The sequence below is a fragment of the Molothrus ater genome, chromosome 6 (genome assembly GCF_012460135.2).
Source record: "Molothrus ater isolate BHLD 08-10-18 breed brown headed cowbird chromosome 6, BPBGC_Mater_1.1, whole genome shotgun sequence".
NCBI classification, from domain to species: Eukaryota; Metazoa; Chordata; class Aves; order Passeriformes; family Icteridae; genus Molothrus; species Molothrus ater.
In genome coordinates, this window is record NC_050483.2 from 33,614,084 (window position 1) to 33,758,262 (window position 144,179).

The window sequence follows — 144,179 nt, forward strand, 5'->3', positions numbered from 1 at the left end:
TACTTTTATGAAAAAACCATTTCTTCCAAATCCCCAATCTAAACCTACCCTGCTTCATCTTTAGGCCATCTCCCCTTGTCTTGTCACTACCGACCCTTGTGAAAAGTCCCTCTCCAGCCTTCTTGTAGCCCCCTTTAGGTGATGGAAGGCACTGTAAGGTCTCCCCAGAACCTTCTCTTCTCCAGGCTGAACAGCCCCAGCTCTCTCAGCCTGTTTTCATAGGAATAGGTGCTCCAGCCTTGTAATCAACTTGGTGGCCCTTCTCTGGACTTGTTCCAATAGGTCAATGTCTGTCTTGTGTTGGAGGCTCCAGAGCTGGATGCAGCACTCCAGGTAGGATTTCATAAGAGTGGAGCAGAGAGGCAGAATCCCCTCCCTCACATTGCTGGCCACACTGCTTTGAATGCAGCCCAGGATGCTGTTGGCTTTCTGGGCTGTGAGCACACACGGCCAAATCTTGAGGTTTTCATCCAAAACCAGCCCCAAAGAAAAAAGAATTAACTAAATTACTTTTTTGCTACTAAACTTTCCAGAAACCACATATTACTGCAATGCAAGAAGCATTTCCTTGCAGATCTGTGGTATTTTATGCTTTTAATAATGCATATTTACTATTTGGCATTTAGTTGCACGTAAGGAAGCAACAAAGCAGCAATTTTTGGGTTTGTTTTTAATGTAATGTTTAGGCTGTCAGTCCCTACTTTGTATGTGATCCATCATCCAAACACTATTCTGAACAGTGAATGATGAGTTTGGCGATGATTTCTCTGTGGTGTTTATCCCTGAATATAGTCCAAGTCCTTCTCAAGTAGTATTGATTTTCAGAGTAGTTACTAGGGTGTGAAACATTATTTCCCACTTTATTTGTAGATTAAAAAAAGTCCCACATTATTACTTTTAGGTTCATGAATTTGAAAATTTATGGGACCTCAGTTTTTTGAGCAGTGTAACATTTTCTAAGACCCACTGCGGTTGAAGCACAGCTGTATCAGTGTATACTCAGAAAAGCGCATCTTGAGGTATTAGAAAGAAATGCACTGGATGAAATAGGCACAGAATCACACTCACATCAGATGAAATAATAGGGGCAGAAACCCATTCCACAAGGAAACCATTACCTGCCTAAACCCTGCAGTCATCTTTTCTCATTCTTCAGCCACTGTATCTAAAGGGCAAAAAGATGGATGAAAATTCCACAGAGTTACATCTGCAATACTATCATGCCTGGAAATAAGCCAGAGATCTGTGGAGAAAAGCTGGTGACGTGCCTGCAAATACTGAACCACAAACCTAAGAAAATTAGTTACAAGTTTATTGTACATAAGCAGACTGGCTCTTTCTAACTATCAAAAGCCTGATCTTGCAAATTTAGTGTCTATGTACACATATAAATCTGTACATGTACACATTGTCTGTATATTTATATCAAACTTGCATACTCACAAAAGCATCTCAAAAATACAGACTTAAAGGTATTAACAAGATTACCATTTCTTTAGTGGTATAAGCATCTTTCATCTCTTTCAACATCTGGGATAAAGAATATCACATCCAATTAAATTGCAATGAGAATTTGATCAGAGAAGATGTGGCTATATATTATGATCAAGCCTGTTGAAGATGAGGCTTGCTTTTACAAAATGAAAAATGGGATCCCAAAAACCCAAATGTGGTCAGAATCTAGCTTGTGTCTCCTGCCTAAATGCTACCTACATATCCCACTGTTAATATCCAAGACTACAGTGAAATTATTTAAGAAATTGTATGGGTAAATCCTAAAGGAAACTGAGAGAGCTAGCAAGAAAACCTGTCATATTTTTTGTGCCTAACCTTTGACCTATATCTTAAAGGCACGTATTCTTTCATTTCTGTCAGAATTTGCTTCTTGGTCTATACTATATCAGTTGCAATTTTATATAAGAAAATGTAGAGTTCTCTTCTGCTTCTGCATAGTCAGCTAGAAGGACAAAGTTTTAATCAGGATAACTTAAGCCAAATTCTCCCCTTGTGTACATTAGTGCAAGCACATCACTCGCCGAAGATAATATGGAAGTGGTTTTAATCATGAAAAAGTTAATTAAAATGTACCTTTGGATTTGAATTACCACCTTCTCCAGAAAGCAGGATCTGCTTTATGAAAACAGCAGGTTACCAATGACAAGGAAAAATCCAGAAACCCTGAACTCAGTAAGTATTATGTGACAAAATCACCCACCATCAGCCACAGAGCTGTATCAGGTAGAAATGTAACCCCTTAAGCATATTTCTGAAAATAGCTTTGAAGTGTTATCCTGTTAAATTTGAACACCTTTGGTAGAAAGGACAATTTTTTTTACTCTTGATTCTTTGATACATTCTAACAGAAAGAGAGAAATAGATTCCAGCAAAAGTACCCACTGTTCCAATCACTTGCAAAACAGTAGGAGTCATTTTAATGGACGTGATTTAAAGTAGACCTTTACCAAGCATGACCTTCTGTTTAAAATTGAAAAATATGATGAAGTAATTCTTATGTTAAAATACAGCTAAGAAAAATGCATAAAATAGGGAGCATAGAGTTCAAATATTTAAACTTAAGAATAATTCTTTAATGCACTATCTTATCAGACAATTAATCTTGCTTTACTTGGAAAGTGAAAAGAAGCCAATCACAGCCACTCATTTCTGAACACTTTTGTTTTTGTAAAATAAAGCTAATAGCAATTGAATTTAATCTTTTGGCATTCAGTAACTCCCCTTACTTCCATTCACAGGAGTTAAAGATACAGTGCATTGGATAACAGGTCAGAAACACGTTTCATTGCAAGGTTAATCTCGTATATATTTGACCATCAACTAGTTCTAAAACTTGATATTGAACAATGTAGGAAATAAATGCACAAGATTGAGATTGATGTCTCTAGGACTTAGTAAAAATAATCAACAATTACTCATTAAAAAATTATATTTGTGATTTAAACCATCTGAAGCGTACTAAAAAATTAAGAAATAATGCTAGTATTGTTTGGAATTTTGCCTATTTTCTTTAATTTTTAATGAACAACATTTAAATTTTTGTCAATTTACTTTAAAAAGTGACTAAAGCTCATTTTGCAGTATCAAAGGTTCAGAAGGAAGCCAGTTGCTTTGGCTAAGGAGCAGATACATAAGAAGCAACAGCAATGGAAATTTTTCCTACTTGCCATGTACCTTAGCTCCTGAAGGCCTGACAATGTTACCAGGATCTTCACCTTATCTGTTAGCTGAGATACTAGCCCATATTTAAGGGATACATTTCAGGGATAACATGGCTGGGAGTGGGACATAACGAGATGTTCCTTACCATCACTGGCTTCTGAAAAAATTAATATCTGAAAATCTTGTAGATCAAAATCTCCAGGTCACTACTTTTGACCCACTAGGCATCATCAGACACTGGCATGCACAAATTGCATGTGAAACATCTAATTCAAACATGAGTTCTAAAGCTATGTAATGTATCCAACTGCACACAGGGTAAGGTAGAGGTATTTAATAGAAATGTATGCACTTCACTCTTTTATCTTTCTTCTCCTCTTGATGTTTGGAGATACAACCCAAAACACTAAATGCTCTATAGGTAGTTAACAAAAAAGCAGTCTAGCAATTCCTTACTGAGAATTTTGACATTTTTTTACATTCAGAAAAAACTTCACAGAAGTTTTTACACTCATGCTCACTATTATGTGTGAATTAGATAAGGAAAGTAGAGAAAAGTAACCTACTAATGCTGCTAGGCATGGAGTCACATCCATGTTTTGTACTGTTACAACTTAGCTGTTCAGTTACACTCACAAGGATCTTAACAAGTCAGTTTTGATTAAAGGCAACTTGTGGACTTTGGATCCTGCTTACAGTGTTCAGTGACATAGTCCAAGATTATTCAGAAGTGTGACCAGCCAATCAATTTTTTTTTTCCCCCTCATCCTTGATCTTCATACTTTTCATTCCTTCCTCCCAATTTCCAAGAAGCCTTGGAGAGAGAGAGGTAGTTCAGAATAACTTCAATAGATTTTTCTACAGTGGCATGTACTGAACTGACACTCTATAGCAGTCCTCAAGGAAAGGTCACTTACAATCTAATTTAATTCATGATGTAATGAGTACATTTGGGGAGCCAGTACAAGGATAATGATGATGTGAAATCCAGTTTGATTGAGTCTATTTAAGTGAACAGTTAATAGAAAAGAGATCAGAAGTCATGGAACCATTAATGATATGGATGAAAGGATATTGAGGTTATCTGCCCCGAGAGAAAATAAATCATAGTGCCATCATTTCTGGTTTTCAGAAGTGTAATGTAGTAATGCCCATTCTACTGTTTTTGCATCATTAAGAAATATTTTCTATTGTCTAACTTAAATCTGCTTTCTGAATTGTAATACCATAGCTTCTAAAGCTATCTATTATGAAACACTTCATTGCTTTTGTTCTTCATGTTCTCTTTTCATATATTTGAAAGCCATCAAGTATTCTCTGATTTTCTTTGCTAAAATAAATTACTTGAATACATTCAGAATTTCCCCATTGCTTACATTTTACAGATAATTTTTCTTATCCTGCAGTTCCAGGCTACTTTTTGCTCATGTCAGACCTCTTTTTGTGGAAGAGAGAATGAGTGCAAAAGCAATATTGAAAATTTTTACTTTTACATGACAAAAGTAACAGACAGGTTTAGTGACTTTGTGAACAATAAGATGTTTGGAGTTTCTTACCTGGAAAAGTAAAGAATTGGGGAAAAAAATAAAAAAACAAACTCCAAACCATAGGAGCTTTACAGTCTCTTTTGTAGGGAAAGAGAAATGATGAAGAGGAGCATGCTGGGGATTAAAGGATAGCAAAACTGTAATAAGCAAAAGAGATGGTAATAAGGATAATAGTAGCATATTCCAGCACTGATAGAATGAATGTTGCATACACTTGGGTGAAAGGAACTGTCCCAGAAAAACTAAATTATTGCTCAGGTAAGATATCAGAAAAAAAAAAAGCAAAAGAGGTTAAAAAATTGCCAACATAACTACTCTGAGAGAAAATTGCATCTATTTGAACAAATTTGTTACTTTCTGCAGGGAAAAAGAAATTTGTTCACATGGAATTAATACCCCAGATGGTTTTTATTTCATATTTCTTGTCATGGTGAGGCATTAGCTGCAGTATTTTCTAGCCATATGTTATTTTTGCTGGTCAAATACAGCTGAGAGTATTTGACAGCTGTATTTGACCAGCAAAAATAACATATGGCTAGAACATGAGTATGAGACAGCTTTTTAACACACAAATTTTACTTCTGCTTTGTTAAAAAATGAACTTTCATGGCAAGCTCCTTAAAAATATATTTGATGCAGACAACGTGGCTGTTTGGATGAGGGTTAGAAAGATGTTATTTTAAAGAATTGATGTGCTTATCAGATCTTGAGCAAAATTCCCTGTACAATGTCCCAGGTCCTTTCATTTGACTACAATAAAACTGCAAAAGCTGAACAACTTTACCAGCCTTTTGTTTTTTGGGCTAACCAGACAACCTGGGTGCACATGAAGGCTTCTTTGGATAAGGACAACAGTTATTGCAGAAAGAGGAGTTATTCCTGCCTCCTCTTCTACATTTACCAAGCTGCCGTGCTTCAAATTTGCTGGAATAATCTTTGCCAACAATACAGCACCAGCCAGTAACTGGCATCTAATAACAGACCAAACCACAGAGGTTTCTTGCTGCTCGGCCTTGCATTCTCCATCCCATCCCACCAAGTGTGTCAGGGAAGGGGAAGTGAGCAAGTGGCTGCATGACAGTCAGCAGCCAGCTGGGGTTAAACCATAACAGCATTCTATTACTATATTATTTCTAGGAACTGAAGTACTAAAAAGAATCTAAAATTCAAAGAGTCAAAATTAAGGTTAGTTTTTTGGGAGGGAAGGGGGCTTGTTTATGGTTGTTTTTGTTTGTTTGGTTGGGATTTTTTGATTTGTTTTGTTTTGCTTTTGTTTTTCTTTGTTGTTGTTTGTGTTAGTGTTTGGGGGGTTTTTCGGTTTTTCTTTTTGTCCAGGCATAATTAACACCTTTCTGTGTACCTTTGTTTAGTGTGTTTCCATAGAAACATTCAAAAATACTGTAAATATATATTTCTAAAGTCAGAGAAAATAGCAGTGCAAAGACTTGGGTAATTAAAGGACACGCTTCACATGGCAGCTTGGGTTGGCTTCTTATTTGAAGGTCAGAGTTATCATCTCCTTAAACTTCCTTCTGCGTGTCCTGATCAATCTGTCAGAACTCTTCTATGTGCCCTTCTGTGCTGAACAGAAGCTGAATTTAACAGAGAGCAGGTAATCAATAGCAGTTATGTACTGTAGCAAGGTGAGAAGGCACATTATTTGTGAAGGATGTTTAAGGAAAAAGAATGAATTATCTCCAACAACCAGCTATCCCAGGTTAAAGATCAATTAATAAAACATTGTAGTTCAGAAACACATCTGAAATTAAATTCTGATGGGAAAATTCCTTTCTTTTTTTCTACTTTATTTTTTTATTGGTAATGCATTAACTGTATTAATACTTCCTATATTCTTTGTAAAGACTAAGACAATTTATCCTAAAGAGTTAAAGATTTTAGATCTCTTTTCAATTAAAATTAATATTGCTATAATATGCAAACAAAAATGACTTAATAGATGAGTGCATCAATAACAGAGCTGACTGCTAAATACTTATTGTCACATAGACAAATACCTACTGTTTCAGAAATAATTTTCTTAGACAATCTTTCAATTTTTGACTTTCCTGGTTCAAGTGACCTCATCATTTATCTTACTGAGATACAAATGAAAAACTGGGATACAGGTTAAAAAACTCTGCAGGAATTTAGAAGATTTTTATGTGCAAAATGAGTCACATTGGGGTCATATTACAAATTAGAGATATAATATATTGGAATATGGTTTTGATGTTGCATGTGCATATGTAATGGAAAATCTATGAACTCATTCTGTGCATTTGTGAATTGTTCTCCTTTCCATAAAAAGCCATGAAGAAATACTAGCTGGGTGGGAATGAGACTTGTACAGGTTTGCAGTCAATTCCAAACTCCAGGGACAGTGCTTGAGAGATAAACATTTGCATAAAAAATTGATGTAATTTTGATTGAAAAAAGTGAATACAAAACCAGGGAGATGCGGGAAAAAAAACCTATCTAAACAAAAAAACCTCTAAACATCCAAAGAGAGGCTCCCTCATGCCAGTGTTGTTGCAGCATAGTTCTGTTTGCAAACCAGTAAAGATGTAATTTATTGGAAATTGAAACTAACTGCTGTGCCTGCAGAGGCTAATGATCATGAGAAGTTGATCCAGTGAATGCATTGCCATGTCTAACTCTATTGTGACTCAAAGCTATGTTGGCCAAAACATTTGAGTTTTAATTCCTCTGATTTCAAATGGACATTGGAATTCTAACTTTAACAACCACTGCAGTTAAGAAAATAGATTTCTTCGTATCTCTTCTTCAGATGCTCCAGAAAGTCTGGCAAACCCCTTTTTATTTCTTATAACAATTACAATTTGGCAACCCCTTACTTTTCAGATCTTAATCCTAGAACAGAAAGATCTGCTTCTTTTCTTTTTTTCTTTATTCTTTCTTGCATTCCTTGCCTGTGCTTCACAAACCATTCTATGGTGATCTCAGAAGTAATCTCTTTCTTGGGTTCTACTTCCTGTAACTCACATTTTTGAGACATAAACAAATGTTTTTTTGTTTTTAAAGAAGTTCTAAATAACACAATTTATCATATTGGGCAGGGTAGTCTCAATCTCTCTGCTTTGTCAACACTGAAGAAAAATGGGCTGTGCCACTTATCCCATTTGCTCTTTTCCTTGGGCATCTCAAAAGGCTCAGTGCCATCCTGTGTGGCCAGGTTCCATTCTTTCCAAGGGAAACAAAGAAAAGGCAAAAGCGGAGAAGGACCATTTGTTACCTAACTCAAGGATTGTATCCACCATAAAGTTCCACTCCAAAAACTGAAATCTCAAATCCAGAGGTGTCCAAGTGTATCCTTGACCTCAAGTCAATTTTAACTATCATGCTAAGAACACCTAGAGCAATATACATTTTACTATAGATTCCGTACTGTATTTGTAGTTTGCAACAATTAAGAGGCCAAATTAATAAATTGAAAGTTATTTTCTATATCATTGAATGAACTTGCAACACTACAAAAAAGACCATCACAAAATTCCATGTACTTCAGCAAAACTGTCCTTCAAGTAGTGTTAAATGCACCATATTTATGTCTTAATTACTAAGACATACAGGGAAGATTGACAAAATATGCTTAATACACAGAGAAGAGCAGCAACAAAACCAACCAATTAAGCACACACTGCAATAAATAAAACAATTTCTGAGAATTTCTCTCTGAAAGAGTGCTACTGCATAAAAAGACACCGTATTTGCGTGTCTTCTTTGTTTTAGACGTATCATATGAAATCTTTGAAAGTTTTTCTGGACAGCATACTGTTTTCTGTACATCCTCTTCAGAAGTGCCTTAATGTATTGTGCTGCAACTCACAAAAACCTCAGAGCTGAAGCTGGGGCACAGAAATTGCCTAGGGAGTGAAGCGGTCAGGCTGGGGAAGGATTGTCCTTCTCGGATGGCCCGGCTGGCTATCCAGCCCCGCGAGCAGTACGGGGGCACCATCCCAAGCTCCGAGGTTTGGGACAGCAGCGAAGGCAAACGCTCTGTGCTGTGACAGCAGCGCTGCCCTGTGGTAGGACGTGGCTTGGCCTGTGGCTACAGTCAGCAGAAACAAGAAGAGAGCGCTCTCCAGCTGCGGTGAATCCAGGCTCATTGGGTCCCAGGGGAACCAACAGCTGAAGAGAACAAGGGGGAAGTTGCAACAGCTTATAAGGAGGGAGGGAAACAGGGGAGGAGTCCATCCTCTGGCAAATAGAGTTTTGGAGGGGAGTGGGATACAAAAGATTGAAGTGGGGAAAACACCAATGGGGATAACTTGAGGGTGGGGCCCTGGCCCCTGAGCCAATCACTCAATGCTCTAGCAGGAAGTTTTTAGAGAGAAGGGTGGGAGCGTCAAGTGACGGACAGGGCACTGGGGAGGGATTTGAGAAAGGATACATTAGTCTCCAAGACAACTAGGGAGGAGTTGGGATAACTGGCAGCACAAGGGAGGGAGGAGAGAACCAGGGCAGAATCATTACATAAAAAAGGGAAACGGAACAGTCCAACTTATACAAACACAACCCAACAAGGGAGTTTATGATGATACAAACAATCCTTACCTATCATCACCTCCTAGAAAGCCCCTGCCCTGAGCTCTCTGGGGATTCCACCCAACCCTTCTCTTCAATTTAAAAAAATAAAAGACCTTGTTACTACCATTCCCTAAGCATTTCTATCATTGTTTTACATTGATTTAGCAAGAAAACTCCTGAAGCTATTTTATTTGGAGAGATTTCTAGGTTCCCCTGGCACAAGTAGCTGCCTTTGCAGTCTGACTTGGGGAATCACTGACTGGCAAAATGCTACTCTGTTGATTTACAATCCTTGGAATTCAAAGGTATGACAGATTTTAATACAAGTTCTAGTAAGAGAGGAATTAATATTTACCAATATAAAGAGTTTGATTAGAACTTGATAACATTACATTGGTTTGGCAAGTAATTGCAGTTCACAGCATAAGCTGTCAGTCACTAAATCCGTGATGGTGTATTTCAGATAGAAACTATGCTCTATAATAACAAAATTGAGACACAGACTTTGTGTTATTTCAGTAGTAATATTAAAAAAAATCTCAGAACTGAAAAAGTCCAGACGTGACGACAGCAGATACTAGAAGCTTTCATTTTACCCCACTACAGGACAAGGAATCTTAGCAGAGCTGCTGAAATATTAAACTGTCAACACGGCAAAGATCTTTCATGTGGAAGGGATGACCATGTACCAGCTTTATTTTCTGACTATTTGGAAGGAAAATTAGGACATCTGTTTGCTTTTCATTTGGGTTAAACTAAACTCTATTACATTAGCATTTAATTAGGAATGAAAAGTTGCTTACTGCTTTGTGCATTACACTTGAAAATGGTTGAGTTAAAGCCATTATAAGCATATCTTAAAATGAAGTTACCTATGCTGGTAATTAGAGACAGCTAAACTGGTGTTAAAAAACAAAGTCTCCCTAATTTTCTAATCATAACTTCTCATAAATTCTATAAGATCATGCATTCTACATGAATGCATTGATCATTTCCTTCACGACAGCCACAAATGACATATTTTTCACATTCTGATATGCTGACTTCAGTTGCTCATTTAGGTTCAAGGTGGCCCAGTCTATCCTTATTTCTTTAGCATGACTGGTGTTTCTATTGCCTCCAGTGCTCACCAAATGACTCCCCTATGGGTCACATCCATGGGTATAGTGGTAAGTCTTGATTTTATGAGTACTCCTATTTGTACCATATTGTTCTTTTGTAATATACCTTTCAACTGAGAATCACAATGCTTGATTTCTAAATTCCAAATGAAGGGACAGAAAATACTGTGAAGCATGTTTTAATTGCATTCTGCTGAGACGAGAAAACTGCTCAAGTTTGGCTACCTGAAATACTTTTTGCAGTATGAATTCTTATAGCAAATATCATTGTAGAATGTGTTTCTGATGCTTTATTATGATGTATCTCCTTTTCCTTGAATTACTTTTCCCATGCTTTCAGGAGGGAGGGTTTATGTGTTTCAAAATGGCAGTTTAATGGAAGCTGACACTGCCTAAACACTATGTGTCTCTGACACAGAGATCCTTTTGTCCTTAGACTAAATGAGAGAATGTCAGAGAACTGTTTGAGCACAAGGCAACAGACATTTTTTCCTCACAGCTGCTGAAGCCTGTGAGAAGAGGCATACAGACATAGCATTCCCCAAAATACCTTAAAATGGGTTCTTTCATTAATACAAAGGCATTCAGCCTCAAAGCTGACTGTTTGCTCTTGCAGTGTAAAATCCAAGTAGAGTAGCAATGAGACTTTATTGCTGCTTTTTCTCCGCTTTCCTTTGGTGCCTCTCTTTTTCCAGATATGTTTTGCAGCAACAGATTGATCCTTGCAAACAGCCTATACTGCATGCCATGAAAGGTACTTTATTGCTAGAGCAGGAAGAACAAATGTCTGTGTGTTGGTTTTGGCTGGGGTAGAGTTGTTTTCCTTGACAATGGTTAGTGTATGGCTGTGTTTTGGATTTGTGCTAAACATGGGGTAGATAATTTAGAGGTGTTTTTTTAATTGCTGAGCAGGGCTTAGAGCCAAGGCCTTTTCTGCTTCTCATACTGGCAGGCTGGTGGGGGGGTTGGGAGGAGACACAGATGGGACCCCAACTGACCACAGGGATATTCCAGACCATATGGTGTTACACTCAACATAGGATCAGGCAAGGACATTTGGAGTGATTGTAGGAGGACAGAATATAAGAAAATAAAGGTCATATATAAAGTAAACTTACCCCTAAAGAGTTGCAGCTGGGGTAATTATTAAAGATTAGGAGCAGGCCTGACTTTAACAGGCCACAGCTGTAGCCAATAAGAAGAGTGTTATAAAAGAGTGGATTGGTTGGTTGAGGGGGAACTGGAGTCAGTTGGTTACTGTGAGAAGAAGAAAGAGTCAGTGCTTAGAGGAGCTACCTACAAGAAACATCAAGGAGGTATGGAACTCTTGCGCTAAGGAGACAACAATATGGAACTCTTGCGATATAAATGACAACAAGTGATGGTGTATAATTCCTTGTCTTGCTTTCTTGTTTGTGTGGTTTTTACTTCATCTATTAAACTGCCTCTATCTCAACCCATGGTTTTCTAACTTTATTCTTCAGGTTCTCTCCCAGTCTCACTGGAGGAAGATGGAGTGGCTGCATAGTGCTTGGTTGCTAAGAGAAGTTCAAGCAAGACAAAGAGAAGCATGCTTTTGTATCTGATTTTTTTAACAAATCCAGAAACTAGAAGTATTTCCACTACAATCCTGAAATTTTCAATTAGGACTGGAGAAACTGAAGTTTATATTCTCAGATCTCAATTCTACTTTGGTCCATGAATTTACTGTATATTACTTACTTCTGGGGCTTGTTTTATATGAAACAAATTTGATATTTCTTTTTGAAATCTTGTAGGGTGAAATCTGCTATGTTTAAGATAAATACCTTGTATCATTTATTACAGCTTCATCACAGACTTTGGAAAAAAAGCCTTTCACAAGAATAAGGAAGAAACACTTCAGCTGATAATCCAGCACTGAATTTCTGACTGCAAAATCTTGTCCTAAATTTTTCAGGCATGCTGAAACACCTTCACTACAAATTTGCCCTTGTGATGTGAAGTATCCTCATTTCATGTGCAGTACATGCCTACTACATCTTCATCTGCAAACAGCAACAATCTGCAGTTAATAAATAATGCAAGAGTAGCTGTTCAAACACCAAAGAGCAAACACTAAAGATTGTACTTCATGTTGGCCTTAGAAATCCTGAGAGTTCAGCTGTGGAGCCACCCCTTAGGACGAGATACTTTCAAGTGAGCAATATGGCAAAAACACAACACTGAATATTGAAGACTATTCAAAAGTGGGAACTAGGAAGGACAGTTGGGGTATTAAAGGAAGCCATAAATAACCTTGCAAAAGTACTGTGCTAGAGAGAGGAACAGATTCTATGAGGCCTACCCAGTCAATGAACCTAAACACATGACCTCTTTCTCCCCACCTCCCTTTCCTTTTCAGTGCTATTGCAGAGATTGCCACCTAGAATAGACTTGGAGGAAAAAAAAATATTCTCATCTAACATCTCCTAAGTTTAGGTGATTAGCAAATAGCTAACCCATTAATGATGCATTTGACAAGAATAGAGGCCAAAAGTTGTGAATTGTACCTTTCTCAGCCATCTGTCTTACAAATGATCCTATATATACAGCTATCATCTCACTCAGACACTGGAAGCTCAGCAATTGTTCATGGCCTGTGAGGAATAATACCTGTCATGCAGTTTCATTGCTCTGACTCTTAACAGGCCTGTTTTCAGCTTGTCTCAAATACTGAACAAGTGCACATGAGGAAGCACCAGAAAAGAACAGGTAAGATAAAAGACCAAGGGCACTCACATTTCTCTCTATGTAGGTTTAAAACACCTCAGAACTGCCCTGAGGAAATTGCAAATGGCTCTTTACTCATTTGTGAGAAAACACTGAACAGTCTGCTGCTTTTGGCTGGTATAATTTTCTTCATGGTAACAAGTAAAGGGCTGTGTTTTAAATCTGTGCTAGAAGGAGAGCTGATAATTGAGGGATATTTTAGTTATTGCTGAGCGGGCCTTGCACATTGTCAAGGCCTTTTCTGTTTCTTCAACCTCAAAGAGGTTGAGGCTAAACGATGAACTGGGAGGGGACACAAGCAGGATGCTGACCCCATCTGACCAGAGGGATACTCCTACACCATGCAGTTTTGTGCTCAGCATATAAAGCTGGGGCAAGAAAGAAGTGGGGGGAAGACACACACTGGGAGTGATGGCAGTGTCCTCCCAAGTAAGGGGTATGTTTCTCCTCTTCCCTGGGACTCTCTGAGAAGTTACCTCATCATCTCCTCTGACTTGCTTACCTGGTGATGCACGAGTCTCCAGTCTGTCCCTCATCTTGCACAACCTCTCCTCAGGTTCAGGCAGACTGGCAGCATGAACAGTGCTTACACTTCCTTATTCCTAAAAAGTAATAGTGTCATGCTTTTGACTAGTCTCTTACAATCCTCAAATAAATGCAGCAATCTACTGTTAAATCTAACCCTGCTCACTACCTGAAGTAGTGTGTATCTGTATCTTCATAGATGCCATGACTTGTAGCTGAAGAACAATTTTCTCAGTCAAATATTATCCCTTCAGGAACATACTAACATATATTTTACTTAGGAAACCAACCATACTGAATCAGCGAACATCCATACTTGAACTTCTTCCATGAATCAAAGATGACAAACAAAGCCCTATCTTTTCCTTAATTTATACACAGCAACAAATAAGGCTGGTAAGTTATGAAAGTTGTAACATAAATTTAAAAAATGACATAGTGAAATTGATCTACGAGAATGTTCAAAAATGAACGGAACATTTTGTTCAATCTACACCAAAATGCTGTCCAGATCAAATTAGCTTCTGATCCACCAGAGATCTATTTCTTTTACCAAGAGGTTCATACAGGTTAGGCATTGGAGATGTATGGTACTCAACATCAATGGATAACATGAATTCAAGCAAAACTTACCTAGTAACTAGAGTAATTGAACAGTTGACAGTACTTGTCAACAAGAAATTTTTGAGATTACGATCACAGGGATCACATTTAAGCCTGAAAAGAGATGGCAGCAAAGGCAGTTCGTATTGGATATGGTTCTTGTGCAAGTAGACCTCATTTGAATCCAAGGGATTGCTTCTCTGTGTGTAGAAGAATTCTACCACCTTTATAGTTTTATTCTTATAGGGTAATTAAAATTGCTTGTGCTTTGATAAAAAAAAATAAAATTAGATAGCCAAAAGAAGATATTAACAACTTGAGAATAAGCATTTCATAGGAATGCAAAGTAAATTACCAGGATTCTTTTTAACCTACACAGCCTTTAGGTAGGGTGCTAACTTCAACCTCTAGCAATTATTTTTTGGAATCTGCTTAGACAGGAAATGCTTTAACCTAGTTTCCACTACTTCTCTTTTAATTACAGTACTCTAGAGAAAATTTTTATCACTATAGCAGAAAATAATTTTTATTCAGTTTTGCTAAGATTCAATATAATTTTGCTAGAGTGAAATACAAAAACCTAACTCAAGAACAATTCATATTTTGAATAGAGAACTCAAATAATCCAAACACAGTTTTCATCACAGTAAAGTATTTAATGACAAAAATCAGGGTTTCCAGTAGTGAGTCGAGAGCAGGTCCCACTTTTTTTTTTTCTCTCCCCAGAATGGCACAAAATAATTTCTACATCTTTGAGAACTTCCAAGGAATTGGTTACAATAGATATCAGCAAGTATTACAATTCTGGCAAATCATGACAAAACCTACCTACCTTTAAGATCAGTTTAAAGAGCACATATTTTTGTTAATATTTCACATAATACACAACTTTTGCTAGACACAAAAGTAACCTTTTAAGACAGAGTTTGCAGTACAGCAGTCAAGTCTAACAATACATCATTTTTATTCTGTTTAGAACTTTAAAAAGATAAAGAAACTAATAATATTGTTACAATTTACAAATACATTCTTTCATATGAAACATTAACCTGAATCATATTATATGTTATGTACATGACTAATAATACTAGGTTCTATACACTACAAGCTAAGTTTCAGAAGGAAACTGCAATGCTCTAAGATTTACCTTTGGATAAACATTTATACATCTTGATTTTTTTCCTAAAAACTACCAAACCTTGTAGTTTAATGAACAGAAAGAACAAAGTAAACAGACAAACCACTTATCCTTCATTCAGAAGACTTAGGTTACCTAAAGCTCCCATATAAATGGCTTTTGATGGTTGGATTAAAGTCCTGAGTTATGATAAAAACCATACTCTTAACTGGAAGATACAAAACGACCCAAAATGCTGAAAAACTCAGGTGAGACTAAAGCAATGTTTTAGTACAGTTCAGCTCACAAGAGGTCTGGAACTTAGCAGTGCAATTATGATCTTGTCCTGTCCAGCTGATATTTATGTAAACACTCAAAAATATATGCCTTTTAATCTAAATTTAGACAATTAGTTATTTTCAGGTTTATCTGACCTGGGTTTTAGGCATTTCTTCTAATTATTTGCAAGTGCTTGATGACAGCAGCTCAGAATCTACTTCCATCTCTCAAGAGAGACTTGTGAGGTTAGCAGCAGAATATAGTTTTAAAAGAATGGAAAATATGACAAGAAGATAGCTGTGTGGCCAAAAATGTTCTCCCTGACTGACCTATGATCCATCTTAAATGGATCCATCTTAAAAAAAAAAATAGCCTAACATTTTGTATCTAGCAGAAGTTTAATTTTGGTTTAAAAACAGAGACTTTTTCCTTGGTTAATTGCAGAAATACCCAGTCATTACAATAGCATTCAGACATTTCCAGGGCAACCATTACTTACACACAGCTCAACAGAGTGTTCAGAACTTGTGTTGTTAATGAACCTGTTCTGATTTATAACAGAAGTGGCCAAATTCCCTTTCAGTAGGTGCTAGATTTGGTAACTGTTGAGGCTGGTGCTAAATAGAACTAAATGATCCTATGGTACTACACAAATGACCCATTCTCTCAACTCCCCGTGTGAAATTAAATAAAAAGCTTCATACAAAACTGTTTAAATTACAGGGAAAAAACCCCAAAACCAAAACAGATGTTAAGTTTGAATGCAATCAGCTAACTAGACAGTGTCCTTAGTTCAAATGAGAATACTTTCCTAAAGGCAAGCATCTTTTTATGAAATGGGCATTTCCATGAAATTTTCAGTTACTTCAGCTTGCAGTAAGTAAAATATTCTCAATTACTACAGTAGCTTTTATCTCGCTTACAAGCACTGCTCTGAGGATTTTAGACTGTTGTGTGATTAATAATGCAAAAATCATATTCTACAATGAATACAGTACATTCATATAATGCCAGCTTTTCTCTGGTAAGATGAGGGTGAAAACGAAGAGCAGGCATTTTCAGAAGATGAAGGCTGTACCTTCTGCAAGGACTTATTTTCTAGCTTACTGGTTTAAGAAAAGAAAAAATCAACATCTTTTTCTCCTTTTTCTTCTCTTTTCATTCTTGTAGCAGATTAGACCATCTTAAAAATGTTAAGGAAACAGCTGTGAAGGAAAAAGGTAACCTACTTATTTTTGTAAGAGAAACACAGTGCATATATTGCATATAATGAATGCAGATGAAATAGAGTCATCCTTCCAGTGATAACATATTGAAAACTGAGACTCAAACTAGAAGTTGATTCTAGTGTACCAAGACATGCTTTTCTGAAAGCCTCTATATTAAAAAATCAGACAACTTGCTAACAGAGAAGGCATTAAAATCAGACACATTTCTGAAGTGCTCCAAAAACTGTAGAATTTATGAAAAACAGATGTCTTGAAAATAGTGCACTCTCATCTTCCCAGGCCTTTGCATTCTCATTTTCATGGGCCTTTAGCCACACAATCACAGGTAAAAGGAAATGCTATTTTATATCAAGATTGCTGAATTGTAGATTGTGTTTGAGGCACAGCTATGTGCGTATAGATGTAAAAATTACCTTTTTCCTCTATTTTGAAGCCTCAAGCATACATTCTCTAGGTTTCAGCATACTATTCAAATAATCAGTCTGAAAGTGAAAATAGAAACATGTGAAATGCTGATATGAATGAAATTGAGATATGCACTTCTGAATGCTGGTGCACATGCAACGCTTCCTACATTAGAAGAAACAATTTTTTCTGTTTCCCAGGACAAAGCAGTTTGTCTCCATTATAGCTACAACCCCAGATGTTTAATTCTAACATTCATTCACATTCTGCTGATGCTACATTAAATGAAGAAAATTATACCCCTTCTTTGGATTTTATTTCCACACACATGTCCACAATCAGTTCAATCTTTCTTTTTATACAACCATGGAAGAATATTACTATTTTAATCCTGATCAGCTTGTCATTTGGTCCTTTTTCAATGTCTGCTTTCACTCCTGTAACAACTGAAACACAGGTAGAAAGTACCGCAGGACTGTGTAGCAATATTAAAAAAGAGGAACAGAAGGAAGTCAGAAAAGTAGAAACGCAACACTTTTTCCTGCACAGAAACTGAAAGAATGCATCTCCACTGAACGGGAAGGAAAAAGCACACAGAAGACTGAATCTCCTGTAAAAGTTGCTGATTGTAGCCTTTTCAGCTTCTCTTGAGAAGATTTCAACTTTGGGCAGTATCTCAGCATTTGTGCTTCATGGCAAGCTGAAAAAGAAATAAAAAAATTAATTGAAGAGATATCGCCAAGAACGACAGCTGTATCAACCTAATGTGGCTAGTGTGGATAAGAGGAGTTTGTAAGACAAATTCTTCAAAAGATGCCTGAAATCCATTAACTTCTTTGCATAGAGCTATACAGTCATTCCAGTCATTCCCCTTCCTGGGACACACAGGCAAAGCCTCTCTCTGCCATGCTGAGGAGGCAGGATTTATCTGCTTTCCCAGCTCTGTTTCCCTATGCTCCATTATTTTGCTGTCTGCGAGGAAGGCTAGAGCAAGACACCAGAAACAAAGATGTGCTTAGAAGAATAGTAATTTTGACCCAATGATTTTGATTATTAACTACAATCAGAAATTCCAGACAAGTAATTTAAAACACCTATTCAGGAGCTCTGCCACTACAAAATGATGAAAAATAAAGGACTGATTGCCTTTCCACCTCTGTGATTACCAATTATTTCCATTTCAAATAATTCAAAAATGCACTTAACTGGGAATGAGAGGGAGAAGAATGAGATGAAGCAAGTTAAAACCTGTAAAAAATGCGTAGACAAACGTACTTGGCAAACCAGGCAGAGAGCTTAGGGTTAGGTTCCATATAATAAAAAATTGCTATCTGTAGATAATAGCATGGTAACAGAACTGAGATGAGTGAGCTGTCTGGGAAATCACCTAGAAAACAGAACTAGTAGCAGCAGTTAAAATTCACTCATTTGCTAACGGTGAAATGATAACCAATAAATGACTCAAACTAAACTGTCATAAACCTTTGCAACTCAAGGATATGGTTAAAAACATAATTTTAAAAGAAATAATTGTTTGTAGTGATATACTAGAATTGCATTTAAGCACTAAAGAACTTAAACCAACACTCTCCTTTCTTTCCTCAAACAGAATTGTTTTTTAAATGTGTCTTTGGCAGGCAACTCTGAGAAGTTTTTATTTTACAGAATTTATAACTTTGAGATCCTGAGCAGTCACCAACAAATGGAAGGAATTTTTTAGAGGCAAAGAAGGTGAAGAAGGTGTCACGAAGAGGATTTGATACCTACCCTGAGCTAAGTTCAAGCCTTTATACAACAAAGTATAGATACATGCTTTCATTCAACAAACTATGGCAGCCAAATGTCTGACTTTATCCTACTAAAATCTTACCTTATGTGCAGTTTCTGCAAACTGCTGAGCACTGTTTTTCAGCTCCTCTGTCTTTTCTTCTGCACGACCTAGCCTTTCACCACGCTCATTCAAGGCCTGACTTGCCTTCTGTACTGCGCTTGTCACACTGTCTGCTGCTGAATGGAGTATGCTGTTTCCTGCAACACCAAGAAGCCATTAGAGTACTCAGTATATATATCCTTTGTAATAAATACAAGTAATTTAATTTATAATGTTCTAGAGCTGGTTTGCCATTTGGACTGGCCTCACTTCACTATAATCTCTTGAGGTGCTTGTAGAGAACAATGAAATCTCCCCAGAGCCTCTTTGAGACTAAACAAGCCCAGCTCCCTCAGCTGTTCCTCAAAAGACAAGTTCTCTCAGAGCCTTGTTCCCTTCACTGGACACACTCCAGTACTTCAATGCCATATTTAAAGTGAGGGACCCAAAACAGAACGTGGTACTTGAGGTGTGGCCTCACCAGTGCTGAGTGCAGAGCAGTGGTCACTGCCCTGGTCCTGCTGGCCACACGATTGCTGATACAGGTCAAGATGCCACTGGCCTTCTTGGCCACCTGGGCCCAGCACTGGCTCACACTGAGCCTGTTGTTGACCTGCACCCCAGGCCCCTTTCTCCTGGACAGCCACTCTGCCCAGCCTGTAGCACTGCCTGGGATTGCTGCAACCCAAGTGCAGGACCTGGCACTTGGCCTTAGTGAACCTCATGCTGCTGTCCTTAGCCCACTGACTGAGTCTGTCCAGATCCCTCTGCAGAGCCTTCCTTCCCTCCAGAGATCAACACTCCCACCCATCTTAGTATCACTGTTAATCTTCTGAGGGTGCCCTCAATCCCCACATCCAGATCATCAATAAAGATGTTAAACAGAATTGGCACCAAAATGGAGCCCTGGAGAACACTGCTAGCGACAGGGCACCAACCAGATTTAGTTCCTTCACTACAACTCTCTGGGCCTGGACATCCACCCACATTTTTATCCATCAAAGTGTCCACCCATTGAAGCTGCAAGCAGCCAGTTGGTCAAGAAGGATGCTGTGGTAGATGATGTCAAGTACTTTACTGAGTCTAGATAAATAACATCCACTGCTTTCCCCTCATCTACTGAACAGGTCACTTTGTCATAGAAGGACATCAGCAGAGTCAAGCAGCACCTTCCTCTCATAAATCCATGTTGGCTGGGCTTGATACCCTGGTAGTCCTGGCTGTCCTCATTTTTTCCACAGCACTAAACCCAAATATATAATGCTCTTAAATGAGTTATTGTGGTAAAGGTATGAAACAAATTCAACACAGTCAAAGCGAGCACTACAGCAAATCTGCTGTTAAACTCTGTTGTTCTTACCAGCATACAAAGACAAGTGAAAAGAGACACAAACACACTGACTGCGTTTCTCATTAATCTGAGGATGTGTACCTACTTCAAAAATATTCCTGGGTTAAAAAATCAAATCCAAACATCAATTTAAAGGGCTACTTTGCTACTAGTTTGTTGTAGTTTAGCCCCAGCCAGCAACCAAGCACCACACAGCCCCGTGCTCACTCTCCCACCAGCAGGACTGTGGAGAGAATTAGAAAGGTAAAAATCAGAAAATTGATGGGGTGAGATACAGACAGTTTAATAGAGAAGCAAAAGCTAAGCACTAAAGTAAAGTAAAACAAGGAATTAATTCACTCCTTCCCATGGGCAGGCAGGGATTCAGCCATCTCCAGGAGAGCAGGCACCCATCACACAGAAACAGTTCCTCATGGAAACAAACGTGATTACCCCAAACTTCCTCCCCTTCCTCCTTCTTCCTCTCACTTTATGCACTGAGCATGGTGTCATATGGTCTGGAATAGCCTTTGATCAGTTGTCCAAGCTGTGTCTCCTCCTACCAAACCTCCCATGCAGGCCCAATTTCCTTGCCAGCATGGCCAGTACGAAAAACAGAAAAGGCCTTGGTTCTCTGCAAGCCCAGCTCAGCAATAACAAAAAACATCTCCATATTATCAACCCCATGTTCAGCACAAATCTATCACATTCTCCTGTACCAGCCACTGATAAAAAAATCAACACAGCTGAAACTAGCTCACAGTTTCATTAGAAAAAAGAACAAACAATCCTTTCAGACTCAGTTCTCAAATAATAATCCTTTCCTTAGAAAGGCCAAACAAACAATGAATAGTGAAGCTAAAGGCTGCCCTAAGTAGCCTGTGAAGCACGGGTACAAGCTGCATATGCAGGAATTCCTGAGATAAAGAAAACTGCCTTACAATTTTAAGCTAAAACTCAACTAGTATTAAACTATGGAGGTGAGGGAGAGACTTAAGAACCTACACAAAGTGACTCACAGATGATGAGTCAATATGAGAAATAGCCATAAAAGAACATCCTGGCCTCCTAAATACCAATATTGTTACATTTTGCACATCAGGAGTTAAGAAAAAAAAGTAGATGTGGAACTGCTACAGGTTTGGGGTTTTTTTTTTTTTTCTATTGTTGCATTTAGAAAAGGAAAGCTGGCATTCTTGTTGAGGAGATTAATATCTAACAATACTGTGAGCTGGAACTTTGCAGATACAGAAATTAATCTTTTCAAGTGATCTCCCTTCAGACACTGAGGAGTTTGATTGTAAAACCAAACAACTTCACTTCCTGCACACTTTCTTACTTTGAAACTTTTCAGTCAATTGCTATTTTGTTCATAATTTTTTAAAGGAGATTATTATTTTGGCTTCTGTTCAGGCAGCTTTTCAAATAAACACATGTACTGAGCAACACTGCACTGGAAATAGTTTTCCTTTTTTGGTGGTGTGATCTAATGGCTTTGGCCTCCTGTATCGTGTTAGTTCTCTAGGACAAGAGTTTTAAAAGCTCCCAACACTGAATTAAATCAGTTTTTTACAAGATCACAAAGCCTCTGCTGAATTCAAGGAAAGCAGGCTACATGGACAAACTTATAAAACTAAGCATCTTCTGAAGTCTTCAAATGTGTTGCGGAGCAGACTAACAAATTGCTGACCTTCTGTCATGTCAATAGGAAACTACAGAACAAAAATATTTTTCATTTTCTGCACTCCTAAAAATATTCCTTATTTTCTATACTCCTAAAACTGTTTATAGATTTGTGGCCAAAGATTGGGATCTATTACTCCACATTATTTTCAGCACAGAAGAATGAACTTGAAAGTTTGGCACAGTGACAGTAACTGTTTTTCCCTCTAGCGAACACAATATTGTGTTCTCTCCAGGTAAGATCTGCTGTATTTTCTCATAGGCAGTGACTTGCAGAGAAGCTGCTATTCTGAGACTGTTCCTAAGAACTACTTCTGGAGTATCCTTACCAATGGAAAGTCAGTAAAACAAAAAAAAAATCTGCACTCATCTATGAGCAACTCAGAAACCCACATGTCAATAGACTATGGAATTTCATCAGTGTATTTCTAGAGCATGTGTAGGTGGTTGCTGGTATGACTGACTATGCCTCATCCCTGTATTAGTATCACTGCAGGAATAGCAAACCTTGCACTGGACATATTGGAAAATCATTCATATGAATAAATAATCTAATAATCTACAACCTGCAAAACTTTTAAGCTGTTCTTCAGGAGGTAACTACTCTGATTCAAAATATCCTGAGAGATGTTTTCCATGTTGATGGATTCCTTTAAGATTTCATTAGTAAAGCTTCTCATACTGTCTTTCACACTATCTTCTAGACAAAATGTGCAGCACACAGCTGGATAAACAGATCGTATGATGGGTGAGCAACTGGCTCATGGCTCAGGTGCAAAGGGTTACAGTGAATGGGGTGACACCAGGCTGGTGACCTTTCACTAGTAGGGTTCTGCAGGGCCCAGTTTTCAACATCTTCAAAAAGGACTTGGATGCAGGAATCAGATGTATACTAAGTTTTCAGACAATACCAAACTGGGAGGAGTTGTTGACTCCCATCAGGGCAGAGAGGCCCTGCAGAAAGACCTTGACAAATTAGAAGGCCATGTAATCACCAGCTACATGAAGTTTCAAAGGAAAGTGCTGGATTCTGCACTTGGGTTGAAGCAACCGTGGATTTATGTATAGACTGAGGAACAAGATGCTAGAGAGCAGTGCCATGGTCAATGTCAAGTTGAATCTGAGCCAGCAGTGACCTGGTAGCCAGGAGGGCCAACCCTGTCCTGGGGGGCATCAGGCACAGCAACAGCCAGGTAAGGGAAGGGATTATCCTGCTCTGCTCACCTCGAGTCCTGTGTGCAGTTTTCAGCACCACAACACTCAAAGGATGTAAAGCTATTGGAGAGTGTCCAAAGAAGGACTGCAAAGGTGCTGAAAGATTAGAGGAGAAGCCATATGAGGAGTGGTTGAGGTCACCTGGCCTGTTCAGCCTGAAGGAGACTGAGGGCAGAACTCACAGCAGTCTACAATTTCTCCTGAGGGGAAGAGGAGGGGCAGGCACTGACTGACCTCTTCAGTTTATTTTGGATATTAGAAAAAGGTTTTTTACCCAGAGGGTGTTTGGGCACTGGACAGACTCCCCTGGGCAGTGGTCACAGCACCAGCCTGACAGAGCTCAAGCAGCATTTGCACAACGCTCTCAGACACATGGTGTAACTCCTGTAACCCTGCAGAGCCAGGAGCTGAACTTTGATAACCCTTGTAGGTCCCTTCCAACTCAGGATATTCTACAATTCAAGCTGTATCAAGAGGCCCTTACACCCCAAGAAGTCACCTTTAGGACTTTTATCGTGCACGATGAAAAATACATCCTTTAGCCACCATGCCCAATACCTGAAAGATACAGGAATACTGTCATAATCAAGTATGCAAAGAAACTAACTGGTCTATAGAGATACCATTCTTTAGATTGCATCATTTGTTTTATCACACATTCATAAAAGGTTCACCACATTCTCTATTAGCCATATCAAATATATTTCAGCTCAATGCAGAGATTTATCTTTAGATTAGTGATCAGACTCTACAGTGACTGATTTGCAAACACGAGTATTCAATTTTAATTGTACATGCATTAATTAAGCATTTAGCAACTACCTACTTCTGAGAAGGAAATAAATGCAGTTAGCTTTGATTATTTGTAATTAGTATTCTTGCTGTTACTGTTAATTTTCTTGTTGTTTTCAGTAAATTTTTCTTATCTCAAGCACTAATCTTTGCCTTTTGTGCTTTCTGCTGGAGGGGGAGGGGATGTGAATGCTGTCACAGTTTTGGTTGGAGCACTAGAGAGAGGAATACCATTCCTAAACCACAATGCTGCTATAAAAAAACAAAATACAAGACTAAATACATTTTGCACTGATCTGATTTGAATGTTCTTTATGTTTCAGGAAAAATTCTGAAAATGTTAACAAAAATCAGTGGACAATTATGAAAATTACAAAAATGCAAGAATCAGCAGACATTTCTAATAAAATTTTTAGAGCAAAATAAATATATAGTGATACTTAACTAATATATTTTCCAAGTCTACAATAATATCCGTGGCTTTGGGGTTTTCTTGAGTCAAAGAGTATCTTTACATGTATCTTGACTAAATTATTTCCATAAAGTTCTCCAAAAAAAGAACCACCCCTACTTTTAGCTCATAAAGTATCATCTCAAACATATCAAATACATCTGGATGATTTCTGGTGTTTTAACTCCCATATTTAAATATATGTAAACCAGAAAAAATGAAAATGAAAGAAAATCAATATAGCCTGAAACACAGCAGACAATTGGCTGACAAAAAGTTGAAAGCAGCACATGAACAGAATGACTTCTGCAGACCATAGGAAATAAAATTTAATTATGTTGTGAAGATGAGGTCTTAAAAACAAACAAAAAACCCCAAAACATGACAAAATAAATTACCTGAATAACCTTAAGGGTTCAACAGTTCAGTATTTTTATTGGTTAGCAAACACAGTGTATTCTCGTTTCTCAGTATGGCTTGCAAAATCTTAGATCTAGAAACAGCTGTATTACAAAAAAACCAACCCTTTTTATGGCTCTGCAAGGCACTAGAAAAAGCTCTTCTATGGGCAGTTAAGTAGCACAAGCTTTCCTGCTACAGTCATAAGAAAAATGAAGTTTTATCTCTGATGCTAGTGCCTTTTTATGTTAAATAGTGATACAGGCGCCATTAGAGTAAAACAAAAAAGATTTTTTTCATTGATGAGGTATCTTGATAACTAAAATACCTCCTGCTCTCTTGAGATTTTCTTTTATTCAGTACTCCACAGCAACAATATCATGTAAATTATTCATACTTTTGAACAGCTTAACTAATTGCAGAGTCAAATTTCAAGCAGTAGAATCAGAAAAATTACTTTAGCATTATCTTTGCATCATTGTATTATAGGAATTTGTCTCTGATCATTACTCTGGTCAAAATGTTGTTAATCTTGGGGTGGGGGCAAGGTATAGATGGATTATGCTGTTACTTTTACTGCATTTTTAGCAAATTTATTCTTTCTAAGGATACATCTTCTTATAGATATATCCCAACAAATTAAAATCAGTATTAAATTACATTCCATCATGATGATTAATATTAAATGGGGGAATTGGGCTTCTAGCCCAATAAGGGACCTCTGATCTCCAGAAGGAAGAAAATGGGAAAACTTAATCTCTGAAGATCCAAATGTGAAAAAACTTTCTATGTAATAACTTTGAAAACCCTGCAGGAAGGAAGTCTGATTTTCTCTAGAAAGGGTAATTATCTTGGAGAGTATAAAATCAATAATGTCCAAAAACCTTACTGTGAAGTGACATTTACCCATTATGACAATTTTGTATTAAAGAGGCTTACTCTGGAAAAGTTCTGGAATTCTGCAGGATCTCATATTACAGCCAACCTGACAAGAAGCAGAACGTGTAATTAAAACAAAGAACAGCAGCTACGCACCATGGCAAGCTTCTTTTGAGAATGAGCTGGCAAATTTAAATATTAATCTTAAATACTGCTCCCCTGGGGTGACAAGTGAGAGCTGTGAGCATTGTGAACACTGAAAAAACTTGCCAGCTTTGCTGATTTAGATCAGCTGACAGGTAAAATAACTGGAAATGGGATAACTCTCAAGTCAATTTTTACTAACATTGATGTCATTCTATAAAGAAAAAATGTGAGTGTTGTTTTGGTTAAATCCTTCCAGCCATTTCTGTCATAAGCAAAATGCTGTACTTACTACATTTCTTCATGACCACAAGCTGATATTTTCAAACAAGTTTGATTCAAAAGTGGAATATTTTTCCATAGGGAATATTCAGAATGGTGGAGCAGATTTCATATAGAATAAGAAAATCCCCCAACCAATGACTACTATGAAGAAGTATATTTAATATTTAAAAGAAAAAAAAATCTATTTTTAATGAAAGCCTATGGTGCAAATGATGTAAAAACAATCAGTGACCAGCCAACACTCAGCACTGGCCTAATGCTCAGTTAGTCCCTGAGCAATGTCTACCTTGGGAAAAAGCAGTTTTCCCTCCAGTTTTATTGCTGAGCATGCTGTTACATGGCATGGAGCATCTCCTTGGTCAGTTTTGGTAAGATTCCCTGTTTGTGTCCCCTCCCAGGCCATTTGCTGGGGGACAAGGCAGAAGGAAGAGACCGTGAAGGTCTTGACACTGTGTAAGCACACCTCACCTAAAACACTGGTGTGTTACCAACACAGTTTTGGTCACAAATCTAAAATACAACACTGTACTGGCTGTTATGAAGAAAAACAAGCTCCATCCCAGCCAAAATCAATAGAAAGCCTAACACACTTTTCCCTGTCAAGGCAGTCCAAAGTGTTAACACACCTCCTGATGCAATTTTGTTGTTTTGTTTCAAATTGAATTCACCAAAGTATTGACATTTCTTTTAGGATGGGTAGGAGAGTTAGACAGCAACATGCCCTGAAAATGAACCACAGGATTCTTTTAAACAAAGGTAGTTCTTGCAGATATTGTGTCAATACTATTGATTGAGCTTCTGCTTAAGTAGTGTTAATTATTATTGAGAAACATAATGCATTAACCTGCTACAATGGAGGCATGGAACACAGTGTATTTGTCAACACATTCCTATTTCTTCATCAGGTAAGTGAGTTTGAAAATTCTGTGTTTGCCACTTAAGCAGCATATTCAAAATCACCAACTTCTATTACCACATAAAGTGAAAATAAAGTTATGGCTCATGAGTAAGAATGAAAACTGAGTAAGAACTGTTCAAGGTCAGGATGAAATCAGTCAAAAGCAATGGCTGCATACCATAAAATGAAAAATGCAGCATCTGACCTGAGAGCAACTAGCTGTGCCAGCCCTTCCTCAGGGTAATGCAGGAGCTATATGTTTACAGGCAGTATTTTAGCACCATCCCAATCACCTAAGACTGGTATGACTGACGTATGTTTATGTCTGAATAGCTTTTTCTGCTAATTATGCACATTAATTATGCACATCTCATCTGTTTCAATCAACCACTGTCAATAAAAACCAGCCTGAACATTGCTCTTATAGACAGCACTTTACAAAAACCCAATCTCTTTCTCCACCTCCAACTACTGAATCACTGAAAACAACACTTTAGAATGAAACAAGTGACCACAGAAAGCTCAAGAGGCAATTACAAGAGATCAATTTGCTGATCTGAAAGTTTCTCCTAAGTCTGTCAAGTTTCAGGTGACTCCCACACATTAGCTACATTCACCAATCAAAATCATACGTTTTGTTGGAAGAAAGAATTATGCCATAAAAAAAAAGTTAAGAGCTGCTCATTACTGCAACACGGCACTGAAAACATGAAGGCAAACCTCTTCTACTGCTAAGACTGTCATGAAACTGCTCACAATAAGGAAAACTTAGTCTGGAATGATACCCAAGAAACACCACAATAATTATAAAGGATTAAGTGAAGTCTAAGCAACTAACTCAGGATGCTACCTTATTTCAACATCAACATCAACTGATGAAGTTTCAACCGATGGTGGACTTCACACATCCATTAGCTGCCTCTCCTTGCTGAGCACATTTGTTTTGTTGAAATCATTACCACAGAGTTACATTTCCTAGACTAACATTAACCCAAGGCTTTCCATCACATCTGTAACACAAGAGGTGATTATAAAGGTCCACAGGACAAACACATTCTTCCCCTCCTTCTTCACTGTTACACATCCTTTTATGCGTATTGGTGCTGTGCTGACAGCCTTGGTTAAGAGCTCTCTTGAATAAAAAAGGGAAGAGCTACTAAAAAGACCCAAAGAGAAAAAAACATCTCTCACTGACCTCTCTTAAACAGCCATGTGAAAGCCTTATTAAACAGCTTGAGATAATAAGTAGAAGATTATAGAAACAGTACTTCTCTGATTGTAATCCTCTGATTGTAAGATGATACAACTTAATGAATTACACACATGATACAATTCTTACAACTCAATGAATTCCACACAAATTGAATGTTCTCTAGATAATTTCAATATTTAAATTATCATCCAGAAAGGATGCCTAGAGTGACCTAAAAGGCAGAACATTTATAAAAAGTACAATCTTCACTGGATTTCCAGCTTTGAAAACTTGAATCTGAACTTAAATATGAACATCAACTTCTCAATTTATCTTTCAAACATAACTTACTTCCGAAATTATATTTGACCATAAAATCTAGAAGTCTCACAGCCTGGACCATCAGGATTGCCATGGACTTTCACTTTCTTTGAAAGTAAACAAAACACTTCTGTAAGGCTTTGCACCTGTATCTGGAAAGTTTATAGCCTTCAAAAAGCCTGGTAACTATTTTGATGTAAGTGGTACATATTCTGCACTGAATTTAGCCTTTACCAATCATGCAACATTAAGAATCATTGTACTCCCAAGGGACACAATCAATGGTTCCACCTTTATAAAAATCTTATTCTACCCTGAAGAGAAATACAGGTTTCAGAGTAAGAAGTGATCCCAAATTTAAACTGGTTACAGTACTTTCCTCTGTTCCCATGTGGGCTAGGCAATTTCTTCTGACACATCTGGATCTTTTAATATCCATCAATACAAAAACTGGCCAGGAACAAATTTAAATATAAAAAGGCGGGCAAATATTGTGTATTATGCTGATGCCAAGAGACTTAAAAATTCATCTAATCTGGTATTTTGTTCAAAGCATGTAAGACAGAAAAAGGAAAAAAAAAACCCCAAACCCAGTATATTATAAATGCATTTTAAACCTCAGTAAAACTATTCAGATTTGACCCCATACTTTTCAGTCTTCCTGATTTGCAATGAAATAAAGCCTATAATATCAATCATAGTTACATATAATATTCTATATTGTAGCATGTTCTAATACAACCCCAGTTTGTCACTTCATTGCTTCTGAACAATATTTACATCTGCCCACAATTTATTTTTGTGTATCTGAAATCTTGTACTTTTAGCACAAAAAGAGGGAAAATTTATCTCAACTCTTATATGAAGAAAACGTGTATTTTATTCCTGCTAGTAGTTAAATAACACCTATAATCTTGGGAGTTAAACAGATGCTTGCAAGTTATTTCTAACAATAACAAAGAACACCTTGTGCATCACAACATTATACTTTTAAAAAGGTCCTACCAATTACAGAGGATATACGAGGTAAAATGATCATCCTGACTGTTCAGCATCTTCATTAGCAAGCAACAAAACAAGATAAGCCTTACTGACAACAGAGATAAATTTCTTCCTCTGCTCTCATTAGCCATGTCAGCTCCTTAGATTTGCAAGGTACATTTTAAAATGGGGAAAAAAAAATTGTAGAGCAATCACAGTATCGAGGTACTCAACAGCCAACTAACCGTGAGCTGAAGTTCACAGTGAACAAAGAGAAGTCTCCTATGGTCCCAGAATGGGGATAAGGGAGTGTGAAAGACCTTAATTTGGTATGCTATGAAAGCATATGCTACTAAAAACCTGTCCAGGCCAGCACTGATTCTCCAAACTGGCAGCCTTTAAGTCAACACTGTAGAGAACTTCACACTCTGTACCTTCGTAACCAAATCAATAACCAGTTTTAAAGCACCACCTTAGCACCAGCCTTAAAGGAGAAGGAAGGAGGGGAGAAGGAAACAGAAAGAATTGTGTTAATACAGGTGTGCAAACCGAGGGTATCTACTGATTACCAAAAACAGCACCTGGCCAAGGGAGTAATTTTGTATCTTTGCCAAATGTAAATAAAAGCAAACATTGAAAAAACCCATTTGATGTTAGTTGCCTGGCAGTAAAAAGGGAACAGAAAATGTTGTACAGATCCATCAACTATATATTATTTTAATGAAGCAAAATATGTAATTCAATAAAGTCCAGAGTGAATGAAGGTGATGTACATCCAATGTGTTTTGCATTTTATGAGTGAGGTTTTTTTTTTTTTATGAGTGAGTCTTCTTACTGTGAAGAGAGAGACAGAAAAATCAATTAATTACCCACTTAGGAAATTACTATCATACCACAGTGGGCCTTCTGAAACAATCCTTTTGTAAGTAATTCTGAAAAATCCAACACTTCGACCTAAGACATCACCAAGACTACACACTGTGTTCTATTTATTAATATTTTATATTAAACAATAATGCTAATCCATGAATATCAAAATATCAAGTCATTGAAACTAAATTCTGTGAGTTATTTTTCAAATGGCTTAAGTAGCCTGGAAGACATTTTTCTCTGCTACCTAGACAGATGGCCTACAGTTCTATATTTTATATTTACCCCTTCAATGTCAGAAATCTAAAGAGCTTACAAAGCTGGGTTAGGAGCAAACTTTCATATACATGTTCATTTGGAGACCAAATGAAAGATCCTAGACACTTAAAAACTATTTTATTTTGTTTGAATTCAAAGAAGAGTAGAGACTAACATTCTATTCTAATGTGGATGCTGAATATATATAAATAAGCTAGGATAGAATGACACTTAATATCGAGGGATGGAAAAGAGAGTAAGAATTAAAATGGGCTATTTTAAGCATCAGCACTGCCAACAGACTTAAAAAAAATCAATTATGCACACAGAATTGAAATGGAGGAAAGAGATGAAAATATGGAGTATTTTATTGTTCAGCAGTAAAAAATTTAATAGTGTTTCTTATGTTAGTAAATAAGACTATCCAAACAAGGTCATCCACTTTCTTATGTCAATATGGGAACTGTGAAAGATAAAGAAAATTCTAACATGCTTCAGAAGAGCAATGACCTATGCTATCGAAGTAGAAAGAGAGCCATTATACATACTGAATTAATCCTACTTGTGTCAGCCGAAGAAGTTCAGAAGACTGGAAATGTCAACACTAATGAATTCCTGCCAGTCATGAGGAACTACAATGTACTAAGTTTAGAATGATTTTTGGAATGGAGACAATGCTGGACAATAAGTACAAGTTAATTCACACTTCCTACTGACTTTGTTCTGATACATAGTAATGCCAGTGCCTTATGATTTTTATAGGGACTGATAATGAAAAACATAGTATACAGGATTTTCATAAGAAGATCAAGAAGTGATTCTTTAAACAGATCCTTTCTGACAGACTGGAAAGAATTAAAATTCAAAAAGGTAAGAAAATGATAACTGCAGCAATTCATTAAGCACAATATATGTCTGCTTATTTCAGCAACATATTTGAGCGAGTGGCTGTGTGATTTACAAACAAGACAAGATCAAATATTCAGAGCCATGTCATTAAGAAAAAACCTGTTATTTAATGCTTCATTTGAGTTTTCTGGACTCAAGTAACCTGAGAATTTATGCAAAAATTATTCTCAAGGGTCTAAGAAGTTCAGAAATACTGAGAAATGTATCTGGGTTCATTCAACAAAGTATGTTCCATAGAGGTATTTTGAATAGTTATTACTACTGATGCACCACATGCATTCACTTTCCAGACTGGGAAAAATGCTGCATTAAATGATGTAACAGTGAACTAACATTGAAACATAGGAAATACCAGGTTGCAGGAACAGAAAAGGAAGATTTTAGGTTTTGAAACAAGTTTTTGAAACATTTGAAACCTGGGCATTCAGATGGTGGGTTTTTCTCTTTTACCAATGTGTATATCAACCAAGGTTGGTTTTTTTCCTTCTTTATGAGAAATAGAAAAGCAATGCTATTTTACATTTCTAATAGTTCTGAAGTCATTATGAACATGGACAATCACCTTTCCACATCAGAGGTCAGCTAGATTAAAAGAAGTTTTATATAGGACAAAAAAACTCTGTCTGGTCTTGCTTGGTTACACACAAAGGTGACCAGAAGATAGCTTTCACCAATCAAGTAATGCTCAGCAGCACAAAACAGAACTGACATCCATCTCATTTTAGGCAAAAACTGATGAATTCCAAAATGCTGTAAAACATATATTCAAACCTAAGCCTATGTTTTATCCATATAAAAATGTATCTATGTAAATATAAATATACTGAGTATGTGTAAATCAGACTTGTACCTTCAAAATCTATCAAAAACACTAAACTAATGAAGCTAGGTGAGGTAAAACAGTAAAAAAAAAAATTCTTAGTAAAAGAAATCAGGGTAAAACTGGCAGTGGCAGCTCTGCCACTATGATCATAAATTACATTCAAGATAAATTCCACCTCTGGCTAAGAAGTGCCTCAATAAGTCCTTGAGGTGGGCTGACAGGACTGACAAACGGAGTGTGTCATAACTGAGGTGAGCTAAGACCAATCCATGAGTAAAGAAGAAAAACATCAACCTTCAGCTCACTTATCATCAACTTTCTATAGGAAAGCACAGCAAATAACTTCTACCTGCAGAGAGCATTTGAAACATGTTGCAACCTTTTAATCAATATCATCGTTAAGTTTATGAGTCCAGGCAGTTGTATTTCATCTTAACTGTACAGCTGGAGGATGTGATCTCTAGTGTTCACTCCCCGTAACACAACATGGGGCGAGGCCAGTTTCCCTTCTCATAGGTAGGTTTTTCATAGATAAGGACTTTCTTATTTTCTTTATACCTTTTTTTTTGGTCATGATCTGATCTGAGTACTAATAAATGTTCAAATTAAAAAAAAAAGGCTGTTATTTATAGTTTTCCAAGCCAAATACATTCACACACTTTAAGATTCTTCTAGGGTTCAACACCATCATAGCATTTGATGTCTCTGCCTTTCTACATCAATACAGTATTAAAATTTAATCAAATTACTGAAATTAGGAATTAATTTTCACTTTTACAGATTTCATTTGTCTGTCACCCAGGACTGTTTTTTTTTCCTTCCTTAAAAGAAACAGAAAAGCAATTATGTTTTACATTTCTAGCAGCTCTGGAGAATATACAGAACAAGGATTAAGAGATTAATAGACAGGTCACAAATTCCTTACAGAAAATCTTATCTTCTCTCATTAATGTTCTTAATTACTGGCATTGATGCCAGGACAGGTTGTTTCTGTATAATGTGTATTAGTTATACATTAAGGAAATACCTAACTAGGATCAATTTCAGATTAACACAATCTTTACCTGCTTTCCAAATGGAAGAATATATTTAAACTTGTAAAACTTTAAATTTTAATCTAACACATTTATAAAATTAATTCTAACTTAAGTAAGCAATATTTTCAATAATAATTAAGATTTATACTAAATGACAGTCTAACTAATCAGACACTTTCAGAATCAGTAACTATAACAAAGCACAGAAGCCCAGTCTGGCTCTGAAAACATCAAAATCTAACAACTACATAAAAAAAAATCCAATTTCTATGGCAAACAGCAATATTCTGCATCTTGAAGAGAACACCTTACTTAAAACCTTCAGTCTTCAGAAAGTCAAGCAAATACGTTGCTTAATGCTTTCTACATTACCTTGTCTCAGAGTCGTATGTATCAGAAAAAGGAACCAGCCTTTATAATGATAAATGTCCCTTCTCAATTTATGTATCCCTATAGATTTTGCAAGAACATAATGTACTTTTTTTCCTTACAAGTTTCCTCTTTTAGAAGTTAATTTAGAGCTCAGATTATATGCCAAATTTCTATCTCAAAAAATATCTCAAACATTCTTATTAATTTGAATCTCAATACATGGCTTATGTGTTTAAGATCAGTAAAACACACATAGTTAAGTAAAACTGCAAAGCAGAATTAATCTAGACATGAATATGCAGGGTATAAGAGCAAGCATCCGAAATAGTCTTAAGCAGCAGAAAACACTCCTAATATTTTAATCTCTAGAATGGCAATAACAGAGTATTTGGTATACGTTGGCAAAAAATACCTTAATAAACTGAAAAAAAATAGTTTCTGTATGGAAACATGGCTAAATTTCATTGGTCATTTCAAAACAGCAAAACCCCAAAATAACAGATATTGCAGATAACTCACCTTTGTTGTTATTTTGTTTTTTAATTTTTTGGCGGTCAAATTAATTTCTATCAGAATTAATTTACATGTGAATGTCTGCAAGAGCACTATTTCAAATACACACTGTTTTCAATGTCTTTCAGGCAAGAACTGAAACAAACAATCAACTACCAGGTATTTGACAGAAGGGAGGGCAACAATTGTCTTTTTTCCCATCCTAATTCACAGAGTCATATAACGGCCTGGTTGGGAAGGGACCTTAAAGATGGATCTATTTCCAAACCCCCACCATGGACAGGGATGCCACCCACTAGATCAGGATGCTCAGGGCAATTTCTAACACAAGTTTTTGTTTGTCTCCTTTGGTCAGTCATTAATCTTGCTGTGTATGGTAAACACCACTATACGCTTAGCAGGTCTCAAATGTGGTAAGCCAAGATGAGTAATACTCTATGGAAAAAGTACTCATTACCATTCCCACACTGGCATTTTATTCTTGGAGGAAAAATAGTGATTCATTAATAACTCCTGCAGGGTGTCCTACAGAAAAGGTCACAAAGGTAAAGACGCCATCATTTTGGGTTTCCAAGAATATTTTTATTAATTCAGCAGAACAATTGTTAAATATCAATGTGTAGAGGTAGGACAAAGCTTAAAACCAAATGCATTTCTAATATGCATCTTAAGGTGGCAGCAAATGTTTGTTCTTTATTATAGGGCCTGAGTTAATCTCTAAAGAGTTTCAATTTCTGCATCTCAAGGTTCTATCCAGAAATGAGAACCAAATGTATCCTCAATGTCAGTTTAATGGTATGTCAAGAACTCAAGAACCAAGATGTTCCGATGAACACAACCTCTAAGGGTTTCTGCACACCGGCCATCTCCAACTTTGCTTTGCAAAAGCAATACAACCTGACTAACATGGCCACCAAATAACAACATAACACAAAGATACTCCGAATTACACACATTCCAGTATCAGAACCTGTATGGTATAAATTTACGCAAGGGGAAAAATCAGTCAAAAAAAGGCCTCTAGCCCCCAAGCCTGCCTTTCTTCTCCACCATAACATCCAGAATGCATGTAAGCTATGGACAGGGCTCACCTAAATTCTAAACAAAAGACAAACCTGAAATACTTAGTTTAAGACACTAGTAGGAGGAATCTTGTTACAGTTTACCTAAACTTCAATTTTTTCTTTGTTCTTGGAAGTAGCACCCACACCGTCAGTCAGTTCTCATTACTGCTGCAAGTACTGATGTCATTAATCAAGTTACAGAAAACAGTCTAGCCTATTTAACTCTGCAAACTATAATTACATGACACACAAATGAAAATAAGGCAAAAAATGATTCTGCAGAAGGAGAGTCAGTAGCAGGGCTCTGGGCTATAGGGGGAAATGCATGGGTATCTGTGTGTGAGAGAGAAAGGAGGTAAAAGGAGGAAGGCCATGAAGAGGGCAGTTCCACCAGAGCACCCTTATTTCCTTAAAGCTAAGCTTCTAAGCCCTTCCTGCAGAAACACGAGTAGCATGAGTTTCACTTTCTTCACACTTATCCTTTAGGAAGGAAAAAAGGTTCAATAAGATAAGTAGAGGCTTGTAAACAAGCCCTTCAAGATCTTTCATCTTCAGTTCCACTTAGGAAGAACTGTTCTTTGGTGGCAATTTTTTTTTATTTTTGAAAATACGCATTAGCTACAAGATACACATTACACACATGCCTATTGTAGATGGGCATATCTATATAATGACTTAGAAAACCATGTGAATGCATGCATATATATATACTAATAATTTATTTTCAAAATTTTGTAGAGTATTAGAAGTTAAACTGTCAAACCATCAAAAAGAAAAAGTATTAATTTCACATCCGCAGAAAGTTCACAAGAATATCACTTTAAATGTTATGCTGCCTTGGCTGAGGGGATGAAGTCATAAGCCTTGAAATCTGACCGCACGAAGATTTAAGTATGATTTGAATATACTGCTTTGACTAGTTAGCAAAAAACACCAACATAACAGCACCAACAAAAAACCCCAAGTTGTAAATTCTCAACCGGATATAATATAGTTCAAACTATATCCTCAGGTCTATGTTCTTTGGTTTGCTTGGCTACATTTGGACATTAATTTCTCTAGTCAGGATGAATTTGAGCTTGACAACACATTTCAACATACATTCCAGAAAATCCTCTTGGTATTTCAGGTTTTGGACTAAATGGGTTTTGATACAAACAGCTGGCTCAGTGAGGCTGACACAGCAAGTCACTTAAATTTAGTCAACTATTATTTGGTTTACAGTTTGTACGGGTTCTGTCAAATTTAAACCTACCAACAGTGTATCACCCAGTGTGAGGGAAAAGTTGATAGTGTGAAGAACAGCAGAAGCACTGTATCCATGAGCAGATTCATTAGTTCCTATACAATGTCTCTATGCAGCACTGTGTGTGTACATACACAGACCAGACTTGTGCCCAGTCAGAATGACATGCAAGGAATATGGAAATGGTCATCACCTGCTATCAGAGGATTACTGAATACTCCCACTTTATCTAGGAAGCTGTCAAAGGTAGAATTTGGGTGTGCTTCATGGGACATGGCAAGGTCTAGTGTGTGTTGAAATAGTAGAAGTTAAGCATATATTTGTGAACCTCAGTGGCAATTTTTTCCACTCTGATGACACTTGTTTAGGATAAAGTTAATACTGGGTCAGTTGAATCAGGAACTCGATTTTGGACAGGTCAAGCTTAGAAGAATAATACAAGTTCAAAGGCAAAATGTGTTGTGCTTTACTAATAACAACTTATTTGCAGGAATGATGAAGTGAGAAACATTAGCAAACAGATAACCAACACAACACTTCACATATGAAATAGAAAACACTAATGCAGCTCCCTCCTCACCACCACACTAAGAAGAAAACAAAGAAATTCTCTTCATGTGGAAAAAGAAAGAATAAGAGAAGACACAAGAAATTTTGCACATTTTTCTTAGTTCGAGAAGACACTGAAAGAAAAATATTGATTGACAAAATTATCTGTATCTGGTATCAGTTTCAGTAGCTAAAGTAAAAGGAATGAAAAGGTAACAGAAGAGTGTGAGGTGGTGCTTGGTGGAGAAATGCTGAAGCCTAGAAGTTTACTGCTAAGTTAGCATGTTCAGACCCATGCTTTCAAGATGTCATAAGGCTGCAAGATTATCTGAACACAGAATAGATCACATGCAAATAATTTCCAGCTGCAAAGTATTAACCTTTGATTCACTTACCTCCCATAATTTTAGATTGGCAGTTGATAAATTCTGGCTTCTTGTCTGTAAGGTATCGCTGACAAGTGTGATGTAGAATCTGAAAGAATGTGCATTTTTCTGAAGCTGTGTTTGCTACCCATTGGTCAAATGCATTTTCAAATAGTAAATCAAATTCTGGGGAATCCTAGAAGAAAAAAAAAATAGACTGCTATTATTCCTGTTTTAAAAATGATTTAGAGAAAGATATTTTTTAAAATGTACTGCGTTGCAAAAAGCAGAAAGGTCATGCACCTAATAACCATCCTGGTATTACTGCATATTTTTGAACAAAAAAGACCGAACAGGCAGGAAGGCTTTTTTACTGTTATTTTTAATGAGGAATAGTCAGCTATGACAAAAATATCTGAAAACAAATATATTTTAGATCAAAAAATTAAAAGTCAAATTCTCATAAGGAACCATTGCTATCTTCAGATATATAGTTATTTGTGTCATCTATATTATGCAAGCATTTATGTCTCTCAACACAAAATCTATGGTCACACTATGTTATAGAAGATGTGGATCTGCTCTCCATGCTCAACCAAACAAATAAGCTAAGTCCTAAGCAAATAACAAGTCCTAGTTATTGTATTTAATGCATTTTCATAAAGTCTTGCAAAGCACTCAGGATAACATGAGCAAAAGGCCACTCCCAGAACAAATCACAGTGCAGCTCTATACCAGATTCAGCTGCCAAAATAAAAGGAATTGATGCAAGAATTATGCTATACATTTAATATTTGGGAAACACTGCTTTGCAAGCTAATCTAGTAAATGTTCTTCTCCAGCTGATAACCCTGGGAATTCACAAGGAGATGAGCTTGAAGGAAACATTTCTAAGCTTAAGAGCTTGGCAGGACTTTCAATCTGTTATGTACCTAGCTGCATAGCAGATGCTGTAAAAGGACCTAAAACTCTTATCCCTTACCTCTTTGTCATTTCACTTGCTTTCATAGTCCCTTTACCCACAGAAAATAAAATTCCACTCCTTGCATTTCATAAGGCAGTGGCCAAGAGCTTCTTTTTTGTACCAAGTCTTCAGGTAGTAACTAGACTTGGTACTAGGGACTTAGGTACTAAGACTTGGGTAGTGCTAGAATTTAGTGCACCATAATTAAGATGCTTAGGTGGCTGATCAGAGCACAGCTCTGAAGAAACAAGGGAGCTAGTCACAAAAATGTTTTGCTATAAAAAGAACACAAAATCACTTGGTGAGCAGATAATATGAGACACATTTTTAACTTCTAATTATGTTGTTTTAGTACTGGAGAGCTGCATTCATAAGCCTAAGACATATTCGTACAACCTCATCTTGAGATAGCTCAAGGTGAGCTGCACAGGCCCAAATTAAAGGAATAATTCCACAGCTATTCAATATAGGGGTAATTTTTTTATTTTATTTTTGATAGTTTTTTATTTAAATCAGTGTTCTCTTGCCATTTGCAGCTAAAGGGCACTACCACATTTTCTAGTATAAGATAAGGAATGCCGAAATATCTGAGGAAAGGACTGTCCTAGAAAAAATGTAGGATTAACAAGATTTCACAAATTTGAATCTCAGCAACCTCCTCTGTACTTACTTCTACCTATTGCTCTATCTCATAGCACAGCTGCATGCCAAAGTAGACCCCAAGAGGCTTAAAGCTGAAGCAAACAAGGCTCTTACTCTGCTCTTTACAAAGAAAAGAGAAAGTAGTAAGGAAAGTATGGAAAGACAAAAAGAAAAAATCCATATGACTGAGTTTTAGCCTCCTCCCATGTTTCCCACTAAAATTTACTTCACATATTCCACTTAACTATTTCGTTTTTGAGAATTTGCACTTAAACCTGTATCTTATATTTCCAGATACCCTTTGAATAGAAAGAATGCCTGGTTCCCAAATCAGTTACATAACAGCTCAATTTTCATTTTCTAGAAAAGAGTTCAAACTCACCCGATTAGGGTCTATGCCATTGACCTGGCGGAGCTGCTCGAGCATCCACTGCGTTCTCCTCACAAATGACGTGGAGCCTTCAAATTGCTTCACCTTTGTAATAGATGCTTGGGCTGGTTTCTTGTTTGTCACTGAACATATAGAAAACATATAACTGAAATGGGCTTTGTGATTCAGGAGCATGCTGTTTACTTCACTTATCAGTAGCTGTTTTGCTGGTGTATTTTCTACAGTGTCTCATGAAGCAAATACATGTCACCGATTCTGACAGCAGAATGCATTATCTTTCCAGGATAACATATTGAAAAGCATATTCCTTATTCTCAGAATGGTGGTATGATGCCAAACAAGCTGTTTAGTACTCAAAATTGGATATATTTTAAGTTGCCAACATCCTGTAAAAAACCCCAGCACTACAACAAAGGTCTTTCCATTTCATTCTCACAATCACAGAATGGTCTGGGTTTGAAGGGACCTTAAAGATCACCCAGTTCCTGTCTCCCTGCCATGGTCAGGTTGCTCAGAGCTCCACCCAGTCTGTCCTAAACATCTCCAGTGACAGGTCACTGAGCACCTTTCTGGGCAGCCTGTCCCAGTGCCTCACCACCCTCCCAGTAAAGACTTTTTTTTCCTAACATCGAACCTAAATCTACTCTCTTGCAGTGTGAAGCCATTTCCCTTTGTCCTATCATGACATGCTCTTGTAAAAAGTCCCTCTCCAGACTTCTTGTAGGCTCTGAGGTACTGGAAGGCTGCAATTAGGTAATTTCAAAGCATTCTCTTTTTCAGGCTGAAAAAACCCAATTCTCTCAGATTTTCATCATAGGAAAGGTGCACCATCAACTACCTTACTGTTCTCTTTCCCCCATGCTAATTTGCTGAAGTTTCTCATATTCAGCACTGAGTATTAATAGTTTCTTTCTCATCCTCTCAATTTAGGAAAACAGAGAAGGAAAAAAACCCCAACCATACGACCATGTAAGTATATACACCTTATTAAAAAAACCTGTTACTTTAGACTGAATTTGATATTGCTGATTAAAAAAAACAAAGTGTTTTTCCAGTCTTTTCACAACATGGTACATGTAGGTCATGCTTGTATAACACCACCAACATCTGTGACATTTGACTGCCAGCCAAGAAACATAGGTAAATGTGCTTACTACATATTAAATCCATCAAATCAGACAATAGTCTGTGAAAAACACAGGTGTAAGAATTAAGGAACTAAAGTTTTTTTGACACCTTCCCTTCCAAATATTAGGTACCACAAACAACAACCACGAATAAAAATTATATTACTTATTATAAACAAAATGTATGTTAAAAACCACAAAAAAGAAGACTGCTCTGATTTTGGAAAAGAATAAAAAAAGCAATACAATGCTCAAATTAGTGTATCATTAAGTCAGAATTGTGTTTTCAAAGAGCACTTAATAAGGCTAGCTTTTCAACAGCAGGAAAATTGACTTCCTGCATTAGATGTTTTCTCTAAACAAATATTCTTTTAATCAGTGTAACCCCATGGAAGTTCTATAAGTAGCTTTAGACACTTTCTGTAGTCAAATGTGTATTTTATTTACATGTCACTTTTCTGTTGCTGTACGTTAAGTCACTCCCAAACACATTTCCACTTTCAGTGAAGAAATAATTTGTATAATCATTGTATTGCATAATCTACTAAACCTGGTGTGTCATCTATTTTTTTTCCTACCTAAACTCTTTCCAAAAATAATTTTACCCATATGGTCCACCAAATAAGAGTATTATTGGAAAAGTTGCTTTTCTCTGCTTTTAGATGCTGGCAGTCAGAGCTTCTAAAATAATCAAGACTTAAACAGCAAGATTGCTTATTTTTGTGCACCCCATTTGCCCAGATATTCAGGAAAAGTAACAGGCTTCCCGCTCTGAAAAAGCATGCTGCACGCACTTGTGCACCCAGAGACAGAGTTAAACACTAAGTAAATACTGATGTAATACCTTATCATTCCATGAAGTTAAAAAGTTAATATTGGTTCTTAGGATGAAAATTTTAAAAGACAGATCAGTGTCTTGTTGTTAAATGTACTTTGGAATACATTAGCAAAAGAAGATCAATATGAAAATCTCTTTTCAGTATCTCAGATTTAGATGTTTTCAGTTCTGAGTGTGTCTGTGAAAGTCCAAACACCCTTATGAGAACTAAACTTGATAAACAGAAAATTCATTCCAAGGAAATTTTAGCAGGGAAAAAGAAAAAAAGAGATACTAGCATTCCAAAGGGAGATAATTGTTTTTAAGAAGCTACCCTGGATAGAAGGCACAGCTGGACTAAGTATATTGATCAGCCTATTGACAAGAATGTAGCAAACAAGTTGCCAGAAATCTCATTGACAGTGGAAGCACTGAGAGCCAAACTGGTGCATAGTGAAGTAGGTGATATAGAATCTTACATCAAATGGTACAGAACACAGAAGATCAATGCAGTATCAGAAAGGTAGCAGCAAAATTAGGCCAGAACGACTACTGAAATGCAAAGACGGCTATTACTAAGAAGTGAGATTAGTATTAAAGATTCATTGCTTACTCCATGGCCCATGCATCCAAATGTAACAATCCCAACAAAGCAGGGGTGTCACGAAACCTGTCTATACCTACAGGGTATATAGAGGTTCTGTTTCTACTTCAAATCTACACAGTAGTGAGTGCGAAACAAACTCAAAAACTGTAAAAGTTTATGTGCCTATCTTCCCTAAATTTACTCTTTGTTTGTATTCAAACACTTTACAGCATTCTACTAGACCAAGTTTCACATATCTTCTACAAATCAGTACTAACTGAAGGTTATTTAACAGTGGCTCAACTTTTATGGCCTGTGGGTTATTCTCTTTCCATGCAAAATGGGCAATGATCTACTGCTAAATGAGCTATGTATTAAAAAGAAAAAAATTGTGCCTATTATATGTAAATCACACATATAATTAACACTATCAGCTCTGCAAAACAAAGGGTTTGAAACTAGGAAGCACTAGATGTTTTTCCCTCTCAGAGTCTCATGGATAACCAATCATGAAATGTATAGCCTTAAACTTTCATATAGCAAACTTCCTATTGTTCTGAAGCCTTATACATGACATACATTTAAATGCTCTTGAAAACAGGGGGCATTAATCTTTCAAGGTGAGAATACAAAATTTTACAGATGATATTTAAACACTAAATGTCTAATCTCAGCATCTCCAGAAACTGGTTCACTTGACATATCCAAAATCTACTTCTCTAAACTTCTTTATATAGCACTTTTAATAATCAATAAACAGCAGCTTTGTCTTCATCTGGAGCCATTAGTGCTCTGTACTGCAGCGAAAGATTTAGATTACACTCCCAAACTTCATCACCTCCCTGAAATGCCTATTATTGATGAACTATAAAAGCATCTTGATTAGATGACTGTTTCTGTATCATCCACCACATAACTCTGGGAGAGGCCAAGAGGGCTACTCCTCTGTGAAGGAACCTACAAGGACCTTGGGTATGTCATCACCTTAAGCAGAAATTCAGATTGCAATGGTGCAATCCTCTTGGGAAAACAGCAGCTCCTCCTTTACATCTCACACTCATGATTACTGTGCACAGCCAAACAGATCTAGTTGCACTTCACCTTTTGTGTGGTAGTATTTTAGGAAACAGTTAGCATTTCTATAACATTCAAAAATCAGCTACTCACAAACCCACCAAACATGCTTTAAAACCATCACTTAGTCCATGACAGCTTGACAGTAATATGGCAGTCACTGTAACTACTGAGAAACCCTTTGGCAGCCAGGAAAACCATCCTCACTAGCTGCTCATTATATTGCTTAAAAAACTAGAGAACTTCACCAGCCACTGAGTGGGAGTTATCTTGCAAACATGTAAAAAGTATTTTCTAAAAAAAATAGAAAAAGTGTGGAAGTAATTACATATACCTAGATACATTCCCTCTCCAACAAATCATTTAGGCATTTTTGCTAAGATCTTACATGATCATCATCTATCTTAATAAAAGCCAATATTTAAGTTATGCTTCAATTTTAAGTGGGTTTTTTGTTTGCTTTGCCTTTTTTTTTTAAACTGTAACACTGTGCCTTCAAAATAAAAAGCTGTAGCAGTGTGGACAAAATAGATTTATTTGGAACCCATCAATAAATGGTAGGTTCATATAGCATTTCTGCATGTCATAGATGGAAATAAGATTTCTTCTTTTTAAGCAACATAGAGTTATCAGTGAAGTAAGAAAATGTGAGAAATCAGCTACAGCAATTTATGATGGAAGACTTAGTGAGATTGGTGACTTTTTTGTATCTTTGTCCAGTTGCTACTCAATTCTGCAATGTTGACTCAGAGGACAAAGCACAAGTAACTTGTAGAAATGCCCCAGAAGTTTGAGAAAGAAGTATTTCTTGGGTTTTCTTTCAAATGTCAAAGTACAAAGGCTCAAAGAAAAGGCATTAAGATATCTATGAGGCCTGGACCCCATTTGCTATTCTTACCTATATAACTCCAAAGCAAAAGGAAAGAAAAGATAATCTATCTCTATTCCTTCAGCATAAGTAGGTCTTCCTTCTGCCACTAAGACAACCTTACAATTGTTTTCCCCTCATTTCAAAATCTTACACTCTTCCCAAAGCAAGGAAATGAAGACTATGCAGGGGAAAGGACACTCACACATTCCCTTAACCCTTATGATAGTAGAAGTTTGTATTGCTCTGTTCTGCAAGGCTACAAGGTAGTTCAAGCTACTACTGTTCAGGTCACTTGGTCCCCAAAGTATGGTCTTGGCCGGCAACTTCCAGATTTTCCTACAATACCTTTCCGACAATCAGAGAAATAAAGTTGAGAATTAAGATGGAGCAAACAGGTGCATTCTGACTTACTTAGGTCATGAGGAGTAAGAGCCAGATATACATGAAACTGTCTTAGTATACCATGTGAATTTTAGGAAAACTGTTTCCAATCTGCTTTACATGATGGTTGTGAGCTTTGCTACCTGTCAATTCCAGCTCTGAGTTTGAGCATCAAAACTTGTAGTGTTTCATGTTTTCTCAGAACAGTTTCAACTAATACTGATTTAATGTGCAGTCTGAATTCATTCTAGAACTTTGAGCCTTCCCACTGTGATTGTCCAACTATCACCTCTTGCACACCTGCCACACTTCTTAGACCTCAACGATCTATATATAATACAAAAGGATGCTCTGAGAAGACTGTGGCAAAAAGAATTCAGACTTATGTTGCCACTTCCAGGATTAATTTTTTTTTTTAGGTACAGAGAAAAGAAAGGATATATGTTTGCAGCAAAAGACAGCTAGCCTCACTGAAAATAAACAAAACCAGCTAAAACTGGGGCAGGTTTAAATTCCCGCTTGCTGGTCAAAATGTTCAAAAGCTGAGGCCTGACTTCTCAGAATGGCATCTCCTTTTTTTTTTTTCCCATATTTCTTCTTTCCTTCATTTGACAGTGCTGCTTTCTCACCATCTGGGATCTAAGGAGTTGAAAGCAGGGACAAGCAGCACAGTCCCACCTTCTCCACTTGCCAAATAGGACATGAGGATGTAAATGGCCCTAAATACATAGCAGTGTAACCAAACATTAATTCCTTCTGTTTCTTTAGGCACAGCATAATGTTTTGACATCGAATTGGAAGAAAGAGAAGCTTTCAGATACAAAAGAGGCAAACTACTCCTAAGTCTAAACACATACTGGTTTTCCCACAGCCCTTCCCAGTAGTTCAGATAACAATATGCATCATCTGTCTGCTTAAATCAGCTCTACTGCATCACTGCCAGCCTCATGCTTCAGGATAAAAATGTATGAAATGCCTTTCTCTACATGCAAGTTATCTTTACCTGTTGACTAGTAAAAGAAAAATCAAGTACTAAAAAAATTGGTTAACCTGGAAATTCAGGTTAAGATATGTGCTATATCTTCCTTACATAAAGGACTAGATAAAAAAGTGTTCTGGTGACTTTAAATGAAAAAAAAAATATTGCTTTGAGTTGCAATGAAAAAATACTTTTTTTGTTCATGCATATGACACCATGAAGTGTTATAAGCCTGAAGTGAGAGTCTTCCAACATGACTGTATTAATAAAAAACTGCTGCTTAGAGGCAGAATGCCTTGCCTTTGGTTTCCCCCCCCCATATATTTTTCACAGAACTATGTAAATAATTGTCCTTAAAAACAAACTTTATGACTATTCAAACACCTGAACCCCTCATCATCCATGTCCATTGCAGAAGACTCATCTTTTGTTTCTATCAAAATTTTAAAGCTATAAATATAGAATTTTTTCAATTTTAAATTAATAACTTGCTTAAATAATTCTTAAAATACTACAGCAATATAGTTTAAGTTACTGATATCAAGGAAACTGCTTTTCATATGGCAGTTATATAGACAAAGGTAGGTAACAGTGGGAAGAACGGCAGACTTCATTTTGTCACCAGAGAGAAAGCTTCTGCTTAACTGCAAATATCTGCAAAGGAATCTTATTAAACACATTTTCACTTCCAGAATGATGACTGAACTTCCAGGTTTTGTTTGAATTGCCTTTTACTACTTTATATTGCAAAGCAGCCAACTTTCAAACTTTTCCCACCTCCTTTTTCCTGTGCACAGTCAGCTGCATTTGAGGACTCAAGATACTTCCAGTCAAAACCAGCATATTTATTGTGTGTGTTTTTAGTTAAAACCTAGTTGTGAGGACAGCATGGTGCTCAGGCAGATCTACCAAAGCAGGGTAACTCTAGGGAAGATAACAGATATTCAAGCCATGTCCCAGGGAAGAATGATGAATTTCTCACAACACAGACACCAAAATCTTCATCAGGGGACCTCTCAATTAGAATAGAGCTCCAGCTGATCCTGACCTAGAGCATTTCATTTTAGTAGTTCACCTTGTCCTGGCATGATAGAGTCTTGTCTCTTAATTGGAGAATATTTGGTGATTGAGAATTTCAGTTCGCTCTATTTTTCTGGATCACTTATACCTTCAATCTTCTTTGCCCTCCTTTCCTTAAAAGGCAGGCAGCATTCTACAAAGACTTTGCTAACAGCAAGCATACTTTAAAATCACCTTGTAAGCATGTATGCACACTGCAGAAAATCTCATTTCAATTTAGCTTAGAAATCAAGGCTCAGGACACAAACCATAGTGAATACATGTGTGGGTCGTCCTTTTATCACATTCTGGTCACTTCAGCACCTGAAACTGTGAGGAACCAATTAAAATCATTAGCACAAAAGTACTTGTCAACTTAAGTGGAATTTGGCATAATTCCCGTGCAAGTTAACAGATGTGCATCCTTAGCAGAGAGTACACTAGGAATTACCTCACCAGCCTGAAAACAATGTTTGAACTTCACAGCAAGTGTCCTGAGAGGCAGGAAGAGGCTCTGGAAAATTAAAGCCTGAATTTGTTACTCAGTAACTCATACAAGGAGAATGGTATTTAACAAATAGTGCTCAGTTTCTAAGCTTGCTCAAATAACTTGAGAGGCTTCAGGTTATGAAACAAACTGGCCAACAGCTTTTAAGATCCTACATTCTAAGAGAATCCTGTTATAAGCGGGTAGAGGGTTTACTGGAGCTTTTAAAGTTACTTAGAAAACTGTGTTTTTCTTGATTTTGCACTGAATCAATGACCTAAAATACAGCAGATGAGACTGCTACTAAAAAAAAATACTTTCCATTAGCAGATGTAAGAAAGGGCTATTACAGTCATTCAAGACAAAATCCCCAGCTTTTGCTATACAATGGCCTCAGTCAGAACAGCAGTGGGCAAATTATTCCATGCACTTGTAACTCAGACTGTCCGAGAGAATTCTAGAGAACCCTTCACATACATGTGCTATGAAAACATCTAAATCTCAATATAAGCAACTAAAAAAGTCTGTCATACTTCAACCACTTAAAGCTATGAAGAAATTGAAACACACACATACACACGTCCCCAAACCAATAAACACCCCAGAAATATATCAGTGGGGAGGTACTTAAAGGTACAGCTGAAATGTGATATAAAGCCAAATGAGAAAATAAATTTCAGTTTGGAAACATTTTAAAGTTTTATTTTGGGCTCCAGGTCAGTACTGAAGTGTTATTCAACAAGTCTACGTGGACTGAACTAATTTTGTTCAATCTGCAAATGCCAACAATAGAAGCTACTGTACTAGAGGTACATTATTATTTCGCTCTACAAAGTAACAACTATCAAAAAAACCTAATCTGAAACAAAAAACTGCCATGAAGTCAGAAATAAATAAATCATGTTTGTTAAAAGCACTACTGCTTTGGTTAATTTTGTTTTGAAGTACCTGAACAATAGGATTGTATCTGCCCAAGTAGGTAAGTATGAATTATTTGAAAGCATGTGTTTTGTTTGACTGAATTGGACCAATTTCCTACCAGAAAAGAGCCAGTGAAAGTACAAATTAGTTGACAGTACACAAAGGATAAGGTAAAGAAAACTTACACTGAGGGAAGTATACTTTTTTTAAAGCAATATCCATAGTGTTCCTAGACACAGTACACTAATAAAGCCCTTGAGAGGGGAAAATCCAATTATTCTCTTTTGCAGATTTTGAGTATTAGAAATACATTTATATTTATAGCCAAATTAAAAATGGGTGGAAGGAAAAAAGAAGAGTTGTTCCTCAGATCCGGGTTTCTCCTACATTCAAAAGGTTAAGACTAAAGATATCCTGAAGCAGATAAATGCAACAGTTTGAAAGACCGTCTGTGAAAGAAGAAAAAAATGCCCCAAGAACAGGCATGAAACATATAAAAAGTCTGGATCAGAGAGAGCTATAATCTCAAATATTTAAAGTAGTTTCACTATCTAGGACTCAGCAGTTTGAACTTGAGACACCAGACATGCCCCCTTAGCTTCCAGCCATGCTGTGAATGCTGGTACAAGGTCTACAATGGATGGAGCTGCCTGCTGTCTTGGTGGGTGGTTCTACAGAGAACATTAGTAGTACTGCAGTCAAATTTAAAAAAAGCTCCTCCATATATCAGGAGAGAAAAAATACAATGTTACAACAGTGCAAAAAAGCCCTAAACCATATTAGCATTTAGAGGACAGACACCTCTCCAAACTAGGAGACTAGGAGAAGTACAGTAAAATCACTTTAAAGAGAGGTTAAAAAAAAAAGAAAAAGAAAAAAGAAAAAGGCCATAAGAACAGTCTGGATATCTGGATATGAAGAAATGCTGAAAAATTGCCAACAATCTGAACATCAAGAGAACTGATACTACAAGCAACACTATAATGCCTTGAAGGTTTGTTCCTAGTTTTGTCACTATGCATTCATGCAAAATGCAACAGGAGGGGTGTATTTTACAGTGGACGAACTGCTCATTACATCTCCCTGTACTTAACCCTTCTAATTGATTTTCAGCTTTTCTAAAGTAGAAATTGAGGTGCAGACCAGAACATGATAAGGCAAATTTTGTACCTGGCAAGACTGCGAAAATGTGAAAAAACGTACAAAAATATTGGCAGGTTTTCTAAAACTATATATTTGAATTTATGAACTCTAAACACAAGCAGACTGAAAGACAAGCACAGCCTGAAAAATGAAATGTGATGTTGCAGCTTTTTTGTCTCATGAAATTTTATCATCTTTTGACCAACTTTTTTCAGTCCCTTGCAGTGCATTGGAGGTAACAAGAGTGGATCATATGTACCATGCTGCATGTTTCACAAGAAACTCTGGAAACACACTTGAAATGGAAAATGCATTTGATTTCTTCCAGCCAGACACTAGAAGGTTCAAACTAGACCAGATGAAAATAATTATTCTGATTTGTTTAAAATGGAAGACCCTAAATGAGGCTACTACTTGTATCTACCATAATCTGTTGAGAAGGCTCACCATACTTGTTGCCTAAATCTTGAGAAAATGGGTAATTTGTGTTCACTTTCATACATCTTTTGTCACACTTAACCTAAAGCAGAACATATCAGGTCCACCCATTCTACAGCAGGATACAGAAACACACCAAATAAAACCATGTCCATCCAAGAGTTTCAGAATTAACATGTAACATCCACCACTGAAAAGCAAAGTAAGATTCAAATACCAACTTTAATAAGTAAGACTTGACTTTCAGATTTCCTCACAAGGGATATTACTCTGGAAAATTAAAATCAAACACAATTTCTTTCACAGCATAATATTGTTCCAATCTTGACACACTACACTGCTAAATTCTGGAAAAGATAACCAACTAATTTATGACTGAGCAGAGATACTTTTGGCAATACTTTTAAGGAGCAAGTATAAAACCAAGTTAGTTTTTTTTGATAGAACCTTTCATCTCTCACTAGATGTCCTGCATTTAACAGCATCCTAGTTCTTATTTATTGTACTTGTCATTCAAAGAAAAGTCCAATTCAGGACTAACAGAGATATCCAAACTCAATCTTCAGGGAAAAAAATGTCCACTGGTACGTGACAGTCTTAGAAAGCATCCAGCTTGTTGACAGAGATTTAATCTGAATCTAATACTCTGCTCTTTCTGCAGAAAGTTTATGCTGCTTGTACCAATTCCATCATGAAACTCTAAGAAGCCTGTACACAGCACTCAGATTACCAAAACATTCTTGATTTCAGACAGACTGGAATTACTTTGTCAAAACATGCCAGAGTTCCTTCACAGCTGCCTGCTCATTTATACAATTTAAGATCACAAAAGTGAATCTGACTTCTCTCAAGGACACCTAGTCAAACCCCTGCTCAAATTGGGGCAAACATTATCATTCAGTGAGGTTACTTAATTGCCAAAGATAGTAAACCAAATGAAGAACTTCACTTTCTTATGGGGATTTTTTTCCTCTCCTGACTTGAGAGGCAGCCCTCTACCCCAGGCAGTGGATTATTCCAGCCCAGGTGCAGGATTTCACACTTGTCTTGGCCAAACATAAGGAAGTCCCTTTCTGTTTCCCCATTCCCACATCTAGAGCCCCGTTATTGAAAGTCCTACCTCCCTCCCCTCCAATTTGGTATCACCTGCAAACCTGAGGGACACAGCACATCCTGTTATCTTAGTAATGGAAAGGGAAATGAACCAGGACTGGCTGCAGGATCAGCTTCCACAGCCACCATGCCACCAGCAGCCATCCCGTTGTGACACTGAGCCACTGCACAGACACAGAATCACAGCTCTGAGCCCCGTGTGCTCCTCTCAGCTCTTCCTCTCACTTCATAGTTCCAGCTTCGCTATACAAATTACCCCATCTGCCTACAAGGACAGGGAAAGCTGTGCTACACGACTCTATTCCCATCTAAGTGAGTGATATTAGGTCTACTCAGGTATTCATAAATTCCTTTACAAGCATCAATTTACTGCTGTAATACAGAACATTAATTTAATGAGCTATAGATATTTTGTCTTTTAGTGTCAGTTTTACGTAACACATAATTTTTACCCGCACCAATATTTTACTTTAGCATTACTTAATTATTGAAAGCTCAGGGTCTAACACTTAAAATGAGATGAAATATAGTGTTTAAGGGCCTAGAGCTGAGCAGATTTACAAATTAAATTTGATTTGCAATTTTCAATTTAAGTAATTTTTCTTTAAGCTTATAGTGAGAGCTTGAATGAACTCTAAAAATACACAGAAATGACACACTACCCAGAAATAACTCTGTTAATTCAACTTAACTGCCCTCTTGCTGTCAGCATTTACTTCTGATCAAGTTCTATATTCTTAACATTTATGTCAGTCATTTTTACTGTGCCAACCACTCTGTAAAAACTGCAAGCACTTAAAGGTAGGGGAATAAAGTAAAAGAAAAAATTCCCAGTATTTCTACTAGACTTTTTTCTACTAGAATTTTTTTCTCTTCCCTCCATTCAAAATTAAACATATAAAGAAAGAGAAGAATCTCCAAACACCAGGATTAACAAGTGTATTGTCAACACATGCAAAATGATTCCTATTTTTCTTGCATGAAATTTATTACTATGCAACTTACATACATTTTTGTATTTGCGGTTGTCTTTGTAAAAAGGGGTTTTTTGTAAGTTAGTTTATAACTTCTTGGGAGGTTTTTTTATTCTCTGCTTCATATACCTCTAATACAGAAAATTTCCATCCTGAAAGAATAGGTCCTCTGTCTCTTCTGAAGTTTTATGTATAGTAGAGCATTTGCTTGATTTTTCTGTTCTCTAATACGCAGTATTAATATAATCATAATCTATTATTCTAAGCCTCATAGCTTGTAAAGTTGCTGCTAATAGCTTCTTCCCACTGCACAGTTACAGCCAAGAATCCCCATGACTGTTGGCTTGTCTGCTGCCTAGTCCATGAAGGCTGTCCTGTAATTAACCTGTTAGAATCATCCATAAATACTCTTTGATAAAACAAGACAAATGGTGCAGCAAAGAAGAAAAATCTGTCATCTTGACTGTAAATTTCTTAGTTTAAATGTATCAATGTGTTTTTCAAGGGCTTGGAACTACACTAAAATTTGCTGTTAAAGACATGAACAGAATGGTTTTAACTTGAACTACAGTAGTAGCAATAATACTTCCATAGGTTTTTCAGTTTCCTTAAGCCATTACTCTTTGTGAAATAAAATTCTTTCTAAGCTTGCCAAAAGTCTTTAACATATAAAACCTTTATAGTGTAGCTACTGAGACCAGTATCTAGCCGTGTTCTCCTCAAAAGACAGTAACTGGCATTTCCAAAATAAAAAAGTCCAGTATAAAATTTTATTATAAAAATTTAAATGAAAATACAGATGCATTACTGAAATTATTAATAGCTGCAGACAAAACATGTGACTGCATCCTGAGTAATACCTTCACAAAGCAAATCAGTATCACTGCAACACATGCACTCATACTCAGCTATGGCAATTTAGAAAGTAAATTCTGAACACTGATCAGTAGGTACATCAAAGCACTTCCCCTAAGATACTCCATGAACTATTTCTGCTTATTCTCCATGAATTAAGGACATATTTTAGAAGATACTTCAAAATTTTACTTCATTCTACGCCTCCTTGTTGTCAATCTCTATACTAGAGCAGTATTAGTAATGCTTTGTATTTTCACTGCAGATTAGTAATTCCCTAGTAAATCAATTAATGATACAGATGTTAAATCAATGTAAGAAAAAAAGTTTACTGCCTAATGTCCTTTGAAATTACATTTTCCATGTGATCAAACAATCAACTAAGAACCAAAGTCATAACGTTCAGAACGTTATTTACATGTATTGACTTCTGAGCTTAAAAGCATTAAGAAAGAGAAAGGTATACTTATAGATCAATGACACATATAGCTACTTTTTAAGTTTAAAATTCAAAAACAATATGATGAGAGCTGACCAACAAAAAAGAGTCAAAACTTCCCAAAGAAAATAATTTTCCTTTAAAGTTGCAGGTTTTGTCAATTAGGTTAAGCTTCAACAACTTTGTCCAGAGATGCAAATTACAAAACTGATCCCTCAAAAGCACTCACTGAATAACACTTTTATAATTCCACAGAAAAAATACGACAGTGTTGACTCAGATATAAAAAATTTAAATACTGTGAAATTGTAAGTTTCTGGTGTATCACTATCCATATATTAAAAGCAAAACTGACTTAAGATGCCCTATTTTACTGAGAACTTTAGCATTTACTGAAGACAGAAGACATGAAGTCCCTCTCCACAGACTACAATATATTATGCAATCTGTCCAGTTGCTCGACAGGCTGTCAAGAGGTGTAAGGCCCAGTCCAATCCTGATTTACACACATGGCCTTTATACCCACTCATCAACTGATGCAATCAATACCAATCCTTTCATGACTGTCTATACCAAGGACTTAAGATTGGATGTTTTATGGATTAAAGAAGCAAAAGAACAACAAAGTTCAGCCAAAGCAAGAAGAGAAGTAACTTTAGCGTCATAAGCAGTTCCCAGTGAATGTTGTTTAAGACTTATGTTGTTTAAGACTTATTAAGAAACCTCAAATTTACAAAAAATAAGTCCTGGAGAACAGTGTAACAAGACAGTTAGTAAATAAATGTAAGCATTACAAGCAACCTATTTCTAGTTTTTAATGCCTAAATGCCACTTAAAGAGTTGAACCAGGACTTACTTCAGAGAATAGTGACTTACATAAAAGCCAAAGAATGGCTATTTCTAGTAAACAGGTTTTAGACTGCTCTCTTCTGCCCCTTACCCCGACCATCTCCATTTAGATGAGATTATTTTTGTATTTTTGGCAAGGATACATATTTTTGAAGTTTTGCCAAAAATTAAGAAAAATGCATATCTTATCTTGAAACACATCATCTTCTATAACACCCTTTCACATTCTTTCTGAATATAGAGAATTTAACACTGAATTATCTGTTCTTCCTTTTGCCCCATGCTCCTCTCCTCCCCTTGCCATGGTTAAAGAACTTATTAGGACTGCATAGCCATGATCAGAGGCTTCTTTTCTCAGTGCAACTCTATTAAGACCACTCCCATCTACATAATAAAAAACCCCTTTAACCAATATTCCTGTGTAATACCTTTTTCTCATGCAGAGACAATTTTACATATTCAAGAGTGACTATTCTAGCCTGGAAGCCAGCTATAGTGCTGAATCTTTTATGAACAAGGCATTATTGGTACCACAGCAACAAATCCATATAATTCCACTTAAAAAGTTCAAGCTTAGAAGCAAAACCAGAAATACTAAACCGAATAGATGAAACAAAAGGTTTGTAAAGACTGTGCTATCATCAATTTAAAAAGGAATTGCTGGTCATTTCAACAAAATATATTATCCAATACTAAAAAGGAAAGAAATATAAAATAGAGAGAAGATTAAATAATCATTATCTGACAAAGACAGACTCAAGGTGGCTAAAGGAACATGCTGAGCAGTAAAAAGAACACTGTAAAAGTCTAAAGCATGCTGGTATGAGCTAGTGAAAGTCTCATTTCAAATCAAAGGTTATTTACTTTACTGGGCTCAGCTCTTTGCAGTTTCAGGAAGTGGGGCTGGCAGATGCAGGACTGCAGCCCATCTCTCACCGTTTCTCAATGCTTAGAGCCACACATTTGTATTACACACCACTACTGTCTGCACACTTCAGACTCCTAACACTCCCTTTCCTATCAGAGCACTGCACCAATGGTATGACAATCTTCCTAAGTCAAGATAAAAGGAGAACAGACAAGGAGCTTTGCCACAATCTATTTTCCCCTAATGGTTCTCTTCTGCACCATTTCCCAGCCAGCCAGGCCCAGACATCAAAAGAGAACAGGATCAGAGCTTCATGTCTCTGCCCAATGTTTCAGGAGAAAACAGCTCCAGACCACTGTCTTATACACATGGCCTAAGGCTAATATTTTTTGTTTGTATACATTGAGGACAATTTCATTCATGCAGTGCCAAACTGTGTCCTGCTTCAATAATAAATAATTGCTTTGATTTGTTCAGCCTGGAAGACCTCACTACATTGCATCAAGACCTGTTTTATTATTAAGATCTATGCTTTGTGGTTGGCTCTCTCAATGCTAGGTATCCATTTTTTTGTACAAATAAGCTCTAAACAATGAATGAATGAATGAAAATTCTAAACAATGAATAATTTTAATGTTTTGTTTCTTTCAGATAAGCACACACCTTAAGGAGACCGAGGTAATTCAAAGCAAGCCAAATGTGGTGCCTTTATAGCTGGTTTCTCTGTTCTCTACCCACCAAGAAAATACAGTGCACTTCCAGACCTTTTCCTTCTAGAAAACTCAGAGTATTTGTTGAATTCCTTGGAAACAAAAAAAAAATAAACAGAATGGCTGCTGAAGAATTTCTATTAGAGAGGGGAAAAGTGTTTACTATTTTTCCATAGGAGCAATAAAAATCAAAAATTAGTCCCTACAAAGACAAACCTATTCAACAAATCTTTATTTTGCTTTCCTTTGCATACTAGAACCTTACTGAATAAATCAATTTCAGATTAGAGTTATAAGCTGGAAACAGAATTGAATTTTTAAAAAGGCTTGAAACAAAAATGCAAAAATCTTTGTACTTAAAAAAAAACACACAGGGTTTGCTTCACACTCTAAAGACTTGCTTTCACAGCTTTGAAGAATTTACAATACGAGCATATTGTCAACAGCTATCATAATTTCTGACCCTGTCTCCCAGTGAAGGTCGGAAAATCATCTGGATATTTCCAAATCCCAAGACTGTAGCAATAAAGCTATCATATCATGTAAGTTGCTCTGGAGTGAAATTTAAGAGAAATTTCCTAGAAACACAAGTTTTTAAAAATTATCAGTATTCAATAGCTTACTTGCCTAAGTATACATTAATAGTAGCAGTTAGACACAGCACCTTAAAAAGGGGGGTGGGGGAAGGGAGAAAAAAACACCACAGCCCACCCTACAGGCTGATTCTCCTAATGAGAAACCTCACCTTGTTTCACAAATATTAACTTCCACTACTTTTCCATCTGGTAGTTATTCCCAGTTAATGACCCGTTGCAGATAGAGCCATTTCAGCTTACACTCATTCAGAACAGCATTCTGCTACTAGATAAGATGTTCTACTAAAACCAAAGTTGTTGTGCTTTACCCCAAAATACATAAATAAAAGATCAAGAATAGGACCCCTTGCTATAAGGGGTTTAATTCCCCATTCCATCTTTTCACATGATCATTTGAGAACTCAAAAAATTTAATTAAAATTACATATTGAAATCATTACACCATTCCTATTTGAGTTCTTCCTTACTTGGCATTTTTTCTGTCACTGGCTTTTCAAGAAGCAATAACTTGTCTTTCAAATCTTAAGTCTCTGTTCATGAAACAGTAAATGGGACATGAGAATACCTGAGAACCACTGGGACACAGTAATTAGTACCTGTCATTTGATTTGCCTAACTACTGCAAGAGCTGTTTCTAACGCTTACTGCAAAATCTCCCGTGGCATCAGCAACAGATGCTCACTGAACCCTTCGGTCCTCCCAGGCTTGAGAAAACTGAAATGGTTTTCTCTTACATGAACTAAAATCTTAAATCCACAAGTTACCTGTGAATCTAAAAAGGTTATGTCTGTTGGAGACAGCTATGTACAAGCAGTACATTGCAGCATCAGCTGGTTTAACAGTTCTTAAGGGAACACATCTGCATCTCAGTTCTTGGTTTCCCACAGACTGACTCTATCACAGCTATACAGAATATGCTATTTGATACTAAAAGAAAAGAGCACTACCTTAGAAAATTTAGATGCTACAGGGACAGGTATTCAACTACTTAATAATTTGGCACTGCTAAAAGTGCAGGGGTGTGTCCCTATTAGCATGTCAGGACAAAAAATGATGGTAATGAGGCCTTCAAAAGGCTCTTTAGAAGTCAATTTAGCCTTTTCAGAGATTTACTGAATGTGGTATAATTGCAAAGACTGCCAACACAAGAAGTTGAATGTGATCCAGAATATAGCTATAGAAACTACATCATGGAAAGAAAGCAAAGGCATTTAGACTAAAAGGGTACGAGGACTAAAATTACAGGGGAAGGGAGCAGAGCAGCCTTATCCCATTTGAAGGTTTCCATCTTAGCATCTTGCTCTCCCTAGTAAAACTCAGCAGCATGATGCACAAGAAATACAGTAAGGATGAGCAGACTTTTAAAAGAAGCATCTCAATAGCTTACAAATGCTCAAGGATTACTGGACAATAACAGGGGAATAGTAAGGTCTCTAGGTTTTAATTATATTTTAAAGGGATGTCTGCTTCAGTTGTATTTTGTGTGCCAAGTTATGCTGGAACATTCCCTGATTAACAGGTATTGAATATGACTAGAAAAAGTATAAAAATACAACCAGGACCAGATTACTTTAAAGCAAATAATTAAACCACATCAATGTATCTTAAGGAAAGCTGAAGTGCATAATGAGCCAAGTGATGTTTCACAGCTACAACACCCCTACATACCAGGTATTTAGAAAGGAATCTAAAAAAGGGGCAGAAACATTTCCACACTTCTGTGTTGGTCAAATTATCCAGACATAAGTTACTCATTTAATTTTAAAAAGACCTTGAAGAAAGGTCATCCATGCATGTGCCCACCCATGGGAACACACCCATTAGTATTGCACTCCTATAACAAAGGGTGCTATCTGATGCAATAGTTCTGTTTTAGAGAGAAGCAGTCCTTTACTGATATCCCACCATAAGATACAAGGATTAGAAAGTGACAAAAAAAAAAATTGCATATGTTCTTCCCAACTCACCTGATGATACCAATCAGAATCTACATTTTCCCTTAGAAAGATAAGGATATATTATACATCTATTTTTGCAACACATGACATGTTAATCAATTGCCATGCATATAAAAATGAATATTTGAGACGATCAACAATGTTGATACTTAGCAAGTCTTCATTCAGTGACAAATAAAGTACAACAGGTTTGAGGAAATAAATCATGTATTTCACATAAATCTGGGAGAAATAAATGCTTTAAGACATTATTATGATATCCTCTTTACAATGGGCTAGCCATCTGTGAGGCTTAGGTGACTGAACCAAAACACTTATTTGGGTTGTGAGCTGTTAATACTTTTGCTGAGAATGCTCTGCTGCTTGTGAATATATTCATTCATATAATGGGCTGTTATGTCAGTCAGTTCCTCTAAATGTATATCCTAGTATACATAACTGATTCATCAAGGGGAGCCTACGGAAATTACTATTTTAGTATAAGAGGGGAAGCACATTTGAAGCAGTGGGGTAAAACCACTTGTTGCTGCTTAGGAAAGCCCTTGCATAGTAAATAAGCCCTGTGAATTTCACTTTGTTCCTGTTTTGATTATTAACATATAATATTTTTATTTTTTGCTTTTAGTAAATGCATAACTTGTTTATGAAGACACCATTTGGTCTCAATAAATTCAAATACAGCTTTGGCCAAATGCATGGAATCAATTTGTTCGGGATTTGTACCAGCACCAAACAAGAGCGACAATGCAGAGGCAGCAGAGGTCATGGTCACAAGTTTGGTACCTCTATGGCATAAATCAGGTACTGCTGTCAGGTGCCTCCTCCCATTGCCTTGGCTTTCACTCTGTCCCATGCCATGGCTTTCAGTCACAGGTGGAGCCAGACTGCAGAGTGAGCAGGATGAAAAAGAACACAGGAAAAGAAAAATATTTTTCAGTTGAATCAGTTCCTGACCTGGATCAGTAATATGACTGCACAAACTGCAGTGCCATTTGGAGAGGGAGAGAATGGCAACTCCCTAAAGAGCCACCAAAGAAACAGAAGTAAAGAGTTATGCAGAAGGACTTGCTTTACAGATTTTTTTCAGACTTGTATTTCTTGCTCTGTTTTTTTTCTTTTTGTTGTTGGGTTTTTGTTTTTTTTTTTGTTGTTGTTGGTTTTTTTTGGTTTTTTTTTTTTTTTTTCTATTTGGTAATTTTTTTCATTTTGAAACATCTCCTGGTACATTATTGAGCTAATTCCTTTCTTTTCTTTCATGACTTGGACTATATCAGTCCCCACTAGGTTGGATAAGTGCTGACTAAATATCAGTTAAACATCAATTTGGTAGACAGATATTTTTCTAATCTAATGTTTTGTAAGTTCTGGTTCAAGCTGTCATCCACCTGTTGATTTAACACTTGTTAAAACTATTTCAAGTGTCAAAAAGTAAAAACAACCAATACTTAGCAGCTTGAGAGAAGCTATGAAGTTGTCAAAAGTTATACCACATTAATTCACTTTCATAAAGAAAACAGACCATACTAATTTAAAACAGTTTCGTGACCTGTGTTTCCTATAATACTTTTCAAGAGACTACATAGGACTTGAACTCTATCTTCTGACATTTAATTAATTTAAATATTTACCTAATAACTTTATCTGAAATTATGACAGTTTAACATATGAGATTAAAAGAAAGGGTCTATATCTTTCAGCAAACAATTAAATATGAAGCTGTCATCAAGCAACTCAATTCCTTCTTTTTAATAAATGCCTTAGGACACTATCTACTTTCCAATTCACCAAACAATGTAGCACAATGTGACACCATTACAAAAATAGCATGCGAATTTTGTTCATGTTTTACGTCTTACCTATCTTTTACTGCTAGATTAGCCAGACATTTCTCTCCTTAACAAAACCACTGACAATAGAACACTAACTACAGTCTCCCATGGCAGCACTGCCAATTAGACTTGGTTGTAAGAGTTGCAAAAGAAAGACAGCATGAAGTAGATAATTAAAACCTTACAACTACCAGCACAATAGGCACCACTGGATATATCACTAAATTCACTCAAAGTACCTATATTAATGGTGAGGCAAGTTCTCTGGATTATTGCTAGAGATGCTGCTGTTCAGACAGGAATGCAAACACATGGCTTTATGAAGCTGCTTAAGATACTGTGTTTCCCATATGCCTGAAGGGGATCCACCAGTTGCACTTAATTACAGATCAGGGTAAGAAGATAAATCACTCTAATCTGGAAAATCAAATTAAAACACAAATACATTTACACTTTGTTCACAGAATTTATGAATGGTTTGGATTGTAAAAGACCATAAAGATCATCTAGTTCCATCTCCCTCTGCTATGGGCAGGCTAGATCAGGTTGCCTAAAGTCTCATCCAGCCTGGTCTTGAAGACTTCCAGGGATGGGGCATCCACAACTTCTTTGGATAACCAAATCCTAACACACAATATAGTATACTATAGTATACTAGAGTATACTTTTCAAAAATTCTACTTAAGTACCTGTGATCAATTATTTTAACATTATCAAACAAGGCTTTTTCAGGATTTTCTTCATAAACCAAGTCAGAAAGCTGAAAATAAAACAAATCTAAGCCACAGACCTGCCTGGCGTTCAGCCTCAGATACATCCTTCCTTTTTTCCACCTTGAAGTCTTCCCTAAATATAAGATCAAGACTTCTAACATTTGCAGGTTTCCCCACACAATTTGCTGCACTAGGAGTGAGACTAGGGCTTTGAGCTACATACCAGGATCCTGAGAAACACCAGTGTGTGCTCTTTCATACCTATTTGTCTAAAAATTTCATGTATAAACACACAAATTCTGTTTAAGAATGCCTGGAGTCCTCCTCAATACCACAAAAATCTCACTCAAGTAATACTTCACTGAGAAAGATAAAGAGCTATCAGAGTTGCAGGTACTTCTCTCAATGAAGCAAGTAAACATGGATTCAAAAGCCCATGGCCTGGAATAACATTAGCTAGTTCAAGTCCCTGGAGTAGAAACATACTGATACTTGGCTGAGTTATTCTCCATCCCCGCTTGTAGCTGTTTGAGAAAAATCAGTCATCTCAACATCTACTTCAAGTTCCTGTAATTCCTTACCCTTACACACACACAGTTCAGACCAGCTCCTGTGTTGAACAAGTCTCAGGCGGGGTTGTAACTTGAGAAGTTAAAAAATGTACAGTATTACCAATAGTGTTTTGCAGGAGGGGTAACTCTTCTATTTTTAAGATTTCTCATGAGCAAGCAAGAAATTCTGATACCCTACATATTAAAGAGAATGAGATTTTTTTAACAGATTATTTTCAAATCAGAATCTTATACGGTACATACTACCATTACTCTCAGATTAATATCTCTTTCAGGGATTTCCTTTACCAATACAGTATACTAATCAGTTAGCTTTAATAGGAATCCCAGACTTTAGTAACTAATTCTTTGATCCTATGATGGCCAGCCTTAAATTTAATTTAAGAGACTATACAGCAAATTCATAGTGGATTCTTGCTGTATTAATGATTAGGAACTTTAGAACGGAACACAAAATGAAGAAAAAGGCTATACGAATTGCATCTGTGTATCCCAGACTGCAGTAGATTTCTCTTGCCATTGTTATTAAACCTATGTTTATTTATCCTTCTGTAATGAATACATAATGAAAAGGATTCAGTAACATCAGCAGCAGCTGCATCTTGAAAGGTTACACAAATGCTACCCACAGAGATCCTATAGAATATGTAATACAAACAAGATACAGTCAAGACTGATTATCATATGAATGACCCTGCAGAGTTAAAAAAACCCCAGCAATGCATAAGCAGAAAACCATTAAATTTTATTACTGCATTATGACAATGCTAACCCATAGACTGAGGTTTTACAGATTGCACAAGTGTAATCAATTGTACATCACTCATTTACCGGTACAACCCAAAAGATAGGGAAGACAAGAAAGTAATTTTGAAACATTCTCTGCATTTCAGAGCAATAAAGCAATCCCAAAGGTGCACATATGAAAAGAGCTAACACATGACATCACTCTGCATTTCCTTTGAAAGTACATCCAGTTCTTTAGAGATGTCCATAAGAAACACTGTTTCCCGCTCATATATTATATTGACCCCTTCCAGATTCTAAGCCTTACCAACACATGGTTTGCATCTATTGATAAACATCAGTTTAGTACATCAACCTCCTTTTATAGGCCTCAGTTTGCTTTTTCAATTCATTACTGTCAACACTGAAAGGAATGCAATCTCATTTATTACTGCTACTACTTCTACTGTTCACTCTTTTCATACCGTATTATACTGGTGAAGAAACTCCTGCAGATCCTCATGGCATTTGAAATATCCAGAAATAGTATCTTGATGCCTTGCAAATCCCATTTTGGATGTTCTGCAGCCATCATAATTTCCAGTAAATAATATTCTTTGTGGCATATTATTCAGTGAATAATATTCTTTCTAATTTATGCTGGTTAATCCCTTAATCCAGATTGCATTTCAATACTATGACTACCAAAAACCAAAATAACAAATCTATGAACATGTGCCCTATGAACAGGTGCTCAGACCCCTCAGAGGTTCTGAGCCTCATTCACTGGTGGCTGATGATTCTACTTAAAAAGAGAATCAGAGAGCAGGTATGAGCAGAGGAGTTACACAGCTGCGCCTTAAGATGCAGGCTGCACATTGTACTGAGCACACCTTGCACAGTATGGCATCAGCTAGTCCTGACACTTCCAGACACCTGTACCTCTCAAAGATCCTGCTTCCACTTCGTTTAAAAAATGAAACTAAGCACTAGCCAACACTTAGGGTAATAAGGAAGTACCACACCTTGTGGAAATGCAATCCTACAATCAACTACATTATGATTTGAGGGTTCTTGTAAGATGTCTTTTGGTACTCACTATCCAATATGATAAAACTAAGTTCTGTACAAATTGCAGCCACACCAGCGTCAAAGAATTAACCTGGAAAGTTAGACAAGAATTTTTAGATTTATACTGGAAATATCAAAAGTGAGCAGTCTACCCCTTTTCTTTACAGTACTAATTACCCCTTATGAAAGCTTATAGTCACTTAGCAACTTGGTGGCAACTGCCTTTGTTTCAAGAATATTGATAACTAGATTATGAAACTACTGATTCAGTAAAAATAACATCTTAAAATAAAGGACATGTCAGTCAAGTTACTCCTATTCTAGGAAATTCTATGTGTACTCTGAGTCAGATTGCTTTGACAGATAAAGCACATAGTCACGAAATAGCTTGACAAAGTTGCATTTGCCTATATTAAATTTTCAGAATTTTCTGAATATCAATTCCATCTAGTTCTTGAGATATTTGTAATATGTTCAAAATGAAACAAACCCAATGCTTTAAAAAACATTTCTATTGTTAGGAAAACAATTTTAATATCAGCCCTCAAACTGATGCATTCCTGTTATGATTAAATAAAATTGTCTGCTTAGGCAGCACTTTAAAGCTGAAAGAATTTTCATTCCTTCCATTTTCTATATACATGCAGATGTTTGACAAACTGTGTTATTAACATGTCACACTATTAGATATAAAGTATTTTATGAGAAAAAATGAAGTCACCATATTACTGATTTTTTTATCTGTATTCTTTTGCAAGAAATGCTCTGAGAAAACTTATAACAAATAGAGGAACTATGTCTAAAGCTAATTTTAAAACATAAGAAAGTGTATGTGTTGAATTCAATTTGAAACCCCTCTCTTCCATATTTACTTAAGCCTCAACACATGGATAATGTAATAGACTATTTTTTATATGTGACAGTATTTGTGGAGGACAAAAAAAGCTGAAGAGGCTGTAAATGCTCTTTTCATTGAGATTAACAGGCGAAAGAGAATGAAGCATGGATGATAAAGCCAAAAAGCTTTCCTAGAGGGAAGGAGTAATACACTCGAACAGGTGGAAAGGAAGCCAGAGCACAACCACAGGAGTTTACAGATGAATGTCAAACATTTAAAAGAATGCAACTCAGTTTTTTCCAGTACTCCATCCCTACAAATGTGTCCTAATGGACCCTCATTGACTGACAAATATACAGCCTTACAAGGCTGCTCTAGTAATCATTATTTCTTCACTATTCTGTGAGCTTCTTAATTTTTTCAAATAGTTTTAAAACCTAGCTCTATAGCCAAAAAAATTCCAACCATTCTGTAGGAACAGTTTCTCTGCCCTTCCGTTATGTGCAGAAGCTTTCTGCACAGAGCTGACAAGCAATTCCTAGGACTGCTTTAATCAAATATTACACAAATTAACTGGATACCTTTTGATCTCCTATTAGCCAATCACTGATAAAGCATGGAGTTCACAAAACCTGCCAGAAACATCAAACATCCAACTAAAGTGCAGACAAAGTGGTCAGGGAAAATAAGAAATAGGAATTATGTACTCCAAGTGATTCCTTCCTCCTGAACTTGGAATGAAGCCAAGCGATAACATATCAAATTTTCACGGAAATGGCATAGCGGAAGCCTGGGTTTACAGCTTCAGCAGGATTCTAGAAACAAAAGGAAAAACAAAGAAAAACAAAAATATGGTCCAAAAGAGCAGATGAGGTTTTGAAAATTAAGAGCTTGACTGCAAGATGGAAAAGCCAGAAAATGGATTCTTTAAATAGAGCAGGAAGATAAAAGAGGATGGAATAATCAATCACATGAGGTTAACAATCAGCAACATTACTGTTGCTGTTCCTAACATTACTAGTGTTAGGAACAGAAGAAGTTGGCATAAGCAGAGAGAATTAGTGCTATGTTTTGTTTCAAGAAAGGAGAGATTTTTGCACAGAGCTGGACAGCTGGAGATTGAGTTAAGCAGAAATAGAGCCGAGTGGACAATGGCTTGTTACTAGTGAATATTCACATTCAGGAAGGAAGTGCGCAAAATTAAAACAAGAATTAACTTGAAGTGAAACAACTATGGTTAGTGACTGAAACTTCTCCAAGAAGCAATAGTCATGGCTAAATAATGCAATTAATTTATCATAAAGAAAAAGGCATATTTTAGAAGTGGAAGTAACAAACAGAAACCTTGCCAAAGTAAAACTTGCACAAGTCAGAACACTAAAAGAAGTTGTTCACAACTGATTTGTTTTAGAATAGTAGCTACTCACAGAAAGAGGGAATTTCAAATATTTTCCCGTCTTCTAAAGGCATTACAGATATGTAAAAAAGGGAAAGACATCATGAAACCAAGTTGATTGCCCTAAATAATGCAGGTGTTTTTTAAAGAGAGAAAAAAGCAAATGGAAAAAAAGAAATACTGTTTGAACAGGTCCACATCAAACAGACCTGAGAACCATACGAAATTCTTTAAAGTGACTGAGCTGAATCAGTGAGAAACCATGGGTTATGGATAAACACTTACAATAGAAAAAGCAGAGCAGCAGATAGTCACAGATACATGTAATTTTTACAAGATTTTCTACATCATTAAGTTTTCAGTCCAAAGCAGTAGTACACCTCTGGTCATTCAAGTCCTTGAGACTGTGCTACCTACTTAAATGAATAGTTAAAACTATTCTTGACACCATTTCTACTTGTTTAGGCTGCTGCTCTGGATAATTCCAGCAGACAGTCTGAACAACACCAGTGCCTCACTATGCACTAATTTTTTTTTAGTATATTATTTAACAAATAAAGACTGGACCAGATGATTATTTTAAGGTTCCTTTCAACCCGGGCTGTTCTGCTATTCTCTGATTAGTGTAACATAAGGACTGAAAAATTATTAAACAAGGAAATGTTTTTATCATATTTAAAAGGCAATTAGAGCCTTTAAAGAAAGGTTGTTTCTCATCACACGGATCACAAACTCTCACAACCATGACATACTTTAGTCCTCACAATATCTTAGTACAGACTGGAAGTCCTAACTTGCACAAAGGCAACCTCATGCTCCAACACATCATTAGAGGCAACAGAAGTATGTAGTTCAACCAGCTGGTGTAGTCGTACACGTTGATTCTTTCTGTTCTGCTCTTCCCCTCCTCACCCTTCTCCCTGGCCAGAACAAAAGCTATTTGACCTAAGCACAAACATCTTTTATTAGGATACATCAGGTTCTAGCTGGAACACAAACAAACCTCACTTTTAGTTAAAAATTATATGAACACAGATCACAGAACATATCCCTGGAGATGTGAAGAAATTACTGAACATGTTACTTAGTGCTACAATTTAGCTGACAAGGTGATGACTGGTCAAAGTTGGACTCAATGACCTTAGAGATCTTTTCCAACCTAAATGGAATTTATGGAATTATGTGATTCGCAGTACTTCCAAAGTAGAACACAAAATCCAAAGGCAAACTTGTAAGCAAACTTGCACACTTTTTTTAATCCCTAGGTGGTCAGGGGAAAACAGGAGACAAAAGGAAAACCTATTTTTAAATTAAAAAAAAAATAATTTAGGAGTCCAAATGAATAAAATATGAATTGCATAATCAGTCAATCCACACAGTGGTTTATGAGTTTAGACTCTTCCTAATGTCACTGTAAACACCCCCCCTTCTCCCAGTTCCTAAAAAATTTCAAACCATCTCCTCAACCTATTTTCTGTTCCCCATACTTAAAGACAATTTTTGTTTTGTTTCCCAACTACCTTTCATTACAGATTGGACACTGGGCAAAAATGCAGCATTCCCTGAAATAGTACAGCTGAAGGATTGTCTGCATATTTGTACGGCAAACTTATGTGTGCTAAACCTAAGAAAAATATTCTTTAAAAAATCATGATATGTGAGTACAAAAATGAAGGTGAACAGAAATTATTTCCAAACTTTTAAGCATTCTTTACCTAGATGTTGTTTTCTTTTTAAGCAAATTCAACAAATTTCAGCTGCCTAAAATCTTCTCAGATAGTATTCTAGACAACTTTAGATATTCCCAGACACTTAAACAGTCAAGTTTTCTTTAGCAATCTGCCATTAAAGCAAGCGAATAAATATAATAGCTCAAGGTTTATAGCTTTTGTTTACTTCAGCTTCCACTTTTTTTGCCTCACTCAGAAAAAGCATACTTTATGTAACTGCTTTAAATACATGTTGTAAACACTTCTCTTGCTAGAAGTAAGAGAATGTTCTTTTAACATTCTATTCCCTTCCAAGTCATTGATCCAGTCACAGAAAATTGCTCTTGCCATTACTGTGTGTGTTCCACACTATCTGTGTTCCACAGAGTGACATGAGGCACAGGTTTAAGAAAACTAACACAGCAGGGGCTGATATCATATTATCCAGGAAAAGCATTTACCAGTTATTTCATCCAGCAAGACATTTATGTTGCGGCTTCCCTTCCAGCTGAGCCTGTCCTCCCAAGACAGGTCTAAGTAGACAATATAAAAAGAGAATGAAATGCTTAAAGTAATTTTCTAATAACTATTTAGAATTAGGGGCTAAAAATGCCCAAGGAACTTTACTGCCTGACAAATATGTTCTGCAATGTTATAAAGTTTTCTCAGACTCGAGCCCTGAAAATTTCACCCAAATGAAATTTTGTTTAAAACAGTAACATTGGAGAATTTGTAGGGTTTTAACTTTGTCATTCCCTGAGGCTATCTGAGAGTTACTGTGTGCTGCTGAGCTCTAATGAACAGAAAAGCAGCTGACTGGGTGTGCCAGACTTTCTCTATGAAGTTGTTCCAACTAAACAGTTACTAGAGATTGTTTTAACTTGGACTAATGGGTAGGCTCCTCCCTGATACAAGGCCAAAAAAACTTTGCATAGTTTATATTCTCTCAGCCTCCCCACCCTTCATATGTTGTTTTTTCCTTCTTGTTAGGATATGCATAATCAGAGTACAAAAACAAGTTACTAAAAATCTAAATGTAAGTAGGCTGGAGGAAAAACAATGCCTGCTGTAAATGCAGAGCACTTGTTCACAGTAGCACATATACATGCATACATGAGAATATGAGCTTGTTTTTAATGCAACAGTCTGAAACATTCATATATTATAACAGTAAGGGACGATTGGACAGACTTAGTCCATTAACTAATTCCACCCTACTGTGTTTTTCAGGTCTGTCTTGCTACTTGATTGGTATATGAGCTCCTGTGGCAGCAGTTTGCGTAAACTGGGGGATACAGGCTAAACACACCAGAAAATCAATCATCAGTTCTGATCTGTTCTTTTTCAATTTTACTTGCTTTTAAAGGATTATTTACAGATTAAAGTCCCAAACAAAAAATATTTAGACATCAGAACTGCATTATTCATCTTTCTCTATGTCAAGGCAACAATAAAATCTATCTAATGATAGAGAAGCTTAATGCAGTATTCTAATCAGCTTAGCAGTTCCTTTGTTAAGTATTTCTTACGTGCTGCTCCACGCTGAAAATTATTCCATAGTACAGTATTTAAAGGCCAGATGTATGGTGCAAACTTACAGGCTTTGACTCATACAGCTTGGAGTACTATAAAAGGATAAGATTTTAATCTGATGGTTATCTACTATAAGAGTCTAATGCAGTAAGCATTGGTCAGGCAGAAAGAGAACTTCTGGTTTTGTTCACAAGATGATATTACTTCTAAGAGCAGAACTATACAGCAATCAACAGAAATGCTTTCTAAAATGCAACATCAAGGGAACATTCCAGATGTTTTCTGCCCAGTATGATTCAAGTTCAACAATCCATAATGCAGTGAGTCAGGGTATTATACATACTACACTCCAGCACTACAAAAACTAAGACTGTTCAGAATGAATCCTATTGCAAAGCAAAACACAGCAGTTTTAAATGTTATGGTACCACAAGAATAGCTTCTGCCAAATCTAGCAATTAGGGGATACTCACACAGGTCTTATGTGCATGGTTGCTGTACTCCAACTTGAAGGGACAGCTACCATGAAAATTTGTTAAGTACAGCCTTACTTTCCAGCTCTGCATTTTTATCACATACAAGATAGCACCAAACCCTGCCAAAAGCCTCACTTGGACCAAGAATGAACAAACTGTTTCCAAAGACATCATGACATTCAAACATTTTAACCTGGCATTAAACTTGATGCAAGCATCTGCCACATTCTGGGCAAGACATGGCACTGAAATACATCATCACCACTGAAGTAAGGTGCTGCCAGCTCTTGAGGAATACAAACCTACCCAGCACAAGTAATTACAATAAATGGATAAAGCTCTAGAGAGGCCCCATTCTCTTTGGAACATGGAGATGAGTGAGGGGGTCTGCAACATAACTACTTCGTGTAGTAATTTTTGCATACCTCCATGAAAAAGCCCACAAAGTCCAACTAATAATATCATCAAGCTTCTTTTATGATGAATGAGGCATCAAGCAGCTCCCACGGTACAACTTCCAATCTACAGTTTTACAACCAATTTGTTTTATGCATAAATCTTGTTGTATCAAAACTGGCTTTATATTTATGAATATTGAATTTATTCCTTTTAATTACTGCAAATTTACAAATGACTGAATAAACAGATCTGATGCCTCACATTTTTCCAATGTCTTTGTTTTCAATGTCTTTGTTTTGATCACATTTTTTCCTTTCTCATTTTTCCAAGATTTCTCATTTGAGATTTTGGAAATCTTTTCAAGGAGTTTATGTCTGATTGAGGTGGAAGGAAAAACAATTTCAAGAGATCAAGTCTGAATAGAATTGAAAGCAACATGAGTAACAGAAATTCTGTGTATTGACAGATTTTTTAAAAACGACTCAGAGAGTCACAGAATCGTTTAGCTTGGCGAACATCTCAGATCATTAAGTCCAACTTTTGACTGAACATCACCATATCAGATACGCGATGGCACTAAATGCCACATCCAGTCGGTTCTCCTGAACACCTCCAGGGATGGTAGCTCCACCACCACCCTGAGCAGTCCATTCCAGTGTTTAAGAAGCCCCACTGTGAAGAAGTTCCACCTGATGTCCAGCCTGAACCTCTCTGGCATAACTTGAGGCCATTTTCTTGTCTTATCACTGGTTACCTGGGAGAAGAGGCTGACCCCCACCTTGTTACAACTTCCTTTCAGGCAGCTGTACTAACATCTTCCCTGAGCATCCTTTTCTCCAATTCCCTCAGCTGCTTCTCAAAGGAATTACCCTCTAGAACCTGCAACAGCTTCATTACTCTGGACATGCTCCAGCACCTCAATGTCTTCCTTGCAGCAACAGGCCCAGAAATGAATACGGGACTTCAGGTGCAGCCTCAGAAATGCCGAGTACAGAGGGACTGCCCTGGTCCTGCTGCCCCCACTATTGCTGATACAGATCTGGATGCCATTGGCCTTCTTGGCCACCTGGGCACACCCTGGAACATGTTCATCTAGCTGTTGACCAGCCCTCCTAGATCCTTTTCCACCTGACATCTTCCCAGCTGCTCTGTCTCCAGCCTGTAGTGCTGCCTGGGGCTCTTGTGCTCCATGTGCAGGATCTGGAACTTGACTTTGTTGAATCTCATACCACTGGCCTTGGCCCATTGATCCAGCCTGCCCAGATCCCTCTGCAGAGCCTTCCTGCCCTCCAGATGATCAACAATCCTGCCCAGCTTGGTGTAGTCTGTAATCTGTCTGAGGATGCACCTGATCACCTCATCCAGATGATAAATGAAGATATTAATCAGGACTGGGTGCAATACTGAGCTCTGGGGAACAATACTGATGCACAGTAAACTGCTAAGCTTTATCCAGCTGCTACAATTCTATTCTGAAGGATTTGGGGGGAAAAAAAGTGCTGAACAGCAGACACATAACTACATATCTTCAGCTTGCCATTGAGAAAATATTTCCTACATGTGAATAAGATCAAGTAGGGTACTGGGAGGATGCACAGGAACACACATACATTCCTCCTCCACCTTAAAAAGAGAAAAAAAAAAAGCAAGCCAAAACACACCAATCTTAAGACTAAATGCTTTCAAATACATAATTCTGTTGTGTTGCTGTAAAAAGATGCCCTCCTACACAAAATTCTTGTGGAAAAGGACTGGTTATATTACGTTGGACAACTCAGAATCAGGAGGGATCAGAGCATCAAGACATATTAAGGATACAATCAATAAATCCATCCTACCCTCCAAAGTAGTTCATCATTTTCTCTTCTATTTCAATATATACATAAAGATCAATAATGGAGAAGGTTAATCTGACTTCCACTCAAAATGCACGAGGTCTTGTTTTTCAAAGACCTTTAAGAAAGGATTTTAAAATCTCTTGAAAATTAGGAGCAACTGATATTTGACCTTATAAAACTCCTCATGGGAACCCTGGAGTTAAAATACCAGAAGTACCTAACAAACACAAAGTATGTTCTGACAAAGGAAGGAAAAGAGTCTTGGTTAAGAACTATAGTCAGTATCATAATAATTTATTATAAGTAGATGAAGGCAATTATGTTTTGTTAATATCAGCACTAGAAGCTATATGCTGTATGTGTACATTTAATATATATTTATTTAGACATGCATAATACAGCACATGAATGTAACCACACTGTGCAACAATTTGAAAAACATCCGTGCTTTCCATTATCCAACTTACGGCCAGTTTAAAGCAGTAATTTAGGTCACTGAGCGCACAGCAAGAGAAGCTAGACATTATTTGCCCTACAGATACCTGAACTATTAAACCTTCACCTTAAAGAAGCCATTACCAAGATAAGATAGTGAAGAAAGGAGCTTGTTTGGGTTTTTTTTCTCTATTCTGAAAAAAGAAATTTGAATTTTCACAACAAAACACAATATGACACTTGTATTGGTCTCTGTTCAGTCCTTGCTGAACATCCCAGTCTGTGCCCAGATGTTCAGCCATGATCCAGTCTGGGTTCATGGGGCTGGGCAAAGCACCACAACTGGCCTGCAGCTGTCTGCAAACAGCTGTCCAGGTCAGAGCTTACAGAAGACCAGACCATCATTTGGCTGGTGTGCTCTTCTGGGCTGACCAATTCTCTTATGTCAGTCATGACCTTTTTTGTATAAATATTCAAATATGCAATAGAATCTGACATCTAAGTGGGTCAGATTGAAAGTCATTATGATGAACACTGAAGTAACATTCTCACAACATTTAAACAGAGGGGAAAATACCAGCCATTGGCAAGTAGGCCAATGACCTATATTTCTGAAGTGACTGTTTAAGCATTTTATACTTAATTCGGAATTCTAAATAAGGCTAAGAACTATTTTAAACAATTATGTTTCAATTACATAAGACAATGACGACAAAATTAAAACTTAGACCTGATCCAATAACTCTCACTAGGTCTGCTAGTGTGGAGGAGGTGATAAATATCCACTTTCAGCTTTGAATTTCTTGTCTTTTCTCTGTGTTAAATCCTCTTCTACATTACAAAAATCCCAGTGTTCATTTTCTCTGTTCTGCCTACAGCCACCCCACCTCTGTGTTTCCCATCTGTCTACTCCTTTCTTGTTCTTCTTCAGCTAAATAACTCCTTAAAGATCTGTCTTGGCTCAGTTTGCCAGTTTAACTTGGCTAGCTCCAACACTAGGCTAGAAAGCTGCAGGTAACCCAGCTGCTTGGTTACCACCAGGCTATCAAGCAGCCTTGCTACAGCTTTCTTAGCTTAATCTGTGTCCAGTTTCAGATTACAGGCTTTATCTATACCTCTTAAAAGCATTAATGTTTACTTCTAACATCTCAGTATTCAATATTGTACAATCAAAAAACCCAGTACATACTTCAAATACCAATACTAAAGAAGAATCTTCCTTATTCTCCCATCTCGCTCTGCTCAATATTTGAGTCTTTTCACTGTCCCATCTCTGAGGCTAAAGGCATTCTCCCTGCTCAGCATCTCTATCCATGCTTCCAGAAATTCAAATAAACAACTATGATAAAATGTCTTTTCAACACCAAAATTCAGTTCAACACTGAAAGGAAAACATTTAACTCTGGTTATATCAATTTGTGTAATTTCTCAGTTTCAAAGTGAGCAGCAAATAGAAGTAGCTGTCACAGTGGCTGATGTTTCATTTTCTGTACCATATCTTTGATGAAACTACAACTAGACACGATGTTTTATATTTATATCCCCTAAGGATATAAGGAGTCAGTTTCTATTCTTTCAACTGTCAAATTCTGTTCTAAAGAGTAAATTATCAAATTCCTTTCAGCAAAGGCCAAACTGAATTAGTCCAAGAAAACTATGAACACAGAGATATTCCAGTCACTTTGTTTACCTAATACATAGCAAACCTGGGACAAGAGTCAAAGGCTGATAAAAGGCTTTTCCAGGGAAGAGGTCACAACACTCAGCACTAAAGCACACGAAATGTTGCCTGAAATGTAAATACAAATTCAGAGGCAACCACCATTGTGACTGCTTCACAGCGTACACTGTTCACTGCTTCATATTACATCAAAAAAGGAAGGTAATCAAGTATATTCTGCTGTCCCAAGATACAATCCATCTTGGACCGTTTGGGGCACAGCTAAATTGCCATGACTACATTAACTTAGCCTTACTAAACTGAAACTTTTTCTGCTACAATGTGCTACAACTAAAAGCATTATTGCTTCACAGCCATTAGGAATAGGCAAAAATCACAGTTTATCCTCATCACAATTTCTTTTACACAGTGGCAGAATCACTTGCTCCCCAATGTGTGGTTTTGTGCCTTTGATGATTCCCGAATACATACCTGCACTTGACCCTACTGAATTGCACATCTTGCTGAGCAGGCTGTTTGGAATGTGACATCAAACACAGCCAGGCAGTCCTCTCCCAAGTCACTTTGTTGCCTACCGGTATTACCAATCATACTCTCATAATATAAACTATAAATGTATATGAGAAAACCTGATCTCAGATCTGTGCAAAACACCACGAAGAGTGAGCCATATGTGAGGGTTCTTGCAATATCAATATGCAGCTTTTAAGTGTCTGCCACAAAGTAATTTTATTTAGATCCTGAATGCTTCTCCTTATCATGACTGGCAAACTCTGCTTAAGTCAGGACATCCACTATTTGTTCCTTACTCATAATATGCTGTGGCAGTAAAACAATAAATGCATTTATTGTTTAAGACCATTCACTGTCTTAAAATCCATGTTGACTGATGCATATGAATATGGGGTGGGGAAGCAGAAGGAGGGCTAAGTTTTACAGAATATCAAATAACAAAAAATAAAAGACAAAAAAATCCACCCATAGAATATTTAGCCTACAGAAAATTGTAAGCATAGAGAACATCTCTAACCTTTAATCATGAATATGGTACAGAGGTATCAAACACCTCTGTATCCCAAAACTTACTGCACGGACCTAGAACACGATTGCTCTTTACAAGAAGATTTAAAAAAAAGAAACTGGACTGACATTTGAAAAATACGACTGCCAAAAGAAAAGTTAGCTTTGCTTAAAAACATTAGTGATTTGAACATTTCTTTAAGAGTTGAGAGGCCTAGATTAGTTTCCTCTACACCTTGAGAAGACTGAAGCATGAAGTTCTTACATCAACACAGAGTATTCCAACCACAAGTCTATGGAACAGCCTAGGGGAATAAATTTTTAAATCCTTCCTTGAAGCTCTCTATGTGGGGAGAATGGGTGAGGTCACTTGGCTTGCTCAGCCTAGAAAATAAGAGACTGAGGGAAGGCCTCACGTGGTCTACAGCTTCCTCAGAAGGGGAAACAGAGGGTCACACATTGATCTCTTCACTCTCATGAACACTGATAGGACCTGAGGAAATAGCATGAAACTCTATAAGGGAAGGCCTTGGCTGGGTATCAGAAAAGGGTTCTTTATTCAGAGGGTGTTCAAGCCCTTGAACAGGGCCCCCAGGGAACTGGTCACAGCACCAAGCTTGGCACAGTTCACAAAGCATTTGGAAATGCTTCCAGACACATGGTGCCATTTTTGGCTTTACCAAAATGCAGGGCCAGGAGTTGGCCTTGATGATCCTTGTGGGTCACTTCCAACTCAGGATATTCTATGATCCTACAATGACAAGCAAAATACTCAGCTGTAAATCAAAGGTCTTCTGTTTTGTCTCACTGACCTCATTATATGTGTGCAATTCCTCTGCAGCTTGCATTTTAACAGAAGTATTTGTACATATGTATCTGAATACATCTCAATAACATTCAGTAAATGTACACTTTTTGGGCAGACGTGTGACGTGCTAGAACAGTAGTAGAGTCACTGAGTTTTAGCTCCCGTGCTTTGAAAGTTTTAACATTATTTAAAAAAATAACACCACAATTTGAAAGAGTCATGAAACTCTCATTTAGCTCAAAAATAATTGTACTGTTCTGAGAGTCATAGCACATTGCTTTTGGCCACTAGCTGTACTTCCAGCAAGATGCACACACTCAAAGGGAGCAACTGATATGCCTAAAAACCTAAGTGACCAAATCACCGTAAATACCAAAGGTACTCACACACACTCAGCTGGCAGTCATTGCAACATGGCATAAAAAATTACATTGTATATCACTTCAATGTCCTGAAAAGTTCATCTTTCTAAGAAATATCTTAATCTGACTAAGGAAAGACTGTTACCAAATATTCTATTTGTTCATACTCTGCAGCTGTGCTGTGAGAACACCTAGGGGTTTTAAAACAATGAATCCGCCTGTTCAATTTATTATAGTATATAAATATAAACAGCCTAGAGCATGTGGCTCCTCAAGACAAAAGGTATAAGTGCTACAATTCTCTCATTACACTATGAAGATTTCAACAATCCAGCTCCTTATGGCTACAGACAACAGCTGCTCAGTTAATCAAAGATAAACCTAAACAAATAACTGGATCTCAAAAGTCATTAAACTTACCTGACAGGCATATGTATGTTAAATATTCACCCTGACCCCCAGTAGCTAGAAAAGGAATCTTTTTTTTTGTTCTTCTTTTCACTTGAACAGCTCCCAGCATCCTTTCATCATGTGGGGCAAAAATCTCTTTGCTGATTGCAGATTTAGCATTCATCGTAGATCACAGGTATAGCAGACTGGTGCTCTCTAAAAATAAAAATCATAAATTTAAAAAAAAAATCATAAATATAAAACAATATTAGAAATTCTTAAGTGGTATCAAAGTCCACAATATTAGAAACTATTAAGTTATATCAAAGTCTACTTACTCAGGCATTAAAAATTCTGACCTTCAAAGACAGTTTCTAATGCCTCAAAGAATTTAGAAAATAATTTCGTATTTGTAAAGGCAGAATTTTCAAAGTATTTAAGTGTCTTCACTGAAGTTCTCCACACTTCTTAAATTTGCTCATACAAGCTTAGCTTATTTTGGGCAGAAGCATTAGCACTTCAGTATGTTGCAAAATCTTCTCAGAGAAACACCCTGTTTAACTTCATGCAGCATAAAAGCTTCATTAATTCCCCCTCTGATAACTGAGGGAAACTCGGATCTGTGTCCCACATACACAGGGAAAGCACTGCAAGGGCTTAGGGAAGGAGCACCGTGGTTGTGCTGGCACACAAGAAGTCACGTTCACAGAGGACAGAGACAGCTTCAGACTTGGTGAGACTGTTCCTTCAGGAGCACTGCTCCTGGTGACAGCACCTGATTGCACAGCTCTTGCATCTCTTGCAGCTTTAGCACCTCATCCCCTCAACTCTGGAATTACTGACTGGGCAACTGCACAGGAAACAGTGTCAGAGACACCACTGGGATCAACACAGACAAAACCACACCTCTACTTTTGGGCTGTGTCATTTTGACTCAGGTCAGTTCCTCAATGTGTTTCGTAACAAAACAGCACAGTTGACTTAGGAGAGACATTTGTTTCAGGAGAGACATACACATTCATATAGGAAAAAATTATTGTAGAGAACAGGGAGGGAGGAGAGAAGCTGCTTAGTCATGTACATCCCAAAAAACAAACCTCACCACAGCCTGCAGAGGGGCCTAACTAAAGGAGGGACAACTGAGAGGGGACATTAACAGGTTCTTTGTGCAAGCTGTAACTCCCATTAGTTCTGCACTGACTCTTGTAACACATACCCAGGCTCCCATTCATTGAAACTGCTGAATGACACCTTTAATTGTCCCAATGTAATGACACTCCAATGAACATTTATTAATTTACACATTTCTGCATTACTAAGACTTTAAAACTGACAGATCTTTTTGACATCCTCAGTTTTCTTAGTACGAAGATGATTATACTCAAGCCTGAACTACCTGATAATTCTGCCTGTGGGATCATTTGATATTTGCCATAATTTAAAATAAATGTAAATAAACTACAGTCAAATTAGATTATAAACCCAAGAGGGCCACAGATCCACTATTTTTGAGCACATACTACCAGCAAGGTAATTGCCTAAACACTTTCAGTCTCAACGTTTTGTTGTCACTATTTATGACATTTCCTTATCTTAAAAAAATGGGAAAATTAAAAAAAAAACGAAACTACACATGAGACAGCACAACTTAGTCGAAACTTAATTCATCACCTGCTAATTTTGGGATGCAAACAGAATCCTGTGCCAAAACAATCTGTAACAGCATACCTCAGTTAACCAACATAGTTATTTGAATTCTGACATGTTTTAGCATCAGGTCATTTTACATGAACCTTTAAAAAAGTGAATTGGATTTAAAAATTGTCTCCATCAAAAGAAAAATCCAGATCAATTTCAAGAGATCAAAGAATGCATACCTCCTGACAAGCTGTGATCTTATAAATCCCAACATCTTAGGTATCTATCCTTTAAAATGAATACTTACATGACAACAGAATCAAAAGAATAAACTTACATGGTAGTTACTTAGAAAAAAGTTCTGAAAGAAAATGTGTTGTTTTCACATTCATCACATACTTCTCTCTTCTGTGTTATAGAAATATTTGCAGAGTACATCATACCAGCATTTAAACTGTTAGAACACTGCAACTAGCTTTTGGGTTAATTTTTTTTCCTTTTTTTAATTCAAGGCCACTGTTAACAACAATGGATTTAAACACACAGACCTCCTCCTGACTGAACTAGAGACTGATAATCTTTGCAAAACCCAGACCTTCGTGCGCCTAAAGAATTTTCAATGAATAGCTTTTTGGGAAAACACACAGAAGTGCTGTCAGGTTAAAAGACACTCAAGTGACATTCAACTGAAAAAGTGCTTTCCAGATTGCAATGATTTGATGCTGTTAATTCTGCAACTGAGTTGTTGAATAGATGTTTTCAGACATTTTCTTAATGGTCACGGACTGTAAAATAAATATGACTTCAAAGATTTCTCAGGGATGTAAAGGCTTCCTGGATTAAGAGAAGATGCAAGTTTTTCTTACCTACATTATCACAAAACGTTAGTGGTTTATTGCTGCATGCTGCCACTGGCTTTGACATTAAGTTGGTTTGTATACATTTACCAGAAGCTGTACAGACACAGCAGATACCTGGACTGTAACTGGAACCTCCAACTAAGGTGTGGACTCCTGACTTCAGAGATTGTGATCCTTGATCCTTCTGTTCCCAGAATTTGGGCTGACAACAGCTTCAGAAGCCATATTCAAACAATTAATCTAACACAGTGTGTACTTGACACAACTGCCAAATCTGATGTGAAAACTGACACTAACACAAACCACAAAAGCCCTTTTATTTACAGAAGAAAATAACTAACTGTGCCTGTGTACAAACAGACTTCTGAGATTGAGATGTCAATATAGTTTAGATGAAGTTGTTTTTCATAGGTCAAAAAATCAGCAGCTGAATTCAAATAAGCAACCTTCTCCTATGCACTAGTAGAGGTATGCAGAAGACCTCTGTTTAAATAAGTAAAGCCTTCCAATGCTCCCTGTTTTCACAAGTGTAGATAATACAATCTCTGACAGTTTTACTTAAAAAAAAATATACACTTCCTCAAGGAACATGAATAAGTCTCATTTTTTCCCATTCTCCAACAAAATCCCTTGTTTCCTTAAACAAAAACAAAACAAAACTAAACCCTTGCCTGTACATGCACAACTTCATGTTGTATATGCATATTTCTTCACACAATTATGTTTTCTCTTGGTGCACATTCCTGGACAAATTCAAACCATCAGCAGTTTCCACTCAAGGCCCTTATGAACTCATGCACTGGAACACAAACTTTTTCCTCCCATTTGTACTCAAATACAAAATAAAATCCTGGATCTCTGAGGATCTCTGAGCACTCTCAGACAGTGCATTGCTGCTTGCAGCATTAACCCCTCTGAGGTAAGGGGGATTTAAATGTTCCAGTAAACCTAAGAGTTCAGAAAGAGAGACCACATTTCCTACCTCACATGCTTTGTTCCACATATTTACTTCCACTCAAATTATTATACTGATGCTTTAGGCTAAACAAAGACCCCCTTTTTCTTCTGCAATTTTTCACTCCATCTACTATAGCATTATGGAACAGAATGTCAGCATTTACACTGCGGCCCCAGCACAAAGAAGAAACACAGAGAGGAAAGATTCCTGTGTGGATTTGAAAAAGTGCCCGCAATGCGCTGCTCATTTGCATCTTCTCACATCTTCCTCTACTACAGTTCTTCTCTACTATATTTCTATCACTAAAAGCTCCCTCTGTGAACAGCTGACTATTCCTCTAGAAGTACGTGAGGGGGCAACAATTAAAGGCAATTTCTTAAAAAGAAGATTAAATAAAACCAAGATAATTAAGCTGAATCCTTAATGCATCCCACATGTTCAATAACAAAAAAAAAACTGGACAGTTTTCTGGTCAGTCAGAATCTCAGACTGTTTTCAGGCACACAGCCAGCAAATGGCTAATTTATCTTTACACCCACATGTTTCATAGGACTCTGTGCAAATAAGTGGAAAAAAGGGGATTTACAGTATCTTTGTTGAGGGTATAGGTATGCAGAAAGGAAACTAATCCTCAGCATTCAGAATTCAAATAGGAGTAAATTACAATACAAAGCAAGAGCTGGAAAACGACATAAAGGTTTCCAAAAAAAAGGAAAAAAATGTTCAGTATGCTAAACCTGGCTGTTTTTAAGGATCTTCAGTTTAATCACAAACAGGGAAGGGCTCACAGGACAGGCTAACCACTGAAATGCTGCCTGCAGTGTGAAATCATCTGAGCAACCAACTATTCTTGGAATAGTAACTCTAGCAAGCACTCAAATCTGCTTTTAATAAAGCCACTATCCTGAAAGATGACATCTACTTAAGGAAATAATTGCACGATACTGTTGCCAAAAAAACAGCTTTTGCTATTGTGATACTTGCCTGGTATTTACTTGCTGGAAGTGTTTAAACTACTTTGAGTATTACAGGTCATCAAAATCCTGTATTTGCTGTCATCTCAAACAAACAGCTAGTACAATTCTGAAAAAAAGCAAAAAAAAAATTAAAACCCAAGGCAATTAATTTATAAATCTTTAAAGAACAAATATTAAAACAGACAAGTTTTAAAAGTTGGTTTGCAATACATTTATTAAGTATAATTTTATCCTAGAGGAATAACACCAAGTTTAATTAGCTCTGCATACAGGGATCAAATCAGTTGATCAACTTATTCTGAAACAGCAAAGGTAAAATCTTTAAAATGCTTGAACATAAAAAATAAATCAGATGATCTTCTGTCATCCTTCATCTGTCATCATTTCAAATCTAACTTTGCTTGAAAGATATTTATTTAAATTAGGACAATAGCAGCAGCCACTGTAGCAGCCAGAAACATTCCATTACTTCCTATTAACACGGGTTTACAACTTTTAGAAGCATTTACTGAGAAAGCCTCAATCATTCTCCAGAGTTATTTGTAGGCTGTCACATTTCCAATTTATTTTTCCAAATAACTTCTCAGCTAAGACTGGTTCATTTGAATAATGTATTAATTCTAAAATATGAAAATCATTAAATTAGAACTGTATTTGTAGCAGTTCAAACTAGAAACAAGAAGTGTGTTTTCACTTACATATGTAATTACAAAATAAACTGCCCAATCAAGCTGAATAGGACATAGGCAGACTTCAGAGAGCAGCAGCTCCTAAACGCAAAACTTGAATCTTACATGCTAAAGTAGTAACTTCTTTCTGTCTTTTAAGTGAAGGTTTATATCATAGCCCATCTAATCCAAGACCAACACATGGCAGAATTTACTGTAAGTTTGAATACAAGGCTTAACTTTGTTTTTAATCAAGACATTGTTTGATTATAGGAATTTTGCAGCATTGTTTACTGAAACCTTCAAGAAGCCTTGTTTGAATCACTGAATTTCTCAAAAGCTCCTAGAATAAGCAAAAGAAACATGAAAGACTATACTGGCTACCATACTGTGTGGCCTGAGAACATGTGATGTTTTTAGTGAAGGAAAAAAAAAATTGGAGAGGAGAAGTGCACATTAATAGGATCTAAGAGTCAGACAGAAGCAGTAAATGCCTCAATGCTCCACACATTTCTTCACCTGAGGCAGGCAGCCTGAGGCCCTGGGCATTTCCTATAACCTTTCATTACAAGGGAAGTTGATTTGGATTCTGTGCAAGTAGTATGGACCTACAGATTTAAAGAGATAAAAAGCTCTGAATGGAATACATATTTATAGTGACAGAAAAAAAAAAAAAGGAAGGTAATTTTATTTAATCTGTAACACAATCTTAAAAAAAAATACACCTAAAAGTTTGGTACACCCTCTTCCATCACCTCACAAAAAACCCAAACATCTCCTTACAAAGACAGATTATCAGGGACACCACAGAAATCCCATAAATGGGCAAATGAGAGCCAGTCCCACTTGCATGTGGAAGACAGAGCAGCTGCTTTCATTTCTGCACTCTGCTCTGCTGAGTGAAATACATACACAGAGCATCATGGTAAGTAATACCTGTACTTCCTCAGGGAAGACGCAGAAAAAGCAGAAGATGCAGTATCACTTCATTCTTTTGAGACTGTGCCCCTAAACTGTTTCTAAATGGTACTGAAAATTAAGTAGGAGGTGACATAAAGCGCCAGAAACATATTGAGGGATGGGTTACTGTATATTCCAGGTCATATATCATGTTCTGAAAAGAAAACAGCAATTCCAGATCTAGAACCTAAGGTCCTAGTAAACAGTGTCATAGATCCCAGCTCACAAAAAGGATGTAATACTGAAAAGAATGTAAAATACTGCAATCTGGGAAAAATCCAACTCAAATGTAAGACATAACATTTCTGTACTGTGATTCTGTGTGTGAATAGCTGCAGGCTGTTAGTAGATTATTTTAAATAGGTGTGCAGAAAACAAATATATATTGAAGAACTGCAGCAAATCAAAATTAATTTCTGCTTATGTTTTCACAGCATACTGGATCAAGACTATATTCATAAGAAATTAATAAAATAGTAATGCAAGAATCAGTGGACACTGATTCTTTCAGCATTTTCTTAACCACCAAACGCAGCTGTGTTCCCTAAATGTGCCTTCCCCTGGAACTGGTATAAAAAGCGGGAGGTGTTTCTGCGAGTTGCCCCAGGGAGGCAAAGGCATCTCTGCAGAGGAGGTACAGCCCTCTCCAGGTCTTTCTGAGTGAAGAGCAACAGTTAGAGACCCACTCAGATTCTCCTTGCAAGAATCCCACAATCTGAAAGTCATTATTATTTTAAGAATGTAAGAATTTGAAAATAAAGATGGACAACACCACATTAAACAGCACCCCCCAATCCACAAAACTGTTTACCAAAAGTCAGTCAAGAACTTCTTGGAAGCCTGTGCTGGAGTCATCCTTTTTTAACAGGAACATTTCGAATCACACAGATTCACCAAGAAATTTAGGAACTACCAGATGTTATAACAAAGCCACAGAGAGACCAGATTTGCATTTGTAAAAATTTGCCCTAGGACACTGGGACATTCACAACAGTAAGAGTTACTACTTTTGCACAACAACATTGTACATCGTAGTCTTAAGAGGTTAGCTTAATTCTTGTGACCTTTTAGAAGTGTTTAGATCTTAAGACCAGTTATTAAAACCAACCTTAGACATTCATTTGCAGGAGGAACTGCCACAGTTTCTTCTACTATTCCTCACAGATTTCTTCCTCCAAACACCTCACCTCTCTAGGCCTTTTCCCTTTACCCTACATCTTTTCTGAAATGCAATCCTCAAGTCTGGACTCACAGCTTCATTGATGGTAACAGAGTCAAGTGAAAGAACTATTTGTTGGGTCTTTGGAACAGGCTCCCCAGGTAAATGGTCACCTTACCAAGCCTATCAGAGTTCAGGGAGCATCTGGACAATGCCCTTATCATATGGTTTAGTTTTAGGTAGCCCTGTGAGGAGAAAGGTGTTGAACTTAGTGGCCCTTATGGGCCCCTACCAACTCAAGATTTACAAACTCCTATAAGGAGTGAGCTACTGCCTTATACAGCTACTGCCATAAATAGTCAGTGAAACACAAGAGCTTCACTTCAACATCTACCATGTTCTTCAATCTTTTTGTGGGAAAGAAAAAAAAAAAAAGACATTTGACACCTGAATAACTAATTATTCCAACTAGGGAATAGGGGATTTTTTAATAGGGATTTACTGCTTTAAGGCTATTTCTCCTACTGTACAATAGTTTTATAGTCCAATTCTGTCTTTTAACAGTTGCAGTTCTCTAGACTGACACTCACCAAAAGTCAGGAGGTACATTCTGTGTGCCATCACTTTGGACAGTTAAAAGGGTTTGAGACATAACACAGCTTCCTTTCGCTCCTCCAGTAAGAACTAGAAAGATACCAACTCCTTAGAATACATTTCTAAATAATTTGTTTCTACATCTTATGCTACTTTCATGTGAACCCAATTTCCTCAGTTAATCCAATGTGACTAATATCACGTGGGACAGCATCAGAGGCACCATTAAAGCAGTTCCAAATTATTCACATGGCCTAATACCTTATCACAAACCCAAATCAACTGATCTGAAGTTGCATTTGAGCTATTTTTGCTTGTTCAATTGTTTGTCTGTATTTTGGCAAAGAAAAATCACTAAAAAAATGAAATTAAAGGATACTGGTGAGAAGGAGCAGCCATGTTCCTCAAGGAAAGGGGAACTAGTAGAAAGGGCTGTAGTTTAGAACATGCACAGTTTCTTTCAGTAGTTTGTGTTGTTTCTGATTGAACTTATGACCACCACGAGCACTTGTACTGGCAGAAATTACTGATTTCCTTTTGTACTTCTCTTCCTTGTGACAGCATAAATGCTTCTGTGGTAGTGCAGTGAACTAGACGAGAATTAATCCAGTTTTAAGCTATCTTAAAAAAATAGTGATTTCTTTTGGTTTTACTCAGATCAAGCTCCCTGATACAGTGCACTCCACAGCTGTGTGTCAGTACAGAGCAATGAAGTGCAGGTGGTAAGATTAGGGCTCTCATGGGCCCCCAGCAGTGTTAGTTTACAAGGATCATGAAATTGTGCTTTAAAGAGAGAAGAACCCAAAATGTCATGTACTTTCATCAAATATTGAAATCACTGACAGAAGACATGGCATGGAGCCAATCTAGACAAAATTTTTCAAAATCAAAACTTACTACAAAGAACCAAACTTACTAAAAAGTGCTAAAACAGGAGCTCATATGGGTCTCCTTGAAAAGAAAAAAATGGGCCTCACAATAGTATAAAATTTCTTGGTATACTGACTCCATTATTTGTTGGCTTAAACAGAGAGGTAGCAAAAGTCAGGTTAAAAGTCTGTCTCTGTTACACAACTATCAGAACTGTTGCCTATAGGAATACACAAAACAAATGATGCAAAGCTATTACTTCAATATAGCACCCATAACTACAAACACACTAACTCATATCACCTACTCTGTCAAGATATCTCACAGGAACCAGATTCTGACTTATTAAGTACTGATAATTGAAAAAACACATTAAATGGATTAATAATTTAGTGTACAGGTTGCCAGAGAGACAGGTTATTCCTACAGCATCAGCTGAAGGTGTTTTAAAGAAAGAAAAAAAAACTGCAACCTGCAACACCCACACCAGAAAAAAAAAAAGAAAATGTTCCTTTTATTACTTTAATGCTGAGGAAAAGTACAAAAGCATAGTAATACATTGGGACAAGACAATAAAAGATAACATCAAGGTATTAAAGCATTTTATTTCATCCATCAAAGGTGAATCAACATTCCTTGGTAAATATAAATAGTGGGTTTTTTTCAATCATTCCAAATGCCTAAGAAGAATAACTTACTAGCAAAATGCATAATGCTTTTAAGAATGAAATATATGCACTTCTGGGGATATTAAGATCTCTGTAAGAGCAGACACACCTCTATGAACTACTACATGAATGTTTTTCTTGAGGGAAAACAAACACTGTAAAAGTAGTAAACCATCTGTTCGCTGTGTGCTGATACTTTGCAGCAGTTAAATAAACAGTTTTTCTTTCTGGCAAATAACACAACCTGAACACATTTCTGACATGATGCATACTTCTTTCCAAGAATCTTCCAGCAGTTACAAGGATCACTTACTTCAAAACGGGTGAGTTCAACAAAGCTTGCAAAATTGCAGAGTGTTCTGCAAACTTAAGAAATTACAAACAAAAATAAAATGGTCTGATCCAGTGTTTTGCTCAAGGGATGTTATCAGCTCAGAAATGATTAAAAGTGTCATCCACGGCTTCTAGCCCCCACTATGTTTGATACTTAGCTCTGCTCTCCTGACAGAACCTATTTAAGAAAACCATGACTGCAAACAGACCTTGTACATTGAAATTTATGGGGTTTTGTGCGGGTTTTTATTTTTGGTTGGTTGGGTTTGAGGACTGACCTGTTCAATCTTAGAGAAAGCTGAGAAAAACCTAGAAAGGAAACTACTGGCTTTTCTCCTCTCATCTCAAGTAAGTTCTCCTTAATTATTTCATAGTAATTTGCAATCAGTGATCAGTGGTAGAATTGTTTTATTTTAATAGCTAGAAAGTTTCCATCAAACATGGCAATGCAGAAATTTTGTCAAGTGATAGCCTCTTGGGAAGAAGACAGTGTTCTTTCAAAATAAAAATATAAATAAAATACCACTGTCCCCTCTGCACTCCTTGCAGGGAACAAGCAGGAACTTCTTGAGGTAGGGGAAGGTTTATGGATGCAGACAAACCATTATGTTTTAGATTAGTATCTCTTACAGATCAGTGTGGTATTAATCAATGTATGGGATACCTGTAAAACACATAGTAAAATTTTCCAGTTCTACATTAAATTCTGAGAACAACAGTATAACAGCACAGTGAAGGATGAAAGAATTATGGTAACCTAGACAGCCCAAGCAAACAAAAAACATCCTTCTCTACTTCTATTATGTCTTTTTATAGTTTGCCAAGGAAGAGACTGGAATGCCTTTATTTGAAGTGAAAACATTAGGAGAATCATGTCTATTTTGCATGCCTGAAACTAAGACAATACAACATGAGGGTGAGAAGGTGGATGAAGGAGTAACGCCGACATTTGTTAGGAAGCATCCTGTCCAGGGAGCGAGGACGCAGCAAGACAGTACAACACAAACCCCCTGTATCATCCACTTCGTACATTTAGGAGTGGTTCCATGCTTATTGCACGCAGAACTTAGACTTACAGGCACCAGAAATCTACCAATTTCCCACATCAAAGTAAGAGGGCTGTTTAAAAAAAAAACAAAAACAAAACAAACAAAAACCATGACAAAATATACAATGTATGTCTTCCTTCAGACAAATCCCAGAAGACACCAGCTCAATCAATTATCAGACACCCTTCCAACTTAAATATCAACCACCATTTTGCAATGAATAATTTATGCTGTCTCTAAAGAGCAGGCACAGCTATGGACCCTGAAATAATATAATCTCTCAGTATATCTCCACAGGCTTATGAAAAGGTAATTTTAGCACCAAATGCATACTTGACTGATAAATACACATTTTAAAATTGAGTGGCATTTTCAATTTTCCCCTATCAGATTAGTATGTATAGTAACTGACAAGGTCCACAGCAATAAATCCTCTGCAACAATTCTGTGCCAAAATCAACTTCATACAACCCACATCATATTTTACATGGCCACACCCCTAGATAAAATGGCATTCAACGAAAGGAACAAGTACATATTCTGAGTTTTATTTCACAAATGCATTCTGCACCAACAGCAGGAAGAAATATATTACATCTTTAACTAAGACATCTGAATACAAGGTAAGGGAAAACAACTGACAGCCACATAGCCCTGGCTGTGGTGTGCAGCCTAGAAAACAAATTCATGTAGATACAGATGTGTTTATCTCAAATCACTCTTCTTCTACCATAAACAGCTTTATGAAAATCCTCCTCCTATACAAAACCTAACCATCACTACACAATAGTAGCAACTCATACAATTGCTCAAGGACAGAAATTTGCAGTTACAGATAAGAATACTGTTTCAAAGAGAAAAAAATCTAGTCCTGTCCTCAACCAAAAGAAGCTTTTCAGTGGTGGCTTATGCCAGATAAACTGTGAGATGTTACCAAATAAAGGGGTCAACATCCTTCATCTCCCAGTATTTTCCTGATTCATTAGAACACTCAACCTATACTAAAATTTGCAGCTGCACATTAGTATCAAAACAGTGAGACTGTGGGAGGACTATGCACTACTCTTGGCAGTAATCTACAGTTCACTGGGTTAATTCATTCTTCAACCTTACCCTCATCTCTGCACATTCCTTTATAACCAAGTCCTAAAATTACATTCTTAAAATTTATTATTTTTGAATCCTGAACCCATTTCAGAGACAATGATATGTCCCTGTTACAATCAACTTATAGACTCAACTGCAGTTTTTATCTTTTTCTTTCTTTACTCAACAGGACCTACAACCTCTACTAATTGTAACACCATACTTTTTTAAAAGCTATTAAACTACTTGGCCTTTGTAATCCAACAACCAACATAAGTAGTTAAAAGCAATTCCATAATTCAGTAATTAACCGCTTACATACAGCACCCAGAAAATTTTGTAAGTACATCTTATGTTAAATCAAGTGGTGTTCTTGCTATAGGTTTTTCCTTTCATATATTTTGCAGACATAGTAACAACAAAACCCATAAAACTCATAAAAGGTATCAGTAGCATTATCTCCAGACTTGTAACTCCTCAAAATCACCCATCTAGAAATCAGCTACATTAAAAGAGAATGGTTAATCTAAAAACATGAATGATTCAATCAAGCTTAGCTTTACCCTTTACTTTTCATTTCACACAGTCAGTAGGTAAATAAACATGACTTTATAACCTGATACTTGGCAATTCATTAGACTTAATCACTCTAACAATTTACTTCAAACATATTCATTTCATAATGGCTAACACAACAGGCAAAGAAGCTTAAGAACTTACACAGGTGGCTTTAAATTCACAAGACACATTTACAACTTCCAACACCTAAAATATGCTTGCATGTTTAAGGTATATAGGAACTTATTAAGACAAGGTACTTTGAGAAACTGACATTAAGGCTTATTTCTGTGGCTTGTTGATCCACATTGAAAACAGCACTTTGCCAACATTAAGTACATAATAAACAAAAGGCTCACTACATCTGCCTTAAAGCACTAGCTATCCAGATAGGCACCATGAGCACAGGTATAAGGAAGATAGGATGTAGGTTAAACAAATACTTTTTTTTTTCAAACAGTATGGGTACAGTTACATAAGTCAAGAAACTTCAGAGCAATCCCAGCTTCCAGTGAAGAACAGATGGGACACAGAGAATATCTGTTGAAATACCAGTAAAAATGAAGTATAACTCCAAGCACAAGAGGCCCTTGATGATGAAGCATTTGGCAAGTGTCACAATAACAAAATACTTTACCACAAGAGATTAACAAAGATGTCTCCGCATTCCAGACAAAAGGGTAAAACTTCTTTTTACCCACATAACATAATCATCTCTGAGCAGAGAGAACCCAAATTCTACCAGAGGAAACAAACTAATAACATAAATAAATTATTTATAATAATTTATTAAATAACAGAAGTAACATAGGTTATGATAAAAAGGGGAAAGACAAAGCTCCACTTCTCAAAATGCTACGATGACATCAGAAGAGAAGCACTGGGAGTATGTCTCTTGTCATTTTGTTCAGCCTTCACAAGTCTCCTCTCATGCACTGAGGAAGATGTTTCTTTTACTACAGAAACTCCTGTGCTAGTGGAAGCCAAGCCTCTTCACTCAGAAGCACTGAAGGTGGTCCTCACAGGCCATACCATAGAGTGTGAGTGTCCATGGTGAAATCCAGGACTGGGCTTTACCATGCTGGACTACAGCTATGCCAGGGGCTGGCTAGATAAGAAAATGTCAAAGACTGTCAAGAAGCAGCTCACTCTTGTGCCCTAATAGCCTTGCCAAGGATAAAAGTAACAGTTCATGCTCCAAAAGTCTTCCTCCTCAACTTCTATGCATCTAGGACATATTAACATATATAAAATCAACTTTGAAAATTAAAACCCCCATAGAAAATCCCACTCTGAAGAGGAAATAAAACTATGCAAGGGCCTATTACTAATAAATGGAGCACAGAAGCCCACTGCTTAATGAGCTTGTCAAATAGAGAATCTCAGAGTGAGAATATATGCAAGAGACATGGAGACAGCGCCACTGACCACCATGGTAACAAAACAGCTCAAACGTGGGATCCAGCAGCTAAGGTATAAATACTAGATTCTTTTAAGGGCCTGAGACTGGATCAATTTCTATACATATCAAATTTATAGAATTGTATGAAGTGTTAGGAAGGAAAGATCAAGTGCAAAGTGATTGCGCTAACATGACTGTGTGCATTTCTGCCAACAAAATTACTGACTGTTCTCACCTTAAGAACTACAGCACCAAATCCAGAGAATAAAGATACAATAGCCTTGCTAGACAGTATTAAAAAACCTGCTACAGCTCCTATAAAAGTTATAAGGAATTAGCCAAGTCAATTCAATTAGACTGAGCAGCGAAGCACTGATCACTTCAATTTCTTCTTGTAAGTAAATCATAACTTAGCTAGATAAATAAACTAACATTTCATAAATAAAACCTCAGAAAAGGCAAGTGCAGAAGAACACAGTTTCATTTTCAATGACTATTTTCTATCTCCTAGTGCCATAATACTGCTTTTCAAGTAAATTACAGTTAAAATCTTATTTTCTTTTAAACATTTCTAGACTACATTTAGTCAGTCAACTCAATTTTTTTCCTCAATAATGGTATTTACCCACATCTAAGTTTAGGCCAAAACTGAATTGGCAACAACATACTGCTCTTTACCACTCCTGACATTCTTCATTTCCTCTCATTACATTCAGATTGTTAACTTTTACTAGTATAGAAAGTCTTGTCCAAGTCTCTGTAATTCTTTATTGGAGAATAAAAGGAAACTGCTCTCCTGGAAGACAGTTCCCAATATCATAAAGGCATAAGAGTAGGTGGCCATGTGCAAATGTAAAAGGAGGGTAAGTTTTACTAACTTCACAATATATTTTTTTCTTCCTGGAAAACACAGTGAAAATCCTTAAGTCTTCTGGTGATCTCATTGCGCTGAGACCAGCACAGTTCCCAAACTCATGACTCATTCCAATCCCAGCAAAAAAAAACTGCTGGAGAGACAGATGTTTTGTTTATGAATTAATTCCTTCAGTACGTCCTGCTCATAATAAAAAATAATCAGGCTTTACTTTGTATGCAAAGGACAAAGCAGGACAGTCCTATTCCTGCATTACTCTTTCCTAAAGGGCTCCTCTCCAGCTCCCCCCCAGGTGGCCATGAGCCCCACCAAGCCAGTCCCAACCTGTGGGCCCACATCCCAGCCTGGCCTCAGGCCATCCCTACAGCCCTGTGAGACCGAAGTTCCTCTCAGCAGAACTTCTTCTGATCCAGCCCCCCAGCTGCTGGTGGGCTGATACCCCAGCCTGGGCTTGACCTCAGCCCCAGGGAGGTGTCCCATGCCCCAGGCTGAGGCCACCCAACAGCCCGGACCCCAGGGAGCCCTCACCACTCCTGGTGCCACAACCACAGGGAAACTCCAGCACACAGGGCACCTAGGCAGGTTTAACCAACGTGAGAAACAAAAGATCAACTTAAAACCACCAGCAGCTGTTTGCACAAGGAACACCAGCAACAGCTTGAGTAAACACACTAGGCAGCAAACAGGATCTAAAGCCTGTGCTTACTCAAGCCTTTTGCAGTTATTTCAACTTCATAAGGACAGGGGAAGGGAAGACAAAGGAATCAAGCAAACAAAACTTATTTTTACTTGCTTTTAGAAGGTTTTAAGTAACGGATGGCAGATAATGAGAGAGACTACTAGAGAAGGTACCAGCAAAGGACAGGCAAAGCAATGAGAGTAGAGAAGCACAAGGAAGGAAAGTCAGAACACCTAATCATTGCCTGCACACAGTAACGCAGCAGCAGTAGCCAGCTGGAGTTATTTCTTCTTCAAATAAAAGGTAATTATGCAAGAGACTGCCCAGCTCAGCAGTGGGAAAGAAGACAACATGCATCTGAAAAGCTATACCACTGAATCAAAAACTTTCTGCTTATATGTGTATAGCAAGGGCAGCAAGGACTTCAAAACTGCAGATGGAGATCTTCAGAGGGAGGGCTGCAAAACTTCTGCAGAATGACAGCAGCAGCCTGATTTAACGATGACCTAAAAAGGCTGTAGCATCTCCCTCAGTCACCACACCTCCTGTAGGCAAGCCTCAACACACAGGGCCAAAGTAACTGATAACGTTCTTTGAAACACCAGCATCACAAGGACATACATAATCCTGCTGACGAGCTCTGAGCTGAGACTTAGGAGAAAAGAAAAATGATACAAGCCATTCTAGTCTAATAAGAGCACATTAAAAATTGCTTCAGTGACACTGGCAAGAAACCCAAATTAGACAGGAGGCAAAGGAGCTGCCAAGCCTTGCCAGTTCTTCCACTCTAAGTCAAGATAAAAAGATAAGTACTTCAACAACACTATGATAATTAGAGAGACATATACATCCTTTATGTGTCAATAAAAATTCCTGGTTATTCAAATACGATATGCATAATAGTGCTCAAACTACAATTCATCAACATTTATCAACATCCTGGAAGCATAATCCCATTCTAGTAAGATGATAAATAGAGCAGGCCAAAAAGGAGAATTATGCCCAAAATGGTCTCGCTCACAGTTAAGAATGGTTCCTGTTCCATATGGGCCACCAGTAGGCAGTCATCTGAATTTAAGAAAGTCTTTAAACTTGAAATTAAAACAGAAAATAAAACCTTGAACCTATAACCATATCCGAACAGAAAGAAAAACAAGTTCAAATAGTTAGCATTGCTATGGTGTACACATAACAGAGGAATTAACACTTAAAATCAGATTTTTGAGCAATTTGTGCAGTGGTTCAAAAAAAGTAAAAGCAGTTTCACAGATACTAGTAGATGTAACTATCAGTAAGAGACTAGGCTACAAGCCTCTATAGTTTAATTCTATTTTTCAAAATGCTGGGTATATAAAAAATAAGACTGAAACTTCTCCCTGAAGTGTTATGAGAAATTTTGAGGTAATATTTCAAAATAAACCCTGCTGATTTCAAAGGCTTTCAGATTTTCCACAGGATTGCTACCCGTTTGGTCAGTGAATACATAAAATGACAAGCACAACTGCCCATTGTAAACAAGCACTCTTATGCCCACTTACAGATAAAAAAGATTCTTTACAGCATTCTCTGTTGCATAAGGAAGCGACGTTTTGAAATTCAAAGCAGAAAATATCAATAGAACCTAAATAAACAGGTACCAATGACAGGCATAATTTCAGTTAAGACTTACTTATAGTAGAACACCAAAAACAATGGATCAACTTATTTCTGGTGACAGGACAATGAGGAAGCTTTTGTTCAGAAAGAAGTTTAAACTCTACAGAAACTCAGGAAATAGATTTCAAAAGTATTTCAAAAGATTCATTCCCTACTGGGGGTAACTCAAACATACATTATTTAGAACTGATATTTCTCTAAGCAGTTAACACCAACTCAAGGTAACCTCCTGTGGGAAACAGTAAAGGTAAGAAGTTTTTCAGAAAGCTGGGAAAGCAGGCCTTAGAAACAGAAAGAACAGAGAATTAGCTGCACCTGCAGCTAGTATTAGGTATACAGTAGTATAAAGGTATTTTTTTGCCCAAGGACATGAAATCAGGAAATGTCATTGCTACATCTGTCTAAACCAAAGGAAACCCCCCTTAAGCATACAAGATATAAATAAATGGAACAAGTAATTGCTTGGCCTGTTTTAATATCCTTTAGTCTAACTTACTACTAATGTCATTTATACAATTTATACCTCAGCTGCATCTGCATAATACTTCAAACTCACAAACACTGCCAGGGTGCATAAATGCATTAAAAAGTAGTAATGAAACTAGTAATCTGACATTTCAAAATCAGAAACTACTGTCCCTGTCTTGATGGATAAAATTAGTTTGAACAGTATTAGAAGAAATACAGATTTAAATCTTTGAAATCAAAATTTAAAACTGAAAAAATAAGAGCTTTCCATTTAGCACATGATAATTCTGTCATTTGGAAGATCAAAAACACTACATATCTGTCCATGCAAAGGATGAGCACTTACTTGGACATTTTGGTTGCAGAATACACAGCTCGTGTCTGACAGACGGACATGTCCTGTTTGCGCCATGCTTAATTACAGTGCTCTGCCAAGCATTCCTCTCTTACCTGAGCATTCCTTGTTACACACCAGGTTCATGCCTGTGCTTGTGACACATAAGCATGAGGTAACTGCAGGGCTTATGCACAAGATAAAGGTATGCAACAGACTCATGAATCATGGGTATCCATGCTGGGATTGCTCAGCACTTTTGCAGCAAACCACAGATATTACAATGGGCAAAGGATAAATGGTGATCCTGACAGTGTTTTAAGATGGACTCCTTGGCATCTGCTGAAGAGATCCTACAGACCCATTAAAGGCAAGCGGTTTGATATAATCTACAAAGCATTTGGAAAATTTGTATCTATTTAAAAGTGGATTTGAAAACTGTCACTTACACTCAAGTTGTCATTTTCACTCAAATAAAAATCCACAATGACAGTCATCAAGCATTCCCAAAGGAGAAGGAAACTAGAAACATAGAGCATATTCATAAAAAGAGGTTAGGTGAAGAAATGAAATCACTCAAATCTTTAGTGACAGTTGAAATCAAATGAAAAACCTAAGATTCCAACTCCTATTGAGTTTTCCCTTACAGTTATTAATTTTTTCAAATACAAATTACAAGTCTTTAGGCAGAAAGCTTAATTGCTTGCTTTGTATCAAGCAAGTTCCAGACAGAAACAGACAGTTTTTCTTCTTTTCCAAAATTAGGCTTTGACTGAACAGAATTTCTGGGATGATGAAACATGCTTACCAAGCACTGCCAAAAGTGAAATTCCATGTAACCTCCTTTTGGTTTCCTTTGAATTACTGCACATGTGAATTAGTTACCTTGAAGAACAGCAAATTATATTAACTACAAGGCATCCTTAAATAGTACGAAAAAGCAAGGTGCCAGTTACCACCTTCTAACACAATCATACAAAACAAAGAGGTAATCAATGAACAGAGAGCACAGCTCTTCCTTCAAGCCAGAGCAGCAAAAGATAATATCAACTTCACCACAAACTGTTACATTTTAGTTGGTCTAATAATAGGAAATGCTCCAAAATACAAAATAAATAAAAAAAAACCAACAAACAATTGAATGGTCAATCCTAAAGTTATGAGTAGTAATACTGTGTCAAGTACATAAACAGATGCAAACTGAAAGTATACTGAAATAAAACACTAGATTTGAAAACTCACATTCATAAATTGTATCCTTCTGACCCATATAAGATTCCCTCTTCCCATTTTAGTTCAGAGACAGCACTCCATGTACTATAACAGAGGGCTTAACATAGGTTAATCTCCAGTATACCCACTCTATTAATAACCAACAGGGGGAAAAAAAAGAAAAAAAGAAGCAAACCCATATGCAACGGTCAGATTTCCAAGCCATTCTCACCTGAGTAGAAGGACAGTATCACAGGGGAAGGTTCCCTTTCTCTTCCTGCTCTATTTCAAAATGACCTTTCTTTGATTACCTTCATAAACTTGTTTTGCTAAATTGGAAATATTTACAAACATTGCTGTGCCCACTGGTGGAAAATGGTAGGCAAAAGATCATCTTTGGTCATTCTGAATCTTGAACATGGAAAACAATGCAGAAAAGAATATCCAGAAGAGCATCCGTTTCTACTTCCATAAAATGATGTACAGTATCTGTACTACCAGTGAAGTCTAGAATTTAGAACAGCTCATAGAAATAATATTTATTAGGCAGCCACCACTGGCATTATGCAAGCTTCAGTGTGACATCAATGTTCTTCTTTTAAAACTCAAACCACTCAACAGGATTGATGCCTACTGACTTGTGGATTAAAAGAAACTGCTTGCAATGAAGCATTTGGTTGACTTAAGAGATTGCATTTTTAGAAAACCATTTTCTGGCAGTCTCACTGTTGCACATATTAACAGAAGATCTCAGAAATCATATTCTAAAAGAGGAATTGCCACCTCCACCTTAGAAAGGAAAAAAAATCATCCCAACTAACTTTATCAATGTAGTCATAATTCTAGTGTCTGGCAGGAACAGTCTGTCTCTTACTGCAATGTTTCCTCTCATTATGTAGTTTAAGAAAAAACGTTTGTCTCTATGCTAAATCAGCCCCAATATCCTTTAAAATTATTATAATAATCCAAGCACATTATTTATTCACCACAGTACTACTTTCTGTTCAACACCTCTACTTCAACTCCATCAAGCTGTAACTCCTGTCCTGTGCTTACTGTTTTGATATAGTTTTGAGGAATGTCTTGAGTAATTCAAATCTGCAAATTTCATACCACAACCTGAATACACAGAAGTGATAATGAACTTAGCTGCTTACAGGAGATGAAATAATTTCCCAATTTATGGATCTCCAGAGTACATTTTTTTTTGTGGGGGAAGGAGACAGCAGTACTATGCAGGTGATACAGAAGAAAAGGAATTAGGAGCAAAGTGTTGGATCTGAATGCTATACCTGTGGAATATTACCATTTCTGATCCACACAAGTCTGCTTTTATTAGCTTTAGCCCAAAGAAGACAAAAAAAGAAATTACCTACTACCACTTTTTACATAAACTTAGTTTCAGTAAGTGCTTACACTACGTTGTGTCTGATCTTTGAGCCTGTGTCCTCTACTTCACATATATTGGCAGACTACATTTTGGAGTATTTCAGTCTTGTTTGAAGAACCATGTTTTGATGAGAGAGAGATCTAGGACAGTTTTACAGCTTTAATAAAATGCCCTCATTGTTATTACTCAACAACACGCTTTCAATGACAATAGGAATGATGTCATTTTTCTTACCTTCATTTAAGGAGAGGCAGAAACCTACAACACTGCAATCACACATGACAGAAATCGGTGGTACAATCCCAATATAATTTCAAAATGTGAATAGAGGGGTGCGGGTGAAAGGAAGAACAACATTCCCAACTTGCTTCAAGTTACCCAAGTTTCATGAACAAATGTGAGTCTACATATGTCAGAGCTTTTAAATCTACACTGAACAGTCTACTGGAAATTAACATGTTATTCTGGCTATTTCTGCTGTAATTGACAATGGAAGAAGATGAATACAATCTTCCCGTCTAGCCCAGGTAATCTTTTTTCATTTGCAATTTGTCAACACCCCAAAGATATTAACCATAGTCTTCAGCCCTACTCCCAGGCTACACTATTGCTGGGACAGAAAACTACAGAATGTTTTCATACAGTGCTTTCAAACCCAGTCAGTGTGGACTCTGAAGTTCTCACAAGAAGGTTACCTCATTCTCTCTTCCCTTGTGCTGCAAAGATGATGCTAACTGCGCTTCACACACAGAAAGAACTAGGTCCTTCAAACATCAGCAGGTTTTCTCTGCCTTCTGTTACGAGAACTCACCCTTCCCAGGATCTCATCTCCCAGTAGTCAGGAGGGTACTGCAGCTGTATTCACACTGAGGAGATGTGTTCTCAATGTACCAGTACATTTGGTGACTTTTAAGTTTACTCTAAGACCTGTCAGGTTTCCTAAAATAACATACATCTGTTTGCTGAGCATTCAAATGTGAGCAGTATTCCTTCTAGCTTTTGCAGATCTATTAACTGCTTCAATGTATCTGACACCCAGTAAGCCCAAGGTACAAACAACAGAGGAAAGGCATAAATGGAGACTCAAACTGCGACTCACCTTATCACCAAAAGTTCCCGTTCTTCTACAATCAAAGCAGATAGCCTTGTTAAATAAACTATGTAAATCAGATTCAAGATCAAATGCAAATGTTTACTGTCTTTTGTCTTTCCTGCTATACAACAGAATTATTTATCGCTCTAATGCCTTTTACAACTGTAATAAGAACGATTCAGACCTAGTACTTTCCTTGTACACAGCTCTGGCTTCACCAGAAACACAATTCCCTCCTCTATTAATTCCTAAAAGGAATTAAAAATAGCTTTACTCAGGGGGTGTGAGCCCTGTTACAATACAGTGGCAAGGCCAGAGAAGTGTGAGAATGTACACTGAAGTCAGAAGGTAAATATTTTTAAGCAAATTTGCATCAACTAGGATTGATTGTTCTAGATTGCTAAAATCTTATCCAGATTATTAATACACTTCTGTGAGTACTGTGATCAATATTCTTTACTGAAGTGTGCATGGCATTCTATACCTTGTTAAATATCAAGGTTTTGTACATTTTTGCTGGTAGTTTAACACTTATCTTTGAAATCTTCTCCTTTCAATATCAAGCTTTCACACTAATCAACCTGATGCAACTAGAGTCTTTTTAACCACCCATACCTATGTGAAATTTGGTGAAGGAATGAAACAGAAGATAAAAGAAAGGCAATCTGAGTATGTAACAACAGAACAATGAGAAAGAAACTTAAGAAAGAAGAAAACAAGAAAAGGAAGGGAATCCCTACTAATTTTTATATAAAGACAAATGTGCAACAGTGACAGGACAGACTTAAAAGAAAGGAGAAATGTCTTCCTCCAAGACAAAGAAAATCAGTAAGTGTCATCCAATCAATAGGGACCCAGAATCCTGTGAGGCACACAAGTATCTTTAAAGTTAATGATGGTCTGTGCTCATTATGTTCAACAACTGGAGAAATCCCTGAGAGAGATCTTCAGGACAGGCAGGTAAAGCCTCACAGATAATTACTTATATTTAAGAGCTCTTTCAGTAGCTTTCCCATTATGCAAGGATCCAGCCATGCATTTTATCATAGATGTTATCACTAATAAAATAAAACACAGTATAAACAATAGACAAAGGCAAATAAACCTCGAATGAACCAAAAATTTCTCATACCCCACAGAGATAAGGCAGATCCGTTTGATTCTGCACACATTCACTTTGCAAATAACATTTTCATCCTTACCCAGTAAGTATCAGCCATCATGTTACCATCACAACAGTTTCTCAGGGTTGCCTATGTAAGTTTCAGTCTTCAAGCAAAATAACCCACCCAGAAACTCAAATGTTTGAATCTAAGCCTTGGTAGATATAAGAAATACTAAAAAGTTGCTTGGGGTTCTTTACTAGTGAGTTTCCATACAATGCAGATGTACAGTATACATTTCAGAGGTGATGCTGAGTCACAATATGAACTAACAGCCTTTATTCAGCTTGACAAGTACAGCAAGGCCACCAATGAAACACACTGTATACAGATAGGAAGGGAAGTTTCAAAAAAGAGACCCACTAAGCAATATCCTTATTAGGGTCTTAGTGCACCCTAAATGGAATTTAGATGTGCTTTCTTCTGGTCATTCACCACTAAGGTAGCTGAACTTAAGTCTTCCACAAGTTCATATACTTCCAAGAGTCCAACAGAACTAATAACTTTTTAAAAAGTGGGATATTATCAGGATTGCAGTGATTAAAAATTTTTACTATTCTTGTCTACATGTTAGAACATTTTCGCAAATGAAAAGAGTCAACTACATTTTTAAAGCCAATATCCCAAAATACTTTGGTCAGGGAGAAAAGGAGGGAAGGGGAAGCTTAGGGTTTTGGTTTTTTCTTCAAAAAAGTATTCACATTACTCCGTTTGCTGAAAAAAGAAAGAAGCATTTCATTTGCGAAGTACACTTGTGTTCTAGACTACAAGATCTATTAGTATTTTAGAATCTTCTGTCTCTCCAAGAAAATTTCATACAGAAAGGTTTGCAAGGACAGGCAGCTCTGTAAAAACCAAGATCTATAATAAAGGAGCCATGAATGTAGGCACATAGCACATGGTACAAATATTGTTCTTACAACTTCTTAAAAGGCTTTCATCTAGCTTCTACAAGGATACTAATTTCTCAAAAGCTACATCATTATAAGAGCTGCCTCTAAATTCTCATGAGAAAGATTCTGAAATTAAGAAAGAGAGTGTTAAGTGCATTCTGTGCTTTTATCTACTATGCCTACTGATGTTTTAGTCTTCCTTCAAAGAGCAATCTTTTATATGGCCATCTGCACAGCAAGTAAAGAAAGCAAGAGATGTTTTCCCAAATAAAGATATCACAAAACTGTGGGTATAGCCTTAAAGCCAGATGCATACTTGGAATTCTTTGCAACTCATTAGTTTTAGTTGCTCGCTCAGCTTGACAACTCTAGCACCATTTATAATTGAGAGACTATTTTATTACTGTAGGAAAGAACAATTTCATAGGACCCCCAAGAGAACTGAGAGATTTCCATCTGGAATCAAGCAAGGATCTACTGCTAATAAACCTTCCAAAAATGTTTTTGCCTCAGATGTCCGTGTGGGCCAAAGACCTAAGCAAATAAACCAAAATATTGTGGTTATGCAGAGATGCAAATTCATCTCTTAAAAAGCAAAGATCTCAGGTACACATACATATGTAATAATTTAGAAATTATGTAAATTATGTACTAAAGATAACCTTTAACCAGTAATTTTAAAGAAACACAATAGAAAATTCAAAGTATTATATATATATTGCCCATACTTAAAGTGCTCAGACATTTTAGAACAATGAAAAATGCCAACCAGAAGTGGAAGCAGCCCTTCCGTGTCCTGTACCCTGTAATACAGATAATCCTACACTGAAATCAATTGCTCCATTCAGTGAAAGATAAAAAGATAACAGATGCATTTCTCTTGTGTTTGAATGTACGTTACTCACATTTTAAGCTTAATTAAATACAGAATACTCTGCACATAATAAAGTATATTAGACTTGCCAGCACCATACCGAGGCAAACAACCACCTACAATTTCAAATTTGTCTTTTTCTTTTCAGTGACCCTTCAGCACTGGCAAAGCATTGGATTCTTTTGTTCCACAACAGAATAAGAAGCAACCATTTAATTACATATCTAACATAATTCCAGGTCTTTCCTTATTCTATCTACATTTCTTCAGGCTTTTCATTTTAAGATGTTCAGAAACAAGTTATCCAGCTCTGCTAATTTAAAAGCATTTATTCATAACAGCTATTATTTTACTCAATGTGTGTGGAATATTTCACATCCTGTCACAGAGTGCAGTAACATATCTGGAAAGATCCAGAACATACCACAGTGGCATTCATAGAACACTTACCTTTCATCCCTTATCGTCAATAACTTTGTTGTTTCATTTAAAGTATGCAGCTCAGAAGAAACATTGTGAAAGGGGAGTAGAATTGCAAGTAGAGGGAAATGGAAACTACAAAGTAAGTCACGCAACTGCAGAACTATGGAATGGCTTGGGTTGGAAGGGACTTAAAGATTATCAAGTTCCAGCACACATGGCTGGCTCACGTGCAGCCTCTCAGCCAGCAGCATCCCCAAGTTCTTCTGGGCAGGGCTGCTCTGGGGCTGTTCATCCTCAGCCTGTGCTGATACCAGGGTTGCCCCAGCCAAGGTGCAGCACCAGCACTTGGTCTTGTTAAAACTCCTAAGATTCCCATGGGCACAGTTCCTGAGGTTGTTCAGGTCCCTCTGCATGGCATCCCATCCTTCAGGTGTGTCAACCACACCACTCAGCCTGGTATCACCTGCAAATTTGCTGAGGGTGCACTCAATCCCTCTGTCTATATCAATGAAGAAGATACTAAACAACATACTTTACAGATCCCTAAGGAACACCACTTGTCACTGATGTCCCTTGTCCCTGAGCAGTTGACCACTGCCCTCTGGATGTGACCATCCAACCAATTTCTTATCCATTTAACAGTCCACCCAGCAAATCCTTCTCTCTCCGGTTTAAAGAGAAGGATGGTGGGGAGGTCCATGTCAAAGGTCCAGATAAATGACATCTATAGCTCCCCTTGTCCACTGATGAGTCACTCCAACATAGAAGGCCACTTCATCAGGCAAGACCTGCACTGGCTGAAGTCATGCTGGCTGTCTCAAGTCACCTTCCTGTCCTCAATGTGCCCTAGCATGGCTTCCAGGAGCATCTGTTCCATGACCTTCTCAGGCACAGAGGTGAGGTTGACAAGTTGGTAGCTTCCAGGATCCTCCTTTCTATCCTTTTTCAAGATGGGCAAAATCCTTCCCCTTTTCCAGTCATCTGGGTCACATCTGACTCTTCCCAAAGTTACCTTGTTTCTAAGATAAACTCGAAAAGTGTAATTATTTAAATGAGGAAGTAAGAACATGAAGAAAGGTGAGAACTCACCTATAAATAGAGGAAATCAATCTCTAGTCAACATTCTTTGACAAAAGATGCCAAAGTTAATGTTTAAACTGACACATGACAGGGAAATACACACCTATTAAGGCCCTTAAGAAGTCCCTAGGAACTGCTAAATGAGGTTTGAAAGAGAACAGCCCCATGATTAAAATAATGTACAAAGGATCCTAAGATAAAAAATAGTGAGAAATTAAGAAGAAACAGACAAAATTATAAAGGCAGAAAACAAAGAGTGACATTAGAAGGAGATTAGACGCAGCTGAGACCATGTTACAGGAATAATCCTCGTCTATGGAAGACAGCTGAACCAGTGCTACTGGTTCATTAATCAGATAAATACCTCCCATAGCTCCCACACCTCATTGCACCTCAAGACAACTCATTGCACCTCTCTGTGTTTCAGTGGTACTGAACTCTCATTTCCTCCCATCTCAGACATGTTTCTAGGGGAATTGCTGCATTTCCTGGGAGTCCTCTAATATCTCTTTTCTATTTTCAGGAAATTTTATTTAGCATAACATACTACAATACAGTCTATCACAGTCTGGATTCCACTTTTCTGAATCCCTACAATCCCCTCCTCAGCACAGCTCACTGAGTGAAATGAAAAGCACTTTCCTCTTACTGCAAGCTAAATTATGTATTTATCCCTCTATAAGAAAAGCAAGGTTCCCTTTTAGTCATAACAGACATCAATTGTCAACCTCACCTCATGCCACCCTTTTGAAAATGGAGGGAGGAGAAATGTTTAAATGAAAAGGCAAAAGTAAGTATGAGCGCTCATGTCAAAGCTGGGAACATCCTGAAGTTCAGATAAGCCTGTGCTGTACGAACATGAAATAAATCCACATAGTGGGGGAAACATAGAGAAAAACAACTTGGGATTTACTGCTTTGTCACCAGCAGGAAGTGAGAAACTGCTCACAGCCACCAAACCAACTCCCTACGAAACATCCAGACACTACACCTTCACAAGGGTGGCTTTTATTGCTCCACCTGTGAAAATTCACTTCCTTCTGTGCAGAGACATGCACAGACTATGTGTGGGGTACATGCACAAACTATGTCAGACACAGAGGAAGACACAACAGATGCACCATGAAAGAGACAGAAGAACAGTCCATATACATCGCTGCCTGTTTTATTCTAGAAAACTAAGTAACAGGTTTGTTATAAGCTGGAAAGGGAAGATGTTTGCGTTATACATTGGGCAAGATTCTCCATGAGGTAAATTGACAAATTTTTAAGAGGCCTTCAAATGCACACAGAGTTGATTACAAATTTCTTACTGAATTGCTTAAAAGATAAAGTCTGATACACTGATAATCTATAAAAACAGAACTAGAAAGATGTATTATCACAGTTTTACTACAGATATCAACTTGAACAACTCATTTAAGATCATTTCCTTCTGCAGAAAATGAGGGGTCACCACACCCAGCTCATAAATGTATGGGAGAGTTCGGCATCTGCTAAGCACTTATGGGGCCACCAGGTCAGTGTTACCAGGCTGCAAAAATGCATGCTTCAGCTTAAGCACTGCTCAGAGAGAGCTGGAAGGAAGCTTCACTTAGCACCCAAAGTGGTACCTGGGTTACTGTCAAAGACAATCCATTCCTGCACTTTCCACTGTAACCGAATAGAAGAGAAAAAGCAAAACCAAAACTGCACATTTAGCTTTTGAATTAATAACAAGCCTACTTTCACACACAAAACCAGTCAGTATTACCAAGTTAAGATTTGAAGACATCAGCTATTACTGTCTGAAACAAGCAACTAATCACAAGCTATGTCAGCATCTTGACTATATCCTGCTTCACAAGTTTCCATAGGGAACAAACATGAAATAAACAAGTGTCTGATACTACTGGAGAATTCTCATTTTTCTTTACCCAAACATCCAGAAAACTAAACCAGCTCCCTAATAAACTAGCGGAGAGGAACAGAAAGCAGAGTTGCAAACATGGTCTTATCACCCCCTTAAGAGGAATGCAGAAGCACTGTTATTGCACTCCAAGGACAACAGGATCAAGCCTTGCCTCAGCCCAGACCTGCCCACTCTCACAAATAAGCAATCATTTCTACAAGAATAAATGAGAAGATTTATACAGAAGTAACTAGCAGTAGAACTGGACCCACAGGCATCCGGAACCATCATAAGCCCTTATACTCCCACTCCGAAACACTGTTGTATATTTCACAATAACCACCGCTGAAAGAAAAGGAAGGGCAGTTTAATGCACTGTTGTTTTACATGACATGACTAAATCCACTATATTTCTTAGCTTACAGAGCTTATCCTTGAAGTTTTCTTTTTAGGAGGTTAAAATGCATCATGTTTGCCCCCCAAAAATTAAAAGTTACTGAAGTCTAATATTTTTTAATTGCATGCTTCTTGTCCTCTAAAATGAAACATTGTTTAGCAACCAAACAGAACCTGAAACTCTTTTATGTAATCTCACAAGGACCTGAAGGTGCCCTATACATGGCTCCTATTTACTAAATTCCTTTATCAAGGTATAGGCACACTGGTTTCTTAATCCTTTAAAGGGTGTCACATTAGCCTTTGGTCAGATAAGGGCTCTGCGTTAAAATATCATATTGGACACAAGGAATTTACTTTTAAGACACTAAATGCCACATTTCAGATCCCATCAAATCATTAAAGTAAGTTAGAGGTCCTAAGTCCTAGCTTCCTCCTGAAAAATTTCACAGATTATCAATTAGCTTACCTTCCCAAAACTTTCTCAAGAGACACCCCCAAGCATCTGATTTCCTGGGCTGGGGACAAGAACCATCCACAATTCAGTAGGACCTTGGCAAACTGGGGCAAGCAGGGACAGTAGCGTGTCAAAATGTGTAAATGAGGTGGAACCCAACAGACACAGCTACCTTCAGCTAACACAGCAGTGACAAAATTGTATTGCCTTACTCCCAACGCACATAAAAGCTATTTCTTCTGTTCATGCTTTTTAATACTGCTTACTGAAGTAATGTCATTACTATTTTGTGAAACACTACAATGCTGTGATTCATGCCCCCAAGGCTTTCAACTCCTTCCACTGACTTGACAGGAAATATGGACACCTCAGGTCAGAAGACAATCAGGTGCCTAAGTAGACAGCATTAACTCACAAGTCAATGCAGAACTGACATAAAAGAGATTCATTTTAAGCCCAGACTCAGTCAAAAACACAATCTGTGTCAAATTAATAACTCTGCAAGGTACAACTGATCATCTATGGCAAATCCTTAATCTTGCATTTGGATATTTAAACAATAGGTTATATACTGTAACTGCATCTCAGCATCTGTGAAACACATTACCTAGCCCTATAGTTACATAATAAAGGAACATCTGAAGCCTTACTAAATACACAGGAATCAGAAACATTAAAGCAACTCTATGGGACAAAGCTTGCCTACCTGCTCTGTTCAAGTCCCACTGAAGTCAGCTACAGCCTTTAGCTTCCACAGGAGTTAAATTAAATCAAATCTTCAAAACAAACACTTCTGTTGTGAATTTCGGTACGTGTATTTCAGGCCCTGGTAAACTGAAAGCAATCCAGATACCCCAACTTAGAGCAAACACAGTCTGTTGTTATAGCCAAACTAGTCAATTGCCCAGAAAAAGAAACATGAAAACATGTAAAGATTCAGTCTTGGTTACATTTTTCAAATACAGATCATACGTTACCAATGATGTGGGAAGCATCCAGCACCTCATATGCTGTTGAATCATTCTTTGCCCCTCTGACAGTCACTTCTGAACAGCTGCAAATGCACACAGGCTACAGTAAAACCAATGTTTTAAATAAATAATTGACACATTAATTTTCTTAAGTTGTGAGTTTTACTAAAATCAGTCAAGAATACTGCTTTTTCAAAGAACATATTGAAAATGTGTTCATAATGAAACTGAAATTCTGTACTGATTGAGACAAAAATTAATAGCTTGGGCACAATATAAGATGATTCTTAAAAGGTCCCCATTTAAGGTTCAAAAAAATGTAAGTTAGGAAAATTTCAGTTCTAGTAACCAAGAACTCCATTCCATCTGAGAATGTGCCTCTGAGTTCACTCAGCTGTCTGCTTACAAAACAAAGTCTTCTTTGTTTGATATCCCCTCATACTAGTGAACCTCTATATTTACAAGCTGCAACTTCCTTTCTGTATGTCCCAAAACAAATCATAGAGCATCCTGAGTTGGAATGAGTTGGACCCTCAAAGATCATGAAGTCAAACTCCTGGCCTTGCACAGACAAACCCAAGAATCACACCATGGACCTGAGAGCACTGTCCAAAAAAAGCTAAGCTTAACACAGCTCTTCTCCTAAAGAGAGTGGTATAATAAAACTGTAAAAAGGAACTTCCAGAGGTCCCATCCAAACTCAGCTGTTCTATGGTTCTGTGATCTTTTGGGGGTTTCTGTTTTTTAAAGTCAGACTGCTTCTTTAAGGCAACCCTTCAGCATAGATCTAGATTTTAAAATGACAAAACTAAGTTATAAATTTGGACTTTAAACACCCACCTTTAAATCTGTCCTTAAGACGCTAAGAGCAGCTGAATACAAGTTTTTTGTTGGCCCTTTCCTGTGGAAAGACACCAGACACTTTTTTGTCTCTCTGAATCTTGTACCTTTCATGCAATGAAAAACGTGGCAAAGGCCCAGGTAGAGAGCCCACCTGCAGTGGATGCCTACCAGCAAGGAACTGATGGCCAGCAGGAAGCCAGAAAGAAGCCCCTTTGCATTGTCACACATGAGCAGAGCACATCTCTGAGCATCCATCCTTTCTCCACGCTGCCTGAAAGCCTAAGGCCCCAGCATGGCATCCTACAGACTTACAAGTATTTGCTGTTAGAGAGTAGAGTTGATTGTTAACCTACACTGAACAAATTGCCACTTAAAAAAACTATTTGCCATGTTTATATTAAAGTCACAGACGTGCTTACAGACTAGTCACTAACCTCTGGGTATATCAAAGCTCTTGGACACTATTACACTGTCAGGAACCTGCCATACAAGCTCAAGGAAATAAATTAACTAACAGGAACTCAGTCTGTGTAATTCAAATCTGTCAATAACTGATCATATTCTTTCCTTCTTTCTTTCCATATATGATTAACAATGTTGAACTGAGCATTGTCTAGCTTTAAATGAATACAGAAAGTTGATATGGCCCATTAAAGGCAAACAATTCAAGAGGAAACTCATGAACATCCTAGAATACTGCATATGGCCAGTTGTTTGCTCTTCCCCTCCTCCTAAATATACTAGCAAGTGGAAAGGTAGGAAAAATATTAGATTACATCTCAATTTTGCACCTCAACAACCCTGAAGAAAACCTGTAAGTAAAGTTAAGGAATTACTGTTTTGGCTCTCCAAGCAAATATTCACAAGATACAAAGAGTGTTTTCTAAAACAGCCTGCAAACATAGCACAGAATGGCTTGTGAAAAGGAGACCCAAAACCAAACTGTGTAAATAAAAAATTTGTTGGCCAGCACAGTTTGCAAGAAGAAATTATAAGTATTTCTTTTTTGCAGATGAATGGCAAGCACCAAATTCTACAGAAGTTACATTTTCAGTTTTATCTCATGGTGATGCATCAAGAAAAAGGAATTGTTTCCACAGTGGCAGAATCTTAATAATTTAACCATGGCTTAAGTTAGAGTATGTTAATTTCTTATATTGAAATCTACTCCAAAACAAGTTTATTTATTACTATTATACATTTAATTGTACTGTTTTATGCACAGACAAGAAAAACTCAACCTATCCAGAAACCTGTTTTCCAAAGTCTCTCCATCCTAAGTGTTTCATACAGATACACATAATCTGGGGATTTGCTGTATTATTAATGGATCTGTCTGTAATTACACAGAGGGTCTCACACTACTTAGAAACTTCACATATATAAAAAACATGTGCAATCTCTAGGAAGAGATAATGAAGTGAAAGTGTCTGAAGTTTAAAACCACACAAGACAATAAAGGCAGAAGAAAAAACAAAAAAAAAAGATTCCTGGAGCCAGCACCATTCCCATGTCTACAGCAAGACTAGAACCAATTTAAAAGGGCAAAAAACCCCCAAGTTCAGCTTTTAGTGCTGGACTTTAATCCGCAGTTCATGACCATAAAAACCTTCAGTAACTTGGATTCATAGCCACTGGTAAGAATTGTGCACCACTGAGCAACCTTGAACTCCCACAATGCTCCTGTTTTACTGAGGAAATCAAAATGCTACAGAGCAGAAGTGTCTGCTTTTTTTTCCCTTGGGGCTGTTGACAGTAGATTAGCACTGTTATCTACATATAAAAGTCTGAAACTGACAACACACACATACAGAAACTGGGTCTTCCAAGCATCCAATACAATGCTGTCTTGTAAAGAACACAGGAACATTACAGTCCAAACTGCTCCCAGACCTGCAGCACTTCAGCACAGCAGGAATCCTTTCCCAAAACTATCTGCAAAGAAAAATGATGAAAGGGAAAGTAGGAATATGTAATGTATCAAGCTAACTCATAGTCATGCAATCCCATTTACAAAGGAATCTTTTATACTTATGACAAAGAAGCCCCACAGCACTGTCTGTGTCAAAAACCTCAGGTGAAGAGGCTGTCTGCCTAAGCTTAATATGGAAAAAAAGGCAGCTTAATGTTCAACTATGAGCTCTAGAGCACCACAATGAATAACACATACCAGAAGTCAACTGGGCCTCCAACAAATGTATACTGGAAAAGAAAATGGACTACTGGGAAAAGATTTTTCAGGACAGAAGAGGATACTTGCAATTTTGAAAGAGTCTGAATACAATGATTTTGTTAAATGGTCTGATATCTTTTTGTTCCTCAGTTACCCAGTGAATATATTTCATGAGTCTATTTCTGCTATATACAGCTTCAGAAATGCATTTGCTTTTGAAAAATCATCATTCCTTTCCGTGATAGCAGGTTACCCAGAGGAGGGAAAAAAAGTAGTAAGAAGCAATGTCCTTCCTTCCTCCCACTTCCCTAAAACCACTTTCTCCCTGCACACTACAGCCTAAATGTTCTATGACATCATTTAGGCAGGAAAACCAATAGTCCCTTCTCTTGTTAACATAGTTCTTGTTTTGAATTATTATTATTATTTTCCTCTCCTTTTCTTCAAGCTTAAGAAATTTGTTGGGGATAAGATTAAAGATCTGTATAACCAAGGAATGCTACACAACAAGAAACTGTAAACAAACACACAATGTTTATTAGAACTGATAAAATATTAGATACATCCTAGTTTGCATTTCCTCACTCAGAACAAGAAACAAGCAAACCAAAAGCCTAAATTTAAACATGCTTCTATACAGTTAAAGCAGCACTAACTGCTGCAGTCATATGCAAAAGTGTATTAATGAATTCACTGGCATGTCTGGATACAATATAAATTAATATCAAGGCTTTTTATTTCATCCATTTTTCAAATCCCCAGCATCACCAGATCACCAACCCAGGACTAGGAAAATTAGGTGTTCCCTTGAAGGACTTGATTTTTCTCTGCACATATGTTAGCTATGGCATTCCTGCTTGGTTAAAAACAGAAGGCAAGTTTGTCTTACCACCATATTATCCGAACACCTGTGATTAATACACTTTTGTACAACCTTGGGAATGTTAGCTTACCAGCTGGACACTGGAAATAAGGAGGAAAGAAGAGAGGACAAATGCACTATTACTTAGACAGAATGCTTCTCCCCAAAGGAAACTAACAGCTACTATTTTGCAGAACAGGCATTTCACAGAATTTTATTCATTATAAAACAGAAGATATCCCATATAGTCTTATAAGCTGCATTTTTTTAAAAAAAGGTATTTTTAAGTTTTCTAAAATGTATGCTTTAATCTAGTAACAACACTACAAACACAAGAAGTACCTATTGATGAATTCATCTTACTTAAGAAGTGAACTTCTAGTAAAAGATGCCTTAAATAGTATAAAGAAAGATATTCAATTAGGACAAAAAAAAACCCTTCAGACTGAGGACTTGATAAATGGATTATATTATTTTCACTGTCCAAACATCCCACATCCACACAGGACTGAGGTGATCTGAATACAAATCTCAAAGGGAAAAAAAAAACATAAAGTACTTCTCTTTGACCTTTCTATAGCTCATAACACCATGTTATCATTGCACTTCCCCGACTTTACATGTCCCTATCCAGACCATGTCTAGAAGACACTCAGAAACTTGAGAATAAATGAAATAGAGATGAGAAAGCAACATGTGCAAGTTAACAGAAATCTCAGTCACTAAGAAAACACTCTTACTCAAGGGAAAGATACCCCTTACTTTCCATTGCACAATTCTTCACAGCCTTCTTTTTCCACCTAGAAATTCCTTCACCGGAGGAAGCTATCACGAAATGGTGATTGGGCTAACTTCCAAAATGCTGCTTTCACTCTACACTCAAAATGTACTTTTTATTTTCACTGTTTTACCTCAGTGTATTTTTAAAGGTGCCATGCAACTTTTAAGGCATAGCCCTGAAAAAAAATCAAGAGTAATAGATGGGAAATTAGGGTAGCACGACTACAATGTAACTGCTTTTCCTCAAGCAGAAAGGCCTTAAACATTTCACTGAAAGTGACTTTTTCAAGTATTTACCAAGCAGACTAAGATCAGGCCCATGGGGGACATTCTTCCTAAGGGCAAGAAGCTGAAAATTCCTATTCACAGAGCATGGGGAAAAAAAAGAAAATAAAGCCCAACACCCCATTACGATTACTTGTACTCAAACTACCACAAGTATTCTGTGTTCATTATGTTTTGAGTTCTTAGGGCCTCATTAAAATAACTTACTAGAATTACAGAAAGAATCAGAGGTAAAGTGTGCTTGGAAACTACAGATGTGAAAAAGAAACCCCTGAGTTGCTAACGCAATGCATCACCAGCAAGACACAACTTCCCTGCCCTCTGCTTACTCCTCCCTTACAAGAGATGACACGTTACAGACCTCCCCTACAGTTAGTCACTGCAGCACTGATTAGATGTCATAATCAAAAGAAAATCAAGATACCTTATCGTCATCTTCCAGTATTTTAGGCTGGAAAAGGTCCTGTCTGCCTCAGTAACGTTAAGCAGAGTTGCCAGATGATCCCCATCACATGAGCAACAACTCTTAAAACTCTGAAGAGAGGTGTCATGGGTCTGTGGAGCCCGTTCAAGCAATGAAAAGCAGTAACACTAGCTCTGACTCACAAAAGGAAAACAGCCAAGTTGAAGACATCCTAAGACAGCTTATATTTAGAGAAAGATAGAGGATTTGCAAAGTGATGCAATTCCTTAAACATAAGCTCCTCTGTTTGACAGGGGGCAAAATATGATGAAAAAAGAATAACACATTTCTCTAAATAATGGTAAATATTTCCTTGAACTTCAGATTTCATCAGCTGAGGATTATCCATCACAAGTGGGTAATGACTACAGCTACTGTAAATTTTACTTTTTTCCATTAGCAAAGCTGGCTCAAACAGAAAGCGGGGAAGGTGGTGGTGGTCGGTCCACTGGACTGACAAGGTTACTCTTGAAACATCGTGTTGGAAGGGGAGCAGTGCATCAGCTTTACATTTACTGGCCGGTTCCGTGCTGCTCTTCGTCACACGCAGAGCCTCCCGAGGACGGTCGACAGGGACCGACCACCGCCGGGCTGCACTAGCGGCTCCAGGCAGACTTCGGGGCCGGTATCAGAGCACAGCCACCGGTGCCGGGGCTGCAGGGCCGGGCCTCCCCCGCTCCCGCAGCCTCCGACGGCGAGGGCTGAAGGGCTGCGCTGCCGGACGCACCGCCCGCCTCGCCCCAGCCGCGCCCGCAGACGGCGCTCGGCGGAGCCCCGCGGCCCCGGCCGCCCTCGGGAGCGGCCGCCTCGGCCCGGCACCCCCAGCGCGTCCAGGAGGTCCCGGCGCCGTGCCGGGGCGGGGGACGCCGCCGCGGAGTTGATCACTAACTCGCTGGCCCGCTCCCTCCGAGAGCTCCGCCCGCGGGCGCCGCGCAGCCGGCAGCCCCAACGGGGCGAGCGCGGCGCGCCACCGAGGGAGCCGACGGGCACATCGCCCACCCCACGGCCACCGCGACCCGCAGCGCGGCGCCTGGCCCCCTCCACACCCACCTTTCCGCAGGCTCGGCTCGACTCGTCTCTCTCCCCTCCCCGCCGCAGCGCCGCGTGCGGTGCGCGGAGACCCGCGCGAAGCGGAGCCCGGTGCGCTCCCCCGCCCTGCCCTGCCGTGCCCCGCGGCGGCGGCCGCGCTGCCAGCGCCGAGGCGTGAGGGCGGCCCCACGTGCGCCGGCTGCGCCAATCGGGGCCGCCCGCGGGCCGCCCACCGCCCCCGCCGCCACCGTCCCGGGCCGCCCGCGAACCGGCGGCGTGGCGCGGTGGGGCGGGCGGGATGCCGGGGAGAAGCGGTGGCTGCGCGGGCAGGAAGCTGGCTTGGGAGGCAGGAGGAAATAAGCGCGTTGGAGTGGAGTTTGGGAGCGCTGAAGGGAGGGAACCCCAAACGCTGCTGCTCGGGGGCTGCGCGCCGCCTCCGCGCCCGCGGGGCCGCCGTGGAGCCGGGCTGGCGGCAGCGCCGCTCCGCGAGAGCGCTCCGCAGGAGAGGCGTGCGCCCGCCGCGGCCGAGAAGCCTCCCGCGGGCCGGGTTCCGCCGCGGCCGGAGTCCCGCCGGAGCCGCTGAGGCAGGCGGAGGAGCCCGGCGCCGGAATTAAGAGTTTAGACGGGCAAACCTCCAAAATGAACGTGTAAAGCGCCCTTTCAGCTCTCTGACGAGTTTTGCAGCACTAATCGTGCTGGGAACAGAAACGCGTTCTCACCTTGGCACAGAAAGCCCGCGGGGCGGGAGTCGGGTTCGGCTCTTCCCAGCGGCCCGCGGAGATCCTGGGATCGGTCAGGTGTGCGATCGCCGCCAGGCCCCCAGCGACGTTCCTGGAAGGCATTGTCTGCTGCTAAAGCGTCACACAAATAACAGCGGGATGTTCCTCCACACTCAGAGGATAAGGGTGGAAACAAATTCTGCTTTTGTATTTTCTACATTGGGTGTCAGTGACGTGTCCAGATCCTGGGCCACACGCATTGGTGTGTGTCCACTGTGGCAATGCTGGGAATGTAATGCTTGGAAATAATGAGCCAGTTAGTTAGAAAATAAACATTCACTACATTGCAAAATATGTTTGTACTTTATTTTACAATGTTTAACGCTGAGTTTTTGTATGATTGTCAATGTGAATTGCAGTTGGTACAACTTCCGTTAGTGAATAGAAATGTAAGTGGACTGTTTCCTCAGGGGGTGTGTGTTTTGATCCTGTCATTTAATCTAAGGCTTGTTGATGCTACATAGTGGCAGTTCCCTACAGCCTCAGTTTTTCAGACCATTACACTCACTTGTATTGCTGTTCCTTTAGATCTCTCTTAGAAATGCTGTGAAATCCATTCAGTGACTCATATTAATTCCAATAAATTTTGCATGGATATAATGGAAATAGGTCAATCTACTTTTGTAGGCAACAGCCTCCTGCAAATGTCTTCCTATTTTATATATTAGAAGTTCAACCTCCAGTGGCCTTCAGCTGCCCCTCTCTATTAAAACCAATTTTTCAAAAGATGGATCCCTTTTTTTCTGTGAGTATGATTGCCAGTAGAGTTCAGTGTCTCCAGCATCTGTGAATTTCAGGCCAGATAGATACCTATGAACGGAAAACAGGGAGGACAGGCCACAGTTAGGAAAGGCAAAGTTGGAAACAAGGTTATTTTTTTTTTTCTGATGAATCTGAGCATTGAAATTTCAAAGAGTTCAGCATGACCTTTTTTTAGAAAGATAAACTTGGGAACATCCAGATAAGTGATGCATCTTTATCTACTATCTAAATACCAAGTCATTTAAAATGTTATTTTCTAATTTTTCTGCAGCAATACAGACTAGGAATGCTGAAGTTACAATGGGTATTGCCTGATTACAGAAACCAAGAGAAAAGCTGAATATGTCTTCATGAACACTAATAATGACACTTTTCAGCCCTTCAGCCTTTCACCCCTTTTTTTTCTCTTTTTAGTGTATTTTGGCAAGCTTCAGGTTTTGGGAATTTTTTTGTTTAGTTGGGTTTTTTTAATTTTGTTTTAGATTTTCTCCTCTTCTTTTTCTGGTTTTTTTTTTCCCTCTTGTAGGTTCTTGCAAGCAATGTGTTTTAGGTAAGAGTAGAAATTAAATTTCCAGCTTTTATTCTTGCAGCTACTCAGACTTTTCAAATTTGTCTAATTTTTGTTTCCATTGTCTTTTGAACTGATAGTATTTAATTTGGGTTGCTGGATTGGTGTTGCTAGAAATGTATTGATGTAAAGTGTATTGATGGCCTTGAGTTTATATTTAAGCATATAGCCTGTCATTTCCAGTGACATGTATGCTTGTAAAATGTCTTCAGTGTCCTTGGGCTTGTCAGGCTGAGTGGCATGCTTGGGCTCAGCCATTGTTCTCCTCCTATGCCTGGATAAATTTATTAGTTAGACAGATTTAGCATACAAAAACTGTCCAGCAGCTTTCAACCTTCATGCCAAACAGGTGGGTTACAAGTGAGTTTCCACATGGAAAGCAAGGAAAGCAAGTGGGTTTCCACATGGAAGTGGCCATAAGCAACACAAAAAAATGTGTCAGTCAACCATGTAAAATTATTTAAGTGCCTAAGGGGTCCAGCTAGATGAATGAATTTGAAAGGTTGATCCCACTGCAGTATTCCAGAATTCTTCATAGTAGAACAGGACATGTTTGTGTCTCTCCTACCCCAATTCATAGTCTTTTATCTCAGTACAAACAAACCTCACCTCTAAAATAAACATTTCTTGTAGCAATCTCTGGCCAGGAGACAGAGCTTAAACTGAGGTAGTGATAGTGTTTTAAATAGTTTTAAAGTATTGTACCAAAGCATATCTCTAAGAGGAATAGCGTTTGCAGGAGTGAGATCTGAGAAACAAAGTTGGAGCTTGCCTGTATGTCCTGTAATCCTGTGGGATCAGGAGAGAGGTCCAGATTTGGAAAGTTTCCCTCTTCATCAGTTCCACTGGAATAGAGATGAAATAAAGATATTGGTGGTTATCTGTGTGTAAGAGTCATCTGAATATTCAAAAGCAAACCTCAACCTTTGCTCCAGGAACACATAAGGCTATTGAAATGGTTTGTGTGCAAGATACTTAAAATTACATTTAGATAATAAACTGGTTCTGAGAAACATGACCTCAGAATTAAGACTAAAGAAAGTGTTTTGTGGGCCTAGAGAGCAGAAGTCTGACTGTCACAGTTATGCAGTTGAACTACCAGAATGTCACTGATAAGCAGCTTGATAAAGGACTAACAAGCAGGATATCTACAATTCCTCACAGCACTAACAGGGCAGGACACCTGAAGTCTTATATAGGAAATTATTTTTAAATGTTTTATTTAAAGATAGGTAGCATAAACTGAATGTGCAAGGCTGCTAAATGACAAGTGCTGGGCCTCACGCTTAGTGCATAGCCAAAGTCATTAAGCAGTTTAAGTGCTTTACACTTGCAAGACAGAGAAAATGGATCATAAGAAAGTGTGTGATACAATTTCCTGATGAACTACATAGAGAGGGGAGCTGTGTCCTGGACTTTGGAATTCTCAGGTAGGAGCCAGCACTGGGTTCTGAGTCACCTGCACACACTGCCCCCCTAGCTAATTGTTCTAGTGCTCAGATCATAAAACCCCTCATGGCAAATCCACCAGGTCTGTGGCTAGAAGTAAAGAGAGTCAGGGACTGGGTGGTGGCAGGGCAGTCTCTATGGCAGGCAGTGTTCCTGTTGCCTAGTGGGAAAGCAGCCAGTCTCTGAGCCAAGAGGCGAGCCCTTTGAAGAGCTGATGGCAGGAGGGGTGAACCCTGTGCAGCGTGGATAAAAGCAGAAGCTACTCATCTGTGACCAGTGCATACATACTGCAGAACTACAGCATGTCCCCAGTGTGTCATCTGAAGGACCACCGCTGTTTTTCTTTTTGCTTCAGAATAAATAAGTTGTGTTGTTTCTTCCGATCATGAAAGAATTCCTCCATATGTACAAAAGTAAGTGGACAGATTTGCTTCTGTATTTTTGTGAAAGATACAAATAAAATTTTAACATAAAAGGATACTTCCCATGATCCTTGCTGAGTCATATTTTCTTGTAGAAGACCTCAGTATTAGCAAGTGTTGCTAAACAAAAAGAAATTTAATACAACCCAATCCAGAGAATTAATATGATTTACTACTGTTTGCAAAAAAAAGCATTATGTATCTATTCAATGCAAAATTGATGTTTATATTAATAGATAGAGACTTTTTGGTGATAGGGTCGTTTGACAAATTGCTTCTAGCCCTTTCTTACCTGTGGAGGGAGCATTCAGGGATTCTGCACTTCTTTCAGCAGCAGAATGCATTGGCAGGTAGCAAAGGAGGCATTCCTTCTCTCTTATCTTCAGGACTCTTCCTTTCCCATATAATAAAAATATCTCTCCCCTCAAACACCTTCCTGAAAGTATTCCTTCTATGCAGCTGAAAGAACAGCCACAAGGATTGAGCATAGGAAGCAAGACAGGCTGAGCAAAAAGCCATGTCAGGCTATGGGATACTCCACAGCAGGATCTCTGGGACATGTAAAGCAAAGGAGGTTCATGGGCCTCTCATCTTATGGCACCATAAAACAAGAGCAGGAAGTTTCACTATTACAATATGTCAATAAAAGAACAGCACGTGGAGAATGCTGTTCTACATTCAAAAGATGGTTTTATCCTTCTTTAAGACAGACAAAATGAGGCAAGAAAAAAATATTTCACCATTTTTCTGTTCATTCTTTATTCACTGATATCTTCTGATGTTTATTAATTTTCTGTTTACACTAAAAGAATTATCTCTAACTGCAAACTCAGATCTCCTCTAAGCCTGCCAATTGAAAATTAGAATGTTTAATTAAGTAGGAGCACTGTCCAAAATAAATAACCCTTAATTCTAATTAATTAAGATAACATCAAGATATGCAGAGACATAGATAGATATGTGTCTATCTATATGTGGAAAATCCAAATCCCTAATTACTGGGATACATTAAAATTGTCCCAGTTCCTGCAATGAAGGTACTGGATTGTGTTGTCAGAACATGCTTGGACCAGTTTAAAAAATGTGAAAATGAGATGAGTAATTGCCTTCATTGACCAGTGGTGGCTCAGAAGACTTGCAGGCACAGCAAGGCAGAGCAGGGTAAAGGGGCACAAGTAAGCCTCAGACATCTTGGAAATGTTTGTGATATTTTCCTAAATTTTTTTGAGAACATGCACTTTTCTGAAAAGACATAGAATATATTAGGCAGCAGTGGAAGTTTTTAAGGGATTTTATTTTTCCATGCTTATAGGACTGGAAAGACCCTGTCATTTTATTGGATCTGGTTGGCTTAGTCACTAATTACAGGTTTCTTTTGACCAGTAGATAAAATCTGTGCATAATGTTTATGATTATCAGGGGAGTGACATCATGTGCTGCCTGGCCTAGCATAGTATATGACCTAACCACAGAAATTCTGCTGTGATTTGTAATAGGGTATGGGGAATGCAACACAAAATTATATATCATTTGCACAGCATGCCTCACTATTTATCATCACTTAATGGTTAGTATCATGGCCATGTGGACAGTGGTGTTAAATATCATGGGTCTGAGTATGACATCCAAGGACTTTAGAAAGGTTAGAAATATGCTTTCATGACAGTTAATTTAAAAATTTTTACATTTTTCTATTTGCTTTGGAGTCAAGAGTTCATAGAAAGTTAACAGCAATTATTTGAAAAAATACCCTTCATGGTGAAGGGGAGAAAAAGCAAATAGCACTGCATAATTTACTGTGATGCCTGTACAAAGCACTTGTGTAATGTTTTATCAGCTCCATAGTATTCTTTGCTAAATTATGTCCAAGACTAGATAATACAAATGAAAGAAACAAGTTTATTTTTCTATTCAGCTTGCAGCTGCGAATAAAAAAAAAGAGAAAAATCTGGTTGCTTTGGGAAAGTTTTGTTCTTCTGGAAAACCATTACTTTGTGTTATTTCAGTGATTATGAACACTAATTTTGTTTAATGTGTAAACCATTATATGGTTTATATTTGGAATATAAAATGGACATGAAATATATTTTCTTCAATAGGTATTATTTTTAAATAGCATATATATATATACATACACAAACGCTCTGAATTTTAATTACAGGAAAATAATTTAGGCAGAGTCTTACATTCTGTTTAAAGTGTAATTCTATGAGACAGTCAAAGCTATAAACACAAATATTTACAGAAAATTGTCAATACAAAGGAATTCATATTTAATACTACATTATACCTAAAAAACAAGCATCTCATATCTCATGTCTGATTACAACTCAGAATTAGAAGAGTACCCTGTACTTTCTAGTTGTGAGATTAACAGAGTTTCTGATATAAGTGGAGCCATGGATGAGAGATGTGGATAACATATGCTCCAGAGCAGTTGTAGATATTCTGAAGGTGAAAAGAGTGTTTTTAGTGAAAATCCACAGGTAATGACAGGTTAAATTCACCATTCTAAACTAATAAACAGAGTTACTCCAATTTTTGACAAATGGCATGCATAATAGTTTATAAAGTATATTTTACCTTTTCAAGTAAAGAATTAAAGGCCAGATTTGCAAAAAACTGCATCTTAGACTTTAAGAACCATCTTAAATGCATGAAATAATATACAAGAATAAGAAATGTAAAGTTAGAAGTCTATTTTAAAATTGTGGCCATGATTTCAAGGCAGCTGGTAGGTTTGAAACAGTACATTTTGTTCTGTAACTTTGTGGTTAAGGGGGACTTGTTTTCTTAATGAGATTTACTGATGTAACTATAATAATTTTGCCCCAACTACAGTATTGTCCATAGACACATCTGTAACTAAATTCTTGGGGATGAGAGTGATGATACACTCTCAGAACCAAGGGAGAGGTTGCTCAGGGGAGAAGTGGAATAGCCATCACTAGAGTGGGCAAATCTGTCTTACAAATGAGCCCTGCTTTGAGGTTGGGCAAAATTACCTCTGAAGGTCTCAACCCAATAATATTTTCTGTCATTCCATGTCTGAGTTAGATTCAAGTGTCCACCTGAGGAACTGGGAGTGAGATCTGTCTGAGGCCAGCACAGACATTCAAAACCTGCCTGAGAAGGTTTTATCCTGACACAGCCCTAAGGGGGACACGAGGAGATGAACCTGGACTGCGATACGTTCTGCAAAGCTGTGTTCTGTCACCATGGTGGGCAGATGTCTCTCTCAGAGACTGAGAAAGTTTCTTATATTTCTTGTAACATCCCATGTAAAATCCTTCAAGGATTTCCAAACTGTGTATTTCTGAATCTTCAAAGTAGGAGTAAGTCATAAGAAAAATTGAAAGGACTCACTTACTTGTAAAAAAAAAAGTGAAACCTCTGCTTATGCATACTCATCATAAGCAGAACTCAATGAAAAGGCATGCTTTTGGATTACACACTGAACTGTAAACATTTTTACTCATCAATATTTTTTCTTATATTTTATTTTTTTTAAGAATCACCAAATTAAACCATAAAAAAAATCAGAAAATCAGTATCTGCAGAGCAGTGGATTCAGCATCAGTCAAAAAGTGGAAGAACACAAATCTTTGAGAAGCTTCGAGATCTTGCCAGGCTTTATTCTCCAGACCTCAGATTTGTTGTTCTAATGATTTTACTTCCTGCAACCAGTCTGAATAAAACACAAGAAGGCAAATACAAAAAATCATTCCAGAAATAATTTTGCATCATCACTCTTTGAATTGTGTTGACAATTTTTTCTAATACAGATTTCTAACATTAAAATAGATTTCCTAGGGTTTTATCTTTGTTTTTCTCCAACTGACCTTATGTCTGCCTCTTGTGAGGACATATTAAATTGAAAATAGTTTCAAAATTGTCACAGACTTAATATATGAAATAGTATTAAATTCAGGGGTAGATTTGAGTCTTGTAAAATCAGCCACAGGCCCTGTTAAGGCATTTAACACTAAAAGATGTTCACTGTCTGCCAGTTCCAGAGGTCATACTGAAATTAGGTTAGAAATAATTTGTGTGGAAAAGTTGCTTGGATAAGGATTTATGAAAGTAGGAGAATGTCAGAGAATGATTTTTATAATAGTAAGGATTATTATGTAGAAACCCACTTACAATCTGAAAGCTGTAAGATGCATTGCCCAATTATCAACAGTAAATTAAATCTTGTATTCAGAGGCAAAAAGAGTAAAATCAGAGGTCTTAAGAAGGAAATTAAAAAGTTATTTAATAAACTTTTTTTAATGTTTAAATATGTATCTATATCCTACATATGCATATATTTCTGTGGGGATACTATTTAAAACTGGGACCTTTCTGAAATAACCAAAGTTCTTGAAGATTAAGTACAAGTGCCCAGAGACTTTCTGCAACAGAGGTGAAAAAGCCACTCGCAGGGGGGCCTAAGCAGTGCAAAGCCAGTGCATCCTCTCTGTGTCCCACCAACCCTGGAGGATTGCACAATCCTTGCTTCAGAGTGAAGAGCCTTGGAGTCCAGTCAGCTCCATTTCCAGCCATAAAAAGGTTCTACTGCATAGAAAAAAAAGAAAGCAGCAAGTGTGAATACTTAATAACTTTTGAGTTTCATTTTGTGTTTAAGATAATCAATTTTCAGCCCGTACGTAACATAGTACTCAGCCTCTTTAACCATTAAAAAATCAGTTGGGTGAAATGGCTTTGTGTACTCTGACAAATAATTAAATGCCCAACGGATAGTTTTGCACTCATAATTAGCTGATTAATGGCACCATTTCCTCTGGGGACAAATAAAACCATGTTTGTCAAAATAAACAGCTGTGCATGTATGCAGGCACACACATATACATGCACAGAAAGGTAAAGCAATAGATGTTCAGTCTGTTTATTTCTTTCAAAGATGGAGTCTGATCAATACTGTGGTTTTGATCCTAAATCACTTACCAAATAATACAACTGATAACACCATCAGGTTTCTTTAAATACTAAAAATGTTGATTCAATATCTGTAGCCAATATACAGACATAATCAATTTGGGGAGAGGTTACTGTATTGACAATACTGCATTTGAGGGATCAGAGCACATGTAATGGATAGGTACTTTAAAAATTTATAGTCTTGAGGATTTAAAAAAGAATACTTTGCCTTAGTATTAGAAAATTAGTTTAATTGCATACCCATTTATGGCCAGTAATGTTAACTTCCCAAGAAGGATCATAAACTCTTCAAGTAATTGAAATTTGCTCTTCTAGATATTCAGGTAATTTTAAAGTGTGGTTTGTTCTGAAAAGCTTTCATTCTCTGTATAATAGTAACAATAGACTAATTTCCTTTCATTTAATTATTGATGTAAACATTTCTTAGCATAAGTTAGGAAGAACCTCTTTGCACTTTAAACTTTGTCTTGATTAGGCCTTATGTTTAACATTTCTGATAATGACCTATTTTTTTTAATGGATTCTAAACTATATCTCTTCCTTAACTTTTAATTTCTGCAAACTAAGAGAAGAAAAAAAAATAGTAAAACATCCTCTGTCTATAAAAGAAAGAGATAACATAATATGAAAACCAAACAAACTCTTGAATAAATTCAGTTCTCAAAGCACATTGAGTACTGTTACCAGAAATATTTCCTGTGAGGCATTTAAACTAATTATATACAAAATATTGGAATGGCCTTTTGTTTGATAATTTGTTAACAAATTCTGTTGTTACTTAACAGAAATAACGATGAAGATATTTAATGGATAAAATCTAGAATTCGTTTCCTACAAAATAATCCCTCCCACCTCCCCAAACACCAAGGTCTAGTAGCATATCTCTAATTTGTAGTTAACACTTCATTTTGTTACCTATTCTGCTTTTGAGTCATGCTATAGTACAGGATAACTGAGAAGAGAAAAATCTGTGTAGAAAATAAGAGTATTTGAGAAAAACTTACTGTATATAAAATTAATTTCTTTTCCATTGTTAGGCCATTTTGTTGTCATCTGGCACAGTGTCATCATGTGTTTTGCTTCACTGCCATACTATTTTTAACTTGCATATCTCTGGCAAACAGTTAGGATAAATTCTTTCTTTTATGGGCACTTTAGTGTTTAAATAAGCAGCTCTGAAATGAGCTTTCATTGTACCCATCCTATCTAAGTGAAAAAAAGTGAAAAAGGTGTGGATATCAGTTGTATATTTTTGCTTTTGTATCTAAAGGTAAACTTTTGTTTTTAAGGTGAAAGAAAAATAAATGAAATATCCATGCTGTGCAACTTCTGCCTCCTGAGGCTTGATTCCTTCTAAAGGGAAGTGAAGAAAGTAGTCAGGCTAAAAATACTCAAGATAAAAAGGGCAGTTGACGAAGAGAAAACTGTGAAATTATACACTCTTGTTAAGGTCCAAATGCTGTTTTTTAGTGTTCTATGAATGAGAATGTTACTGCAGCTAACTTGTGTTTTTCCATTGCATATCAATGTTGATAATCAGGATGTGCTGGCCCTACTCTGAAATGTGCACTTTGACTTTGCTCTGTTCTTGTAGCTCCCTAATTTCCATGGAGTTACTTCTTGTTTGATCTGGTAATCTTCTCAAACTTATTTTCTCCATTTTGCTCTCATGAAAGCAAATACTTTGCTTGTGTACCAGTGAAACATCTTTCTATGACTGGAAAACCATTTCTTTTCAGCTGTTTTTTTCATACATATATATATATATATATATATATATATATATATATATATAAAGGATTTTAAAACCCCCAACACTCTTCTACTGCTTACAGTCAGTAAACTAAATTCACAAGACATTTTTTCTTTTCGGCTGCAATCTTTTGTTTGCATGTGTTTAATATTCTTCTGTGCAACAGTGCAGATACAAGAATTTAAAATGGCAAAGCCTTCTCCCCAAGATAACCGAGTACACTGCAGCAATACATAGAATGATATACAAAGAACTGCACTGTGTCCTTTTAGAGGTTAATGCAGTTTAAACTAAATAAATTGAAAATATCATGGATCCCCTGACAGTTTTCAGAACACATTTGTTTTCAAAATACTGATCTGTGATTTTGTTCTCAGGTGTTAATACTGAGAACTCTGAATCAGAGAACTTTAGCTAGAAGGAGTGTTTAACATAAGAAAAAAACTAAATTAAACTAGGGGAAAGCTTTTAGGAGAGAAAGGATTCTGTGGGTACCTAGGGCCATACATTCATGTTAATTTAAAAGGGATCCCTATGCCCTCAGCTCACTTTGTAGTGCAGATTTGAATAGGAGTAGGTAGGAGTGCAGAAAAGCTCATACTATGGCATTTACATCTGCACGCTCTGTGGGCACGTGGGAGCCATTCCAGATTGCCTGGTGTTTTTCCTCTGCTTATCTGCATGGCACACTGAGGAGGCTTTTGGCAGCTGGTTCCTAGGCTCTCCTGTTTCTTAGCTCTGCCCTGCAAAAATAGCCCCTGATAAAGAAACATCACTATCAGGACAGCATTGCCTTTCAGCCCAGTGATTTCCAGCGTACCCTTTAGAAACCTTTCTGGTCTGCAACCTGAGAGCAGCTGGGCTTTGGGAATGGAGCTGTGCAGCCATGGAACAGCTCCCAGCTCTCCAAAAAGTGCAGAGTGGTAGGCAGGGAACAGAGCTGGCAGTGCAGCTGATGCATCTCACTGCCAGATGTCTCTCTCAGAAACACCCGCACCAAGTAGTGTCTGGAGCCTGGGGACAATACTGACTGAGTGCTGTAGTGTGGCCATCAGTGAAGGAGCAGCTTCCAGATGAGAGAGTCGATGCCCATACACAGAAATCTGTGCTGAGCTCCCCCTTCAGCTGAGGAGGTAGACAGGTGACATTTCTGGCAATCAGAAATCCTACTGTTGAGTATCATCTGACAAGGCAATTCAGGAGGTAGCATCCACCAGTTCAAAAGCTCTCGCCCATCATCTTCGTGAGTGACAGATACAGAAGGAATCATCTTTGTGCTTTCTCACCCCAGTTGTATCTGGGTTATGAACATGATGCTGCCTGTCATGTCTGTTCTTTTTAATTCCCAATTCTACACCAGTTAGCGCCCAGAAGAAGAAGAATCACTAACTCAAAACCTAACAATTTACTCAGATTAAAACTGGTCTAACCCAGATGTTCTGGTGTTTTTTATAGATGCCTCAAGCTCTCGTGAAGGAATTCTTCTAAAGAGCTAGTCATCCTGACAGTCCAAAGCAATGTGACATTAAAATCAGTCAATATTTATTTCACTTTCTATTTTCAAGATGTTAGTTAAGGTGATTCAGTAATTTTTTCTATGACTATATAATAAAATAAATTTTTTATTAAATATTTATTCAGATTTCATGATGAGTAAAGAGATTTTCAATACATAAGGATTTGTTAAAAACAAGATGTCCTACAGCTCTGAGACTGTAATTAGATTTTTCAAAAATCACAACTGATCAACTAATTGTTGAAAACTCAAAGCAAGCTGAACAAAGAGTCTTTGAATTTTTGAAGCTTTGAATTGACCTTTTAGCTATTAAATATTAGAATGAGCTTGTTCCCTAAAGTCAAAATTATTGAAGTAATTTACATAAATATACAGATACTGATGTCAATACTTTTGGATAATTGCTAGAAGAAATTAAAAAAAAAACCTCAAACCACCTTATTGAGTTTTATGTAATTTTTATTTACAGATCTTTGGAAACAGAATATAGCAACAAAGGACCATAAGTGTATTTCCTTAAAAATATACTGCCACTTTGTAGTGTGCAAATAATATTTAAAATAGACAGAGCGAAGAGCGTGCAGATATCAAGGTAGGTAGTTATTTTTAGGTAAAAATCCCACAGAAGCACATAATATTGAAAAACACTGAAAACTACTTCCAAAAATATGTTTTTTGCAATGTCATTTCAAGGGGAAACAACTTAAAATGCAAAAAAGAATTCATGTTTTTAACAGCTGGGAATTGACATTTTGTGTTACAACAACTTGTCTAGGATAAAAATTGTATTTAGAGAATAAATATTATTATGTAATGTGATTTTTAATTTAAAAACATATAAAAATCATATTTAAATTTATCCTTTTGCTTCTTAAGATGCCACATTGCAAGCACTTGCTTCTCATGTGGGGGATGATTAACTCCATTAGAACCTAATTTTGCTGACTGGGCTGAAAAAAACTACTTCCTGATATCACATCATATATGAAAACTCTTACTCAGATATTTAAAATATGGTTCATTTAATGTGCACACAAGAGCACTAGGCTTTTTTTTTCCAAAATGTAGAGATCTGCAAATAAGATGCAATTGCCTTAAAAACACACTGAGTCTATAGTAAAGAACATACACTCGCCTGATCAAATGGAGGATAGGATACAAACTCAGACTTGGTTTTCATGGTGAAACAAGTGTAACAATAGAATCTTTTTATGATACTAAAATCATAAAAAAAAAAGTTAAAAGTCCATACTCAGATAATGAAGAGCACTTTGAATCAGAACTGTATTTTTAAAACATCTTCCTAGGCTACTGTGTCTGACACAAAAGTAATTTCAGTATGTGATCATGCTCTGCAAATGTTTCTTATATTTTCTTAGATGGTGATAGGGGACTATGGGGATTTATTTTTATTTCCAGAAGGAAGTTTAGATGCTGGTCTTCCAGGTAGCTGAATTCCACATTGTAGATTCAGGTTTCTGGAAGAGCGAGCAAGGTTATGTTAGATATTCCATTGGGTAGGTAGAAAGGTAAGTATAGGAAAAGAGGAAAGGAAGGGCCTTCATTTTCTATTCTTGGTCTCAGAAAATCTACTAATTTGTTGTGTTTGTCCTAGTGAGAATGGATAGTGAGCTCTTCACAAGCTTCTTGCTGTCTTGCCGTTGTGGAAAGGACATCTGACATAAGTGTCCAAGTGTCTGTACCTGAAACAGAGATGCTTTGAGTGCTTCAGCTCCTTAGGCCAGCTGAGTCATCACATGCATGACTTACTACTTAGGAATTTTTCAGTTGGTATGCATTTTTTCATAGTTCCTTCCATGTGAAATCCCTCTCCATATTCTTTCAGAATATCCCCGCATGCTCTGCTGCATTTGGAGATAAGTCTGGATGAATTCTTTCCTTAGGGAATTGCTGCCAAATTCAGAGTTGTGTTTTGGCCAGTCTGAAAGTGGGAAGAAGAGAAGAGAGATCTTGAGAAAAACATGAAAAAGCTTGTGGGATTGACAAGGGGACAGAGAAACAACAGCAAGTTTTCTAGAACATGTTCTGGCACCAGCCTAGGCAACATCTTCATCAAACCTTAGAGTCCTTGGATGCACTTTTATCTGCAGTCTACATAGAGCAGATTGCTATTGTGTACAGTTCCAGTTTTAGTGAAAGTTGGAGAAAAAAGGTATGGTGGTAATCAAGGCATCTGTGGGGACCACCTAAAAACTTATTACATGCCAAATATTCCCATGTAAATGGGATGGAGGGCATTCATATCTTGAGGAAAAAAAAAAGACCTGTGCATGCCAGTGAGTTGCTAGATACCAGAAACAAGGGGGTTTGCATCAGCAAGGAGAGGACTGTTTTTATTCAGTTCTTGTGTGGCTTTTCTGGTGCTTGTAAGGACATCTGGGACTGAAGTGGAAAGAGAAGAGAGGGTCATGAGGAAGTCATGATCCTTTGGGGATACTTCTGCAGAAAGCAGGTATTGCTGTCAGATGGATGCTACTAACACTGCGAAGATGGACTGATAAATACATTTGAGCCTCAGATAGTTTGGTAGAGTAAGACACAGCTATGGAAGAAAAAATTACCACTGATTTCACTGAAACAAATTTCCTCTTAATGCTCTAGGCTATGAACTCGTGGACATTCAGCAATCTCTTCACCACTCTCCCAAACACTCTGTGAGTGTTTATAGAATGGCTTGGGTGGAGAGTCTGTTCACAGCAATTATCTCTGCTTCAGCAACTAGAACCACAATTCCTCACACTCACTCTAAGTGCTATAATTATCTCTCAATACTTGGTGACTAATTCAAAGCCAAGCACTGTTAGAGGTTGCCCAAGTAATATTTTAAGTATATTTTTAGAATGCATGTTTTTTGGTGAGAAACAAAATAAATGAGACTCTGGTAGTTCTTACTACCTAACTAATACACACCCTGACACAAATGCAGCAGAATTTAATTCTATCTTAAGTCAATTAAAAAAGCTGTATTCTGGAAATACAAGCTGCATTTTCTATAATCAGTAAGGGCATTTTGCATTTCAGTCATATATTAATCTGAAGAATTCAGAAGTATGTTGCTAATAAATCTCTACCAGAGCCTTTATGAGAATAGATAATATGTCTGCTTCCTAAAGAGCTTAGATTAAGGCAAAAAGATAAAAAATGGGAAGAGAAATTAGAATTCTCTGACTCAATGACTAAATAATCCTTTTTTTCTGCATACTTTGCAGACAGTAGAGGTGTGAAATACTAGCCTAAAAGGTAGTTTTCCTTTCTAAATCAAACTAAAGGAAAAATAACATCTTGTAAGAAAAGCCTGAAGAATTTCTAGTGTACAAGACAGCGTAGCAGGTCACAAATATACTTCCACAGTTTATAAAAGCATCAGTGTAACACTTTCCCGAGGCAGAGACAAGACCTTTATTTTCCCAGCATATATATATATATATATTTTCCCCAGAGGACATCTAGGAGTCTGATATCCCTTGGTGAATACAAAGGAGCCAGAGTTCCTTCTGAATGCAGACTGCAGGCATGCAGCCTTTTGCAGTTTACAATCCACTGAGAGCAAAATCATGAATCTCATATTCCTTGAGAGCACTTGCTCTACTCTGACCCATATTCAGGCCTTCTGTGGTCAGAAGAAATTTATATCCAGATTTTGAAGCCCTGACAATAACCCATTTCAGGCTATAGAAATAGCTTTTTACATATCAGTTTTTTCTAGGCGCTTTGACATCATTTGATGGATTCACAGCTTCTGGGGCTCTTTCAGGAGAAAGTACAGTCATCTTGATTCAGTCTCTACTATAAAGGCTGGAGGATAGAGCACAGTAAGTGAAAAATAAACACAATTTTTTTCCTGTATTAAAATATAATAGAGAAAGATAACTTTAGAAAGATAGTTCCACTTATAGCTGATAAACATAAAATGTTTCTTTTAAGCCTCCAGTTTTACTGATCTTCCAGAATCCAAAAGAGAAAGAATAATATAAATACCCTCGTTCTTGTACTCTTCTGCATGCACTCTCAGCCACTGCAAGGATTAGATAAGCATTTGCACTGACCCTATGCAATATTCCTTTTATTTCAAGCTCTTGCATGAAAAGTCAAGAGAAACATAAGATAAGAACACTCACAATAAGAAAATGCAAAACTAATAAATTATTTCAAGAATAATGGTGTACAAAACCTGGGAAAATAATAAAAAATTCAAAAAGAAAATTAGATTTATTTTTTAAATTTAAAATTAATGGTGTAATACCAAAGTGAGAGGCTAACAGAAAGTAAGTTTTCTTAATATCTTGAAGTAATTCTATAAAAGCATATATTATTGTGCAGAATTAAGTAGCTTAATTCTTATCATCATATTCTGAACATATTTAATTTTCTTTCTATAAAATTATGATCCATGTCTGGATCATAATTAATATGAAAGACTTTCTGTGAGTTACTTGTAGTGTTAGTCTTTAAATACTCTAAAGTACTGGAGTGCTCAACCCAGTGACATATAGTTATTTATTTTACCTAGCATTTGTTTCACCTCTCTGTACTCTGGAGAGGCTTAAAAGCCAGCTAAAGACTCTACCATGACACACTGTAATCTGGAATATGGATAAAATGTTTATATTTATATTTAATAGTTTATATCTCATCTCAACCTGCTGCTACCAGTAGTATTGCATAGCTGCTTAGCTTGGATTTGCAGAGACCAGTCAGATATATCCACATACTTATTCACACTGATAAAGAAAATTTGTATTTCAGTCTTATGTATTTCATTATCACATGTTAATTGGATTTCCCCCTGCTCTTTCCTTACCTTTTGGGAAAACATAGAAATTTAGTGGCTTGTAGTATAAACCTTAGCTTTTAAGCTTTCAAGCTGACTTCTTTTCTATTGCCTGCAATATTTGCAAATGTGCAAAATGATTCCATATAAATGGATGTATGGAAGTATAGCAAGTATGATTCCATATAAACTAACTGCTGTATTTATTTAAGTCTGGTTCATTTCAAATAAGCAGCACAGTCAGATATGAAGCAAGCAAGCAAATAAGTAGTGACCTGGAGCTAGAGAGCTACCTGGTCAGACACCTGTGTAGTGTAATTTAATACACATAACTGGAAAATTACAGCCTCATGCTTACAAGGTCACAAAAGAATTCAGTATATTAAGTTGTATAAAATTTTAATAAACACCTAATAACACAAGTCTTTACACAAAATAATCTGTTCATCGACAAGGATCTCAGCTGGTATTCATCTGACATATTTGCAATTGCAGATTATCTGGGTGTCAGTTTCAAGCATTTTTGAATGATTAACCCCTCAGATAATGTTATACTCAGGAAGGGTATAATTTACAGCCCCAATTTGTCCAATATTCATTTTCTCAATAATTTCTTGACAGATTTTTGTAATTTCACAAGCATGAAATTTTTTCTTTCCAACTCATTTCTCTTCTTCACCTGTCAGATTTACAAACTCCATCTGGAATCTGAAAAAAGCAATCTGTTCATTCCTTCCACTCCCCTTTTAATGAGGACTCTGCAGACAGAGAGCTAAGCTGACAGTGTGTATGATGTAGAAGGAAAGCTGGAGACCAGCTCAGCTCATTCTTCCATAACTGTAATGATACCATAGCACAGAAGTGGAAAAAAAATCTCTGTCATTAATGGAAGTACATGTGACTCCACAGCATCCAAGGGTGTAGATTAGAGTAACAGGACAATAACATTATTGGTTTTCCTGACCATAAAATCTGCAGATTGGTTTATTATTGTATTCCATTTTGTCACGTTCTCACGATGCCAACAAGTAATGAACCATGAATGAATTTATCTCTTTATCTGCATCAATAAGAAAACATCTCTGTACAGCTTCAACAACAATACAAGAAACCCCACTGTAGAAGACTACAATGTCTTTCTCCCTGGAGAAGGACAGCCTTTTTCATTGCCCATTCAGCATTGTTAGACCTGATTGCCCATAGAGCATTGTTAGACTCAATCTGATTATTGAGTTCTCCTGTGAGTAGAAATACACATTCAGTATCTAACTGTGAAAAAAACCCCAACAACAACAATAACAACAACAACAAAAGATCTGATTTATGAAACCACAAAATAAATAGGAAAGAAAAGATGTCTGTCATGCTAAATGACAAGCTCATACAGCTAGCCTTTTTTGGGAAAGTGCCAGTTACCTCCCACATACGTGACTGCAGTTCTAACATTAAAAAAACTGACATTCAAATCATGTAAATATAACCAACTTTCTGAGATACAACAAGTATTAAACAGTTTCACATTCATTCATTTGAAAGCATATTGGAAAAATAAATCCAATCTGCACTGACATCTGTTATTTTACAGTTTTTCAGTTAATGTAATACAGCTAGAAAGTGGATTATTTTCCCTTTCTGAAAACTGTAAATATTCTTTTCTTTATAAGAGAAAACAAAATAATTTACTTGGGTGAGTTAAGAGGTATTCAGGGCCTGCTGTCTTTACTGTGTTTGGCATATACTTGTGGGCAGAATGAACAAAATAGACCATATAACAAATGTCTAACAATGAGAAAAACAATTAAGAAAAGATAGTCATAATGAAATTCTGCAGTCTGTAATTCCATTGTGTGAATAAGAATTATTTACATACTATAAGCACAGAGAGGCAGGTAAGAAACATAATTGGAATTGTAAAAGGATATTACTTGACTTATATCAGTGAATAATAAGAAAAGTGTTAAAATACATTTTATTTTTCCATTTGCTTGACATATGTGCTAATGGACGGGGAAGGAATTCATATTACTTCATTAAATGACAGCTGTTCCCTGTTCCAATATGCCACACAAGCATTTAAACTCAACAGGGAGAACAGTGCCACCTTCTGAACCACGCGGGATGAACCACACGCATTGGGTGGTTTTGTAAAAAAAAAAACAAGAAAGGAAGGTCATTTCTTTTCTCATGATTTACCAATATTTGTCTATAAAAGGAAGCTTTTGCCATTTCTCATGTTGAGAAATATTACTATTAAAATTACTTCATATAGGAAAAAAGCTTTTTTCCTAGGAACATGGATACATTAAAAAAAACCCAAAACACCAAAAAAACCCCAGAAAAACAAAACACAAAAAACCCCGCCAGGTAAAACAGAAAAAACCAATATCAACATGTTTTGTTTTTATAGCAGCAGAAGATTATTTCATTATATATTTATGTTAATTTTCCCCTTTTATTTCTGGGGAAAAGTACATTTGTATATTCAGCTATTTTTTTTTAACACTCCCACACCCTCAAAATGTTTTCCATAGATTTTCATTTTTAAGCCTATTTTCTTGGTCTTCTTTGTATACAGAAGCTAAGAGGCCTCAAAAAGAAATTTTGGAAAATTTGGCTACTGCCTAGACCTGCTGCTTTATATTTTTAACTTTGTCACTAATACATAATGTATGCATCACAGGTCTGTGAACTAGAATGACTCTGAAACAATTGGCATTTCATCCTCTAATATCATATCAACTCCCTTTATCATGGATATAAACAACTTTCAGTTATGTGCAATTCAATATCTCTCTGAACAGAGATTCATGCAGTATTAGCTAACTTCTAATAGCTATTAAGCTGTAATTTAGAAATGAATCAATTGTAAATTTCTGGTGCTTGGTAATAGTTCTCTGCAGATTCCTTCCATAGCATTTAGCCAATTACACAGACAAAAATAGTTCATAAAAAGGACATTTTAAGAAATTATTTGCCATTGGTTTCAGTACAATAGATTAAAAGACATTCAAGTTCTAAAGATATTTCCTTTGGTTTTATTTAATGTCTAGAAAGTCAGCCCTCTTGGGGGATTAAACTTGATTTGTTCAGATAAAAAATGATTCTAATATTCCATATAATTTAAAAGCTTAATTCACCACTTGAACAGCTTTGTCATACTACAAATGACCTTTTTCAGCTCACAGCTTATTATGATAGGTATTAAGAGAGGATAAAAACCAAAGGAAACAACTATTTGCAAATTCTCATGTTAGATATTTATTATAAATGAACATTTTTATTTATTCATTTGGATTCCATTACCCAAGGAAATAGTTTTGCTTCAAAAATATTCAAATAAAATCTGACTTGTTACAGAAATTAATAACATAATTCATAAATATTTATAGTTTAATTCCAAGAGACATTATAAATTTAAATGGAGTCAGCACAATTTTAAAAATAGTTTTATAACTAATCTACCTTTCTCATATACACAGAAATGCCCTTCATCTAGTGTAATATAAAGCTCATATTTTGAAATTTTTTTCTTATAACTCATATTTTTACTGATTAAAAAATTCAAGCCTTATTTTGTCAAGTTACAGCTCATCTATCACTGTAAGATCAGCCCAAAGTTAGCAGTGTTTAGCAAAAGCCTTTGACAGACAGCTAGAATTCTGCAAATATGCACAATTCTTCCTTTTTGACCCCACCTTTTTTTTTAAAGACAAAAAGTTTAGTCTGTTCAAGGAATACTGTAATTTCACTTACTGTTCCCTAAGTGCCAGGGGAACAAGTTTTCGTTATTCTCACCAAAAATAAATGCAAGCCTTGATATAAAATTTCAAGGCCCTCAGGTTTTGGTTTTTTTGGGAGAGAAAGCTGATCTAGCAAAGGGCCATACATTCAATTTGCTCTCCTCTCTGTGCATCCAACCCCCTCTTTATCTGATCACCAGAGGCAGGATGGGCACAGCTGTCAGGGCTCTCAGGGCTGGCTCCTGCACGGTGGCTCTGGGGCTGGGGAATGGGGTCTGCCAGGAGCAGCAGGAAGATCTGGAACAGGAAAAGCTCCATTTAGGTATAAAGAAACCTTTTTACCAAGAGGATCAGCTTGGCCCCAGATGTTGCAGACTCCCCAGTCTGCAAGGTGTTCAGGGCTGCACCTAGCCTGGAGAAACCTGGTAAAACGAGACCTGCTCGGAGGAGGGGGCTGGGATAAATGCTGATGGAGGTGCCTTTCAACTAGAGGCTGATTTGGTGTGAGAAATGGCCAAATGACAGTAGTCAGAAGAATGAGGTGAATGGTTCCTTCCCCCACTGGAAAGCAAACATCTGGATGAACAGGCTAATTGTTCTGGTATCAGTGTCAGTACTATTTCCAGCAGTTACCCTTTGCTCATAAAAAATACAAGCATTTATCAACCCTGGAAGAACTAAAATATACATGAACCAGAAAAAAATACACATGAACACAGTAAAATTTCATGAAGCTGTCGTTATTTCTTTATATTAAGGTGTGATTAATAGAAAATTATTAGGGCTTTAATTTTCCACTATATGAAATGAACTTCCTATGATAGATTGCAAATGGCATTTGCAAACTCTATATACTATGTCTGTTGTTTGCTTTTGTTTTAATTGCAAGCACCAAATTTTCTGTTTAGTACCTTGAAAACTCCTGCTCTGCTTTAGCACATCTATTTCCCAGTACTTTTATTTTCGATATATTTAAGCTTCAAACCAGTAAAATTTATATTGCAGCTGACACAGCTGTGTCTAAGACCAGTGGATAGTTAATCTCCAGAACTCCTGGGGGGCCAAGCTGCAGCTGTCCTTGTGTTGATGTTACAGCACAGGACACAAAACCACTCCTTACCCACTCACTTGCAGACTTACATACTGAGCATACTCAGTTGTAGGCATGGTAGACCTGAAATATGACAGTATAAAAACATGGTGATTTAGTGCCAAAAGGAGCAGATACCATTCTTTTTCCCAACTTCATACATTATGAGAGAACAAGCTGTACAGGGAGAAGTTCACCACCCTTCTTAAAGGGCTACAATGCATGTTTACCTCTAAATATGTGCATGGACAGTATTTTATATGAGGAGGCCTTGTGCTTCAGAGAGAAGGTAATTCTGTTTTTAGCCTAAACCTGAAAGATATTGAAAGGAGGCTCCAGCAGTATGGAAGCATTTTGTATTTTCAAGTATTTGGAAAATGGCTCTACGTCTCTTAAAACACAGCCTCTATAAAAAGCAGAATAGTATGTCCTCTGTGACTTAAGAATAGGAAACTGAAGCCAAGTTTTTATTTGAAATCCTCTTTTAAATTCACCTAAAAAGTCTCAGCCATTCTACCAGTAGTAAAAGATAGACTTAAAGAAGTACTTCAGCTCCAGTAAGCCCCAGAGCAAAGAGCATTCCTCATATAGCAGAACGTACTATAATGAGTCTAGACTAACCCAATCTCAGTGTAAATGGCCTAAGATAACACATCACTCCTTTCTCTGTATGACCAGGTATAGATCCTAAGATGGGAGTATCATTAATAGATAAAAATCATGGAATCCAGGCTAAAGTATAAGAAAGAAACTTGTGACATAGCAGAAAAGAAATCTAACTGTAAGAGAAAAGTAAGATTGTTGTAGGTTATTCATTCTGATCTTTACTGCATATTTGTCTGATTTACTTGCCAATATAATCCTGCAACAAATAAATGCTGCTAATAAAATCTCTAGCTGTCATTTTAAAAAATATTTGAACCAGCACAGTAAGCTTATACCACAATCTGATTCTGGCACTTCTCACAAGGAAATTTCGCAGCAGCCATTTCAGCAATTACAGGTCACCACTTCCACCAGAGAAATCCTTCTCACTCCTTACCTGTATGCTCCCTGCTCTCAAGGCTCAGATGTGTCCAAAATTTGTTCATGTCTCAAAGTAGTGAATGCAGGATCTGATCTGACAGAAAATGATTCCTTTGCCTCTTCTCCTTCTTTCCATTTTTATCTGTGCAGCTCTCTTGCTGCACACTGTATAAGCACACCCAGTCATTTGTGCTGGTATGAGGATGGGAGCAATGAGAACAGGAGCATGTTTTTGGTGGTGGCAAGGAATGCTTCTTCCAGTATCTGTGCTAGCTTGCATTTGCTGAAGGGTCTTATTGAACAACCTAGCTGACTCTTCAGCAAATTCGATGTAAAATTTAACTAGTGCTTTGACTCTATTCATATATACATTTTCAGCAATATTTTGGTAAAAACTTATGAATTATATAAGTCACCAAACTGACTAAACATTATTGATATATTGAAACTATATATATAGCATGTCTTTTAATATACAATGAAAATATATGATGCATAATTTGCATCAGAGAAAATATGTGATGGAAAATTTGCCCCATTTTGAAATAACAACTAATTTCTTTGGAATTCTAGGGGTTTTACTGCTTTTTTTGGAAAAAAAGTTCTTTTCTGTCTGACATTACCTGCTGAGCCCCCTCAAAGTATAACTGTTCCAGATATAAATCTCTTACTCCTCTTTTTAAACCTTCAACCTTCTCAATTTCTGCTGTCAGCATCATTATTTCAGTTATTATTTTAGAGTCTTGAAGAGTTATTCAAGTTTCAGAAGTGCTCTTTTCTATGTAATATGTCTTAAATCAGATGAAATAATAGTTTTTCCCACAAATAAAAAAATGAAAATTTTAACAATGAAAATTAACATATGAATTATATACAATGATAATTAACAATGAAAAACAAATGAAAATTTAAAAAAGACAAAATAGCTGTACTGTGGAAACTTTCATCTAGCATTGCCAGTCCCTAAAGCTTTCTAAAGCTGCTGAATTGTCTTACAAATCCATTTGGATTCCACATGGTGTTATATATATTTTTTTTTAAACTTACCTTTTATTGTTTGTACTCCAAAGTTTTTCCCTGAATTAATGAGGACAAGATCCTTGTTATACCATGAAACCGGAGGCTGCAAGATAGCACAGATGCTAAGTGCTAGAGAGTTAAAAAAATACAAAATCTGCTAGGTAATGTTGATGTCTAGGGAAATCACAAAACTGCCATTTTATTAACATATAGCTGTTATTATAGCCAGGAAAAAAAAACCAAAAAAAAAAAAAATTCCTGGTAACCAGCAAAATGAATACAGAATTTCAGATACCATCTGTCTGTGGCTCAATAGTTCTGCTTTCTTGGAAGCTCTATTTACAGTGCTACAAATGGTATCTATTTACTGTAGTAACAGTTATGCACTTGAATTTCAAAGTTCACATTAATTTAAGAAACTCTTTAAAGTTTGATCAAATCTGGGAAAGCATCACCCTGGAATGGGGGAAAAAAATAGATGCATTCCTTAGATGAGAATACTGATTATCTTTTAGCATAACCTATCACGGAGAGAAATGAGGTTCAAGAAGTGTTTGGACAATGTTTTCAGCCTCATGCTGTGATTCTTCAGGCTCTTCTGTGCAGGGCCAGCAGCTGGACTTGATGTTCCTTGTAGGTACCTTCCACATAAGCTTATCCTAAGAATTTGTGATTCTACCAAGGTCATGTGTTAGAGACTAAGGTTCTAGAAGGTATGTAAGAAACAAGGTAAGTTATTAGCATTATAGAAGAAGGATTCTTTCTTTAAACTGAGTTGCTTTAAATTTTCCAGAGCTCATATGCAGAGTGAAGGTGTGAAGTTGAACGTAGGCAAGTGGGGAGAAGCAGTATGTTGTAATATTTGTCTCTGTTTCTCACTATCTGAAATATTCTAATGGGCAATAAAATAAATTAATTTTCCTCAAGTCAGTTATTGGTAACTGATGTCCCTGTCTTTATCTCATTACAATCTTTCTTATCCTATTTTCTCCTCATCCTGCTGAGTAGGAGGAGGGAATGAACAGCCAAGTGGGGCTCTGGCCTTTAGCCAAAGTTAACTCACCATGTGAAAACCAGTTGAACATAGTTTGCAACTTTTCTAACAGTTCTGCTTGTGGACACCATCTGACTCATCACAGCTACTTACAAAACCTTTGAAAAAATACATCAGAACATTAGAAATAAGTCTCCAGGTTGCTGCACAACTACATTAAAATTTTCCCTAGAGTATTTATTGACACACTGAATATGTTGATTAATAAACTCCAGTTAGAACTAAAAATAAAGATTCAAATATTGTTATCCTGAAATTTGCATCAGGGTACATTTCCACAGAGAATTTCTTTTGTAGACATGTACAATGGAAAGCTGGGATTTATGTATATGTATATTATAGTGATAATTCGCTCATGGTGTTATTGCACATAATTTTTGATGCAGTTGTCCTCCATGCACAAATAAATGTTTTAATTTAGAGAACTATGTTCAGTGCTGTGCAGAAACTGCTTGAAGAGGAAGCTGAGTCAAAGAAAATTATATTCTATTTTGGTTTCTGGGCATAGACAGTTCTTGAGAAAGAATTTTTCTGTAGGCATAGAATACTAAAGCTGATCTGAGCTATCAGAGGAAAATGTTTATTTGTTGCTTGATGAGATAGTTTGGAACTGTAGTTGGTGCATGCAAACAAATTTGCATGAGATTATATTTGAAATTAATTATTAAAATCTGTGTACTTAGCTTTTAAAAAGTATTTATTAGCAGGTATCTGTGACCAATCTGGGAAGAATTGATTTGCTTTTCAGAACTAGAAGAGAATAAGAAAAATGATATTTATATTTCTAGAGAAAATGCATTTGTCTAGGAATCAAAGTAGGTGGATTTCTCTTTTTTCTGTACTAGGCATAAGAAAGCATGTTGCAAAACTTAGGACTGGGCATACCTGTTGTATGACACTGGCCAAATCACTTCATGTCACTCTGCGCTCCACTACACAGTGGGATAAAAAATGTTTTGACATTTATTTCCAAAAGAAATATGTATGAATTAATAGCTATTATTAAAAACTTTTGTGTGAAAATTGAACTGAAGATAGACTACAAATCTGTAAGCAGATAGTGAAAGATCTACCTTGTTCCTTAACAGAATTCCTGTTTATTTGCGTAATTTAAATAAGGCAAGGAACATACCTACAAAAAGCAATCAAGGAAACATTTTCTCCAGCATGTTGGATGCATGCTGCATGATCAATCCTCCTCCAAGCCTCATAGTTAGCGATGAGACATTGAATTGTCTGAATTGTCTAGTGATGAACCCATCTTTTACCTTGTGAGTAAAAGATCAAAGGAAAACCACAGCATTTAGAAATAGACAAGAGCAGCTGGGCTACATTATGCAGGTGTTACAGTGCAGGGGCAGGTGGTGGGCTCTAGGGACAGCCACATTCCCCTGTCACCTTTACAGGTACAGCTTCACACTGAGCATGGACAGGGGAGGAATTAGTAGACACAGATGGGACATGAGCTGTTGATCACATTTTTACACACATAACTACACCCAAATTCTAATCACAAGCTCTCACACATGTGAAGAAACTGCTGCATGAGAATCTGATGTCACAGCTGGCCAGCAGCAGCTTCAAGTAATAGAACTCATTAGGATGAGAAAAGTTCATCAAAGTTCCTAATATTTATTCCACTGCTTATTTAACTAATTTAACTAATTTAACTAACTATACTATTGGTTCATAGGCCTTATGAAAATGAGAGGCTGAATACAGAATTCTATATGAACTGAATTAGTAAACAAGTATCTTTCTTTGTTGCCCAACTGCAGCAGTTTAATTTTAATATCTAAAATATTGGTGTATTCTTGTCTGTAAAAGCAGATATAGCAGCTACTGCCAAACTGGGTGTTCCCTGATGTGAGGTGTGACTGTAGGCCTGGTAACTCAGCAGGAAACAGCTTGAGGAAATAGGAGTAATTTAAAAAGTAATTTATTTCTTTTTCCTGCATGATGGATCTCTAAAAGAAATAATTTAATCTGCACCAGTTAATCCTGTTTATTGACTCACAAGAAAATTATGCTTTATTTCCTGCAAGTTTGGTTCAGCTACGTACTAGAAGTAGTCTAGTGTGAGAAACACCACTTCTTTGGTGATGACTTTTGAAGAAAATACTGTTGTAGAAAATCTATTATGTTAAGTAGAAACATTTCCAGTCTGAGTCACTTTTCTTGATAGCAGAGACATATTCTTATCCAATAAAATTATATTTAATATTCAGCAGCATCCTAAAGCAATGCACAGGAAAGTCATTATGTTCCATGCTTTTAAAAGCTCATTGAAATAAGACATTAATGTTTTCAACCTCTAAAATTAACTTTTGCAATCAAGTCAAGCTAATCCATTTGTGGTGTTTAGTTTCATTTATCACCATTAAAATTTGGGGAATGCTGAATGTATTTAATATATGGGGTGTGTAGTGAAGCTATTGGTACTATTTTTTAGTAGTACCAATAAAGAAAAAGGAAGTCTGGGCTCTGGGACAATGTCCAAAAATGGCTTTTAGATAAATCTCTACTGAAGGTAATGTACAAGGAATGGAAAGAAAATCTATTGTCTGAATTGCTACTTAAAACTACTGCTACTGAGAGTGGGGCTTTTGCTAACAATGCAGCTTCTCAATGTAAGATCTTCAGAAAGAGATCAGGTCTGTATTTTTCTGACAAAGAATAATGTAAAGTTATGTTTTGTGTCTCCAACTGATTTCCTCTCTCATTTTTCCAAAATGTTATATTCAAGAATGCCTTGCAAATCCATAAGAAGTTCCACTGCAAGGAAATCTTTAACTACATTTGCAATTCTTCAAATCCTGTACTTTTCTCACACTATTTTCTATTTTTCTTTATCCACAGAAGTCCTTCCTTCTGATATTAGTGAACATAATGCATTTACTGTGGAAGCATTAAGTTGATTTGATCAGATAAGGGTCTGGTCCTTGAACATGGGTGACTGCAGATTTGAGAAGCACAGGCAGCACTCTGAGGACAGTAGATTTCTGTTGTGGGGCCTGTCACTTTGGCAGGTTTTCATGCACCGCCAGCAAAACAGAACTGTGGCTTCTCTGTGGTGTTTCTAAGGAAAAACAACAAAAAGCCAGTGCTCAGAAGGTGCCTAAAATGACATTTAAATGTTTAGCTGCTTAAACACTCAGGCTGCCATCATGCTTGTTCTTGTCTACAGATCTTGAGGATAAATTTCCCAGTTTTTTAGGTTTTTACTACTAAATACTTCAGAGTCAAAGAGAATATTACCTCACCTCAGAGCTGAAAAAGACTCAGAGAGGTAAAAACTTAATGCCTATTATATCCATCTGTCTCTCACAACATTTCTTCACTTCTTATACCAAAATATAACTCCAGACATCAGCAAAATCACAAGTCCCTCACATTTTCCTCACCATCTCTCCAACTCTGTAGGTTTACTTTTCCTTAATTTTTACTTGACAGTATATTTGGGAAGAGCGGTATTGAATTTTTGTGTTAAACTAACAAAGTGATGTTGTTAATTATTTGAAATTGCATCTAGCAATTATCAAAAAGTCTAAGGAGGTCAAAGTTTTAACTATGGAATTTTATTAGGGAAAATGGCACATCGAGGAAGATAAATTTGATATTTAAACACTTTCAGTATGCAAGGTTGACTTTAAGGAGAAATGTTTCACAGATCTTCTAAATAACAAAATTATATGAAGCTACAGGTCCTTCTACTGCAAATTTGTTTGAACCACAAATTGTTCTTTTACCTTTAGAACTGCTAATAATTCACAGAATATACTTTCCCAATTATAAAACACAGAATATAGAATTTGTACCATATGAACATTCTGGAAGCAAAGAATCATCAGATTTTGAGTCAACCTTGGCTTATATTCAGTGAGTGAGACTTTTGAAGATGGAAAACAGGCATGATTTCTCTTGAAGCATGTTCATGTTAAGAGAGTTTGAACAAACATGATATGCCTACTAACTTGAAGAAAACTCAAGTGTTGATAAATATTACCCTCTTCTCTTCTTTTTATCTTCCCTTAGTGTTGTACTCACAGGAGATGAAAGTATAAGATTCAGAAAGTCTCAGAAAGTGTAGATTCCTGTCTTATAGAAACATTAATTGTGGAGAAGAAACAGGCACTGAGTCCATATGTCTGAAAATTGAAAGTGAAACTGACGTTTAAGAACATTTGCAGGATCAAAGCTTTCATAATGTTTGATTCTCGGCATGTTCCTATGTGCTTGACAATGTGTTGCCATTTTATTAAAACTCTTTGAAAATCACAAGAGTTTTTAGTGTCAAATGTAGTAAGTTTGCAACTTACAAGCACACTGCAGCGCCAGCCCAAGCCCTGATAGTATTCAGTAGGACTTGTGTGGTGGTTTAGGAATGATATTGTCTGATTTAACACTCCACTAAAACACCACCCCTAGGGGTGGAGGAACAGGGGAGTGAGAGAGGCACCTCTCACTCCCCTGTTCCTCCACCCCTTGGGCTGGAGAGGAGAGCTGGAGGCACAAAGGACAAAGATTACAGGTTGAGATAAGGACAATTGCTGAAAACCACAGGGAGATAAGAAAACAAGGGCGAACAGCCACAGCATTAAAGAGAGAAAGTGCAGACAGGAAGGATTCAGGAAATAATCCCCCTACAATAAACAACACCAACAACTCCCTCCTCTATATTTTCTTGACTGGAAGGAATTCCTTCTCCCTGGAAGGGACTCTCTTCCCCCCACCCCTGGCAATGATGTGAGGTGGTATAAAATAACCTCCATCTCCTGGCCATGCCCTCTCCCAGGTACTGCAAAAATTCAGCTGCCCTGTCCAGTACCAGGACAATTTGTGTATGAATTATTTAGGACAAGTTTTCTCTTAGCCACATTTAAAAATAGTAACAAAGTTATAGAATAATGTAAGTTGAAGAAGACAGATAAGATCATTGAGTCCAACCATAAACCTGGCACCACCATGTTCACCACTAAACCATGTCCCTAAGTGCCATATTGAATTAATGGTCTACATAAGCATCAATTTACATCTCAGGTCTTAAAAGTGTTTTCACATACTTTCATATTTAGAAGGATGGAGCCATATTCTATCCTGTAACACAAGCACAACAGTATTAACTGGTATGAATGATCATGTCTGCCTTTGAATTGCAACAAATCTCACTTTGGTGACTGCAGGATTGTGAGGTATTTTCTGTTAATTGGAACAGAAAACATATGGCATGTTTCTGACATTTTCTGAGACACTCTTTTGTGTGGAATGTGACATAAGTGATATTCTGAATTATTATCTGGAATTCTGAGAAGATTTTATGTTTCTTTATTTCAGTCCATTTTATTGAAAATTAAATCAAACTACAATCATCCATACAAATTCACAACCAAGAAAGTTTTGTCAAACCCTGAAAGTTTATTAAAACTTTGTTGTCTTGTCTTAAAACCCCTTAGAAACATAAAGGTTGAAATTCCCAGTATCCTGCTGAGATGCTTTTGATACTTAATGGAACTAGATCATCCTTTGCCTAAAGGAATATAGAGGAGAAGTTTGACTCTGGTCAAGTGTTTTAGATGAGATTTGGATGTGTAAACTAAAGGGCTGTTGGGATACAGGTAAGATCACCTGGAGCTGAGAGGCTGCAGCTGAAAATCTGACTTCACAAAGGGAAACCACATACCCCCCCCCACTAAAATCACATTATGAAAAGCCAGCGTCCATATAGGAGACACAGGAGTCCCACAACTTTATTCGAATAAAGGGAGAGAGCCCAGTGGAGCACATGCCCATGGGGTTTTCTCTCTTGACATTTTAGAGGGCGCAGCCTCTTTTTATCCCAAACTCTCTGCCGCACGTTGCCCTCTTCCTTTCCCCATTGCTGAAGCATCGGGAAGGTGAACTGAACTGCCTTCCACATATTCCCCTCTTATTCACTCCTTGAACCTGTCATTTTACCTCAAAGTTCAGAAACTCAATCTTGTGCAGAATCTTGACAGGAGTTTCAGGGGCTAAGCTGTCCAGGCTTTGTAACCAACCTGCTGCTTGAAGTTAGCCGGGACAGTAGGGCCCATTTCAAACATGTTAACACCTGTACCTTCACCTGTAGAATTGTTTGTAAATACATCAGCACACATTCCTTGCAGGAGAACATCCCATGCAGGAGAAAGCCCTTGTGAAAAAGGCAGTTCCATGATGTAGACTGCAATCTTGCACATGTACATGTTTTGGGTGTCTTAGGTACCTGGACATCTCTCAGAGGTGCCTAAGACACCCAAAACATTTCAGGGAAGCCTTTCTCCTACAAGTTCATGTGAGACCGCCCATCAGTTCCAAAGCATGTGTTTCCTGGGAATTCCAAACCTTGTTGTGTCATTATCCCAGTTCATTCTGTGGCAAATTCAGAGTCATATCTTAAGCATTGCTGAAACTAGGTATCAGAAAGTAGGCAGACATTTTTGGAATTTGACTGCAAGATTTAGGTGTAGAAAGAGAGGAGTGATGTGGATCTCACCCAGCTGTAGAAGTTTACAGTGTAAGTATTAACATCTCTAGTACTCAGACTGTCCCATTGCTCCTGCCATGTTCTTTGACAAAGGATATCTAGTACTCACCTGATTGTTTAACATGGGAGACTTTCTGCCCCAGAGAACATTAAATCAGGTTACGATTCCTATTATCTAGCTTTAGTAATCTAGAAAATATCTTGAAGACTAAGATACTTGTCAGAACTGTTTATAATTAATGAGGAGAACTGGATGATTACAATAATAGTTTATTTCATCTGTCCTTGCCAGTTTCAGCCTGAAATAAATGTTGGAAAAGTTCCCCCTCCAAAAATTAAAATTAAACATTAAATATCACTCCCACAGAAAATGGACCACCAAATTATTGATTTGGGATACTAGATGAGCTACTGAGTAAACAAATAAATGCATTTGAACCTAATTTCATAGAATCACAGAAAGGCTGATGTTGGAAGGGATGTCTGGGTGTCATTTGGTCCTAATCCCACCTTGCTCAAGCACTCTCACCTATGGCAGATTTCCCAGCACTATGTCCAAACAGCTTTTGCATTTTAACAAGGATGGAAAGAATAGATCTATTCAAGGATGGATTTCAATAGGTATGTTACATGTGCTAGTTTCATTTTAAATGGCAGTTGTAAGAGATACTAGATTTACTTGCTTTTTGGAGAATGAGGTTTGGACACATTCATCAACCATATTAACAAATATTTCTTCTCAGATGAACACATATAATTTGAATTGTTCTTAGGAACAAAGACATTGTCCCTAATAGAAAAAAAAAACCCTGTAAAATAATGATGGTGACTGGTTACATTCATTGAATTAAATTTAAAAAAAAGAGAAAAAGGCATAGAGGAGTTATGGTAATTCAACTGGTTTTTC

The 144,179-nt window shown here is 37.2% G+C and overlaps 1 protein-coding gene across 3 annotated transcripts; it reads right to left on the reverse strand.

The window, feature by feature from the left end:
• Positions 1-14,907: 14,907 nt before the first annotated feature.
• STXBP6 (syntaxin binding protein 6) lies at positions 14,908-112,010 on the reverse strand. Of its 3 annotated transcripts, XM_036384456.1 has the most exons (7): positions 111,877-112,010; positions 80,227-80,325; positions 75,817-76,002; positions 39,737-39,867; positions 37,779-37,944; positions 19,173-19,330; positions 14,908-18,002 (listed from the first exon to the last, which is right to left on the reverse strand). In XM_036384456.1, the coding sequence occupies exons 3-7, from the start codon at positions 75,968-75,970 to the stop codon at positions 17,979-17,981; spliced, it is 633 nt and encodes a 210-aa protein (XP_036240349.1). In that variant the 5' UTR covers positions 75,971-76,002; positions 80,227-80,325; positions 111,877-112,010; the 3' UTR covers positions 14,908-17,978. The 3 variants fall into 3 exon arrangements, with proteins under 3 accessions (XP_036240349.1, XP_036240351.1, XP_036240352.1); XM_036384458.1 differs by lacking the exon at positions 80,227-80,325; XM_036384459.2 differs by lacking the exons at positions 75,817-76,002; positions 80,227-80,325; positions 111,877-112,010 and adding an exon at positions 58,774-59,110.
• Positions 112,011-144,179: the final 32,169 nt, after the last annotated feature.

What these genes read in the sequence shown, in the direction of transcription:
- STXBP6 (XM_036384458.1), bottom strand. Translation starts at nt 75,970, where the DNA reads ATGAATGCTAAATCTGCAATCAGCAAAGAGATTTTTGCCCCACATGAT. An exon ending in AACATACATATGCCTGTCAG is followed by an intron (nt 39,868 to 75,816) that starts GTAAGTTTAATG and finishes CTATATGTTCAG; the next exon opens with TGACAAACAAGAAACCAGCC. An exon ending in CCAATCTAAAATTATGGGAG is followed by an intron (nt 19,331 to 37,778) that starts GTAAGTGAATCA and finishes TTGGTGTTGCAG; the next exon opens with GAAACAGCATACTCCATTCA.